We start from the raw sequence: 121,896 nt of genomic DNA on the forward strand, positions 1-121,896 counted from the left end.
TGCCCCCGTACCTTTGCCTCTAACACCAGGCACAGTTCCTAATCCCAAGTCCAGATCCTGGATATCCTCCCTGCTTTTCCCTTTCTTCCTCCATCTTCCTAACCCTTCTCATCACTCACTAAGTCCTGGCATGTTGACCTCCTTCATCTCTCCTGGGTCAATCACTTCTCCTCATCCCTGTAGCCCCTGAGCCAAGCGAGACTACCTCCGTCTCTGGCTTGGACCAGCTTCCTCCCTACTGAACACATCCATGTAGGCTCCCCAGACCGTAGTCGGAGGAACTGTGCCTTTGAATGCAGGTATGATAACTCCTATTTAGTGACTTCCCACTCTGCTAAGTACTGCAGGACCCTACCACCCCTCCATCTTCCATTGGCCTTGTGTGGCGCTTGAATCCCCAACTTGGCCTAAATCCATCACGAGGCTATGTTTATCTGCTGTCTTACCCTGCACAGTCCCTACCTGTACTATTTCCTCTGCTGCATCCCCTTTGTGAACAGTTGTGTAGGCCACTTTTTCCCTTTAATTTTAATGTTTGGAGAAGCAACCTTTGCCAAGCCCACACATCCAACCCTCACTCCTGTTCACTATCTCTCTAGTCCCTCCTAGAAAGCCTCGCCCATTGCCAGGCAGCCTTGGCCATCTGGGATGAGGGGAGGCAGGGTGATCCTGTAGACCTCTGTGAACAACCCAGAAGTCCTTCACAGCCGCCTCCCATGAGGCTTGGCCCCAAGCCCAGCACACAGTAGGTGTTCAATGAGTTAATTAAGGAGGCTGTCCAGTCTTAATCACAAACATTCAAGATGCTTCCTTCAAACCACCTTCCCTTGAGGGAGCCATGCTTGATTGGACAATTACTCCAGCACTGGAACAAATCACCCACAGGCGCTCGATAAAAACGACTCCATGAAAGCAGCCGACAAAAGAGCTGATTATGTGGCTCTGACCCCCGAAAGTAATTACACGCACTGGCATCCATCTGTCCACGGGGTGGCCCAAGAGGAAGGTGCCTCACCTCCACGCAGTTCTGTCTTCTAAATAAACTCAAAAGAGCACACATTGTCATTTTTCCCAGGATCATCATGGGTTGTTAGAAATCAAACAAAGGCGAGGTGAGAGGTGGAATCTGCCCGGGAGGCTCTCTTCCCAGGCTCCTACAGTGCTTCTCAGTCATCTTCATCATGGACTCTGAAGACTAGGGCTCCTACAGGCCTTAGCCCAGACACCATCGTCACCCACATCGGCCACCACGGGCCTGTTATCTGCTGTCTCCTGTGGAGGCCTCCATCTCTATATCCGTCCCTTCCTCCTTTGTCCTTCTCTGGTCTTTTTCCTTCCTTTCTTTTTCACTCCTTTCCTCCTTTCACCTTCCTTCTTTCCTTTTCTCTTTCTTTCCTTACTAGACAAGTACCTACTGAGTCCCTATTAGAAGCAAGTAAGATATTGATGTGCTGGCACAAAATAAAGCCCGGTGCTCTGAACTTCCAGTCTCTGGAGGTCAACTTTCTGTTCAGTCTAGCTCCTTCTCACCTCTCGAACCTTATGGAGAAAAAAATATAATAGAGGCACAGGAGCCTTCAGGTGTGTGACAGAGGAAAGACTTCTTACTGACTCTTTCAGAAGACGAAGAGACCACCCAGGACATACAGATTCAAAGCCCTTTTACAACTAACAGTATATTCATACCAAGTACTGAAGGAGGGAGAAAAAAGAACAAAGAAAACTCTAACTGGACCAAAATCTAGCTACTTTGCCTTACTCTACCACAAGGACCTTAAGTAATCAGGATTCCCAGAATAAGTCTTTAGTAAGTTTGTTTCCCAAGTCAAAGACATGGCTTGACTGTCCTCTAGGATCTCAGAAGCCCTGGTGCCTCCTCCATCCAAGCAGACCTATTACGCTCATCCATTCTGAATCCATCCCCCAGCTGACCAATGGAGAAGAGCCTCAAGGTGACCTTTACATTAAGGGTGGGAGTGGAGGTGCTGATGCTACTCATTTGGATACCTGGAATGCCTGAATCCATCCTGCCTGCCTGCCAGCCTGCCTGCCTGCCTGCCTGCAGGGTTCCTGGAGGACCCTGTGTCACAGAAGGGTAACTAGAATGCAAACACCCATTCTTCTAGGAAGAGATGGGCTCCTTAAATGATCTACACAGTACAGACCTTGAAGGACCCAAGCCTGGGGCCAAGAGTATGGATATACAATGTATGGTAACTCTCCCTCTCCTAAAAAAAATTCCTAGTGGAATGCATCAGCAAGTAAGAGATGCCAGCCTAAGAGTATGTGCTCACCTCCTCAGGTAGGGAAGAGTAATCACATAGATGCGATAGCCTGGTCCCACGGCCTAGCTCACAGGCCTCTGGGATCCAGACATCATCCCAGCCTGTGAACAACTAGATGGTCAGAGGGAGTAGAACACCCAGAGGGAGGGAGAGAAACTTCCATCACCTCCAGCCGTTCTTCTCAGCATGCCCTGAGTACCTATATCCTCTAGAATCCTGGATAATAGTCTCCAACCCAGGGTCAAAGCACTTGTCTCCTCACCCTCAACATCTCCATGCCCAGACCCAGGGCCTGCTTAGGCCTCTAAGGTCTGGGAAGTGACTCTCACCTTCTCAAGACCAGGAGTTCCCTAAAGCCAATCCTTCAGCCCATGTTCCTCTTAGTCTTGCCTCTGGGGTGAGCTCTGTCTGCAGCCTGTCAAGGGCAATGAGTTACTGTAGAGATGGAAGCAGGGTTTTTTCCCTTTAATTCAATTAAGCCACATGCTGACTGTGATACTTTCTCCACTATCTAAGGCAGCAGGTGCCTTTGCAATTACTTCCCCTCTGCTGAGACTGCATGTCGCCTGGGGTCTGCAAGAGAGAGGGATGAGGTTGTGAAATCACAAGGGCAATGTGACAGGGAGGTGGCACAGGCCATGAAGACCAGAGGACTGGCCAGGGAGTATCTGAGAAAAAGATCAGCCAGGAATGCAACAACATACTGGTGGCCCTTGAGATGTGACTCTCTAGATACCCACAAGGGCTTAGCAACAGGAGTTAGATCTTGATTCAGGTTTTGTGAAAGGCAGATCTCAAGACAAAGTAACCCCATGAAGCCCAGGGGAGGAGTAGAAGAAGGGCAGGGGAATGGAGACAGCCAATACTGGATAGATTAATGACATTGGTCACATTGAGCCAGCCAGGCTCAACCTACTCGGAGCACTTTGGGAGACTATGTGGAGCACAACAGAAAATGTCCCCAAGGACCCAAATTCCAGGTGTTTGCTTACCATACAAACTGAATGGTGAACCTTGAAAAGATAGGTCCTAACCCCCAGAATTTACCTGTGTTTGGGAGAAGGGTCTTTGTCTATATAATCACAGATCTCAAAATGAGATCATTGTGGATTACCAAGGCAGGCTCTAAATCCAGTGACAAGTATCCTTACAAGAGACGCACAGGAAAAAGAGGACCTTGAGAGGTTAAAGGACAAAGGCTGGAGCTGTGCAGTCATGAGCCAGGAATGCCCAAAGCAGCCAGGAACCACATAAAGCAAGAAAGGATTCTCCTACCTTAGAACCCAAAAGTGTGGCCTCTACTGTTAGACTTTTCACCTTGAAAACTGTGAGAGAAGACTTTTTTCTTTGGTAGATCATGGGGCTTGAACTCGGCCTGAGCACTGTCCCTAAGCTCTTTTGACTCAAGGCTGGTACTCTACCACTTTGAGCCACGGCTCCTTTTTTTTTTTCTTGTGGTTAATTGGAGATAAGAGTCTCACAGACTTTCCTGCCTGGCCTGGCTTTAAACCAGGATCCTCGGATCTCAGCCTCCTGAGTAGCCATGATTACAGGCGTGAGCCACCAGTATCCAGTGAGAGAATATATTTCTAAACCACCCTGCTTGTGGCAACTTGTTTGACAGCCACAGGACAATAAAACACCCCCCAATTCCCATCCCTTCTTTTTTAATTTAAGTTTATTATCAGGGTAATGTACACCCTAGGTTATGCTTACATACATAAGGTATTGGGTACATTTCTTGTTGAACTTTGTTACCCCCTCCCACGTTTTCCTCCCACCTTCCTTCCCCCCACCCCTTCCCCTCCCTTCTTTAGTAAGAGTTACTCTCGGAGTCATCAACCTCCAAGTACTTCTAGCCACTGCCATAAGCCAAGTCCTACTGCCATAGAGGATCCCAAGCAGAAAGGCACCTGTGTTTGCAGTACAATACCAAATGATTTGTTAGTAGCTATTTGTTTCAGCAGCAATAAGAAACTAATATATTATGCAAACTTAATAAAAAAAATGAGATTAGGACGCCAGGCACAATGGCTCGCACCTGTAATTCTAGCTACTGAGAAGTGTCGATCAAGACTACTGTCTGAAACCAACCCAGGCAAAAGTTCATGAGAGTTGTCCAGCCCTATCTCAGCCAAGAAAAGCTGAGAATGGGAATGGGGGCTGGGGGCTCATGCCTAAAATCCTAGCTACTCAGGAGGCTGAGATCTGAGGATTGCTGTCCAAAGACAGCCCACATAGGAAAGTCTGTGACATTCTTATCTCCAGTTAACCACCAGAAGTGGCCCCGTGGCTCAGAGTGGTAGAGTGAACACTTAAGAGCTCAGAAATAGTGTGGAGGCACTGAGTTCAAGCTCCATGACCAGCTATACAGGAAGCATAAAAAGGAGGATCATAACCCAAACTGATCTAGGCATAAACACAAGACTCTATGAGAAAATTAACAAAAGCAAAAAGAGTTTGGCAGTGTGGTTCAACTAGTAGAGTACCCACCTAGCAAGCACAAGGTCCTGAGTTAAGACCCCATTACCACCTAAGAGACAGAGACAGAGACAGACCAAGATTAGGATAGAAAATATCAGAACCTTCCCCACACTCAAATTTCTTTCCTATGTCATACAATAGTGTTTCTGAGATATTACACTCTAACCATCTTTAATCTGAAAATCCAAAATATTTGAATGACAACATGATTGTCAAAAGATCTCAAATTTTGGAGAATTTAGGATGTGGTGATTTTTCAATTATGGACACTCAATGATAGAAGTCCCTGCAAAGATTCCTAAGTCTAAGAACCTGTAGTACCTGGTACACCCCTGGTCCCAGGCATTTAGATAGAGGATGCTCATCCTGAAGTGATATCTTCTGTATCCTCTGTTTTTGTTCTCTCTTTGCTATCTCTTTTCAGCACCCACTCCAATTCAAGCGACCAAGTCTCTGAATTCATTTCCTAGGAGAGTGTATAGGATATAATGTAGAAGAACAGCAGAAACAAAGTCATCTTCATGGTGCAGGTCTCTACCAGAGGGCATTCAAATGTCTGAAGAGAATATGGTCCAGGGCCGGGAATTTGGCCTAGTGGTTAAAGTGCTTGCCTAGCCTGCATGAAGACCCGGGTTCGATTCCTCGGTACCACATACATAGACAAAAAAAAGCCAGAAGTGGTGCTGAGGCTCAAGTGGTAGAGCTCTAGCCTTGAGAAAAGTCCAAGGACAGTGCTCAGGCCCTGAGCTCAAGCCCAGGACTGGCAAAAAAATAAAGAGAATATGGTCCATGTGTGACCTTCAACTCCCTACCCCCCCCCCAACCGAGCCAGGAGTGTAAAGAGACCTAGAGAGGCAATAAGATGGTTCTGAACCTCAGGGAGAAAGCAAGAACCTACAAAGAAGAAGCTGAATGGGAGAGACCAGGCCTGCAGGACTGATGAACCTACAGAGCTTGCCATCTCCTGTGTGACACATTTAAGACCATCCCAGGTCTGGAATGTGGCTCATGTATTAGAGTGCTTACTTTGCATGTACATGGCCCCAAGTTTAATCCTAGTACTTAGGAGACTGAGGAATAGAAGTGGACCAAACCAGTCAGAGTTTGGAGAATGACTTGACTGCCATCACGAGTTCTATCCAAGCTGTGGAGCTAAGACCAAACCCCATTGACCTTCAGGGCATGAATGTCTCCACCATAATCCTAAGGCAGAAAGTAAAGGGTCTTGGAAAGGACAACCAAAGGAATTCTTTTCCTCAAAGTGCCAGAGATGGCATGTGGCTGGGATCCCAAGCATACGGAGGCCTGGAAGTGCCAGCTGCTAGGGACTGTGCTGTCACTGTCCTACAGAGTCGAGCCAGTGGTTCTTCAGCAGCTCCAAGGTGACCCTGGTCACTCAACCAACAGGACTAATGAAGAAGGGCACAAGTGGTCATCAGTACAGACACCCCTGTCCCTAGAGCTGGGTCACCAGCAGCAGTTTGGCACAGGGATGGAAGACCTACTGCACCCCTGTCCACCCATAGAAACCTCGGAATAATGGAGGTGACCCAATGGGGACTTTATCATCAACAGGAGTCCCAGAAGGTGCTGAAACTAGAGGATTTCATCATAGGTAGGATGTGGAGAGCTTCTCATATGGTGGGGAGGCTCAGATTACACCCATAGTGAAACATTTTATGTGGAAGAAATAAAAGGGGTATAAATCTGAATGTAAGTATAAACAGTACTTTGAGTTCTGTATCATTAGCAGAATTAGATCATCAAAAACATGAGCTAGGAATAGTAAGCCCTCTCAGCCTCTTTGGGCCAGCCTGTGTGTCAGATTTACATTAAAAAAAAAAAACAAAAGGTCCATTAAGGTCAACAGCCAGCATATCTATGAAAAAAGATCTAGATTCTCACCCCATCTGCTACACGGCAAAATTATTTCCAGTAATAATCATGAAATAAATCAGCAATGATCATTTCTTTTCTGATCCATTCTTTTAGTCTGAAAACAATTTGCAGTTACAAAACAGAAATTTTGATGTCAAAATTCAGTTTCAGTTAAACATTTACTTTAGGAGCTACAATTTACATTTTACCATACAAAAATATTCTAGCTCCCTGTCCATGTTCCATTTCTCTGTTTGAAATTTTAAGCACATACTAGGGCTTGGGGTATGGCTAACTGGTAAAGCCCTTGCCTGACAGCCACGAAGCACTGGGTTTAGCATTGAAAAAAGTATCTATATAAATTTTAAGCACATATAAAAGCCCCAAATGATTATTGAGAATGACAGAATTCAAGTGTTTTCATATTCAACTTCTGTACTGTCTGTCGTGTTATGATTGCTGATACTAGATAAACTGTTTACATCTAAGAACATGTACAGGCACAGAGTTTGGAGGCCAGAAAAAAGAACAAAGCAAACTTGAATAATTCTGAATCATTAGAAACTTCCTTTTATAATGATCACAAGTATCCGAGTCCATATATATAGATGGATGACTGCATCTTATTTATAATGTCCGGCCTTTTCCGTTCTTCACGAGAAAGCATTCCCACTCCAAAAACTTGAAAACAGTTCACATTTACTGAATGTGAGCCACGTACCAGACACCTATTTCAGAGCCTTTTTTAATCTGTCCTTCATGGGACTTGAACTCTGAGCCTGGGTGTTGCCCCTGAGCTTTTCAGCTCAAGGCTACCTCCCTACCCCTTGAGGCACAGTGCATTTCCAGTTTTCTAGAAGTAAATTGGAGATAAGAGTCTCACGGACTTTAGTGCCCAGGCTGGCTTTGAACCTTGATCCTCAAATCTCAGCCTCCTGTGTAGCTAGGATTACAGGTATAAGCCACTGCACCTGGCTGTTTTAGAGCTTTATAAATATTTTCTCATTTAATTCTCCCTACAGGTGGTGTTGGTCACTACATGGGGTAGGTGGTCACAATAATTGCTTTCTTTATAAGGAAAAAAGGTAATGCTTTTCATGTTTCTGGTTTATATGCAAGTAAGTAGACCTCCCGTAGCCAAGCTTCCAGATCCCAGGATTCAACCAACCTTGGATTAAGTGGGTTTTTTTAATCACAACTGACCATGTGAAGACCTTTTACTTTCCACTATTATGCCCTAAACAATGTAGTAGAGCAACTGTTCACATAGTATATACACGGTGTTTGGCATCATAAATCGTCTATGATTTGAAGCATACAGACAGGCTGCATAGATAATTTCTACATGTGATACCACTGGGTACAAAGGACTTGAACATTCAAGAATCTTAACATCCTTGGGAGGTTCTGGAACTAATGCGCAATGGATACCAAGCGTCAATTGCACTTTGTAAGCTGTAAGTGCAGTACAAATATTACAGAGACTATCAGTGACCAGTGTTTAGTCACAACATGAGACCAGAAATATGACGGAGAAAAGGGAAGGTAGATGTTTATGGGGCTTTTAACAACCTGGCGAAAATACTACTGCCAAATTCAACAGTGCCAACATTATGTTACCCAAGTGGAGTCCGTGAAGAGAGCCAAGCGGTGTAGCCCTGTTTCCTAGAGCCAGATAGCTATTAGAGAGGTGTCTCAGGTCATGGTTGCACTGAGACAATCATACCATATCAGAAAAATGGCCTTGATATTTGCAGCACTCTGGAAACATTCTCACAGAGAAGACCAAGGTGTTCTGGAAAACCCATGAACCTCCCAATAAAGGCTGAGAACAGAGAATAGTGTTGTTCTTCACATTTAGTGAACACAAAGGGTTTGAGCAAGATGCTTCAATATTTCCCTTGATCATTCATTTATTTAAGCCACACTCCTAAAATCTCTTTCCTGCCCAGTCATGAGACACGTCTAGACAGCTACTCATGCAGGGTACAAAGTGGCTACCACAAAGAGGACCAGTGTTAGAGATCTCCAGCTACCCAGAGAAGACCCTGGGGGCAGCTTACCAGTCCCTAGGAATATTTCTCCTGGGAGGTCATGCAGGTCATCCATCCATCCAGACTGGAAGGGCCTTACAGCTTCTGCCTGCCCCCAAAGGTCTGCTCAAATCAGACATCTCCTATTACGGAAAAGAAGGCTGAGCAGAGCTAATTCAAGGCCTGTGTCTTCTCATTTGGGCCATGGCTCTGGCTGAATGTCTTTCACAGACTATCTTCAGTGAAGCCCCCTGCTGCTTGCAATTGCCCATGGTCCCCAATCAGTGTTGATAACCCTGGCCCTTTATTACAGTATGAGCAACAGTCTGCACTTCTGCCCATTTTGTCACAGTCACCCTTGCTAAACTATTAGTGCCACAAAACATACACACAGGATTTTCTCCTCAATGTCTGACTCAAATGGGGGAAAAAACATCCTTTCTCTGCCACCCTCTGTCCTGGGGCTTGAACTCTGGGCCTGGATGCTGTCCTTAAACTTCTTTTGCTCAGGTTAGTACTCTACTCCTTGGCACATAGCTTTACGTGTGGCTCTTTTCTGAGTAGTTTAGTGGAGCCTCCTGACCAGACATGAGCCACTGGCCTCTGGCCAGAAAAAGCCTTTCTGTAAAAAAAAAAGCAATTTTTCCTAGTAGCATGACTCAAGTGGTATAGGGCCACACTAGAAAGCACAAGGCCCTGAGTTCAAATCCTAGTACAGTCAAATAATAAATTCAGCAATCCTTAATAATATATACCACATTCTTCTGCCCTCTAATATCTGTGATAAAAAGTTCCCACTGCATCTGCCACCTCCCCACTCCTGTAACCACACCCCAAATACAGATCCCAGCTTCCATTCATGCCCAGAGAAATAGGAATCAGGGTCATGGCATCTGGGTTTTAGGCTAGCTTTCTAGTCCAGACATCAGTGCTTGTGGTTGTCAGACATGATTGTGAACCAAAGTCCTGAGCTGAGCGCCTTCTCCCCACCTCTCTTTCTCTCCCTCTCTCCTTTTCCCTCTCCCACTCATTCTATGGTATGGGGAGAACTTGAGAATTTGTACTTCTAACACATTCCCAGAGATGCAGATGTTGTTGACCAGAGATCATATCTGGGGACCTACAGTAGCACCAGGTCAATGAAGACAGTCCTTAAAGGATATTTGCAGCCACATGAATGGCTCACAGGTATGGACACAGAAGTATGGAGGGCCTGGACAATCATCTGCCTTTTCTCCAAAGCTATTCTGCGGCATGAAGCATCCTGTTGTCCAAGCAGAGGCCGCCAGGCAAGAGGATACATTCAGCCAGGCTCACATCCATAATCCTAGCTACTTAGGAAGCTGAGATCTGAGGATCATGACCCAAAGCCAGCCCAGGCAGGAAACCCTGTGAAACTCTCATCTCCAATTAGCCATCAGAAAACCAGAAGTGGCACTGTGGCTCAAAATGATAGAGCACTATCCTTGAGCAAATGAATTCAGGAAGAGTGTCCAGGCCTTGAGTTCCAGCCCCCACATCTGAGGGTAAAACAAAAAAAGTACATTGACAATATCTCTACTCCTTATTTTTTTACTTCTATAGATTGTCTATATACCTCAAAGGAAAGATATTTGTTGCTTATCAAGTTAGACTAACAAGTCTTCAGGGGGTGGGAGAGGTTTGGTTTTGCTTTGGATTCTTGTGCCAGGTCTGAGGCTTAAACTCAGGTGTGGGCACTGTCCCTGAGCTTTTTTGTTCAAGGCTAGCACTCTACCACTTGACCCACAACTCCACTTCTGGCTCTTGGGGGTGGTTCACTGGAGATAAGAATCTCACAGACTTTCCAGCCCAGCTTAGCTTTGAACCATGATACTCAGACCTCAGCCTCCATAGTAGCTAGAATTACAGGGATGAGCTGCCAGCACTCAGATCTTCATTGATTTCTTACAGTGAATGACTCTCACTTCTTGCCAAGGTTGCCAGATCAAACACAGGATGCATAATCAAATTTCAAGTTTGCATAAATAATAGATCCTTTTTAGCAAAAAAAAAACCAAAACACTATTATTATTGCTACCGACAATCCTGTCCACAAAGTCTCCAGGGATTCGAGCCAAGTTCCTATCACACTCAGGGAACCAGATATGTGTCCATCTCAGCCAAAGATACATTCTCTGATTCACAGACAAAAACCATTCGGGCTAAAACCAAGAGTCAGCCTTAGGAGATACATTTTGCCTGAATTGCACTTAAAACCCAAGTTTTACAGCTAGTTTAGTTCAGTGTTGGTCTCTCTCAGGAAAATGCTCCTTTGCTGTGAGTCTCCTAGCCCTGCAGGCAGATTCATGATGGAGCCTGACCCACTCATCCATCCACAACCATACTACAGGGACAAAAACCCACACCTGAGTCCCAGGCCCAGAGTCTTTTCCTTCATTCAAGAAGCTCTTGCCAGGAGGTAACTCCCAACCCCCAGCACAGATGCTAAGCAAAAGGATCGTTCCTGAGGGATTGTCATTGCAGACTGAACACCACAGGTCACAAGTGCCCTGCCCATTTCATCGTGTAGCCCTCAAAGCTCATTTGACCCAAGCAGCCAGTAGAAGACCAGAGAGGGCAAGAGGCTGGTGTCCAATCTCTCACTCAAGTTGACAGCAGAATTGGATAAGACTCTAAATCAACTGACCTCATCCTGCCCTGCCAAGACCTCTTCCAACCAAAAGAAAGCCCGAGTAAATTAAAACCACAGAAGTATACTATTTTTCTCTAGGGGAGCTGGCAACCATAAAAAATAATAATAATTGACACCATCAAGGGAAAGAGAGGAAGTGAGAAAATTGTACTCTTCGATACTGCTGGTGGGGACATAAATCACTAGAACCATTTTGGGGGAACAACTGAAAATACTAGAAAACTTGGAAGTATGCATACTATACAATGGAATGAGTTCACTCTCAGTGAGATGTCCCACAGACAATGTCCTGTTAGCCCACGGAGACCCAAGGATAAACACTGCAGAATTGTGTGTCATGGTGAAAAACAAGAAACAATCTAAATATGCAACACGATGGAAATGAGAACCAAAGTGTTGTCTATCTCATGTCGAGATACCTTCCAGCAGACAGAATGGATGGAATAGAGCGAAATGCACCAATAAGAATAGAAGTTAAAAGTGATCTTATGCAAAAGAGCCAGGTGTAAAGGGATCTGAGTCAGCTTGCAGTCAAGTTGGAAGACATCCTCAGACAAAAAGATATGCATAAAAATAGGCTTCCTTAAAAAGTTTTTTTTAAAGGCACAGTTCATCCAGCACCAGGGACTCACATCTGTCATCTCAGCTACTCAGAAGGCTGCCTGGGCAGACAAATCCATGAGACTCTCATCTCTAATTAACCAGCAAAAAACAAAATGCCAGACGTGGAGGTGTGGTTCAAGTGGTAGAATTCCAACCCTGAGTGAAAAAAACTAAGCAAGAGTGTGAGGCCCTGATTTCAAGTCCCAGTACTGACAAGTGTACACGTGTGTGACACACACACACTACACAGAGGCCCATTTCCTCAGGAAAATCATGATACTGCTCATTTCATAAAGGGGTGAAAGCTGTAGTTTGAGGGTGTTAATCAAGGGCTTACCAACTGTAATGTTTTCCTATGTTTATTAAATGTAGAATTGAAGTAAATACAACAAACTGTTTTTAGTTGCCATCCCATCTTTAGGCATGTCGACTTTACTACTTTCTTATTTTTTTCTTTTAAGTTTTTGAAAAAAAATGCAGAAGTTATTCTGAGGTACTGGCCTCGGGGGGCCCCAGGAGTGGATGTGACTGACCATATGGTGTTTCTGTGATTTCAATAATTCATCACCAGAGTTGAGCATGAGTGTGAGAAAGACACTTCAGAGAGTTTCAGAAAAACGCATCCAAAACAGGCTAAAATCTTGCTCTCTCCCTCTGCCCTAATAGAAATGACCTTGGGTTTAATGCACTGAGCACCTCTCCCAGTCTACTTTAGGCATGTGGAAGGGATTTTCACCTGGTTCAATAATTCATCAGAACCTCAGCAGGGCGAGATGAAGAGCCTTCCACAGGTATGGATTGGGAGGTCAGCCACAATTGCGGGCCTACTCCTGGTGGGTTTGAGATGAGGTATCACCCCAAGAATATCTTCATCCCCTAAAGGCAAAAGAGGTTTAACTCCCAATGAACCTCTCTGGCCCCAGCCAAGCACAGGGCACTGGAGGCAAGCCATCTTCTACGTTTCCCTCAAAATCTTCCCATGCTCACCCCCAGCCTCCAAGATTGGAAGACAGAGTCATTCTCAGGCTGAAAGAGAAAAAGATGCAGCTGGACCCATTGTAGTCACCAGCTCTGCTGTGAAAGATTCCAGAAAGGACTAAAGGATGAGCCGGGCTTGCCAACAGACTGCCCGAAGTGGTCCCTAAATGTCGCAAAGGGTAGGGATTTGCCCTATCCTTCAGCTCACTGTCTGTGCACCTGGTGGGTACTCCACAATGCAGTACCACTGGACTGATAAGCGTAGTCCCACAGGGTCTGCCAAAAACCCTGTCTCATCTGACTGTAGTCTGTGGAACCAAAAGTAAACGTCCAGTAGCATGGCCTGCTCTGCTAAGCGAGGCCTGCATTTGTTTACACAGCAAGGCGGGCTCTGGGCCCTCCCACTTCTCCAGTAATAGCAAAAGCAAAGGAGAAGGTTCCACAATCTAGTCATGTCCAAGATGCAGCCTTCGCTCAAGCCATCTGCCCCCTCTTAGGCTGTCCATGGGCCACCAGGCCCCATTATGAGTTCCTTGAAGAAGTCTAGGACCCCAAATGATTCTTGTAAGTATCCCTATCTGTCCCTGGAGGCTGTCAGGAAGGCATGAAGGAAATCAGGCACATCCACCAAAGTTTACAAGCTAATGGTGCCAAGTATGGGTCATGTGTTTTGAAGCCAGTTAGTTCACCCACTGGGCCTCAGCTTTTCCCACCTGTGATATGGGACTACACCTATCCACCTCCCAAGAATGTGGAGAAAGTTAAAAGAAGTCCAAGCAAGGCCCACTCCGGGGTGACCACCCACACTCACTGCCTCCATCCTTCCCCTTCCTCCTGGAGGAGCCCTGTGTGAAATACAGTGCCTGTTGGACACCATGCTTCCTTTAGCTGCCATGTCTGCCCTCCCCCTCCCAGCCCATCAGTGGGGTGCTGGAAATAGCCTCACCACAGCCCTAGTCCTCACAGTGGATTCTTCATGACTCAGCCTTGGGAGGAGTCTTGGAAATGTCCCACGTGAAGCCTGCGTGGGTGACATTTGCAATCCAGATCATCATACACATCCCCCACTCGAGAACCTCAGGCCATTTCTATCTCCTCGTGTCTCACGTGCACACAATCCCCAGATACATTTCATTTAATCCCCTCAGGAAACTGGCACAGGAAGAAATGACACAAAGGCCAAATCAGTGGCCCAAGACCACCCATCAGGTAATTGATAAACCTGGGATTTGAAGCAGGTCTTCCTGGCTCACAAACCTGGACACATGTCAACGGCTGCAGTTCTAGGGGGAGGAAGGCAGGAATGAGATCACCACCATGGCTCCTTTGATCCTCAGTTTATTTCCCAAATCCTCTAGCCCAGTACTACTGTCCAACATGATAAGAAATAGACACAGGCCATATGTGACTGTTGATACTCAAAATGTGACTTGAGATGGACAGAGGATTTGAATTTTTTTTATTCACTAAAATTTCAGTCAATAGAAATAAGGCCTCATGAATTCAGTGGCTGCCATATTTGATAGCAACTCTTCTAGAATGAACAAATATTATGATATTTAGGCACATAGACAAGTCCTGGTGCCCTGTGCCTATAATCCTAGCTATTCAACAAACTGAGATCCAGAGAATTTCAGTTCAAAATTAGTCAGCTTGTCAAAGGCAGAAAAGCCTGAAAGACTGGCTAAAAAATAACCAGCAAAGATTAAGGCTGGAGTTACAGTTTAAGTAGCAGCCAACCAAGTGAACCAAGCTAGAACAAGGCCCTGAGTGAGAATGCCAGTCCTGGGGCTTATACTCAAGGCCTGGGCACTGTCCCTGAACTTTTATACTCAAAGTTTATACTCTACCAGTTGAACCACTGTTTCACTTCTTTTTTTTTCATATATTTTTATTGTAATTAATAGAAGGGTTGCCAGATTGATGGTGCATTAATTCCCATACATTGATACCCTTTCACATGTCTTGGGCCACTGTTTCACTTCTAACTTTTTGGTGGTTCATTAGAGATAAGTTTGTCAGAGTTTCCTGCCAGGACTGGCTTTGAAATCTGATCCTCTGATCTCAGCCTCCCCTTTAGGATTTCAGGCATAAGCCACCAGAGCCCTGCTACAATATGATTTTAAAATGAAAAAATCAAGAGGTTTTAGCCAGATGTGAAGGTGCATGTCGGTAATCTAAGTCATTCGAAAGCAGAGGTAGGAGGACTGGAGGACTGTAGTCTGAAGTGCCAGCCTCTATCCGAAAAACAAACTAAAGATAAAAGGACTGGAGTGTGGCTCAAGAGGCATGGCACAAGGCCCTGGGTTCCATCTTAGTACCACAAGACTCAACATGTTTTAATTTATTTTCTTCAAAGAGAAAATCCAAATGCTGCCCCAGTGGCTGGCCCAGTTCCAGCCCGAAGCTGGGTCCCGCATCTGTTTCTGATAAGATCTCAATGCCTGTCCACACTTTTCTGGCAGATGCATCATTTGTTTTAACGCTTTTTTAAACCACCATAAAGAATGATATCTTCATTTCTTATTCAGTCTTTGAAAGTGAGGCAGAGTCAATGAACTCACACATACTCCAGAAACCGACTTCCTAAGACCTCAACAGAAGGTACTTAAGCGCACAGATGTTTGCTGCTTTTAAAAGGAGGCCTCGCTGGGTATGAAAAACACATTCCCCTCTCACTTTTTTTGCTCAATTTGTTTTAAGTTGGTAATGAAATCTGAGAATCTGCGCTCCCTTTCTTTAGGAAAAATGGAATTTTGATCCCTTAAAAAAAAATCCACATGCAATGGGATAATGGTGAAATCAGACTCAATAGCACATGTTGTGTTCCTTTTTCAGAGCTGTGGTGTAAACACAAGGCTGTGACACTTCTGGGGTCTTTGAGATGGTGGATGGAGGCTAATGGCTTGCCTTCAGTAGAATTCTGTCAAAATGCTGCTTGTCTACTCTTTTGAAATAAAGTCCTGGAATTGATCACTTCTTTGTACAAAGAGCCCCTCATTCTGCTTCCCCCAGGAGAGAATATGTACTGATCATCTATTTGGCTTTCTCCTTGAGGAAGGAGGCAAAGGAGGGAGAACCAGTGCTCATTTGTTGAGTTCTTATGCAATCCCCAATGCAGCCAGGCACAAAGGTTTGATTAAGTCCTCACACCATGCAGGGGCCAGAATAGCAAACAGTGGATTCAGTTCCACCTCCCCTTCCCTAGGATAAAAACAGAAACGACACACTGGACATCTGTGTTGTGTTCATTTCTTCATGTGTACCCTTTGTAAGTTCCATCTTCAGATATGCAGCACTAGGGGCTGGGAATGTAGCTTAGTGGTAAAGTGCTTGCCTCACATGCATGAAGCCCTGGGTTCGATTTCTTAGTGCCACATGAACAGAAAAGGCTGGAAGTGTCAGTGTGGCTCAAGTGGTAGAGTACCAGCCTTGAGCAAAAGAAGCTCAGGGACAATGCCCAGGCCCTGAGTTCAAAGCCAGGACTAACAACAACAACAATAAACACAACAAAAAGCAGCACTAGTGGCTCATGCCTGTAATCCTAGAGATCTCAGCCTCCTGAGGATCAAGACTCAAAGGCAGCTTGCCAGAAAAGTCCATGAGACTCTTTAGCTCCAATTAACTAGCAAAAAGCCAGAAATGAAGTCATAGCAACATAGCATAGTAATGAGCAAAATGGCCAAGTGAGAGCACAAGGCCTTGAGTCCACACGCACACAAACACACACACACACACACACACACACACACACACACACACACACACAATGCAGCACAAGCAATTGGGTGGGGAGAGAAATGCTCATGAATCTTGCCACCAAGAGACAAAAGTTGTCCACTTTGGGGAAGCATGCTTCTAAATCCCCCTCTGCTCTGACTTCTCAACTGAAGACAGTTCTGTTCCCCCCAGGGCAATGTCTGCATGCAGATTTTGGGGTCAGGATTGGTAGGAGCTGGCATTTCATGGTAGAGGCCAGGGATGCTGCTAAGCAATCCTCTGCCTGCTACCAAGCATCATGCAGCCCAAATGTCAGTAGGGCTGGGACTGAGAAACCCTGTTACTCACATATGGCTGTGCAGTGCTGTGATAATTACATAAATGAGTTCACACCATGCCAGCTGTTCAGCATTCTGCACGAAAGCATGTACTATTTGTCTGCTGTGGTCAAGCATGGGACTGGCTGCTCCTTTCTGAACTCGATAGAAGAAGAGGTGATTTCACATTCAGTGGATAAAGAGACTGAGGTTCAGAGAGGTAAAGCATCTTGCTTTTGCAGAGTAGGCAGCTGTGGTGCAGACATCCAAATCTGTATATGAGGAATTCTAGCTCTGCTTTTTCTATCTTACCATTTGAGCTGTGGCTCAAGTACTAGAATGCTGACCTTCAGCAAGTAAGATAAGGGACAGCATCTAGACTGACACACATGCATGTATATATACACATACACACACACACACACGCACACACAAAGCATCAGAAGAAATGTATGAATGTGAGTGGATTGGCAAAACATCAAGTTCCTTTGATATAGCAATAAAGTAGCTTTGGGCCTTCTCAATCTAGACCAGTATATTTTTTTGAGTAGGGTGCCTGGTTCAGTAGCATCAGCACAACCTGAGAACTTGCTAGCAATGCAGATTGTTGATGCCCACCCCACACCTGTTAAATCCAAAACTCCAGTCATCTGAGTTTTAACAGCCTTCCAGATGAGTCTGATGTGTGCTCAAATGTGAGAGCTGATACCAAAGCAATGGCTTTCAGAGAAGGCCACACCAGAATTTAAAAAAAAAAAAAAGGCAAAACATAGAGGTCTGTGTTCCCCTGCCTTGGGGAGAACTTTGAGTAGATGACTGCAGAAAGTAGCTCAATCCCTGGGAACTGACTATCTCTATTACCATGGCAACACAGATGCTCCAAGGGTCCCATGTTTACCACAAGAACATCTTTCCTTAGTCAACAGGGAAGCTTGTCCGGGAAATCTGACTCTCACAACACTTGTCAGCCTTTTGGCTAAGATCAAGTGGAGATTCTCGGGCCCTTTGTCCCTCTGCCTGCTTGAGACAACTAGAACCAGCTCTTTGCTTGTTTTTTTCCTTCCATAACGCTAAAGCCTTTGTTTTTTATCTGACCATGCTTTATCCTCTTAAACCAATGCAAAGGCCTCCCAGTCCCTAACAAGTGCACATTGGAGGCACTATGCTTTCACCCTCTGTGGTGAGTTCTATACCCTTAGTGACGGAAACTGCTGCAGTTGCACTGTGGATGGCCACATTGAGCAGGTGGCACTGACAGCACCAGGTTTATTCTCCACGAGTAGGGTCATGGTACCTCCTCTCCTGTCCTGCCTCCAGCTGTAGGTATTTGGGAGCCAAGTACCCACTCATATCTCATGAGATATTGGCAGTTCATTTATTCTTGACTCAGTGGTGCTGATGTAGCAGACTTTGGGTGACAGTCCATCCTGGCTCTCCTGAGACAGAAGGTTTCCCAGGAAGTGGAACTCTGTACTAAAACAAAGGCCAACTCTAAGATCAGCTCTCAGCCAATGCAAAGGACACATGGAGGACAAATCAGAATTTTTCCCCATGGTGAGTGGATAATCTGCCTCTAGGATGGCCCCCCCCCCAATTCCCCCTCCCCCGGCATCCTCTTGGTTTTAGACCATGAATGACCTCTTTCCCATGAGGGTGGATGGGGGGCAGTGATCCTTCTAATAAATAGAATCGAGGAAGGTTGTTGGGCTGTCTCTTTTGAGATTAAGTTACACAAAAAAATGGAGAAGACTTCTTTTGTATGTACTTTCTCCCTTACTAGCTCTGAGAGAATGTGGTTTGCTATGTTGGGAGATACCTGATGGATGGGTCCATGGGGCAAGGAATTTATGGGTTGAATTGTGTTCCCCCAAAAGATACATCTAAATCCTACTATCAGGAATATGGCCTCATTTGGAAATAAGGTTATGATAGATACATTTCAGTCAACAAGGTCTTCACTGGTGACATACCATTATGACTGTCACCTCCCACACCATCTCTCTTTTCCTAAAGATTATTCCAAGTACATTCCCATTGTGCTATACAAGAACAAAGCAATCAGGTCAGAAAATGCCAGCTAAGAACATTCCTCCCTTTCTATCTTGATTTGATCTCCTTTAAGAATATGTTTCTCTTGCTGGTTTTTGGGTCTTTCTTAGTCTCCCCTTGGGTGAACAACACTGAGTGGTTTTCTGGAATGTGGAACATGTTAAACATAATGGAAATCCCAAGTAAACTGGAATGGATTATCACCTTATGTGAGATGCCATACTTTTTCCACTAGAACTGCCTAGAAACCAAAGACAACAGTCAAATATTTGCCTAGGCTCTTGTCTGCTCTATCCCTGCAGGTTCTTCTGCACTTTCCAGCTCAATTAGCTACTGTTAATTAACAATATCTGCCTAATTATTGACCAGAACTAATTACAATACGTATTTTATTAATTCTTGAACAAAAGGTTGGCTTCAATTACCCAAGTGTGAAAATTTGATTACGGTGGTTTGCACAACACACCCATAGTTACCATCACCAATTAGCAAGCTCGTGCCCCAAAAGCCCTCATTAGTACAGGCATTCATGACATATAAACAGAAATAAGAAAGCCATGGCATCATGCTTCTAAATTTCACAAGACAAGCAAGAAAACAAAGTCCAATTTATGTAGAATTGGAAAAGCAATCATCACACACTACGATGAAAAACCCACCGCACTTTCAACGTGTTTGTTTGCCAAGAGTACAATTCCATGTGAAGAGAAATGCTTCAAATGAAAATACTACCACCCCTTACAAATAACTGCCACTTAATGAATGAATTCTTACCAAAGCTGCTGAAAGACAATACTACAAATTTCCTCCAAACTGATTTCTATGCAGAGATGAAGTTCAGAAAAGTGAAGTGACTATCCCACAATACTACAGCCACAAAGGACAAGTAGAACAGAAACTTCTTCATAAACCATGGCTTCTCATCTTTGTCACTAACACTCTGGGTTGGCAAATTCTGTTGTGACCATCCTGAACATTGTAGGATGTTTAACTAACCTACCCAATAGCATGACATCACACCAACCCCATTTAGGACAGTGAAAAAGATGCAAGGTGCAATAGCTTATGCCCGTAATACTGGTTACTCAGGAGGCTAAGCCGGAGGATCATGATTCAAAGCCAGCTCAGACAGAAAATTCCAAGAGTCTCTGATCTCCAATTAACAAACAAAAATGCTAAAAAGAGAGACATGGTTCAAATGCTAGATTGTCAACTATAAGCAGACGCAGACGCAGACGCAGACGCAGACGCAGACGAAGACGAAGACGAAGACGAAGAAGAAGAAGAAGAAGAAGAAGAAGAAGAAGAAGAAGAAGAAGAAGAAAAAGAAGAAGCAGCAGCAGCAGCAGCAGCAGCAGCAGTAGCAGCAGCAGCAGCACATGGACACAAAGGTTATTTCCTCAATCTCTGCATCACACTCAGGAACAACACCTTAAATGAATGGCAAAATTCTACATGAGGAAAAGGAAAAGGAAGTATTTTAAACCAAAGGGGCTGCAAGTTACTAAAATATAGAAACTGATTAACAAAGAAATACAGACATTTTGAAGAAAACAGGAAAATATTTATTAGAACAGCTATGACTCTAGACCATTTCTGAATCAATGAGAACAAATTCATTCACAGTGACTCATCATCACAACAGAAAGCAGATGGAGTAGAAACAGCATCCATGCTTTTTGAGTGGATGGATGGATGGACTGACAGATGATCAATGAGAGCATTGTAACTCCTTGAACACAAAATAAAGGAAAAGGAATGACCCAGGAGAGGAGAGTCTGCCTAGAAACTGGCTGCTGTGTGACTGACTTGCCCTATCCTCTTGGACCCTATTTCTTTACCCACACAAATACAGGTCTGTCCTAGTTCTTCCTCTCTGTGATCCCTTCCATGTCCCAAGTCTGGGGAACTACGTGGAGTTGGGACGATCAAGCTGTCAGAGCAAAGCTGTACTCCCTGGCGTCTGCAGAGCAGCAGGGCTCACTGCCCATCTGTGGGTCCTGTTTGCGGAGCACCAGCAGGATGGGCAGGCAGTTGGGAGGTTTCCAACTTCTCTGAGAACATCACTGCAGATGCTTCGGAAAAGGGTGAGACGTGGGCCTGGAGGCAAGTGAGAAATTTGGAGTCTTGCCACTTGGTCCTGTCCTCACGTTCACCAGCCAGGCACTCCCCTTCCATCCCCACCCTTGCAGGACTGAAAACTCCCCACAGGCCTGGACAGAAGAGAGTCTCATCCAACATGACACCCTCGCCAGGGGCGCCCCCTCGCTGCCCCAGTGTCAAAGGATGAATTCTAGGAAGCTTTCCTGTGATGGTGGTGGTGAAATGTTTTCACTCTCCACTCCATCCTTTGCCTCCTTTTAGTCCATTTTCAAATCTTCCCTTCCCAGTCACCATCAGGTCTCATTTACAAAGACATTCCTCAGACCCCAAGTAGATAGATACACATTAGTGCCTGTGAGAGAATCTCCACTCTATGGCCCCAAGCCCTCATCATCCCAGCCAGGATGTCCTGCTATAAGGAATTAACAAATCATTGTCTCTGACTGAGCACATGCTAGGCCCCCTGGAGCTATACTAGGCTTCTCTCATGGAACCCTCACAACAAACCCTACATGGAAATCAGTCTCTCTCCAGCATAATTCTGATGCCAAAACTGAAGTATGTCAAAGCCTGTTTACTCGGCCCAAAAGCCCAGGGTCAGCCAGATGTGACAGCTCATGCCTGTTATTCTAGCTACTGAGGAGGCTGAGAGCAGGAGGATCACAGTTCAAGGTCATCCTATACAGGAATCACATGAGTCCACCTCAACCAAGAGACAAGTTGTGGGTGATAGAACAGATCTGTCATCCAAGCTATGTGGGAAGCATAAATAGGAAGATCACAGTCCAACCCATTACAGATAAAAATGTAAGATCTTATATGAAAAATGACTAAAGCCAAAAAGCTTTTGGAGCCAAGCACCAATGGCTCATGCCTATAATCCTGACTACTCAGAGGCTGAGATCTGAAGATCATGGTTCAAAACCAGTTCAGGCAGGAAAGTCTGTGTGACTCTTATCTCCAGTTTATCATCAGAAAACTGGAAGTAGATCTGTGGCTCAAAGTAGGAAAGCACTAGAATTGTGTAGAAAGAGCTCAAGGACAATGTCCAGGCCCTGAGTTCAAGCCTTACAATCAACAACAACAAAAAATCATAATAATTAAGAATAATTCATTAATTTAATGAAAAATCACACAGCATGAGCAAGAGGAAGAAGTGGGAATTTAATTCTGTGAACTATATCTGACACTGTACAATACTGCTTCCAAAAAAGATCTGGCTCTTAAGTGAACACTCTTCACCATAGACACAATAGGCTGATGTGTGTGTGTGTGTGCGCGTGCACCCTGGCTGCAGTCTGTGGCGCCATTTGTGGGCCTGGTCCTCTGCAATACATCTGCCTCCATCCTTGGTACTCCATGGAACACTCCACACTCTGCTTATGGTTGTCTCACCCCCCAAAGGCCTCCTCACTCCTACCTGCTAAGATAGGATTAACTCATACATACCTCCCTCCAGCCCCACTGACTCTATAGGAAACCTTTATTTACATATTTATCTCAACCTTCTGACTTCCAGGTTTCTGGCCTGTACTTCATCCAACTGCCAGCCAAGTCAACTGAAAGCTCATCAGAGTCCAAGTTCAAGTTGCCCAGGATTGCAACTCCATGGGCAGGGACACTGTATGCTAGCTCAATATCAAGATATCTCACAAGAGAAAATATGTAAGTGGTATAATCACTGAATGTTTCCATCCATTTTTCTTTTCTTTTTTGTCAATCATGGGGCTTGAACTCAGGGCCTGAACATTGTCCTGAGTTTCTTTTTAATTTTTTGCCACTCCTGGGCTTGAACTCAGGGCCTAGGCAACGTCCTTGAGCTTTCTCAAGGCTAGTACTCTACCTCATGAGCCACAGCTCCACTTCTGGCTTTTTCTGTGTATGTGGTGCCGAGGAATTGAACCCAGGTCTTTGTTCATGCTAGGCATGCACTCCACCACTAGAGCATGTTCTCGCCCTGTCCCTGAGTTCTTTTGCTCAAGGCTAGTGCTCTACTGCTTTGAGCCACAGCACCACTTCCTGTTTTTGAGTGCTTAATTGGAGTTAAGAGTCTCATGTGGATTTTTCTGGTTTTGAACTTTGAACCTAAGATCTCAGCCTCCTAAATAACTAGGATTACAGGCGTAAGCCACCATTTCCTGGCTTCCAATCTTATTTCTATGGTCTCTCTTTCCAAGTGTTCTCTAGGTCAGGTCTAGATTCAATTGTAGAAGTTGGAAATGGAAAATCAGATATTTTCTAGCAAACTTACCATAAGCACTAAGGACCTTGAGGAACTATTTTTTTCCCTTGACTCAGAGTCTCACTATGTTGTCCAAGCTGGCCTTGAACTCCTGAACTCAAGTGATTCTCCTTCTCCAACCAGAACTCTGGACTTGGGCGCTGTCCCTGAGCTCTTCAGATCAAGGCTACCACCCTACTCCTTGAGGCACAGCACCACTTCTGGTTTTCTGGTGGTTAATTGGAGAGGAAAGTCTCACGGAGTTTAGTGCCCAGCCTGGCTTTGAACCTCAGTTCTCAGATCTCAGCCTCCTGAGTAACTAGGATTACAGGCGTGAGCCACCACGCCCAGCTACATTGACTTTTTAAGCCTTAAGAAATCCTTCAGAGACAATGAGCCTAAGTGCAATAGCGGCCAGGCTGGGAGTATAACTCAATGATAAAGCACTCTCCCAGAATGTGGAAGACCCTGGGTTCGATCCCCAGGAACAAATATGTGTGCATGTGCGTGCACACACACACACACACACACATACACAACACAGAAAGAAGCCATTGGTATGATGATAAAATGATACTAGTCCTTTCAACATTGCAAATGGCCTTGACATCATTCTGATGTGGAAAGGGAAATGAGACCCACAAAAATAAAATTTTAACTCACTAGACATTATGTTACAAAATGAACTATATAACTTGTGGGTGAAGACAGGAGGGAAAAAAAAGACTGGGAAAGAGCGAGGGAGGGGGTTACATTGTCCAAAAAGAAATGTACTCTTCACCTGACTTATGTAACTGCATCTCCTCTGTATATCATCTCTATAATAATACAAAATAAAAATATTAAAAAATAGAAAAGATTAAAAATAAAATTCCAGTATATAAAACCTTGCTTAGGCCTTGGTTTTCCTCGGGAAAGGATTTGAATGCAAGCAGTTTGTTCAGAGGGCAATCCCAAAAGCATCTGCAGGGAAGAGATGAGGAAGACAGAAAAGTGGTGGAATCTGGTTAATGGTGGGTCATCAAACCAGTTGCCATTGTGTGCTGTGAAAGCCCCAACTTGAATTAATCCTGAAGTTTAAGGGAAAAGGATGCGAAGATTGACTCGCCCCCCTGCCACCACCTGGTCACCAGTGCGTCCAGCCTGCCAAGCATGCCTGGGGTAGAGAGGAAGGAGAGCCCACCGGATGTTACTGGAGACTCACATGCGAATGGAGGTGAGCCCTCTGTAGGACCCGCTACAAAGCCCAGAGAATCCCAGGTGTAACAAGAGCAAATGAGCAGCCATCAGAACCGAAGAACTAAGTAAGAAAGTATTGAAGCAGAGGGCGGATCATCCGGAGCTCTGAGCCTAAACAAGACTCTAGAACCTTCCATCTGCCTCTGCTCCTCACTTCCTTTGGTGATAAAGACATCTGCCTTTTGCTCTTCCTTCCTCCTGAGCCTGGAGACCATTTTCTGCTTGGTCTAACTCCTTTCTTTCTCTCCCTTGACATTTCCTTTTCCACCTCCTCCTGTCCCTACTTCCCTCTTGGAAGAGCCCATGGAAGAAAGCACAATTATCCTGCTTTATATTTGTTTACCTAGGAACAGTGAGTTTTATGTATACTATTCTTAATTAAATTCTCACCAAGTTTCTATTTGTGGATAGAGAAACATTCTGCTCAAGAAGGAGGGATGTGGGGAGCTCTAAAAACCCTTGGCACCTAATTCCCAATTCACCCCAACGTTTGGAAGGAACACTTGGGCTGCAAGTCTTCCATGTGGGATCCATGAAGCGCTCCATGTTCTTGGCAGTACAGGATAATGGCAATTTCACTCAGGGAGGGACATGGATTTCCTTCCAGACATTCTACAATGGGCCTTAGGAAAGGACAGTGCCTCTCTGTCCCATCTTTGACTTGCCTGACAGACAAAATATTTCCTATGAAGTGCCAGGTGGGTGTCAAAGGGAAAGCATCCAGTCTCCCCTCGAGCCATAGCCTAAAGTCCTTGCCATTCCCATTATTGGGGGGAAGGGCTCTCCAAATGATTGCAGCAGGAAAGCAAGCTTCTCACTGCCTCCCAATGTCTTCCCCCTCAATTTATTCTCAGCACTACAACACATCCTCAGTGCCACCTCTCCCAAGAGTTTGGCCTTGTCCCCTTGAGCTGGCGGGTCCCCCTCCTCTGTCCCTTCCTCACTTGAGGCCCTCTGCTTGTGTGGCATGCTCCCAGAGTTATGGCCTTCCCACCAGGCTCGGCACTCAGATAGGATAGTCCCCTCCTGCCCAGCTTGTCTCTCCAGGCATTTAGCAGAGTATACAGGCTTGATGGATCTTTGTTGAAGAAGTGAATGAGAGAGTGAAAGACTGGATGGATGCCAAGGAGATTAACTAGCTCATAGGGACTAAGAGGCTAACAGACAGAACTCCAGGGCCCAGAAAGTCTACTGTTTGTGGAGTTGGGGCGCAGAGAGGCCCAAGGGAATATGTATAACCCCTCTAAGATGGAACTAGGATGATCTATTGTTGAGGTTTCCCAGAGGGCTCTACATCTGGGTTTTGTTTGTTTGTTGCCAGTCATGGGCTTGAGCTCAGGGCCTGAGCATTGTCCTTGGACTTTCCCAAGGCTAGAGCTCTACCACTTGGGCCTCAGCACCACTTCCAGCTTTTTTTTTTTTAATGTATGTGGTACCGAGGAATTGAACCCGGGTCTTCGTGCATGCTAGGCAAGCACTCTACCACTAGGCCAAACTCCCAGCCCTACATCTGGTTTTTTAAGGCCTGTTTCCACAGTCTTCTACTCTATACTTCAGTAAAAGTAGATATAGCACAGTAGATCCTAATTTAGAACTCAGGGTTCATTACTCCAGCCCAGGCTCCTCAGCTCCACCCTCCCAGCCCACCTAGCCTGATGGTTCTGGCTTCAACTGAGAGCTTTGCCCCTGGAGGCCCATCCTCAAAAGGGGAGTCTGGGTGAGGACCTGGGGGACAGAGGCTGCTTCCTTGACCTGAGCGGAGCAGGAGCTGGTCTCCAGGGGGAAGGAAGCTAAGGAAATGGGATAAGAAACCCCAAGGACAAGGGGAAGCTTAGTGCTTCCTGCATGGCAGGAAAAGGCCAATGCCAAGCCTAGATGGATGGATCCAGAGTGGCCAAATCCTGAAGGATGGAAGTCATGGGAAGCCTAAACGGCAAATCCACTCTGAAAGCTGGGTATCTTTTCCCTGTGTCTAGGGTTTTGTGGAGCAGCAGGAGTCTGCCAACTTGTGGGTAGCTGAGGGTATAGGGAAGCAGGCCATTTGCTGGCAGTTGCGGGGACTGCAGCTCACACATTGTAATGCAGGGTCTTTTGAGTGGTGGTGGGGGGCTGAGAGAGAGACAGAGACAGAGACAGAGACAGAGAGTGTTCAGGGGCTTGAACTCAGGGTCTGGACACTGTCCCTGAACTTCTTTTGCTCAAAGCTCATGCTCTACCAACAGCTCTACTTTCAGTGTTTCTTGTAGTTTAGTGGATGTAAGTCTCACAGACTTTTCTGCCTGGGCTAGGTGCAAATCATGATTGTCATATCTCAGCTAGGATTATAGGCATGAACCACCAGTACCCAGCTTGAATTCTAATTCTGTCACAGTTAGTCTCCCGTTGATGTCCACAAGAGGATGGCTTGTGTCCTATCAGTAGGCAGATGACAGCTCCAGCTCTGCTCTCACAATGTTCACTGGAGATTACAGAATGGTGATATTCTAATTGCATCATTAGCTGTTACTTTTAAATTAGAGATTCATTGCTGGTTCAGAACCACTTGCCATAACAAAGATGGCCCCTGGGAGAAAGTCCTTTCCCAGAGTTGGCCCTGGCACAGTCCTCAATTCTCTCTAGAGCTCGGATAACCAGTGAGGTGGCACCACCCGCACACAGCTGCCAAATACCTGCAGAGACTGGCCCCACCTCCAGACAGGCTATAAATATAAAATATATTTCAGATCTCAATGACTTGATATAAAAAAGTAATTAAAATGTCTCATCCATCATTTTTATATTGTTAGTATGTTGAAATAATATTTTAATATATTGGGTTAATGGACTATATGGAATTAATTTTGCCTGTTCTTTTTGCTTTTTGAATGTGTCTGTTGAGGAATTTTGAATTATATATGCAGATTACATTCTATTTCTGTTGGGCACTGCTGGTCTAAGATCTATTTGTCTCAACAAATTTATTAAATTTTCCAATTAGTGAGTTGCCACCTAGGTGTCAGGTTTTGCTCAGAAGATATGACTGAGAACAAAACAAATTCTCCTTTCTGTTCTTCAGATGGGAAATTTCCCTTGATCTCTCTCTCTTTTTGGGGGGGGTAGGCAGTCATGGGACTTGAACTCAGGACCTGGGTGCTGGACCTGAGCTTTTCCCCTCAATGCTAGCTCTCTATCACTTTGAACTACAGCTATAGTTCTCCTTTTCTAGTGGTTAATTAGAGATAAGAGTTTCATAAATTCATTTGCCCCAGTTGGCTTTGAACCATTATCTGCAGATCTCAGCCTCCTGAGTAGCTAGGATTATAGGCATGAGCCAACAGTGCCCAGCTATTCATCTCTTTAAGTTTATTGAGTTTTCTGGAGCACAGCTCAAGTGGTAAAGTACTTACCTAGCCAGGGAAAGACTCCAGGTTCAAATTCCAGCATTGCCAAGAGAAATAAACATTAAAACAAATGAAAATAAACTGGGTGCCAATGGCTCACACCTGTAATCCCAGGTATTCAAAAAGCTGAATTTGGAGAATTGTGGTCTGAAGCCAGCTCAGACAGGAAAGTCCATAAGACTCTTTATCTCCAAATGACCAGCAAAAAGCACCCCACTCTCATCAGTAAGAGATTGTTCAAACACTATAGGTGCCAGGGACTGACAGGTAACATAAAGATAGATCCGGAAGTTCAGTGCCAGGTGGCAGCAGCAGCACCCAGGAAGCCCAGCCCTGGGGCCCAGGCCCTGCCCCACCCCAGATAGGTGTATAGCCCCTGGCAAGCCTCGGCTTCCTCTTCCAGGCGGTGGGGGTTATGACCTACCTCTCCTGCAACCCACAGGTCTACAGCAAAGAGTCAGGCAGGCACAGGAGGAAAGCTTTCCTATCCACAGAGGGCTGGGCAAACACAAGGGGTGATGGTCACTGCTTCCAGAATACCAGACAAGCCTGGCTCCCTCCAAGAGACACCTAGAACCTAGAAGGCCCAGCCTCGCTAGCTATAGGACAGAGCCAGATTTCCAAATCTCAGCCCCCCTCCATGCCACTCCAAATTCGTACACACAGAGAGAAAACACCCTCAGACTCAAGAGAAACAACACTCTCAAACTCAAGCAACCCTGCCTAGTGCACCTACTTTAGGAGACTCTCTTCTGCCCTTCCTATGACCCGATCCCTTTCCTATGGAGCAAGAAAGCTGATGAACCAAGAGCACATGCTCTCTCCTACCCCAGGCGTTGGACCCTAGAACTCTCTACTCAAATGATCCTGAGCTTGTGCAGGATACTGCTAATCTTCCTTTAGGTCCTTCCTCCTTGAGGCGGACTGTCCCAGTGTGTGAATCCCTGGCCTCCAAGAACCAAAAGAGGAATGAAGGAGGCAGGGAGGACTTGGAAATGCAGGACAAAGGGACATAGCATAGAGGCAGACCCTGGTGATGCAGACAACTCTGAGACAGAAGAGAGAGAAGAAGAGGGACAAGGCCAGGCCCTGGTATTCTTGCCTCAGAACTTTGGCCACGGCCCTCACTTCCTCTGGGAGGTGATAGTGTTAAAACATAAAGAGAAAAAAAAATAGGTGGGGGTGGGGGGAGGGAATGGGGACCAAGACATGAGAAAAGGTATTAATGCGTGTGAAGTAATGCACCTTCTATCTGGTGAATATAATGTAACCCTTCTATTAATTACAATAAAAATTATATGGAAAAAAATCCTTGCTGGAGGCCTACTTCTGGTAAGCAGCCTGGCATTCTGTATATAGCCTCTGCTTTGAGGGAAATGTGCTGATTTATGCAGTTCCCAACATTTAAAGGTGGAGACCAGACTGTGGCTGAATCAGATCACATCATTCTCCGGGACAAACTGCAACCTTGAGCTGTTAAGCAAAACCTTGGTAAAGATGTGCCCTTCCTCCCTTTCGGCCCCCAACCTGCCTGATACCTACTGCACCTGGGGTTCTAGTCATTCCTGTGGGCTCAGGTTGGCAGAAGTTGATCTGTTCTCTGCTTGGCTTTGGGGAAACCAAGGCACATGCTCATTTTTTCCCCCTATCGGTTTTAGTAGTGTGCTTGCCAAAGCAAGCAAAACACGCTGGCTCCATCCATGTCATCATCTCCTTATAGACCTGGATTTCCGGTGGTGAGCGATGAGTGGGGACCATGTATGACAGGAAGTGAAGATGCAATGTCCCACTCTACTGTCAGTTTTGAGAAACTGCAGGGACTGGCAGGCACGCACACCCCGCTGCTAGGAAGTCTGTCCTTCTTTGCCTTCTCAGTGGCGACTGGTTCAGACACACCACTCTCACCAAAACTCTGACCCTCAGCCCAGTCACCTCTCCATCACATAGAAAACAGTGATATCAACAAAGCCCCTCACTCCATCCTGCTCCCTTGCACAACCACTCATGGGTACCCTGCTTCCGGGAAGAGCAAAGAGGGTCCCATCACTTTTCATCTGAGGCCAGCTGCTATTCCAAGTGGCATCTGCCTGTGCAGTTGTGCAGCTTGTACACCACAAAGGCACCTGGCCCAGTGCCAGCAGGGGCAGAAATCCAACCTATGTATGCTTTTCTAGGTTCTGCACTCATGCAGGAGATACCCAGACATGTGCTTTATCTCTGCTTCATCCACCCCGCCAGGCCTGCTTTTCATACTGAAACAAAAATATACTGTAAAGCTGTGATCCGGTGGCTCACGTCTATATGCCTGGCTATTCAGGAAGCTAAGATCTAAGGATTGCGGTTCAAAGTCAGCCCAGGCACACAAGTTCATGAGACTCTTATTTCCAATGAACCACCAGAAATGGCACTGTAGATAGACAGATAGACAGACAGACAGACAGACAGACAGACAGATAGAGCCTCTCGCCCCCTTAACTCCAATCCTCAGACACCTGAGTTCATCTGGAGACCTTTCTCATCCATCACTTCCTATTGGTCTCACCTCCACTAGTTTTGCCTTCAGTTTCACAGTTGTTGTGAACAACAGTTCACACAACAGTTGTTGTGTTAGGATGCCAACACTTAAAACATGTGGCACAAAAAAAGAAGCCACAAAAAAGCCACAAAGTCGGCCCAGGCAGGAAAGTCTATGAGGCTCATTAATTAATTAACCACCAAAAAGTCAGACACAAAGCTGTGGATCAGGTGGTAGGGCAGCAGCCTTGAGCGAAGAAAAAAAGCTCAAGAACAACACCCAGGCTTAGTACAGGCCCCCTGCCTGGCACAAAAAAGGAAGGAAGAAACAGAGAGGTGGGGGGGAGGGAGGGAGGGAGGAACAAAGAGATTCCTTTGAGTGTGCTAGTGTTACCAGGCAGGTTCACCCATTACCTGGGGCCCCCAGATAAGATTTGGCCAGAACTATGCTGTCAAACATAGTAGCCACTAGGCTGATATTAACCATTCACAACATGACTAGGACAAGGGTAGAACTGTAGCTCAATGGTAGCACATGCTCTTAGCACAAGCAAGGTCCTGGATTTGATTCCTAGCAATGGGGGGAAATAAAAGGCAACTACTCCAAATTTAAATAGTATGTGAGTGTAAAACATATGCTGGATTTCACAGGTTCAGAAATTTTCAAATATCTCATTAATAGTATTTCTCCTTTATGTGTTACTTGTTAAGGCAAAAAGAAAAGGTGTTACATACTCAATAGCTAAAAGCAACAAAAATTTCTTGTCTCAAACTTCTGGAGGCTATGTACCGGGAATGGGCCCAGGGGTAGGGCGGTAGCCTTGAGCTGAAGCGCTCAGGGGCAGAGCCCAAGCCCCATGACCAAAAAAAAAAAAATTCTGAAGGTTGAATGTTCTCCATAGGGCCCTGCTCCATCCACAACCTGTAGGGGGAGCTCTTGCTTGCCTATTCCTGGCTTTCAGAAGCAGCCATTAATCCTAGCAGTTCTTTAGATGGTAACTACATCATCCCTCCAATCTTTCTGCCCTTCTGTCATCACACAAGGTCCTCCCTGTGCCACCTGTACTATCACATGACTTCCTGCTCTCTTATAAGACCCCTTGTCATACTGGCTCATACCCCACTTCACTATGACCTCATCTCTAGGGATTACATCCACAACACTATTTCCAAATAAGGTCCGGGCCATGGCGCCTGGGTACTAAGATTTCAGCCTATATTTTGGAGGTGTACAATTCAACTTGCAACGCACATATAAATGAGACTATCCTGAACACACTGGATTAAACTAAATAAAATGATTCATTGCATATGTCACTCACCAGTGAGGCGTACATCCTATTTGGATGGCATCACTCTGGCTGTGTATACTGTGGCTTGATTTGCCGATTAGGTTATTTTGCTGCTGAAAGCAGCAAACCAATAGTGGCAGAAAACTGATAGTGACCAGTGGACTTCAGTCTGGAGAGATGCAAGTGAAAAAATGAGAACTCAATGCAGATTTCTTTCACATAAACCTTGACACTATTCCAACATATTTTAAGTAATAATAAATATTTCTCACACTCAGGGCTCACACCTGTAAATTCTAGCTACTCAGGAGGCTGAAATCTGAGAATGGTGGTTCGCAGCCAACCCAGGCACCGAAGTCCATGACACTCTTATCTCCCATTAACCACCAAAAAATTGGAAGTGATGCTGTGGATCAACGTGGTAGAATGGTAGACTTGAGCTGAAGAACTCAGGGACAGCACCCAGGCCCAGAGTTCAAGCCCCATGACCAACAACAATAACAACAAAAATAATAATAATAATAAATATTTCTCATTCTCCTACGCTCTCCCCCTTCTCCCCTCCCCCCTTTTCTCTCTTCTTCCCTCACAGGGTTTTGCTATGAAGCCCAAGACTGGCCTCAAATTCTCCTGCTTTAGTCCCTTGAATGCTGGGATTATAGGCATTCACCACCACATCTGACTGGGCCCATGTTCTTTTTTTAACTCAGTACTATCTTGTTGGCATTTTTTCACCAATGAGGGCTAGCTGAACATTTGACCTGGGGTCATTTTGTATGCATTTAAGTCTTAAGGGCATGTACTTTGACAAGAAGCTTCTGTACTTTAACATTGGGGTTTGGGCCTCCCTGTCCTCATCAACCCAGTTCAGTGTGTGACTTGGACTGAGAGCTGGGTCCTCCGGAATCAGCAGCTGCGGATGTGCTGCTTCCTATATGATTAGCCAGGGAGCCATGCAGAGGTAGCAGTGAAAGTGGCTGTCCCAGCAAAAAGCTGGACTTTGGGCATCCATAGACCTGTGTGAGACTACTAGGCCTTCCTCACCTTTAGAAGCCAAGAAGTGCTGACAGGGCTTGATCGCTCACCAGCGAGGCTAGGAGTGTGCAGAGATGGAAGAACTGAACACAGGGAGCTCACGACAGATCCTCAGCGCCAGAGACCTTTTGTTTCTGCCCATCTAAAGGGAAACTTGCCAGCCAGATCTTGAAACAGAGGGAAAGCCCCAACACTACTCCCCACACCTGAGGCTCATTGCTCCCTTTCATTGCTTCCAGGAGCTAAACAGGTGACAGTGTTGCTCTAGATTAACAGCTCTGGAGTACGCCCACCTTGGTAATGATTGCTGAGGTTTTTTCAGGAATTTGATGACAGCCTTGTTTACCTCAAACTGGTTAAAACTAGTCACCTCCACTTGAGCCCCTGCAAAAGTCTAATTGGTGACTTCTGGTGACCAGAAGAAAAACCGTGGCTTAACATTTCAGAATACAATCCTATGAAGAGCCGGAGCCACAAGAGTTGATTAGACATGCACAAACCATCACCTTCCCTGCCTCCAATCACTTCCCCCACTTCACCTGTCAGGCGAGGGAGCTTCTTTATCCCTCCCTGAGCACACACACACACCCTCCACTGAGTACAACTAACACCTGTCCTTGAACTGGTACCAGACTGGAGCCATGCACCTGTGGTTCATGCCTGTAATTCTACCTACTTGGGAGACTGAGATCTGAGGATTATGGCTCAAAGCCAACCTGGGAAGGAAAGTTGATGAGACCATTATCTCCAATTAACCACCAAAAAATCCAGAAGTACAGGTGTGGCTTAAGTAGTGGAGTGTTAGACTTGAGAAAGAAAGCTCAGGGACAGCTCCCAGGCTCTGAGTTTGAGCCCCAGGACTGACACAATTAAAAAAGAAAAGAAAGAAATTAAGATTCGATATTAAATTAATATTAAATTATTTATCCTTGTCTTGGGTGGTACTGGGGTTAGAACTCAGAACTCACACTTGCTAGACAGATGCTCTATCACTTAAACCATACCTCTAGCCCTTTATTGATGTATCTTTTAAGTTTTTTGATTATTTGATTACCTATAGTCTCCTGCCAACCCTATCCAATGAACTTAACAAAAATGTTAACATCTTCTTTAGGATCAGAATATCTATTTGGCTCTTTTCTGCATATTTTATTTATCTCTTGGAATTTCCTATTTGCACATTGTTTTGAAGCAGCTTTTCTTTGAGTCTTTGAGCAGTTCTGTATCTGCTTTAAAACTTACTTTATGCTGGTTAGAATTCCAAAGCTGCACATGCTGAGACAAAATTAGAAGCACAAATGATTTACCTTGGATGGGGAAGGAGGGAGCAGGACAAGGGAGGCTAGCCTATAGGGGGCGATCTGGAGCAACAACGATGCAGTATAGGAATCTTTCTTCCTGGGGTCAAAATGACTAAGCTGCTGGGCGCAGTGGCACACACCTGTAATCCTAGCCATTCAGGAGGCTGAGATCTGAGGATCGTGGTTCAAAGCCAGCCCAGGCACTAAAATCCATGAGACTTGTCTCCATTTAACCACCAGAAAACTGGAAGTAGTGCTGTGGCTCCAGGGGTAGGATGGTAGCCTTGAGCTGAAGAGCTTCAGGGACAACACCCAGGCCCAGAGTTCAAGTTCCATGACCAGAAAAAAAGGGAAAAAAAGGAAGAAAAAAAGAAGGAAGGAAGGAAGGAAGGAAGGAAGGAAGGAAGGAAGAAAGAAAGAAAGAAAGAAAGAAAGAAAAGGAAGAAAATGGGAGCTAAAAAATAACCATTCTCTTCCTCTGCCCTTAGCTGTTAGAGTGGCTTTGAAATGTGTGAGCTTGGCTCAACTGAACTGCGTTTCACCAGTTGCCTTTACCTGTAAGTTTCTCGTAGGAGAAGACCACAAGGGAGGTTGTTGTGGTAGCTGTGCAGGACAGAGGCCAAGCACAGGCCATCTGTAATTCACACATGCTGCATATTCGTCAATATCTTCCATCCAATCAAGTGACATTTTTTAAATCAGGTGATCCCCTTTCTCCATGGACTGAACCAGTTACTCAAGTCTTTCCTTGATTCAGGGAGATTTTCTTCCGGCATGTGTTTAATTATTGCCTCTCTTCCGACTCCTTGTCTCCATCTGGAACGTTTGTTCTCTGCATGTTGGGATTCCTGGATCTTTCCTCTAAATCTTTTATCTTTTCCCCCATGGCTTTTACCTCATTATGTTTCTTCTCTGAGCTTTAAAATGTTTCTTCTACTTGATCTTCCAAGTTTCTGATTTAGGCCTCAATAATGACATCCTCTCATTTAATTTGTCTACCTTTTTTTCTCTTTTAAAGCTTAATGTTCCTGTTTTATGCTTCACAAATTCTTTTCGGGATACATTGGGATCTTTCTTCTTAAAACCTGCAACTATTAAGGGAGACTCGGGTATTACTTTGTCTCTCTTCAAGCTGTAATTCTGTTTAGTGGACTTGTACAAGGCTCTGCCTCGCTTTGGAAGCCCCTGCTGAGATGTTATCTTTTGCTGACTGCCCTTTAGATTGTTCCTAATACCTGCTGTGCTCTCTGTCAATCACTGAAGCAAAAGAAAGTTTATTCACCAGGCAGCTGAATGTGAGGGGAACTCCAAGTCTCAAAATCATCTCTCCAGCATAGGGTGTGGGGGCAGGGACGGGGGGTGGAACTGGAGCTTGAACTCAGAGCTTGAGACTTCAGTCCCAACTTCACTTTTAGTTTTAGGTGAGTAATTGGAAATAAGCATTTCATGGACTTTCTTGCCTCATCTGCTTCAAACAACAGTCCTTAGATCTCAGCCTCCTGAATCACAGGTACCTGGCTTCAATCTTAATTTCTAAATGTACACATGTATTCTTTAAAGTTATAACACTGCATTATGGGATTTATAATGTATGCAGATGAATTACCTATGAAAATGGTAAGCATGAAGGCAGAGGTGGAGATAAATGGAGTTACATCACTGCAAGGTTCTTAAATGTTTTCTGAAAGGGAAAGTTTTCAAATCAAAGTAAAATATAAACTCTAAGTCAAAAATGAATATATAATCATTAAGCAGCCACTTTTTCTTTTTGCTTTTTTTATTGTCAGGATAATGTATAGAGAAGTTACAGTTACATTCATCAGGTAGTAGGTACGTTACTTCTCACACATTGATACCCCTTCTCATGTTTTTGTCCCCACTTCCCTCTCCCTACCCCCTCCCAATCATCTAGTTCTCCTCCCTTCCCTTTCCTATTTAAAATAAACAAATAAACGTATATGCAATATATCAAGCAACAAAGTCAGTTACAGTAACAATATGAGATTAATCATAAGAAGCAGCCACTTTTTCAAATGAAAGAAGTATCACTAAAAAACAAAACAAAACAAAAAAGCGGGGCATGGTGGCTCATGCCTGTAATCCTAACTACTCAGAAGGTTGAGATTTGAGGATCTCAGTTCAAAGCCAGCCTGAGCACGAAAGACCATGAGACTCTTATCTCCAATGAATCACTAGAAAACCAGAAGTGGAGCTGAGGCTCAAAGGGGCAGGACAGTAGCCTTGAGCTGAAGAGCTCAGGGACAGCGCCCAGGCCGAGTTCAAGCCCCAAGACTGACAAAAAAAAAAAAAAAAAGAAGGAGTTTGGAGGCATAATCACCTGGTCTAGCAAAGGCAAGGTCCTGAGTTCAAACTCAGTTATGAAAAAAAAAGAAGAAAGAAAAAGAACTAAATAAGAGGTAAAAAGGAACATTTCATTATAGTAAATTCATTCATTTCCCTCAGGAAGACATAAAAATTATAATTATACCTAATGATAGAGTTTCAAAATTCATGAAACAACAACTGATTGAATCTAAAGCTTTTCTCTCAGCATTGACAAAAGAACTTCATTTACAGAAATCATTAAAGATGTAGAAGATTTGAACAATGCCATAAACCACCTAGATCTAATTTATACTTATGGAACAGTAAACTAAAGAAGAGAAAAATACACATCCTATTCAAAAGTTCTTCATGTATTTATGAGGGACCATATTGTCAACCACATAGGAAGTCGCAGTAAATGAGGCTGAAATAGGCACAAAGTATGTTATCAGACCATTATGGAATTAAATTTCAAATCAATGAAAAAATAAGTTTATAGCAAAAATAATTGGATAGTGTTATCATTTAAATACAAAACATTCAGCACAGATTCATAAGCTGATGGTCTGAGCTGGTGGTGCTATTTAGAGAGGTGCTAGAAACTTTAGAAGGAGGTCCCTGACTGGAGGAAGTGGATCACTGGAAGTTTGCTATCCTTGAGACTATATCTCTATCTCAGTGCTTCCTGGCTGCCATCAAGTGAGCAGCTTTATTCCCTTCACCATGAAGCTCTGCTTACCACAGCACAGAAACAGCAGAGACAGCTAGCTATACACTGAACCCCTTAAAACCATGAATCAAAACAAGTTCTTACTCCTTTATATTATTTTCTGTCAGACACATTCCATCAACAAAAAGTCTGACAGACACAGATTGCTTTTTAAGAAATCATTGGAATATAATCTATGAAAAAAATCACATTTTATATGAACAGTAGAGATACTGTATAACAAAATTGGTGGGATGCAACTGAAGCAGTATTTAGAGAGAAGGTCAAGATTGAAATATTTATACTAAAAGGTAATATAGATGTAAAATAAATGACCTGAGTTTCCACCCCAGAAGGCTAGAAGAAGAGTAAAGCAAATCTAAAGTTAAGGGAAATAAAGAGGAAAGGAAAAACTGGAAGAGAGCAAGGGAAGGAGTGATACTGTCCCCAAAGAAATGGACTCATTGCTGGATTTATATAACTGGAAGTTCTTTGTATATCACCTTTATAACAACAATAAATATTTATATATAAAAGAAATAAAGATTATTAAGGGGCAGAAATCAACAAAGTAACAAACAATAAAGGAAAATAAATAAAACCAAAAGTTGGCTCTTTGAAAAGTGAATCCAATTAGTAAAACCTTAGCTCAACCAGCCAAGATGGGAAAGAAAATGTGACGAATAAAGAGGAGAACCTGTCATGATTTGTATGTTTGTGTCATTCCCCTCCTATCTCCAAAACTGATAAAAATTAGAAGTGTTGTCCATAGGGAGATTGTGGAACAGTAAAGAGGTGGAACCTAATGGAAGGTCCTTGGATCACTGGGAGACTGAGTTAGCTCAAGAGAGAGAGGGTGACAGAGGGAGAGGGAGGGAGAGGGAGAGGGAGAGGGAGAGGGAGAGGGAGAGAGAGAGAGAGAGAGAGAGAGAGAGAGAGAGAGAGAGAGAGAGAGAGAGAGAGAGAGAGAGCCTAAGCTAGCTCCTCAGGAAGCTAAAATCTGAGAATTGCAGTTCAAAGCCAGCCTAGGCAGAAAAGTCTGTTAGACTTTTATCTACAATTAAACCACCAGAAAACCAGAAGTAGAGCTGTGGCTTAAGTGGCATAGCACTAACCTTGAGCAAAAGGAGCTCAGGAACAGAGTTTAAGCCTCAAGATCAGGGGGAAAACAAAACAAAACATGGAAACAGAGCTATGGCTCAAGTGATAGAGTGTTAGCCTTAAGCAAAAACCTCAGAAATAATGTCCAGGCAAGCCTATAACCACTAACAACCAATCTGGCACCTCTCAGCTATCTCTTCTTCCTCTATGGAGATAAAATCAGCTACACATGCACCTGTGATAGCTAGCGTCCACCATGAAGTAGAGAAGCCAAGAAGAGCCTTCACTGAGTTCACAGTAGGCCATTTAAATCCTCAGCTCCCTAAGCTATCAGCAAAATAAACCTCTTAAGTAGGTATGCCTCAGGTATTTCGTTACAATGATAAAAAGTTGCCTTTGTAAGCTGCCTTAAGAACCCTACAGCCATTAAAAAATAATAACATAATATTTTAAAATAATTTTATGCTACAAGTTGTTTCAACAACTTCCATTAAAATAGACATTTTCCTTAGAAAATACAACTTGCCAAAACTGATACAAAATAGTAAGCTCTAAATAGCCGGATATCTAATAAGACATTAAATTCATAATTTAACATCTTCCAAATGCCTACACTGTAACACTTCCCACAAAGAAAACCCTGTGTGGTTTTACCAGTGATTTTTCACTAAGGAAGAATTAACATACAAACCCACAAAATGAAAAAAACACTTCCCAATTTGTTTTACAAGCTTTGACATTATCCTTATGACAAACCTGACAACAAAATTGTGAAAATGAAATTCTAGAGCAATATTCTTCATGAACATTAGTACAAAAAGAAATCCATCACTGAATGTCAACAGATAAAAATCAGCAATATATAAAAAGTAATATGCCCCAGGCATGGGTGGCTTATATTTGTACTTCTAGCTACTCAGGTGGCTGCAATCTGAGGATCACAGATTAAGGCCAGCTTGGGCAGGAAAGTCTGTGAGATTCTTCCCCCACCCCCACCCCCTGGTCCTGGGGCTTGAACTCTGGACCAGGGTGTTGTCCCTGGGCTCTTCAGCTCAAGGCTACTGCCCTACCTTTGAACCACAGCACCACTTCCAGTTTTCTAGGGGTTAATTGGAGATAAGAGTCTCACCGACTTTAGTGCCCAGGCTGGCCTTGAACTCACCCTCCTGAATAGCTAGGATTACAGGCATGTGAGCCATCACACCCAACTGTGAGACTCTTATCTCCATAAACCATTCAGAAAAGGTCAGAAGTGGCTCTGTGACTCAAGTGGTAGAATGCTAACCTTGAGCAAAAAGAAGCTCAGAACAGAACCCAGACCCTAAGTTGAAGCCCCAGGACTAGAAAAAAAAAAAAGAAAGAAAGAAAGAAGGAAGGAAGGAAGGAAGGAAGGAAGGAAGGAAGGAAGGAAAGAAAGAAAGAAAGAAAGAAAGAAAGAAAGAAAGAAAGAAAGAAAGAAAGAAAGAAGCGTAATATTCATCATGACCAAATTGGATCATCCCTAAGAATTGAAGCCTGGGCCCAGATGACAAAGCCAAATGACATCATCAATCACATTAACAGATTTTTATTTTTGCCTGTCCTGGGCCTTGAACTCAGGGTCTGAGCACTGTCCTTGGGCTTTCTCAAGGCTAGAGCTCACCACTTGAGCTACAGCACCACTTCCAGCTTTTTTTCTATGTACGTAGTACCGAGGAATCGAACCCTGGTCTTCGTGCAGGCTAGGTAAGCATTCTACAACTAGGCCAAACTCCCGGCCCACATTAACAGATTTTTTTTTTAATCATATGTGTATTTAAACAAAAGTAGGGAAATCATTTGAAGAAAAAATCATTAATCATTTTAAAATAGAATGAAGGCCTATATAACAACTCATTTCTCTTAGCTGAGTGACCCAGGAGGCTGAAGCAAGAGAATCACTTGAGCCGAGGAATTGGAAGCCATACTGAACAATCTAGGAAGATTTTTTTGTCTAGAATAGAAAAGAAAAGAAGAGGGGAGGGGAGGAAAGGAGAGGAGAGGAAAAGGGGAGGAGAAAAGAGGGGGAAATGGGAGGAGAAATAAAAGAGAAAAAGAAAAGGGAAGGGATGGGTGTGGAAAGGAGGGCAGTAGGGGAGAAAAACTGGGCATGATGTCTCAATTCCATAATCCTAGCTACTTGAGAGACAGAGACGGGATCATGGTTCAAGGCTAGCCCTGACACAGAAGTTCACAAGACTATCTCAACCACTGGCCATGACAGATTTGGGGGCATGCTTAGCTCAGGTTCATACAGCACACATTTAGAAAGCTAAAACGGAGGATGGGAGGGAGAACACACACCAATGTGTGCTACCTGGGTCATAAAGTTTCAGCTAAAAATGAAGAACACCTTGAAGTTTTACTGATATAGACATTTTCCCCTAATTGAACTGAATAGTAAACTAACAAACTTACAGATACAAGCACAATACATCCAAATCAAGGGCATTTTATTTTCCAGCAGGAAGAAATTGGACAGTAAAATTAGAAAAAAAAAACAATTTCATTTACTATATTGCCAAAAAGCATGAGATATTGGGGGGGGAAATAAAACAAACAATATTACCTCTACATTAAAAACCACAAAATGTCACTGAGAGGAATGAAAGAAGATGTAAATAAATGGAGAGATATACCCAAGTTATTGATTGGAATATTCAATGTTTTTAAAATATCAACCATCCCAAAATTGATTACAATGGTAATTCATCCCAATCATTTTGTAGAATTTGACTAATTGCTCCTAAATGTATATAAAAAATGCAAAGGATCTAAAAATATCCAAAGTAATCTTGAAAAAGGATGAATTTGGAGGACTAACAATTCAACTTTAAAACTCCCTATGATGCAGCAGTGATCAAGGCACTTGACATTGGCATAAGAAAGACAACAGACTTTGACAGAATAGAAAAAAGGACACAGTGGATCCCCATTCATAGAGCAATTTGACTTTGGGCAGAGACAACAAAGCAATCCAATAAAGAAAGAAAGTATTTTCAAGAAATGGTTCTGAGACAACTAGAGATCCTATGAGAAAAAATCAAAAATTGTGATCCTTAACCCTCATTGCCTCACACCACACCCAAAAGTCAGGAGGAATCATGGACCCAAACATAAAAGCTAAAACCACAAAACAAAATGTGTGGAAAGAAAAAACTAAGACTGGCCTGGGGCCGGTGGCTCACCCCTGTAATCCTAGCTACTCAGGAGGCTAAGATCTGAGGATCAGGGTTCAAAGGCAACCTAGGCATGAAAGTCCAGGAGATTCTTATCTCCAATTAACACTTAGAAAACCAAAAGTGGCACTGTGGCTCAAGTGGTAGAGCAATAGCCTTGAGCTGAAGAGCTCAGGAACAGTACCCAGACCCAGAGTTCAAGCCCACAACCAACAACAACAACAACAAAAACTAAGCTGGGCACTGGTGGCTCATGCCTGTAATCCTGGCTATTCAGGAGGCTGAGATATAAGGATTACAATTCAAATCCAGCCTATGCAGGAAAGTCCACAAGACTCATATCTCCAACTAACCACATGAAAACTGGAATTGGCATTGTGGCTCAAAGTGGTAGAGTGCTAGCATTGATCAAAAGAACTAAGGGAGAGTGCCCAGGCCCTAAGAGAAAGCCCCAGGAGAGGGAGAGGTGGAGGGAGAGAGAGCAGGAAGGGAGAGAGAGCAGGGAGGGAGACTTTTATCTCCAATGAACTACCAAAAAACGGAAGTAATGCTGTGGCTCCAAGTGGTAGAGCACTAGCCTTGAGTAGAAAATCTCAGGGACAGTGCCCAGGCCCTGAGTTCAAGCCCCAACAAGTGACCAAAAAAAAAAAAAAGAAAGAACATTCTAAAAGAAAATGGAGGCTGGAAATGTGGCCTAGTGGTAGAGTGGTAGAGTATTTGCCTAGCATGCATGCATGAAGCCCTGGGTTTGATTCCTCAGTACCACATAAACAGAAAAAGCCTGAAGTAGTACTGTGCTCAAGAGGTAGAGCACTAGCCTTGAACAAAAGAAGCTCAAGGACAGTGCCAGGGCCTGAATTCAAGCCCTGGGACTGGCAAGAAAAAACAAGTTAAAAAAAAAGGAGGGAAGGAAGGGAGGAAAGGAGGAAGGGAGGGAAGAAAATATAGGAAAAAATCAACTGCCAAAAGTGGGGTTGATTACCTCAAAGAGTAGTATACAGATCACAAAAGGCTTGACTGCATGGAAGCTGTCAGAATTTATGAAACTGAACAGGGCTACTAAACAGAGAAATAGAGGAAATAGCGGCCCTCCCCTTGTGGTCTCTTCCACATGGTTTGACTAGCTTCTTGAGGCAGAAGCCTGTGCATTTGATCTGTGCCCTTAGAATTTAAACTTGATATGGGAAGTGCACTCCTCTAGAATGGCCTTTGTCTTAATCATTGGCCAGGGTGTTGCCATCAGGGGTTTTAGAATGGAATTCTGTAGCATTCCTTTGTCCTTCTCTTATCTATCTAACTACCTGCCTATACACAGCCAGTTTCAGGCTAGTCTGTTCTACCCAGGATGACATCTTATCTAAAAATAATAATAATAATAATAATAATAATCAGTGTTCAGGATGAGGTGGGGTGAAAGACTGGAAGCACAGGCCAATTGATAGACTGCTTACATAGCATGCCCAAGGCTATGAGGAAAAACCCCCATCTCATACCACAAAAAGCAAAATAAAACAAATAAAGGATACAGAGGGCAAGAGGCTAAGTAGCATATATATACCATATTATTTCATTTACCAAGACCAAATTCTTAAGCAGGACTTATGGGCTCTCCCCATATACGTCATCCCCTGCCCCGGCCTGTGTTCCCATCCTGTGTCTAAAGAGGGACAGTATTGCTGTGGATCAAGTCAAGGACCTTAGGCTAGGATACAGCCTGGATTAGAGGGCTGCACACTGGGCAGAGGTGAGGCTGTCTTTGCCTCCTTGGAAACAGATCTCTCAGGTGGCAGACAAGAGCTGACGCTGCTCCCTCTGGGGTGACAGCAGGTCCTGTCACCCCTCTGTCACTCTCAAGAAGTTGGGTCAGTGAGCTTGGTTGGAAGATACCAGCACAGAAAAGAGAAGCCTATAGGCAAGACGAAACTGTTCTCCATGGAATTCCTGACATTTTGGTGGCAGAGCCCAGGACCAAACCCCAAGGGTTCCTCTACTACTGACTTGCATTCTCCAACACACACAGCACAGCACTGGGGACACAAATGGCTTGAATGAATGGAGTGAATGCCCCCCTCCACCCCACTAGCTCCAAGCTGCAAAGCCAAGTGAGTCTTCAAGAAAGAAATTATTCTGGGGCCGGGAGTTTGGCTGAGTTTGGTTGAGTGCTTGCCTAGCATTCCTCGGTACCACATACATAGAAAAAAGCCAGAAGTGGTGCTGAGGCTCAAGTGGTAGAGCTCTAGCCTTGAGAAAGTCCAAAGACAGTGCTCAGGCCCTGAGCTCAAGCCCAGGACTGGCAAAAAATAAAAATAAAAATAAATAATAAAAGAAAGAAATTATTCCTGAGACAAGACAAACTTGATTTGAGAAGGCACCATGGTGACAGATATAGGGACAAAGAAAAAGGAGACCCTTCATGGGCTGGCACTGGACTCATTCTGACTCCAACCAAGACACGTGGAGGTGTGCAGGCAGGAAGCAGCAGAGAGGTGAAAAGGAAAATTCAGGTGCAAAGAAAGTGGTCTCTTGGTAGTGAACACAATGGAAAATTCTTGTAGAAAACAGACCAGGATAATAAGATATCAGGAGATATTAGGGAATTTCCCTAAACTGACTTAGCAAGGTTCTTGTTCAAACTGGATGCTACAGGGACAGAGGAAGTCCAAGGTCAGCTGACCATGCCAAGGGCTCAGAGGGACTCTACTGAAGACTCCATCTGTTAATGAGAATAGGGTAGAAAGTCTGAAGTAAGGAGAAAGGAGAGCATGTTGCTATGGGTGGATCAGAATTTCACCTCCCTTTGAAGCACCCCACAACGTGGCTGAGTGCTGGCTATGAGGTCACCTGTGGGCTTTAAATCTTGGCCTTGCATGTTACACTATACAACTGTGGGCCTCAGTCTCCCTTTAGAGAATATTTGAACCTGGCAAAGAGATCATGAGTTTACAGAGCTCCAGTGTGACTCAAGATTGGGGGGATCAGCTTTCTAGAAGGTCCCACTTTGACTGTTTCCTAAAGAACAGAATCAAATCTCTTTCTTTGGCAACTTCTGCATTTACATATAAATTGCTACCTAATGGCTCTGCCCTCCTTTATCTTAGCTCCAGATTCTAATGAGCTGGAAAAAAAATGTTCTATGCCAGGGAATAATGGAGCTTCCAGGCTGAGGAAGGCAGAGAATGTGGTTCCTGGCTTTCTGTGCCGCAGGAACAGTCTGCCCTCCCCCCCCCCCCCCCCCCCCCCGCACCAAGGACACAGGACCCAGTTTCTCAAAGGAAGGGAATGAAAACATTTTGTTATACTTTAAAACATAGTAGAAAATTGAGCACGAAAGTATATGAAATCCACTACACGATTTGTGAAAAGTGAGTCATAATTCTATTTGTTCTGCCCAGTATACACATGGCAAATATTTCATTTAGCCAAAAACTATAAAATAAAGATGAGCTAGGAGCGCCATCTGGGTGTGAATTCAGCTGCTCAAATCCAGAACTCTTTGTAGACATTTGGGAGGGGGCACACACACACACACACACACACACATTGGAGTGTTCCATCCCCTCCCTCCCCCCTTTGAACTCTGGGCCTGGGTGTTGTCCCTAAGTTCTTCAGCTCAAGTTCTTCAGCGCTCTACCACTTGAGCCACAGAGCCACTTCCTGTTCTCTGGTGGTTAATTAGTCCATGAATCTCACGGACTTTTGTGCCCAGGCTGGCTCTGAACCACTATCCTCAGATCTTAGCCTCCTGAGTAGCTAGGATTACAGGTGTGAGCCATCAGGACCTAGCCAGGCCCATTTTAAGACATTTGAAACATTGTGTGTGTGTGTGTGTGTGTGTGTGTGTGTGTGTGTGTGTGTGTGTGTAGGGCAGTCGTAAGATCTTGAACTCAGGGTGGGCAGTCGTAAGAGCTTGAACTCAGGGTCTGGGTGCTCTCCCTAAGCTTTTTTTGCTCAAGGCTAGTGCTCTGCCACTTGAGCCACAGCTCTACTTCTGGTTTTTGGTGATTAACTGGAGATCAGAGTCTCAGGGATTTTCCTGCATGAGTTGGCTTCAAACTGCAATCTTCAGATCTCAGCCTCATGAGTAGCTAGGATTACAGATGTGAGCCACAGCACCTGACACATTCTTTCATTTAATTCCCACAACACATAGAGATTCTCATCTTAGTTAAGGAAACTTAAGATTCGCCCACCTATGTCACTGGCCAACTTGGCATTCATTTACACTTTATTGCTAAATGGGTCCAGCAGAGCAGGAATTCTTCACCGAAGTCTATGTATAAGACTCAGAGACAGTCAGGTGCCAGTGGCTCACGTCTGTAATCCTAGCTACTCAGTAGGCTGAGATCTGAAGATCATGGTTCAAAGCCAGCGTGGGCAGAAAAGTCCCTGTGATACTCTAATCTCCAATTAACAACCAAAAACTGGTAGTGGAGATGTAGCTCAAAGTGGCAGAGTGCTGGCCTTGAGCAGAAAGAACTTAGGGATACATGAATGGAAAAAAATATAATGCTATATATTCTGAATTGAAATTTAGCATATGAATATGAGCAACAAGCCAGTATCTGTGACTTTGCGGCCAGTGGAAATCGCAGAATTTGGTATCCTGTTAACAGCTGTTGACATCTGAAAGTACCACATGTGCTCATCACTATAGGATGCTGTTCTAGGCAATAGTTAAAAGGTAAGCTACCGCATCTTGTCCTTCCATGTCTAAACACAGATGCACTGGGAGTACTGTACTCCCAGCACTCAAGAGTCTAAAGCAAGAAGATCCAAAATTTAGGCTCTATAAAGAGATTCTGTCTCAAAATTTAAAAACAAACCAAGCAAGCATTGTAGTAACCAGCTGGCTCCTGGAAATAATGCTCTGTAGACAGCATTCGCCAAATCCCCTTGGGTAAATACACCGATTGCCAAGTTTAAGGATGGTCATGCTTAACAACTGGTTTGCAAACTTTCTGAAAAATGAAGTGTCAGTTCCTGGAAGCATAGACAGCATGACTCTAACACACCATTGGTAACGGGATGGGTTTCGTAGGCCTGCACATCTCCTGTGTGCATGGCTTTTCCCTGAAACTCCTGCTATTGTCAGTGCAGCACTACCAATAAATGGACAAAGCTATATCACTGTGTTGCAGTCATAATCATAAGTGCTTACCTCATTTAAACTACCACCAAACCCATAAAGCAGATACTATTAGAATTGTTCTCAGCAGAGCAGATAAGGGAGAAAGTTGTGGCTTGGCACACTAGGAACACACAAAGTCTGAAGATTTTCTTGTTTGTCATAACTGGGTTTGCTACTGGCATCTAGTGGGCGGATGCTGCTAATCACTCTACCAGTACACAGGACATACACCACCCAACAGTTATCCACTCCCAAACTGTCAGCCTTGGGCTGGATGCACCTCATGAGGTAGTGCATCTGCCTACAAGTATGAAGTCCTGAGTTCAAACCCCAGAACCATCACACACACACACACACACACACACACACACACACACAGTGCTGAAATCAGGGGAAAAAAATCCTGTTACTATGACTTCCTTTAACATGGAAACACTGCAGCCCATAGGATTTTGTCCAAATTCATGCAGCTTTCATGTAGCAATTTCCACATGAAGTCAGAGTTTGTACCCCTGGCTTTCCTTTGGCAGATGGGAGACTCACTTAGCAGAAAGAAAGCAGCTGCTGGTATTATCCTTGGCAGCACTGAGGCCAGGATTCCTTTCATGGAGGCTTGGGCATTGCATTATGGAATTTCCACCCCCAGCTGCTTCTAAAGAGTAAGGAGACATGGCCCCAAAAACTACTTCCAAAGGGGGTTGACTAGATGGCCAAATAGACTGTCTGTGAATCTCATTTAAAAGAAGAAGATGGAAAGGAAGAGTAAAGATCATTATCCTACAAATATTTAGTAAGCATGAATTATGGGCTAACACTTTTCTAGATGCTGGGGACAGAGTAAGGACTCTTGTTCTTATGCAGCCTCCAGCTGGAATTAAAATAATCATAGACCACAATGAATGCCATGAGGGTAGCAGGGGATCCTTTGTAGGTAGAGTGGGCAGGAAAGACTTCTCTGGGGAGAGGACATGGAAGGTGAGGCCCGAGGAATGAGTAGCCCACCCAGAAAGAGCAGGAAAATAGATCAACATCAATAGAGACTGGCTGGACAAGGCAGAGAAGCTCTGGGGAACAAGAAGTTGGAATGTGTGTTGTAGCCATACACTGGAGGTCTTCGTGGTCTTCGTACCTGGAGCAGGGAGGACAGAGATGTAGGAGCACCTCAGCACAGTGGAGGGGCCTGCTACACTGTACTCTAAGACTAAGTCTCACCCACTCAAAATACACCGTGAGTCAAAGTGGGTATGGCACAAAGCAAGCACCTGGCTTACTGAAGGATGATGAGGTGCTGGGGAGAAGAGGGGTGGCTGTAAGTACCCAGGTGGGCTTCTAGACCTTCCCCCAATCCTTCATCTATTACCCTCTATTGTCCCAGTATTCCCAGATGGTAAGACCCAAGTGTGTGTGTGTGTGTGTGTGTGTGTGTGTGTGTGTGTGTGTACATGCATTCAACAAGAATGATGACCGAATAATCAAATGATTACTGGGAAAATCCTCAATTCCAACATCTGTCACTGCCACAGGGGGAATCAATGTGCCTGGCTCTGTGCAGAGAAGTCACTGTAATAACTAGTGATCTGGTCACCAGCTGCCCACTTATGTCTAACCAACAGTCAGATGGGCTGGCAACAAGAGGACCAGATTGACTTCGCTGAATAATTAACAAACTAAGCTCCACTCAGGGAAGCCAGAATTCTAGGAGTCTCAGGCCAGGCTATTGAAAAGGACAGAAAGCAGTATGTATCTTGTCTGGGCTAGTCACTCTGTGAAACTTTACTGCACAGGCATTTGTTGGGGGCCGAGTAACGCCATGTCTAATAACTTTCTGCTGAGTCCTATAGTAGGGGTAAACAAGTGGACCTCTTTATCCTGCCCACCTGTTGTGCTGATAGGCTCCCCCACCCAATCTAAGGAGGAGGGGGGTTTTTTGGAGAGGGAGATTTTCCTGCCTTGATGAAGCTGTGTGGCGTCTCTGTAGTGCTCTGAGTGCGGGAGGACAGTGGGCCCTCTCCTCTCGTGGCTTGTCCTGGTCGGGGTATATTTTTCCTCATCCCTCATACTAGTCGAGAAGGACTGGGGACGAAGGACCCCGACAGGCATTACCTCACCTGATCCCTTCAATCAAGTATATAGGGGATACTATTTCACACACCCCCATTTTCCACTCTGAGTAGTTTGGTTGTTTGTTTGTTTGTTAGTCCTGGGCTTTTGCTCAGGGCCTGAGCACTGTCCTTGGACCTTCTCAAGGCTAGAGCTCTACCACTTGAGCCTCAGCACCACTTCCGGCTTTTTTTCCCCCTATGTATGTGGTACCGAGAAATCGAACCCAAGTCTTCGTGCATGTTAGGCAAGTACTCTACCACTAGGCCAAACTCTGAGTAGTTTATTGGAGATAAGACTCTGACAGACTTTTCTGCTGGCTTCAAGCCATAATCCTCAGATCGCGGCCTACTGAGTAGCTAGGATTACAAGTGCCAACCTTTTCCAATCTTGTTCATCATGGGACTCTGTGTCCTTTGTTCCTGCTTTACCCCACTCCATTAAACCAAGGGTATTCATTACTTGAAGAGGAGTGCAAACACCAATGGAAAGGCCGTTGCTTATGAGTTACTATATGGAAACAGTCATCTTAAAATCTGGACCTTCTCGGAAGCAGAAGGAGGTTTTTAAGTCCAGATCCTCCCTTTCTCTGGATCAAGGACAGAACCTAAATGTCTGAGCCTGGAGAGATTTTTTGTTTGTTTGGTTGGTTTAGAATTTTTTTTTAAATAATGTCATGAAATGGGATTCACTGAGGTCAGCAATGTGTCCAGCTTTCTTTGAGGCCTGGAGATGGAGGAGAGAGATTTAGGGCAAACATGGTATTACTTGAAAGTTGGGAGGAGGGCTCTGCATGCTGAAGCTCTGTAAGTATGCTGCAGGCCAGAAGCAAGCACAGAGTAGGGACATGGAGACAGGATGGGGTGGGTACCCATCATGTTTGAATCAAGGTTTGAGAAGTGGGGAGGAGTGCTTCTACAAAGCACGACGGGAATAAGAGATTTCATATTGGAAGAAGCAGGTCCATACAGGTGGGAGATGGTGAAAACAAAAGAAGAAAAAGGGGCAGAAACAGGTACCACATACATAGAAAAAATCCAGAAGTGCTGTTGTGGCTCAAGTGGCAGAGTTCTAGCCTGAGGGAAGTCCAAGGACAGTGCTCAGGCCCTGAATTCAAGTCCCAGGACTGACCAAAAAAAAAAACAACTAAAAGACAGCACCCAGGCCCTGAGTTCAAGAACTAGTACACATACAGGAAAAATATAAAATAACAGGCCGTTTCTGCCTGCCAACAGAAAACATGAGTGACTTACTGAGGGACGTACTAAGCATCTTTTATAAAAGCCAGTTTAGTTCCTTCTCTGTCTCCGTCTGTCTGTCTGTCAGTCTGTCTGTCTATCTTCCTTTCCCTCTCTTCCCTCAGGGTTCTGCAGATCAAACTCACTACCAACAGGAAGGGCCTCACCAAGATGCCAGTGGCATGCTCTTGAATTCTCAAGGCTGCAAACTATGACACAAACAACCTTCTGTTCCTTCTACTTGAACCTCTCTGTGGCATTCCATGATGCTACAGAAAGCAATCAAATAAGACATCAAACATAAGGATGGGCAAGAAAAAAGTGAATAATCAAGATGATGTTTGTTTTTGATACAATAGCCTTTTTTAAAAAAATCAAAATTAGTGTCAAAAATTTACAGAACCAGTAACTAGTGATTTTTGCCTCTGCCTTCAATATGGTATAGCTCAGCAAGTTACTGATCCTATGCTGATTAAACATTCGGAGATTCTGTTCATCCTGGATTTGTTTGTATTTCTTTTTCCTTTTTAATATTGCATTGAAACATAATTTGGATTACTGTGGTTACAGGGAGACCCCTTATTTTTTGCACCTGAGGTAAGGGCTTCATTCACCTCACCTAGTTGCTGCCCTGAGAAAGTCTGAAGAATGGCCAACCAAGATTCAGTCCTATACCTACAGGGGGGTTAAGTGAGATGGTAGGCACTCCGTGCCTCAACTTAGCAGGTGTTTAATCTGTGTTGCAGTAGATTCTGTGGGCACCTGGCTTGTCCCTCCAGCTTTGTCATTTCAGGACACCCCAGTTCTAGGTACCTGTATTACATGCCACTTCCTAGGCCACTGAGTGCAATCTCCTGGATCATTAGCATCCTCAGAGCCACCCTTGACTGATGTTCCTCAGGAGCTGGGGAGACACACCACAGCTCTCTCATCCCTTGACTGGGATCATTATGAGATGCAATTTCAAGACTTACTTTACTCAGTCCCAGGGGGAATTAGGCACCCATCACCTACAGTGCAACTGGCTAGATAATAGGCCTTTTTCCTGGGTCCCTTCCCATTGTTCCTAATAGTGTTTCAGTTTGGGAGGGAAGGGTCTGGCCAGTTCATGGGTGTCCTTGTCTCAGGGTCCACCCCCAGGCCCCAAGCAAGACATGCATTTGTTCTTCCTCTCTTCACCCTCTTCTCTGTGGAAACACTGGGCGTTCTGTGGCACTCACTTGGAAGTCAAAGCAAACCTTCAAAGAACAGAGATCCCTGGCTGCTACCTCTCCAAAAAAGGATGTCTGCATGCTAGCTAGCATGCAGAGGTCTAGCACTGAGACGAGCTCTGCAGAGTTTCTGTAATCTCTGCACCTTGAGTGCAAAAAAAATAATAATAATTTGCAGGCACCTTTCCTGACCATTAATTCTTTACAGCCAACTTTGAGTGCTTGGGGCAAAAGCTGATTGTCTGCAGTTACTGCCCGCCTGGCCCTGAATTCAGAACAGGAAGTTGGCTCTCCCAGCACCCTTTTTATTTTTATGGACTCCTCTCCCCACCACACACACACACACACACACACACACACACACACACACACACACGCACACACCTCCTCTTCCCAGGGCCCCAGAAATGCCAGAGGAAGCACTTTGTTTAGATTAGAAGAGACTAGAAAATGGCCCTCAATCCAGATCAACAAAGCCAAGGATTTAAAATGATGGAAGGTAGAGCCCTTTTTCATGTTTTCTTCTTTAAAAAATGCTTTCTCCACATTCATGGGTTTTTTTGGTTTTTTGGTTTAATACTGGATCTTCATAAATGCTTGCACCAGCCTGGTGCATGGTGTTATAATCATGCCACATGATAAATACGTTTGGGGAGGGGAAGGGTCTCAGCCTGGGCCACCAAGAGAATAAATGGACTTGGACTCCAAAGGTTATTCTCTTCCCTGCATTATATGTTGGTGTTAGGTCCTGAGCACCTACTAATACACCTGTCTCAAAGAAGGATTCCAAGGTGAGTATGAAACAATCTCACACAACCAGGCACGGTGGCTCACACCTGTAATCCTAGTTACTCAGAGGCTGTGATTCAAGGATCACAGTTCAAAGCCAGCTGGGGGAAAGAAACTCTGTGAGACTCTTACCTCCAATTAACCACCAGAAAACGGGAAGTGGTGCTGAGGCTCAAAGTGTTAGAGCAATATCCTGAACCAAAAAGCACTGAGATAGGGCCCAGGCCCTGAATTCAAGCCACAGGATTGACAAAAAAATATATATCTTAAAAATAAAAATAAAGAAACAGTCTCCCCATCCAACACATTCTTTGCACTAGCCAATCAGTCAGCATGTGTTATTTTTTTTTCTTTAAACACTGAGGCCTCTGTAGTTTATAGCCACTTCTTTTTTTTTTCTTTTTCTTTTCCTTTTTATTTATTGATTGATGATATTTCTTAGCTTGAATTCAGAACCTAGGCTCTGTCTCTGTGCCTTTGTGCTCTAGTGCCACAGCTCCACTTCCAGCTTTTTTGGTAATTAATTAGAGATAAGAGTCTCATGGACTTTCCTGCCTGGGCAAGCTTTGAAGTAGGATAACTTAAGAAAACTGAGGCCTGTGAAGGCCACTCATGGTATTTAGAAGTGCTATCTTTGCTTCAAAGAGAGACAACAGAATGCATTCCTTCCTGAGGGATGCATATCTCACTCAGTTTAACAGCTGACAGAATGAATGCCTTCCTGAGAAAACTTAAGCTACCTGCTCAAAATACAGATAAGAGGGGCGCCTCCTTGTCTCAAGCTTCTGTTTTATGGCAGGATACATTCTTTCTTGGAAACTCTAAAGTAACACCAGGTGTAATTAGAGCAAAAGCAAAGCACCTATCTTTGTACAACAATGAAGCCAGACCCCTGCCTTTACCCTATAAATACCTTAGCAGCCCAAGGAGCTGTGTGCTTCTCTGCCTAGCTCCCTATGAGAGAACCCACACTCTGGAAGAGTGTACCCCTGCCCATCTGTTTGTTTGCTTCTTGTCTATTGGTCTGATCGCCTGTTTGTTTATTTACTCAATAAAGCTCTGCCCAAGTTTTCTTACTGTTATGACTTGTCCAGAAATTCTTATTCTGCTATCGAAGTCAAGGACCCTAAGTGAAGAGTTCCTATATAAAAGCTTCACTAAACCGTCCAGTGACAGCTTCAAACAGTGATTCTCAAATTTCAGCCTCCTGAGTAGCTAGGATTACAGGGGTGAGTCACCAGTACCTGGCTCTGACCATTTCCTTCCCCCCACCACCCGCACTACCAAAAGTGACCTACATGTTCCATGCAAGCACTCTACCACTAGGCCAAACTCCCGGCACCTCCAGTGACATTCCTCACAGGAATAAAATTTGTCAATCCTCAAATTCATATGGAAGCACAAAACACCCCAAATAGCCAAAGTAATCCTGAGCAAAACTAGCAATATTGGAAGTATCATTATACCTGCCTTCAAAGTACAAATATTATGAAGGGAGGGGAGAGAGGCACCAACAGAAGAAACAGTCCAATTAATAAGAGGACACATGAATAAATAGAAAATTCCCAAGAGAAATACAAATGACCAATAAATACATGAAGAAAAGTTCAACATTGCTAGCCATGAAGGAAATGAAATTTTTTTAAAAAAAAACTACATTTAGGGCAGGGAATTTGGCTAGTGGTCGAGTGCTTGCCTAACATGCACAAAGACCTGGGTTCCATTCCTTGGTACCACATACATTTAAAAAAAAAAAGCCAGAGGTGGTATTGTGGCCCAAGTGGTAGAGTGGTAGCCTTGAGGAAAGGCCAAGGACAGTGCCAAGGCCCTGAGTTCATGCACCAAGACTGAGAAAGAAAGAAAGAAAGAGAGAGAGAGAGAGAGAGAGAGAGAGAGAGAGAGAGAGAGAGAGAGAGAGAGGGAGGGAGGGAGGGAGGGAGGGAGGGGAGGGAGGGAAGGGGAGGGGAGGGGAGGGGAGGGGAGGGGAGGGGAGGGGAGGGGAGGGAGAAAAAAAGCAAACAAGCAATGACAAATGCTGGTGATGATACAGGAAATCAAGAAGGAGGATTCCTTTTGCTGTAGGTGGGAATGTAAATTAATGCCACTACTGTGGAAATCAATATGTAGGTTCCTCAAAAGAAATAAAACTAGACCTACCATATGCCACTACCATACCACTCCTGGGCACATATCCAAAGGAATATAGGAAATATACAATAGAAATACGTACATATTCATCTTTACTGCAGCACTATTCATGATAATCAAGCTATAGAATCAGCCTATGTGCCCATTGACCAATGAATGGATAAAGAAAATGTGCTATTTTACACAATGGGTTACTAGTCACACATAAGAAGAAAGAAATTGTGTTTTTTGCAGGAAAATTGTTGAAGCTGGAGATCATTGTGTTAATTATTTCAGAAAAAATACATCTTTTTTCTCAAATGCAGGATCAGGACTTAATGTACACACTAGGCCATATATATTGTCATCTATATGGCATGAATGTAAAAGGGGGCCAGTCTGGGAGAAAACCAGGAGGATGGTTGTAGGATAAGTAAAGGCAATATGATTAAGGTACATGCATGCATGAAAATGGGATAATGGGCACTGGGAATGTGACTTAGTGGTAGAGTGCTTGCCTAGCATGCATGAAGCCCTAGGTTCAATTCCTCAGTACCAAATAAACAGAAAGAAAAAAAAAAGCCAGAAGTGGCACTCAGAGCTAACCTTGAGCAAAAGAAGCTCAGGGACAGGCCTTGAATACAGGCCCCAGGACTGGCAAATAAAAAAAGAAAGAACAGGACTGGGAGTTTGGCCTAGTGGTAGAGTGCTTGCCTAGCATGCACGAAGACCTGGGTTCGATTCCTCAGTACCACACACATAGAAAAAAGGCCGGAAGTGGCGCTGAGGCTCTAGTGGTAGCGTGCTAGCCTTGAGCAAAATAAAGTCCAAGGACAGTGCTCAGACCCTGAGCAAAAAAAAAAAAAAGAAAGAGAACAGTAGAAAGGGAGGGAGGGGAAGGAAGGCAATAAAATAGGAAAATGAAACCATTAAAAATTGTGCTAGGTGCCAGTAGCTCATGCCTATAATCTTAGTGACTCAAGAGGCTGAGATCTGAGGATTGTGATCTGAAGCCAGCCTAGGCAAGGAAGTCTGTGAGACTCTTATCTCTAATCAACCACAGGAAAAGCTGCAAGTGGCACTGCGGCTCTAGTGGTAGAATGCTAGCCTCAAGCAAAAGGAGCACAGAGACAGTGCCCACGCCCCGAGTCCAAGCCCCAAGACCCACAACAAAATTTTTTTTCACATAATACATGCTAGAAACAAACAACAAAAAAAGATGACATTTGCCAATCTTTGATTCACCCCAAACCACACACTGATGATACACAATCTTAGCTACTTTCAGCTTTGTTCCGTGAGGTGATTTGTTCCTGTATTGTGTCCATTTTACACATGTGGCTCAGGCTCAGGACAAGAGATCATTTTTCCCATTCCAAAGTCTCACATTCCCTGTTCTTTTCTTTTTTTCTTTTCTTTTTTGTTTTTGTTTTGTGGGTCATGGGGCTTGAACCCTGGGCCTGGGCGCTGTCCCTGAGCTCTTCAACTCAAGGCTACTGCCCGGCCCTTTGAGCCACAGCCCCACTTCCCATTTTCTAGTAATTAATTGGAGATGATAGTCTCATGGTCTTTTGTGCCTGGACCGCAATCCTCAGATCTCAGCCTCCTGAATAGCTAGGATTACAGGCATGAGCCACTGCACCGGGCTCACATTTTCTTTTTTTAAGGTGCTCCTTCTCCACTGCTCCAAGCCACACAGAGGATGTTGGCATTCACTTTTGAAAGGATGGGCCGCTGGCCACTACCACTGGTCACTTGCAGAAATAGTATATTAGCTTTGTGTCACTACAACAAAATACCCAAGGTGGTTAATTTTATAAAGAGAAAAGGTTTCATAGTTTACAGATTTGGACAACATGGGGGTTGAGGGTGTAGCTCAGTGGTAGAGGACTTACCTTGCACCAACAAGATCTGGGCCTACAGCAGTTTCAAACATGGGTCCATACCATCTGTTTGGTCTCTGATGAGAACCAGGATTGGCTCCCTGCTATAGCAGGGAGCATGCGTGGAAATAAGTAGTCACATGTCAAACAAGGAGTATACAAGAGGCTGGGCTGGATAAGGTTTTATGAGAATTTTCCAAGAATTCTCTCTCCAGAACACAAGGGGTGACAAGATGGCTGCTTCCTTGTCCCTGCCCCCAGTGACACTAAGGACCTGCCAAGAGATCCCATCTCCCAAAGAGTCTACCACCTCCCAACAGCCCCTTGCCGGGCATTAAGCCTTCAAGTCCCATGAACCACAGAATGGAACACGAGAACAGGCTGTGGGTCATATTCTCCTGGCTACTCTCTCACCATTGGATTTCTGCCACGTCAGTCTTAGAGCAGAACTAGGTCTGGCCCTAGCCCTGACTGCATGTCCATCTCCCATAGGCATAAGACTTGAAATGAAGCTGCTGGCTCATACCTGTAATCCTATCTACTCAAGAGGCTGGGGTCTGAGGATCAAAGTTGGAAGCCAGCCAGGGCAGAAACATCTGTGACACTCTAATCTCCAATTAACCACCAAGGAGCTGGGAGTAGAGTTGTGGTTTAAGTGGTAGAGTGCTAGCCTTGAGCAAAGAAGCTCAATGACAATACCTGGCTTCTGAGTTCAAGCACCAGGATTGGCATTAAAAAAAAAAAAAAAGAAAGAAAAAGAATTGTAATGTAATTGTAATTGTAATGAACAGACATTAGTGTGTTGATCCCAAAATTTGAAGCTAATGTAATTGACTTCTGCTGGTTGAGGAATTAAAGCTCTGTGGGAAGGACAATGGCAGCTATGCAAGTTGGCATGCCAAGGAAGGATCTGGCAAAGTCAGGGAAGGTGACAGCAGGGACAGCTGGAGAGTACTTCATGACTAAGTAGTCTAAGCCAACTCACAAGAAGTTACATGACTGCGTTTTTGTCTGTGGCCAGTGCCATGAAATGCCTTGCAAGGGGAGGCAGCTGACATGCTTGCAGAAGATACTATCCCCACCTTTCTATCTCCTCCACAGCCAGCATCAGCTTGCTAGGAACACCTGCCTCCCTTGGCTTGATTTGTGTCTAGGCAAGACCATTCAGCCCCTGGGACAAGCTGCAAGTGTTGGAGAATGAATGCTCCTGGAAGCAGCCCCCAGCCAAAGCAGCAGGGCAGCTTCCTCCTTAGAGACTGGGAGAAGACCATCTCCTTCCTTGCAAGTAGTACATTTGGAGGATGGCCTTGGAATGTGACATTGAGAGGGCTATGGAATGGTATATTCTGCCCCATGTCCAGCTTGTGCTTCTCAAGTCAACACCATTCCCAGGAATCTTCCCTGTCATAGACAGCTAGATTGGGATCTGGGCTAGTCCCAAAATCCATCTATTGTAAGAGATACAGTGCTGCCATGCGCTGGGTGGCCCCTGCTTGTAATCCTAGCTACTCAGGAGGCTGAGATCTGAGGATCAAGGTTCAAAGCCAGCCCGGACACAAAAGGACCTGAGACTCTTTTCTCAAATTAACCCTAGGAAACAGGAAATGGAGCCTGGCTGAAGGGTAAGGTGATATTGTTGGGCTGAAGAGCTTAGGGACAATGCCCAGACCAAGTTCAAGCCCCATGGCCCACAAAAAAAAAATACAGTGCTAACAGCTGAGCACTGATGGCTCACTCCTGTAATCCTAGCTACTCAGGATGCTGAGACCTGAGGATCACAGTTCAAAGCCAGCCCTGTCAGGAAAGTCTATGAGACTCTTAGGTCTAACAAACCATGCAGAAAAAGCAGAACTGGCACTATTGCTCAAGTGGTAAAGCAGCAAGCTTGAGAAAAAGAAGCTCAAGGACAGCACTCAGGCCCCGAGTCCAAGCCCCAGGACCAGAAGAGAAAAGAAAATGCAAAGAGTTCTTTGTTCTTTGTTATACAGCCACAAAAAAAAAATTGTCTCCTTGGCAAAATGAGGGGAAGGATTAACAGGGATGAAATTTTCATTTGGTTAAATAAAAAAAAACACTTTTTGCACACTTCTACGTGCAAGCTGCTGTTGGAAATACAAGAATATCTGTTAACAATCACATCACTTGAGATTGCTATGATCACTTTCTCTGTTTTATAGACAAGGAAGGTTAAAACTTTGTCTAAGATCACACAGCTAATAAATGATGATGTTACAGCCATACCAACTAGCTCCAGATACACATATACACACCCTCTTCATCAAAAGGTGCCTGAGGCACTACCCAGCATTCTCCTGGGTTCCAAGTAAGAGTCAGAAAACTGGACAATTAGATTAGGATTCTGCATTCTCACCTTGGAGACATTCCACATACAGTCTACTGAAAGTGCCTTATTTCTTTCCCAATAAACTCTCCTATCATTTTTATAACAAGAACAACAAAGAAACCAACTGGATTCAGAGACCTTCAAAGACCTTCATCTTTTGAGCTTCATCCAAGTAATTTACCTACCACTGTAATCATAGACATGACCACTTGGTGGCGACAAAGACACATCTTCAGCACCATGATGCAGATATTAGACTAATTGCAATACAAAAACAAAAGCATAGCCGGACATGGTGGCTCATGCCTGTAATCCTAGCTACTCAGGAAGCTGAGATCTGGGGACCCAGGTTCAAAGCCAGCCCCGGGCACAAAAGAACATGAGACTCTTATCTCTAACCTCTAGGAAACAGGAAGTGGGGCTTGGCTCAAAGGTAGGGCAATAGCCTTGAGCTGAGGAGCTCAGGGACAGTGCCCAGGCCAAATTCAAACTCCATGACCCACCAAAAAAAAAAAAAAAAGCAATAAATAAATAGATGTTTCAAACAAGTGAACACTCACGAGCAAAGACTAAAAATCAAATATTTAGTAGAGCTTTAATCATCAGCACCACCCAGCAGGCACCACCTAGTTCAAGGAAATACTTATCTTTCCTGAGAGCTTTATTACCCTTTTTGTTTCAATTTTCCAGTGGACAACACACATGCTGCAAAGGAAGCAAATCTTATAAGTACATCAATTGGTGAATTTTCACAAACATACTTGTGTATTTCCAGCACCCAGCTCAGGAAAGGAAACATGACCAAGACCCAGAGACTTCAAACCTCTTCTAGCCACCTCCCCACCACGGTAAGGAGGAGTCTCTCTTCAAGTCTATCTGCAAGCTTGGCTTATTTTTAGATGGCATGGATTCCGGTCTCCTCTGAACCCCATAAGCTCCATCTGATTACACCCTGGATGCTTTATTGTAGTGTTTGGTGTAAACATACAATCCATTTCCTCTTTGGTGTAAACAATCATTTCTTTCTTCTGCCTGGTTTCTAGGCTGGGAACAAAACACCCACACACTGGTGCTATGTGTTTTTAGTATTTTTTTTTCATAGGCTTATGAACACATTTCCATTGAGTATGGAATTAAATTTTTAGGTCATAGGAGCAGCTGCTTCCAGCTTTTACCTACCATAGATCAGATTGTAGCCACTCTGGTGTAGTTTCTCAAAGTGATTTAAAAACTGTCAGTCCCTTTTACAATGGCTGAGCGTTCCAGTGGCTCCCTGGCCACATGGGGATCTGCTGCTCAGATAAAAGTTTGGGGAGGGGAAGTGAAGGAGAGCACTTCCCTGTCTCAGCAGCACTGAGGTGGGCATGGATAGAAAAGTCAAATATTTCATCCCAACAAAACCACGAGACCATCAACAACTGCTGGATGGAAATGCCTATGGTCGATACTAGGAGGAAGTTCAGAACAGCTCTGCTCTGGTGGAGTTCTCATTGAGCACTGACACTCTTCTCAGTGCTAGGGTTGGAGGAGGAAGAAGACAAAACGTCCATGCCTGCTCTGGAGAAGCTCATGTTCCAGTGGGAGGGAGACAATAAATACATATGTGTCCCAGGATGAAAGGTACTACAAGGATACATGAAACAGGGTAAGCAGTTATGGAGGGCAATGTGCCAAGGTGGGTTTTTAAATGGATGATCAAAAGAAGCCTCTTGATTACTTACAGCAGAAATCCGAAGGAAGTGACCATAAACTCCCGAAAAAGAAACTTTTAGACACGGGGACCTGTTTTGTGAAAAAGCCCTGAGGTGAGTATATGTTTAGCATATTCATGTAAAAAGCCAGTAGGAAGATGGTGATGCAGTAAGATTTGCTGGTGGAACATGACTAACCAGGATCTGTTCCCAACTGCTGTTGAAAGAAACAGCCAATGCTGGGTGTGGTGGCGCTCCCCTGTAATCCTAGCTACTCAGAAGGCTGAGATCTGAGGATCAAGGTTCAAGGCCAGACAAGGCACAAAAGGACCTGAGACTCTTATCTCCAATTAACCTCTAGAAGTGGAGCTTGGATAGGGTAGAATCCTTGAGCTGAAGAGCTCAAGGACAACACCCAGGCTCAGGGGGAGGGTGGTAGCCTTGAGCAGAAGAGCTTAGGGACAGAATTCAAGCCCTATGACCCACAAAATAAAATAAAAGCCAAATATAGGATGCAGATGAATGAATTTTTTTAATGTTTTTGGTTGGTCATGGGACTTGAATTCAGGGCCTGGGCACTGTTCCTGATCTTTTATGCTCAAAGCTAGTGCTCTGCCACTCTGGTCAACAGCACTACTTCCTGGTGGTTTATTGGAAATGAGTCTCACAGATTTTCCTGCCCCAAGTTGCCTTAGAACGGTAAGCCTCAGATGTCAATCTCATGAGTAGCTAGGATTATAAGTATGAGCTACTGGTGCCTGACTTTCAGAGGTTCTTATGATTGTGCTTTGTGATGATTCCTCTCATATGGACAGTTTCCAGTTATCCATTGTGCTTCTGGAGCAGACTTTGATACTCAATTCCATAAACATACACTTGAGTATTCAAGAGACCCCCCCCAGAGAGGTGGGAGTCAGTAGTGGATGGATGAATGGATGAATGGATAGATGGACAGACAGATTCCCCAGGGGAACTGGTGCACATCATGACAGAGGCTAAGTCCCTTTGGAGAGGCTGTTTGGAATCCAGACAAAAAAAGAATCAAAGTTTGAAGGCCTTAAAAACACTAGGAAATTTGCCAGGCATTGGTGGCTCACAGCTTGTAATCATAGCTATTCAAGAGGCTGAAATGTGAGGTTCATGGTTTGAAGGCAGACAAGGCAGGAAAGTCCATGAGACTCTCATCTCCACTAAACTACAAAAAAAAATGGAACTGGAGCTATGTCTGAAGTGATAGAGTACTAGCCTTGAGCAAAAGAAGCTTGCTGTGTGCAGTGGCTCATACTTGTAATCCTAGCTACTCAGGAGCCTGAGATCTGAGGGTCTTGGTTCAAAGCCAGTCAGGGCCCCGTGAGACTCTTATCTCCAATTAACCACCAGAAAACCATTTGTGGTTTTTTTCAAAGTAATTAACTTAAATAGAAAATCAGTGAGATTCCAGAGTATATGAATGGTCCACCCCACCCCCAACGCCATAATATTTGATAGTGCTTTCTATTGGCACAGCTATCTGGTGTTTTGTGAAGCCACTGGCCACAGAGGAGAGGAAAGAAAGTCTGGTGCATTTTTTCCTTTGGGTAAATAATAATTCGGCGAAAAGCAGTGACACTCCACTTCCCAGAAGCCCCTTTTAAAAAAGCACTGTCAGGCCAGGAACTTGGCCTAGTGGTTAAAGTGCTTGCCTAGCATGCACGAAGACCCGGGTTCGATTCCTTGGTACCACATATATAGAAAAAGCTGGAAGTGGTGCTGAGGCTCAAGTGGTAGAGTTCTAGCCTTGAGAAAGTCCAAGGATAGTGCTCAGGCCCTGAGTTCAAGCCCAGGACTGGCAAAAAATAAATAAATAAAATAAAAAATAAAAAAGCACTATTCATTTCCTCCAGGAAAGGAATGCTTAGACCAATACTACATTGCTGGTTCACTTCTTGTAAGTAGAGTTTAACATTTGAAACGCTGGCAATTTAATGTGTGAAAAATACTGAATACTCCTTTCCCCTAACTACATCCCATGAACATCTTTCTTTCTTGGAGGTGTTCCTGGGACTTAAACTCGGAAATGCTGTCCACAGTTTTTTCCGCTAAAGGTTGACATTTTACCACTTGAACCAAGCTCCACTTCTGACTTTTTGCTGGCCGTTTAACATGAGATAAAAAGCTTCATGGAGCCGGGTGTGATGGCTCATGCCTCTATAATTGTAGCTACTCAGGAGGCTGAGATCTGAGGATCATGGTTCAAAGGACCTAAGACTCTTATCTCCAATTAACCTCTAGAAGATCGGAAGGGGGGCTCGGCTCAAGGGAAGGGTGGTATCCTTGAGCTGAAGAGCTCAGGGACAAGCTCAGGCCCAGGGGTAGGGTGGTAGCCTTGAGCCGAAGAGCTCAGAGACAGCTTCCAGTCTGAGTTCAAGCCCCATGACCCACCAAAAAAAAAAAAAAAAAAGTCTCATGGACTTTCCTGCTGCGACTAGCTTCAAACTGTGATCCTCAGATCTCAACTTCCTGTGTAGCTAGAATTATAGGAGTGAGCCAACGGTGTCATGAAACACCTTTTAAATTAACTTTTAAGTCTTTTATCTAACTCTAAAGCTGACCTCCATCCTCTAGATGTCGGTACTGCATTGGCCTTCAGCTTCTGTGACACAATCCCCACTAGATCTCTTGTCTTCGGTCACGATCCTGCCTCCTTTTGGGTATGGTTCTTGGCTCTTATTTCTGCTATCCACTTAAGTTCACTCCTTAGGTGTGTGAGTTCTTACTTTTTCGTGTTTTCCCTTTTTTTTTCTTGTATTTAGTACACAGGGCTCCAGAAGATCAAAATAGCTGACTGCTCTAGAGAGGGACGTTAGGTCTTGCTCCCCCTTCGTGGACACCTGCTTTCATTGCCGAGGACGGGACTGTCAAGTACACTCCAATCCACACACTGCCACAGTACAAGGGAGGGGAGCATGCATGGAGGCTGGGAATGGAGACCCCAGGGCCTGGAGCAAGCTGAGCTCGGCACTCTCCCCTGACCCGTGCCCGGCCGGACCACCACCAGCAGCAGCAGCAGCAGCAGCAGCTCAGTACAGAACCCGTGGATTCTCGGAAACTCACGTTCCCCACCGAAGGAAACGTGAGCCAATCAGAAAAGAGCTTGCGCAGCCTCGTTCTGACGGACCTATCAGAGACCACGATGGCCAATTAAGACAATATCAAGAACCAATGAAACACGAGAATTCTCCGCCACCCTCCACCCCGGGAGACTACAGACACACACACACACACCCACACAGATCAGAGAATACCCAGACCGCTGGACTACGAGCTGTTACACGTACACGGGTGGGTGTGGAGGGACACAAAAAAAGGTAAAAAAAAAGAAAAGCAACAAGTAGGGGGAATAAAACACCACACTTCACCGCCACTACGCGCGGAGAACTCGAAAGCCGTTCCCACACTCGGCGGCGACGCGGGAGAGTGCGTGCGGCGCGCTTGCGTCACGCGCACAGCCCCGCCCCCCGGTCGCGCTTATAGCGTAGCCTTGGCGCGCGCGCGCACCATTGTGTGGCTGGAGTCGGCCGCCCGTGCGGTGTGCGGCGCGTGTGTGTTCGGGCTCTCAGTCCCCGCACTCGCACCGCGGCTTACTGCCTTGCGGTCTGCCGTCCGACAGCTAGCCTTCGGGACCTCGCTCACCACGGACATGCCGCGCGTCTACATAGGACGCCTGAGCTACAACGTCCGGGAGAAGGACATCCAGCGCTTTTTCAGCGGCTACGGCCGCCTCCTCGAAGTAGACCTCAAAAATGGGTGAGTCGGGCCGGGACGTCCGCGCCCCGCGTCCACGGCCTGGCGGCGGAAGGGGCTGCCGAAGAGGAAAGGCGGACAAGGCCGCGGCGCCGCGTGGCAGGGCCTCCAAGATGGCGGGTGGCGCGGCGCCGCGGGAGCGCGCGGGGGCGGCGGGGGCGCGCACGCGCGCGGCGCCGGCTAACGACGTCCTCGTCGGTGCCCGGCCGCGCTCCGCCCCTAGGTACGGCTTCGTGGAGTTCGAGGACTCCCGCGACGCCGACGATGCCGTTTACGAGCTGAACGGCAAGGAGCTCTGCGGGGAGCGCGTGATCGTGGAGCATGCCCGGGGTCCTCGCCGGGATCGCGACGGCTACAGCTACGGAAGCCGCAGTGAGTCCCAGCCCCGCGCGCTCCGCGTCTTTGGGACCTGAGGGGCGGGCGCAGGCTCGAGGGCGGGCGGGGTGGGGCCTCCCAGCCCGGGCAGGTGCGGGGGCCGGGGATGGTTTGACCCGGTGCGTCCGGGCCCCGCCACCTTCACGTCTGCCCGGGGCAGCCTTGGGACACCGGAGCGCGGGGGATTGGGTGTGGAGGTTGTTTGATTTGGGCTAGGTTGGGGGCGGGGGGTGGCTCCTGTTAGGCCCAGGTTGGCACTGCCGTGGGTTCTGCCCATGTCGGAAGCAAGTGATGGCTTTGGTTATCTGTAGTATTTCCTCCTTGCTTACCTGTCAGTGCATTAGCTAGGAATGTGGAAGTTAGGGGGCGGGATAGGGAGGGGGTGGGGGCGGGAACAGGGGCGGGGTTTCGAGTGCAGGTCTTAGGAATTGGTGGGATGGGGCAGAGGGAGAAAACTGCTATTTTAAAATAATGTGGTTCCTGCACCACAAAGTAAATCTAAATAAGCTTCATGCTATATTCTTATCTAGTTGGGGCATGTTATTGGGAGGAGGTTGGGGGGATTTTGGTTATGTTAAATGTTTGATGTTGAAATTGTTGCATGTTGAATTCAAACTTTTTAACAAGTCCTTGATGTTTCAATTTGAAAGTGACCAATGGGGCTGAGGCTGTGTCCACTGAGGCTAAGATGACTGCCTTTCCTGATTGGCCTTGGCTTTTCCATACATTGTGTGACCCTTGCCCTATGACCCTTTGGCTGACCTTACCGGAAGCCATGACGACAGCAGCCTTTTGCCATTAGACGCAGGGTGATGGTGAGGATTCCAAGGGTTAGACAAAACTGGTTAATCTGAACTAGGTGACTGTTACCTTGCGTGTTTTGTGGCCAAACCACCACCAAAAACCTCACACTGTGATGTAAGTACTTAGTGTAACTAGTAAACATTTTTGTAAAATGTAGAAATGCATGTAATCAGTTAAGTTTTATATTTTACAATGTTCTGTAAAATAAAACTTAGCGAGGTAAATTGAATAAAGGAGCAGTCACTCTCTAACAGATTGTAGGAGAGGTCTAGTTGCATTTAGTCTATTTGACTTGCCCTTAATTTAATTTGTGGCAAATCACAATTGTATCAAAGGTTTAGCAGTATAATAGCAAAGTCCTACTCCAGTAAATAAAAGTTGATATGTTTGTACTAACTTTCAAACACTCACCCCTGTCATTACAAAGCATCTAATTGTTACCTTCGTATGATAAAGGTGGTGGAGGTGGATACAGCAGTCGGAGAACCTCTGGCAGAGACAAATATGGACCACCTGTTCGTACAGAATACAGACTTATTGTAGAAAATCTGTCTAGTCGTTGTAGTTGGCAAGATTTAAAGGTATGTACTGAAATTTGGGGTTAAAATGGAGTGGCTAATGTTTAAAAGGTGAGATAGATTCTGAATCTGGCCCATCTTAATGTTTTAGGATTTCATGCGGCAAGCAGGGGAAGTAACATATGCAGATGCGCACAAAGAACGCACTAATGAAGGTGTAATTGAATTTCGCTCCTACTCTGACATGAAACGAGCATTGGATAAACTGGATGGTACAGAAATAAATGGCAGGAATATTAGGCTTATTGAAGATAAGCCACGAACAAGCCATAGGCGATCTTACTCTGGAAGCAGATCTAGGTAAGTTAAAGTATTGGCCAGAGGATCCTGAGGCTTGACCTCCACACAAATCGTGGGCTTTGTCCCCGAGCTGAGCAGTATAAGAATCTATTGGATTTTTCTGCCCGAGCTGGCTTCAGACTGACCCTCAGATCTCAGCCTCCTGAGTACACTAGGAATTACAGGCTTGAACCACCAGTGTCTGGCCACTCTGGATTTTTTTTTTTTTTTTTTTGCCGCATTTGGTTTTGATTAGTGGATTTGATAGTAAGCAAATATTCTTGGCTTATGTGGTTTTGGTAAATAGTATGAACGTGACCTGGAGGTTAAGATTTCATTGTTTCTTGTATAGGTCACGCTCTAGAAGAAGGTCACGAAGTAGGAGTCGGAGGAGCAGCCGCAGTAGATCTCGGAGTATCTCAAAAAGTCGCTCCCGGTAAATAATGTGGTGGGACTTTTTTATCTCCTGAATACAGTTGTACTTATTCATGGAGTACATGTATGTACTGACCAAATACTAAAAGGAATCTGGCTTTTCTTGCCTAGATCCAGGTCTCGGAGCAAAGGTCGATCACGATCTCGATCGAAAGGCAGGAAGTCGAGATCAAAGAGCAAATCTAAGCCCAAGTCTGATCGGGGCTCTCACTCACACTCTCGAAGCAGATCTAAGGATGAGTATGAGAAATCCCGAAGCAGATCTCGCTCCCGATCTCGGTCCCCCAAAGAAAATGGAAAAGGTGATATTAAGTCAAAGTCCAGATCAAGGAGCCAGTCTCGTTCCCATTCACCCCTACCTGTTCCACCCTCCAAAGCCCGTTCTGTGTCCCCTCCTCCAAAAAGAGCTACTTCAAGATCCCATTCTAGATCTCGTTCAAGATCGAGGTCCAGATCAAGTTCCAGAGATTAACCTAGAACTCTTAAGTTCTTTGCACACTATACAGAACTTTCCTACTTGCTTAGGCAGTTATTCTTCCATGTTTATACTTGGCCTCTTCTGCCAGAGGATCTCCTGAAAACAGGGGCACAGAATTTGATTTGTGGCCAAATTTGATGAAAAAGATGAGGTTCTAAAAAGATGGCATGAAGTCACAGACCCTTTCCTCTCCCTTTGTAGAATTAAGATAACTTTGATTTTATAGCTTTTGAGCTAAAATACCTTTTGTAAAGATTAAGCTCATTTAGATTTTTTTTTTAAGTATTTCAGCAGGATCTGCTGCAGGAGTTTTTGTTTTATTTGTTTGCTTATTTTTTAAATTAACTGTTTCAAGCTTTGGATACGTCAGGCTTTAGAGGGAGAACTCAATTTTCAATTATGTTGGCTTTTTATAAAGCTTGAGTTATGTAAGATTTAAATAAAAGTTTGCTACCAAGATGATTGCCTTATTGAATAGGTTCACTGTTAAATCCCTTTACACACTGACATCTGTTATTTGTGGAGACAGTATAAATTCTTCTGTGTAAAGCAAGGCAAGCTCCAGACCAGCAATCAGTTATTCAGTTTGGATAACATTGTGCTATTAATCAGATTTGCCAAAGTCTTTAATCTGCCCCTTTTAGAAGTTGAGTTAAAAATAAAAGGTATTTTGTAGTCTCTGTTACACAGTTTTTGCCTAAGTATAACTTAAAAACTAGTGCTTGGGTTTTGTTTAGCTAGTTATTCCATGTCCTGGAAGTGGTTAGAATTCTCAGTATAGTTTGGTCCTTACATACAATGGAAGTAACCTTTGATAAGAAACTTAATGTTCAGAATAGAAAAGCACATCCTGAAAGGTCATTATGCTTAACAGGCACTTAAGAGACCATTTGGTATAGTCATTTGCTGGTAAAGTCGAAATCTTCCTAGTATTCTGTCCCCTTTGTGGTTAGTGGGGATTTGTGGTGGATGATTGGATCATCCTTGTAGATTTTATACTTTTGTGTGGTTTGAAAAACAATGAAGAGTTCATTAGACTTTTTGTACTACATGAATGAAATTAATATTGTGTAAACCAAATTACATGGCAAATTTATAGAAATGAGAGGTTAGCAATTAGTCGATATATACAGCAGTTCAAGAATTGAATTAAATGAAATCCCTTTGTTCAAATACTTAACAACTTCATCTAAAAAAGTAATAGTTGGAGGTGGAGGTGTGACTCATGTGGTAGAGCACCAGGGCTGAGCAAAAAGCCAAGTAATAAGAGTATGAGGCCCTGAGTTCAGGTCCCAGTACTTGCACACAAGAAAGAATTATTAATCCTAGTCTGAAATCAAGATGTAGATTTATTGGCTTGGGTTTAATACCTTCCTAGGATCTGCCGGTATGTAAGGTATCAAAAGTTCAGTTAGAAGATGTAGGATTGATTTGTAGGATTATAACCAAAGGTCATGTATAGAATGAGGCTGAGTAAAAAAATAATAAGGTATCTAGGTAGGTAGATACCAGTCAGAGTAACTTAAGAATACCTGGTAAAGAAGACAAACCCTTATAAGAAATTTCTCAGCTACCTGCAAGAAAGAGAAAACCTTTGAAGGCCTCACTTTAGGAATAGTACTGTGCTGCTGGTCCCATTGTCTTTCCTTGGATAACTTAAGTGAGTTTAAGAGAAGAAAACTGTCTAATTGTATTTCACTATTTTGCCTGTCCAAAGAACAGAAATGATGGCTCTTAAGAATTGGCTTTGACAAACTTCTTTTATTTTCAGGGAAAGAACGGAAAAACTGAGCCACAGCCTTTTAAGGGGGAGAGGGCAATATTACAGTGAAATTTGGCTATCTAAAAGTATGCAACATCTTCAGCTGGGCTTTCTGTTAATGTGACATTACATGGCGAGAGACATTTGACTACATTGTTAGCCACCCCAGTAAGTGGGTGGTACAATTTTTTTCTAGTAATGACAGGGGCCAATTTCCCCATGTGTAGACTTAAAGTCATTGGATGTACAAACCACCGTACTTAAATGTTGGCCTACTTGAGAACGTGGAGTTGACTGATTTGAAATACCTAGTTCCTTGCTCTAACTAGTGAGCTGATTTTGGAGACTCAGCAACATGCCACACAGATCAGTGGCTGATAGCACAAGAGAAGTAAGGAATGTCCCACGTCCCCAACCTGTACTTGATAGTGTTCTGGATTATACCACAGTGCCTTTATGGCCAGTTTTGAGTCCTACCCACTCCTTCAGCATTTTATGTTCCCACTCCTGTGTTACTGCCTTTCATCTTGGATACTTTTTCCACTTTGTGTTAACCTATTTTACGCTTTATCTCAATAAAATGCTTACTGAGGGCAAGGCTTGTTTTGAATTTATTGTGAATTTCCACTTTGTGGCAAGTACCTGGCAGGTGGTTATTTGCCTTGGGAGTTGGCGTTGGTTAACCTCTCCTGCTGTACATCAGGATCGTTTGGGGTTTTTTTTAGAAATGAACATGGGATGGACTTAGAGGTTTACCTTGGGCACATCATTAACTGTTAGACTTCATTGTCATCTGTGAAATGCATTCAGCATGGGGCTATGAAGATGAGCACCATGTATAAAGTACAATACAATAAATGTCATATGGAGGGTTCTGTGTATGTTCATTTTATTAATTTGGTTTGCCCTTTTCTATTGTGTAGTATAAACATCTATACCATCATGTTTTCATTACCTGTTTTTGTTTTCAGAGAACCTATCCAGCTTGAGTTTCTGTTGCTCCCAGTTGAGATATGTAGTGGCGGAATCTACTATGGACATTTAGCTTAATTTAAATTTTAACAAAGTAGGACAAAGTTGGTAGAGGCCTGTCTGGGGCATGCTAATTATAGTCCCATGGTACAATTAAGCATGTCCCATTGCCTATATTTCCTGTAAATTGATAGACCTAGAGTAGTCCCACTATGTAACCCTGACTGGCCTTGAACTTGTATTCTACCTCCCAAGTACATGAACCATCACTCCCAACTGTGTTTTTCCCTTCATTCAGGTCTACCTGAACTGTGGCAATATCTTTTGAGCAATTCCATAGTGACCTCTGTAAATCTGGCCATGGTCAAAGTCTTTGTTATGGTTGTTCCTTCTGTTCTGGAGATTGAACCCAGAATCTTGTGCTTGTCAGGCAGTCTTTCTACCCCTTGAACCCCAGTAGCCCTTTCTGGGATTGTAATACCACCATGCCTGGTTTATTGAAAGGATTCTCACTAGTTTGGGCCTAACTTGCTTTGACACTTTGCTTTAGCTTCTCCTTCCTGAGTTTATGAAATCCCAGTATGCACCACCATGCCTGGCCTACCAAGGACCAATTTTTGCATTGTAAGAGCAGGACAAGTTTAGAATCTCAGGCCACATGGGGATTTGATTTCCATGGTAAATTTGCTCTTCCCTACTTCCTTAGGCCCATAGTACCACAGAGGACAAAGCCTGTTTTCTGAACTCCACCCACATCGGATGATGTACTGAGTTTTTCTGTATAACTCTCCTTACCAAGGCCTGACTGAGGAGTGGGGGGAGTGAGGGAAAGGGGGTTCCCTAAAGATTCCCAGAGCTGAATGTTGAGATTCCAGTGGAGACAAAGTTAGTTGGTTACGCATGGATGGACTTTAGTTTCTTGAGGATACTGACAAGAGCTTCAGAATTACATAGGGGGAGGATTTTTGCAAATCCTAATTTTGCAAGTATGTATATCAAGCAGTCTTGGTCAAACTGCCTTGTTTCGATGGGATCTACCAGCTCTGGGAGTTCTGATTGAGGGTTCTTTCTCATTGAAAATCTGCTTGTAAAGCTTACTTCCTGAGACTTGAGATAAGCTGAGGAAAAATGACTTAGGGGCAAAATGGAGTTGGTCAGGACAGTTTCAAAAGGGCTCCTTTATTTGAGGGGTATTTTCCAGTCTACTGGGGTTTGAATTCCAAGGCCCAATACATGTGTTCAAGGTCCCAACCTCTTCTGTCTGCCCAGTAATGACATGCAGGACAAGGTAGATCCTAGCCACCCTCTTGTGCTTTCTCAGTGAAATTTGGTACCTTGCAAGCTCAGAAATGAGATTACTGTTACCACATATGTGTACGCATACAGGTTGAGACTTAAGCTTTTTTGCTCAAGGCTAGCAGTTTGCCACTTGAGTCACAGCTCCATTTCCAGATTTTCTGGAAGCTAATTGGAGTCTCAGATTTTCCTGCCCAAGCTAACTTTAAACCTTGTTCCTCTAATCTCAGCCTCCTAAGTAGTTAGGATTACAAACCTAAGCCATGGGTGCCTAGTGATTTTATTTTTCTTGTGTGTTTACTTTCTTGTAATAATTTGTGCAAAGTTGTTGAATGTGTCTGCGAGTGTACCCTGGTAGCACTATCTGACAGAACTGGAATCCGAACAAGAGGCTTTTTCCTAAAGTCTGTGGACTGGCACACTGGTGAATTCAACTCTGTGGAATTAAATTGCATTAAATATTAGCTTCACTCTTGAGTGTGATGTTAACATGAGGAAGACACTGGGATCTGTCATTTGGAGAACTGAACCTTGTTAACTTTTTTTCCTGGGTCCCAGTTCAAATTCTACTTACTCATGATCCAAAAGCTTTGCAGTTGGAGAATGTGTGTAGGTTCACCATTTTCTTCTAAGTCATCTGATACCTAAAATAAGGCGCTTAGAATCCAGAACAAGCAGAGTGGGAAGAGAGAAGCAACACTGGTGGTGATGAGTGATGATGTTCATGTTGATATGTATCATTTTCCATTGTTATGACAGCTAGTACCCTTAAGCAGTTCAATCTTGTTCCTAATAATAGGGGACATTGCTGCAAGGCAGAACATGTGTAACACATTGGCATGGCAACAAATAGTTAGATTCTTCATCCATTTAGGCTCCTGCCAGCACTTGGTGGCATTTGTCCACAATTTCAAACTTGATTTCATCTTGAGAGAAGCCTGGAGGTCTGACTGGGAATCATGACCTTTTCTGTAGAAAATGAGGTTAAGGGCTGGGAGTTTGGCCTAGTGGTAGAGTGCTTGCCTAGCATGCACAAAGACCTGGGTTCAATTCCTTGGTACCACACACATAGAAAAAAGCCAGAAGTATTTCTGAGGCTCAAATGGGAGAGCTCTAATCTTGAAAAGTCCAAGTACAGTGCTCAGGCCCTGAGCTCAAGCCCAGGACTAGAGAAAAAAAAAATGAAGTTAAAAGTCAGCTGTGAAGAGGGTGTTGGGGCTCTGGAATTCACTTAATCACAAGTATTATGGCACATCCAACTTTGTGCTAGGTATTAGGGATACACAGCCTATTTCCTTCCCTCCTGAAGGTTGCCATCTTTTAAACTCTTGAATTACTTCAATCTGTGTTTAGTAATAGCTATGATTTGTGTAAGAAAGATAGGTATTGGGGCAGGAGTTTCACCTAGTGGTAGAGGGTTTGCCTGGCATGCACCAAGACCTGCATTCAATTCCTCGGTACCACATATATAGAAAAGCCAAAAGTGGTGCTGTGGCTCAAGTGGTAGAGCACTAACCTTGAGGAAAGCCCAAGGACAGTGCTCAGGGCCTGAGTTCAGTCTGCAGGGATGGCAAAGAATAAAAAGGTATTTTGTGTTACAAGAACCAATAACATTTGGCCTAGAGGGATGTCTCAGCATAGCCAACCTAGTAAGACTGAAGCCCTGTATTCAAATCCCTAGTATGGAAAAAAAATATTTTTTAACTAGGGTGATCAACTGCAGGCAGAGAACAAGGAAATTCAAAGAGAAGCAATGACAACACCACAACAAACAAGTACTGAAAAAGAACCCTATGATATTTGGGGGGATAATAACCAGGATTTTGAACTTGAGCCACACTTGCAAGTCCAAGAGAATCCTTAAATGTTGAAATGGAGGACCAGAAGGACAAGGTGGTATACATACCCAGGCCACACTAGTGGCCGTGGGCTCACCCATTTCCCCTTCAAGGGGGCAGTTGTCTGATGCTCTTCCTGGGGGCAGGAAGTGGCCAGCAGCCACCCGAAGGGAGTGCAGTCAGAGGGGCAGCAGCCTGGTCACCCACCGGCCAGCTCCCATCTGGCTGGCTCTGGCTGGTGGTCCTCACCACGGCTGCGTGCCGTTGGCTGTGATGCAGGCAGACTCTCTTCCCGCCCCGACAGCGCAGCCACCGGTCCTGGGGAAAGGGCGGGGCGGTCAGGCCTGCGCCACACCGCCTGGGCCTCGCGGGCGGGCGGGCGGGCCGGCTGCGGCGGGCGCCGAGGGCCGGCGGGCGCGGGTCCCGCGGGGACGGGCCCGCCCCCCTGTGCGCGCAGGCGCGCTGCCCGGGCTCCGCCGCAGCTCGGCGCGGGGCAGACACCGCCGGCCTTGCAGGTAAGCGTCGCGCCCAGCGGGCGGGCTGGGGGCCCGCGGGGCCACCGTGACATCCCCGCTCCTGACTCCTCCGAGCGCCTGGCGGGACGCGGGCCGGGGCGGCGCTCGGCGGAGCTTGGCGAAGCCCGGTGTCAGTGGGCTGGGCGGCGGCGGGGCTCCCCGGCGAGCCGGTCCCGCGTGCCCGCAGCGGCCAGGGGCGGGGCGGCGGGGGAGGCGGGCGAGGCAGAGGCTTCCTTTCTACAGAAATGCCATCAATGAAGAGTTTTGCGTGGATGGAAGAAGGGTGGGGAGGGTCGGCTTGCGGGTTTTCCTAGGAAATGGGCCATTGGGCAAACTTTCTTTTTCTTCCCATTGATTTTCTCTATCTTCTCATGGAAAATGGAATTTCTAATTTAATTTGTGGGGGGAGGAGGAGGAAGAGGAGGAGGCAGGAAGAGAGAGGGAAATAATAAAAAGAATTCCGCCATTTTGACGTTTTAAAAAAGTAACAGTTCTGCAGAGCCCGGGGATGGTGAGTGCGCGCCCCGCTCTCCCGCCCGCCACTGTCCGGGCCGGGGCGGCAGGTGGCGGGTGTGGACGCCCCATCTCCCGCGTCCCAGCTGCGCAGCTGGCGGGGGCGGGGGGCGGGGGGCAAGTTTGCAGACACTGATTAGGCTGGGTGCACGCTGTGTGTCCCCGGGGCACAGCCCTCCACCCCCAGCGCCTTCAGCTTGGACATTTCTTGGACGTCAGTGGTGATACAAGGCCTTGAAGGGAAAGGGAGTGGTGTTGAGGGGGGGATACAGGCAGACAGCAAGACTGCATGGACACATCGATTCAATGACAAGCGTCTACCGTAGGCACTACTCCGGGCTGGGGAGACATTGGTCTTCTAAGTCGGGTCCCCTGAGGTTCGAGTGTAGGAGCGGCCTTGTGAAGACCGCGGGGATGAGGCAGGGAAATGGAAACACGACTGCCTTTTAACAGAGAGACTCACCAGCTGAGAGCTCTGCAGCAGAGGTGCCCTGCGTTAAGGTGAGGGCAGGGCGGGGGGCACCTCTGCCGTCAAGTCTCCTAAGCAGGGCTGCATCCAGAGGACAGCAGCTGGAGGAGGCAGCTCACCTGGCTGAACGCACTTGGAAGAACACCTGACACCTTTTCTACAGTAATCCCAAACCCCACGCCTAACAGGTGCTTCTCAGCCCTTCACATTTTCTTCTTCCCTTCAGCCTGTAAGTGTTGTCTGGCAAGGTCCCCACACTCTTCTCTCTGTACTCCTTTCCGTGTTCTAAATTCTATCCATACATGATGACTTCTAAATTTACATCTACAGCCCAACTTTATCCATTATCTCTAGACCATAAGCTTTCTGCAATGATGACATAGCAGAGGTAACCAGAGTCTCCTCCAAGAGCAGAGGTGAGGGGAAGGCTGGTGGAGGGTGAGGTCAGAGGGAAAGATAGGGGTCCTATTCTGTAAGGTAAAACTTTGATTCACTCTAAGGGCCAGGGAGAGCAATTGAAGAATTTTTGTTGGTGGTGGTGGTCCTAGGGCTTGAACTCTGGGCCTTGGACGCTATCCCTGAGCTCTTCAGCTCAAGGCTAGGTCTCTACCACTTGAGCCACAGCACCACTTCCGGCTTTCTAGTGGTAAATTGGAGATAAGAGTCTGAGGGACTTTCATGCCTGGGCTGGCTTTGAACCTCAGATCTTAGCCTCCTGAGTAGTTAGGATTACAGGCATGAGTCACTGGTGCCTTGCTGAAGCATTTTTAAAATAGAGCTATTACATGTTAAAGCTTTTTCTTATTCGAGATTTTTTTTTTGAACGTAGGGCCTCATGCATATTAAGCGTGAACTTTACCCCTAGACTATTTATTGTCCCAGCCCTCTTCCTGGAGCATCACTGTAGAGTAACAGTGGAGGCACAGAGGTAGGTTAGGAGACATTTTTATCCATCCAAGAAAGGCTGACAGTGGTTAGGGCTGGCATGGTGGCGGTGAAGTGGCTGCATAATGAAATGTGTTTTGAAAGAGGCACTGACAAGCCAATTATATCTATAATGTTATGCTCTCCAAATATTAGTTATAGTGATATACACTTGTAATCCCACAACTCAGGAGGTGGAAGCAAGATTATGAGTTTAAGGCCAGGAGTGTGTAGCAAGACCCTGTCTCAAAAAACAAATTTACATAAAATAAACTAGTTCAGTTAGTCTCAGGAGTCACATTTAAAGTACTGAGTAGCCACATGTGGTTAGTGGCTACAATGTTGGACAGCGAAGGTATAGGAAGGACATTTTCATCATTGCACAAAATCCCAGCAGTACTGGTAAGGCACTGAAACAGTAGGCAGCACGTTTTTGGTGTCAATGTTCATTTCTGAGTATATTTGTTACACTAGTAGGTCTTTCTAATTTTTTCTTTTAAGGTAGTCCACCTCTATGAAATGCCTAATGCCTCTAGCTTAGTGTTCTCACCCTGCCCCATCTTTAGATTCACAAATACATGCAACAGGTGTGTCGGTGTCAACTTTTTGCTTGGGGTTGGGGGGAATAGTGGGTAGTGAACATGAAAGAACATAATCAGGATTCTGCCACTGTCTCAGCTATAAACACTAGTGTGATGTGTGTTTCTGAGTACCCCCCCATGCCATTTTCCTCCTGGGATGAACTTGAATGAAGGAGAACCTTCCAGAAAAAAGAGAATGTTACTACTGGGGCTGAAATGGAGTCCAATTTGGATACCACTGGGAGGTGGGGGTATGTGTGAATTTGGAATTAGATTTGGTGGTGAATGCCTATAGTACCAGCACTGAGAATGTAAACTTGCAAGAGCACACACTGTCTGACAAGTCCCCCACCCAGGCCACCCTGCCCATCCTCACAGAGAGAGGGTGGGGTTGCATGGCCTGGTTAGAGCTTTTACAATGACTGAAGTGGAGCCAGGAGACAGACCTATGCTGGTGTTAGGATACCCTCCTCTCCTCAGGACTGAGGGCTTCCTCAGCCAGATTGCTGGCTTGAGCTCTACCTTCCTTCCCATTTCCATTGCTTTTGTAGCAGAGGTCCCCTCCTGATCACCCTGAGGCTTCCTGCATTGGACTTGTAATCCACCAGGATGGAGGGTCATGCAGAAATGGAGATGCTAAGGACACTGAAGGGCCCTTCCACAGGGGAGGTCAGCCTGCACCTGGTGGCCAGAGACAATTCAGGTTCTGGCCCTCACCTTCCCCCAACAGCCTTCATCCTTCCAGGTAGGTCAATTAAGGTATCTTGAGAAATAGCACTTCCGTATCTGCTCACTTTCTTACATCTGCCTTTTTTCACCTGCCTGCCTATGTACACATGCGTGGCACGATGGAGGCAGGGCCACTAGGTTCACCAGTGCTACCATGTCTCTGTATATCCACTCACAGCCACCTCGGCCACACTTGGCCTGCCCAGTAGGACCCTGGATGTGTCCTGCTTCTCCCGGGAGCCAATCCAGGTGGGCACCCTGGAGCGAGGGTCTGGCAGCGAACCAGTGACAGCCACCGTTCTGCCACAGATGAATGCTGGCCCCGGACCCAACTCTAGTGCCAGCACATTACGGCTGCTGGAATGGACGGAGCCTTCGGCCCCGCCCCCTGGGAGTGGCCTACGGGTTAGTGCCCACAGGGATTGGCTAGAAACGGCCAAGGGGCGGGTCCTAGGCTAAGTTGGCAGAGATGCAGAACCCTGGGATTGGTTAGTGCTGCGAGTGCAGGGCTTTCGGGGCGTGGCTTAAGTTGAAGCTCACTTAGGCCCTAGGGGCGGAGCTTAGAGTGAGGCACCTTGGGACTTGTCGTGAAGGTACCTGGGGGCGGGGCTTGGGGAGGGCGGGGCCAGGCCTGAGGGAGCATGAGGTAGTGTGAGGGGTTGGGAGACTGTACGGCTCCCAGGAGGTTCGAGGGCTGGTCCAGGGGTCACCATCCTCAGACTTTCCCACGCCCCAGTTTCGGATAAGCGAGTATACGCCGCTGAAAATGGTGGGAGTGGAGCAACCACTGAACCCCGAGCGGCGGCGACAAGGCTTGACCGAATATGAAGATGGCGGGGTCCCTGCAAGAGGTGGTGATCCGAGCACCCAGCATCCCGGTAGGAGCTGGATACCTGGGTTCTGAGCTGGGCACTGTGCAGGTGGGCAAGGCCTGGGCTTTCCTGAGGACCCTGGGCTGGAGGGTGGAGAAGGCTGGGGGTGGGGGTCTACCAAGCACTGAGAAGGGACCATGGTGAGGCTGCAAAGTGGTGGGAGCCCTGAGGCCCCTTTGGCCCCCACAGGGGACCCCGCTCAGGACCCTCCGGAAGTGCCCCCTCGGGATCCCACCGAGGATCACAGCACCTGTCGGTGCCAGGCGTGTGGGCCTCAGGGTACCTGCCCAGATCGTGGCTCTTCCAACAACGGCTGTCCTCAGCTGTTCCAGGAGCGGTAAGGAGAGGGTGGCAGCCTTACTTGCTCTGCCTTCAGCCCTCAAAGTCCCATTCCTGCTCAGGCTTAGGAGGGAGGCAGAGTGGTGCATGGACTTTCCTACCTAGGCTGGTTTCCAACCGTGATCGATTCTCAGATCTCAGCCTCGCGCGTGGCTACGATGACGGGTGCTGCTTTCCCTGAGGCAGCTCTTCCCTCAGGTCGGTCATCGTGGAGAACACAGGCTGCACAGATGTATCTGATCTCCTGAAACCCATGAAGAAGAGGAGGCACAGGGAATACCAGAGCCCATCAGAGGAATCCGAGTCTTCCATGGTAGGAAGAAGGTCTCACTGGAGAGGGAAGGGGGAGGCCATAGCCCATTCCTCAGCTCCCATTTCCTGATGAGTTCAAGACATGGGGCTATATAGGTACCCATTATAACTCATCCTGATTTTAGATCCAATCTGGGATCAAGTCCTGTCCTCCCCCCCCCCCCCCCAGTCCTGGGGCTTGAAGTTAGGACCTGCACTCTGTTCTTGAGCCTCTCTGTGCTCAGGGCTAGTACTCTACCACTTGAGCCACAGTACCACTTGGCTTTATCTGTTTATATGATACTGAGGAATTAAACCCAGGGCTTCATTTGTGCTAGGAAAGCACTCCACCACTAAGCCACATTCCCAGTCCTCAAGTCCTATACTTGATTGGAGAGAAATAAATAGATTAATCTTGATTGAGAAATAAATAAATTGCTCCCATGTCAGCTTAATGTCACAGTTAAGGCACATTCCTATTATTGGCCCCAAAGTGGATGTGTGTGTGAGGTGGAAAATTCTGTTCCTGAAGTCTAGAACCAAGGCAAGAAGCTAGGAAACATAGACCTCCAGCTGCAGAAGTGGGAATAGACAGCACAAAGCATCTGCTAGGCAGGCAAAATCAACACAGAGCAAGTATTTATATACTTAGTTTCCTGCTTGGGAATACGAGTTTGTCAGGGTATATAACTGGAGGGTTGGGGATTTGGTGCTTACCTGTGCCATGGTACCAACTAACCCACTGGTGCTATTACTACTGGGTGGCCTAGAAGGAATTCTACCTGTTGAGAAGAGTGCATGATATATCTAAGAGCCTGGGAAAGTGTAGGATCAAAAATCTGAGCCTCCACCTCAGTTGCGGAGAACAGGAAGCTAAAAACAGGCTTATCTTCTACAGGAGAAGCGAGACGGAAAGGATCCAGAGAGACAAGCCACCACTACTACCACCCCAGAGAGTGAAGAATGGAGCAGCACTCAACCTGGTACGATGTGTGTGTGTGTGTGTGTCTGGTGGGAGGTTGGAGGGGAGGTTATGGTTGTGATAGAATTTGATACATACATAGATGCTCACCAGTTAGGATACGTGAAAGAAAGACAGTGAGAGAGCGTTGCTGAATTGTATACCAGTGTTCTTGATGGTTATATCATGTGTTTCTTTTTTCTTTGTTATTTAATTGTGAGTAGGCATCATTGCCACCAAAATCTTGGTTTCAGTATATGAAGATTTGAGCTGGATTTTTGCCAACACATGATATTACATTTCTCTTTTTTTTTTGCCAGTCCTGGGCTTGATCTCAGGGCTTAAGCACTATCCTTGGACTTTCTCAAGGCTAGAGCTCTACCACTCGAGCCTTAGCACCACTTCTGGCTTTTTTCTATGTATGTGGTACCAAGGAATTGAACCCGGGTCTTTGTGCATGCTAGGCAACTCTACCACTAGGCCAAACTCCTGGCCTGATATTATATTTCTTTGCTGGTCTAGGCAAGCCCACACTGGTCATTGGTTTGACCTTGCTATTGGTTCTCTATTCTGGCCTTGTGTTTTCTGTTTGTCAGTTGCGGAGCTGAGCTCAGGGCCTGAGCACTGCCTCTGAGCTTTTTCACTCCAGGCCAGCACTCTATCACTTTAAACCACAGAGCTACCTCCAATTTTCTGGAGATAAGGGTCTCATGGACTTTCCTGCCCCAATTGGCTTTGCACCACTTTAGCTTCCTGAGCTAGGATTACAAGGATGAGAGCCATCAATGCCCAGCTTTATTCTGACTTTTTTTTTTTTTGTCAGTCATGGGGCTTGGACTCTGGCCCTTGGTACTGTCCCTGAGTTCTTCAGCTGAAGGCTTATGGCCTTACTCCCTTGAGCCACTTCTGGTTTTCTAATGGTTAATTGGAGATAAGAATCTCATGGTCTTAAGTGCCCAGGCTGGATTTGAACCACAATCCTCAGATCTCAGCCTCCTGAGTAGCTTGGATTATAGGCATGAGCCACCACATTAGGCTCTGAGTTGGTTCCATTACATCCCAGCTTCTTAGCCTAAAGTTTGGTTTGGAATAGGTTCTCAATTAAAGTTTGCTCAAGTAGATGATTAGTACATTGATAATTCCTCTTGGACTTCAGTTCGTTTGCATGAGACACTATCTGTCCCATCTCAGGAAGGTCCAAAAGATGAGTTCATCATCCTACCTCAGTGGATCACTTAGAGCCAGAGGATTTGGGCTATGTCCAAGGTTATATTTTCCCTTTCAATCTCTGCCCACCAGAGCCAAATCAATTATTTTGTCTGTCTGCGTGTGTTATTCCTGGGATTTAAACTCAGGAACTGGGTACTGTCCTTGAGTTTTTTTGCTCAAGACTAGCCAGTTGAGCCATAGCTCTACATAGCTTTTTTGTGCTTAATCAGAGATAAGAGTCTCTTGGACTTTCTTGCCCAAGCTAGTTTCAAACCATGATTCTCAGATCTCAGCCTCCTGGTTAGTTAGGGTGTCAGCTATAATCTACCAGCATCTGGCTCCAAATAAAAAATTTTTGCCAGTCCTGAGCCTTGAACTCAGGGCCTTAGCACTGTCCTTGGGTTTTCTGAAGGCTAGAGCTCTACCTCTTGAGTCACAGCATCACTTCTTGCTTTTTTCTATATATGTGGTACCGAGGAATCAAACTTGGGTCTTTGTGCATGCTAGGCAAGCACTCTACCACTAGGCCAAACTCTGGGCCCTTCAAATCAAATTTTTATCCCTGTCTCCCGTAAGCAGTCATTTCAGAGTCTTAATACTTGGCTCTCTTTGGCTTATGGCCTCATAGATTTACACAGTGAGGAAAGAGATTGTGTCTTTCTTCCGTGGTCTAACTGCTCTGTCTTAATTTACAAAAACAAATGTATAAATCAATGTTATTATTGCTGAGCTGTACAGTGTTCGCTAGTACAGTGTTATCTCTTTTTTTTCAGTAGTAGGAATTGAACCCAGGATTTCATACATACTAGGCAAGCACTCTACAACCAAGCTACAGTATCAGCCCAAAGTTTATTACTCATTTACTATCTCAATGAATGTTGGTGTGACATTGATTTCTCAGTGTTTTCCTCCCCCTCTATGGTTTTCCTTTTTTTTTCTCTATGTGAGGAAACTATGTTAGTAGGGAGAAATTTACATTATGACTTAAGATGTTTATCTGGCACATCTAGAGTTGCTGGAGTGTTCTAATCGTTTAAGACTTACTAATGTATAACACATGTATAATTCAAGCCTCCTCTTTCAAATAGCTCCTTCATCTTTTCAGCTAACCTTTTGGGTAAAAATATCATTTTCTGACATGCCATCAAAAACTCTTTACAACTGATTTAGTTATTAATAGCTATTCTAATAATTTGAACAGATGTCATTCACCATTGTCATGTGGTATCTCATTCTGTCGGTATCTAGATCAAGTGTCTGCAGTAGCATTCCCTAGGATCAACTCATCACTCCTCATAGTCTTTTCAGATGCAGATTCCTCTTCTGTTGCCTTACAGTGGCTTTTATATATTATTCTTTACTTTTTGCAATGCTGGGATGAACCTATCACCTCACACGGCAAGTTCTCTACCGCTGAGCCACATCCCCATTCTTTCATAATTACCTTAGAAAGACATAATTGGACTCTCTTCTTAATAGTTATTCTTTTCTTTTTTTTTTATACGTGTCCTCATCATTGTGAAGGTAATAGGAAAGTTTATAAGAAAGGAAACATGAAGAGCTGACCACTGGTGGCTCAGGCCTATAATCCTTTGTTGAGGAGGCTGAGACCTGAGGATCACAGGAGCCCAGGCGGGAACCTCCATGAGCTGCTTATATCCAATTAACCAGCAAAAAGCTGAAAATAGGGGCTGGGAATTTGGCCTAGTGGTTAAAGTGCTTGCCTAGCATGCATGAAGACCCGGGTTCAATTCCTCGGTACCACATACATAGAAAAAAGCCAGAAGTGGTGCTGAGGCTCAAGTGGTAGAGCTCTAGCCTTGAGAAAATCCAAGGACAGTGCTCAGGCCCTGAGCTCAAGCCCAGGACTGGCAAAAAAAAAAAAAAGCTGAAAATGGAGCTGTGAGTCAAGCGTAAAGTGCTAGACTTCTGACAGTGGCGTGGGGATCGGGACGTGGGAGAATGGACCGAACTCCAGGCCTTCATCTGAGACTGAGCCACCCCTGTGCCTGGCGCCATCATGGGAAAGAGGAACACAGGGTACATATGGTTTCTGATGGGTTTGCTTTGAAGGTTACTATAGAGCTCAGACAAGAGGAACTGAGGAAAGCCCTGCAGCAGGAGCAGCCCTGAAGTCACCCTGTCTGTCTCTTCTCTGCAGCATCAGGTGAGAAGAAGGAGGGCTGGTCGTGGGAGTCCTACTTGGCAGAACAGAAGGCCATCACCGCCCCCATCAACCTCTTCCAGGACGTGAGTTGAGCATTTCCATTTAGAAAGATCCTGTCTTCCTAGTCCAAGGACCGCCACAGACTCAGACCTTCTGGTGTTCTCTGTCTGCCTGGCAGAATGGACAGGGAAGAGGCTGGTAGATGCCGCAGGCAGGATCAGGGGCTTCAAGGATGAGAAGAAATGGGGAGGTACACCCAGGTTCACCCAGTTGCTGGATCTGCAGGTTTCTGAATCTGGTGCCTTTACTCAGCCACATCACTGACCTTTCTGTGTGTTGTGCCAGAGGAGGTTTTTAATCCTGTCCTGCCTCTCAGCTCTTCTATTCCTTTCTGGATCCCTGCGCGACCAATTCCATAGACAAGCTGCCCCTTTGGGAACACCAGGAGGGTGGGGCCTAAAGGCAGTTCCTTCACCCCAAGCTCCCCAGGCAAGGATAAGGCTGGATGGAAGCTGGGTCCTCTCCACTCTGTGCGTTGACAGTCACAGGCGGTCACTCACAGCAAGAATGGCTTCAAAGTGGGTATGAAGCTGGAAGGCATTGACCCTCAGCACCCATCCATGTACTTCATCCTCACGGTGGCCGAGGTGAGCAGGGGCTGGCTCATATCCATCTGACGATGTCGCACAGTGTAGAGGGGCGGGGGGGGATGGGTCCTAGTCTTGCAAAGGATTAAGTTGCCATGTAGAAGAAACTAAGTTTAAACTAGATGAAATACTACAGGGCATGTTACAGATGAAATATTATAGTTCATTCTTGAGGATAGATTCTCCAGGGGAAGTCAAGCTGAGTCCTTGTCCTATAGGAGCTCACAGATTCCAGGTCAGTGACATGCCATGGGGTGGCAGAGGAAAGAGCCTCATTTGGCCTGAGGAGGCAGAAACAGCCTAGAGGAAGGGCTTCCCTTGCCAGCCTTGAGAAAGGAACTTTGGGCATAATGAGGATTGGGATGTGACACATTGGTGTCAAGTGCCAGAATCTGAGTTCAATGGCCACTACCATTAAGAAGAGAAGCAGTGGGCCGGAAATTTGGCCTAGTGGTAGAGTGCTCACCTAGCATGCATGAAGGCCCGGATTCAATTCCCTGGTACCACAAAGATAGACAAAAGCCAGAAGTGCTGCTATATCTTAAGTGGTAGAGCTCTAGCCTTGAGAAAGCCCAAGGACAGTGCTCAGACCTTGAGTTTAAGTCCCAGGACTGGCAAAGAAAAAGAGAGAGACAGACAGACAGACAGACAGACAGACAGACAGACAGAGGAGAGAGAAACAGAAGAAACAAGCCACTAAGTGGGCCAAGGTTCTGGACTTACCCATTAATGAACACTGAAGAGTGTAACTGAACTGAGTGATGGAACTCAAGCCATTAGCCAAAGGGACCCTACAGCGGATGTCCAAGTGGAGAGCAGTGAAAGGAGATAGCAGAAGAAAGGCTATTAAGGGTCCTGAGCAGTCTCAAGCCTATGATCAAGTCCCATCCAGGGCACAGGAGGGCAGGAGTCCATCTGTCCTGCACCCAATATTCAAGGCTCTTGAGGACATGAACTGGCCTTGATATAGGATGAGTGAGATGCTTGGGACAGAATCCAAGACTGGAACATGAAGAAGAGGAGGGAGAATGGGAGAAGAGGAGGAGAGAGGGAAGGGAAAGGGGTCGGGAACCTGTCAGTGTCAAGGGCCTTAAGATCACAGGCTGGGCTAGGAGAGGCAAGGGTCAGGTGCTGAATCTCCTGCTGCCACGGGAGTCGCTGTGATCCTTTCATGGGCCCAGGTTTGTGGCTACCGCCTCCGACTACACTTCGATGGGTATTCTGAGTGCCATGACTTCTGGGTCAATGCCAACTCCCCTGACATTCATCCTGCTGGCTGGTTTGAGAAGACTGGGCATAAGCTGCAACCTCCCAAAGGTAAGGCTTGCCCAGGTTAGTCCTGGGAGGCAGTGAGTTCCCCAGATCCTCTCTTCTTCCCCATCAGTCCTCACTTCCAGCTCCCCAGATTGCCAGTCCTGTCAGCCACTCTATCACCTTCTCATGTGACTACCCTGGAGTCAGGGGAGAAGACCTTTACATGCTCGCTCTGCTCCTGCCCTGCTTTGGCAAGGGGGGTGGTCCCATGAGGGTTGTGAGGGGTCCTCAGGCCCACCCAAATCTGCTGCTTCAGTGTGGGGTCCCCTCAGCACAGCCTAGCCTCTGCACAGCGCTCTGTCATTCCCCCACGAGGGGCCTAGGTTACAAGGAGGAAGAGTTCAGCTGGAGCCAGTACCTGCGCAGCACAAGAGCTCAGGCGGCCCCCAAGCACCTGTTTGTGAGCCAGAGCCATGTGAGTGCCCCTGAGGGAGAGTGGATGTCACCCCCCAGACCCCCAGGCTAGAGTCACCACAGCCTGCCCAGGGGATCTGACTCACTACAAAAGAGCTCATCTTCTGGTGCTCTCAGGTTTCTGGTCAATCTTGTCAGGTGGAACAGCTGCACAGAGCCAAGGGTCAGCACTCAGGGAGGGGAGGGCAGGGGCTGGTTCCTTCTACCCACCCTGTCCTATCTCATTTTCTGTTGCTATGATAAAATACTCAAGACTAGATCATGTCTAAACAAAAGAGATATGTATAGCTCATGATTCTGGAGGCTAATGGCACCTCAGTGATGGGAATGCATACAGGAGTGATCAGAGATCCGAAGGGTAAGTTTAGTAGTCAGAGGGATTCCAGGACTATCTGCTTGTATTGATTAATTGTTCAAATAAGGATTCACTCTCTAGGGAACTAACCAAGGTTCTTCCAGCACTACATTAATAGCCAGGCGCTGGTGGCTCACACTGGTAATCCTAGCTACTCAGGAGGCTGAGATCTGAGGCTCGAGATTTAAAACCAGCCTGGGCACTAAACTACATTAATACCTCTCCCGCCTCACCCCCCCCCACACACCTAATTCTCTCTACCTCTCAACACCATCTCATTGGGTACCATACGTCTAGCATAGGAGTCCGTTGGGGAACACACTCAAGCCATAGCCCTTCCCTACTGCAGGATTCTCCATGCATGTCCAGGAGTCTCAGGCCCATTGCCTCAGCCTGGGCACTTACATGGCACTAGTTTTTCTTTTCATTCTTCAGTCCTTTGTATAAAGTTAAAGTCTATTCCACAAACTTCTTTTCTGCTAACATTGTGACTCTTGGTTTTCATTCCTAACAATCTCTTAACCTCTTCAAAAACAGCTGGCAGCATTAACAAATATCTCCTGCAATCCAATGCAAAGAATCTGAAAAAAATATAGGGAGTCCTTATTGAAGATATTTGTATTGGCAGTATAGGTAAATGATAACGTCCACTCGTCTACTCATCATGCATGAGGCTCTGAGTTGAATCCCCAGCACCATGTACATGTGCACACACACACACACACACACACACACACACACACACACACACACTTAATAAAAGATTCAAGTCCCTTTGTGCCACCATGCTGTTCAGGTAGACTTAGTCTTCTACCCTAGCCCAACCCCAGAGCCTATTATTGCAGGTTCACAGGTGGCCCTCCTGTTTCTGTGACAAGTAGCACAGTCTTTTTTCTTTTTGCCAATCCTGGAACATGAACTCAGGGCCTGGGCACTGTCCTTCCGCTTCTTTTGCTCAAGGCTAGCCCTCTACCCCTTGAGCCACAGCTCTGTCTCTCCATATCTTTTCTGTTTAGCCACAGCTCCATCTCTCCATCCTTTTGGAGGTAAGAGTCTTACCGATTTAACTTCCCAGACTGACTTCAAACTGTGATCCTCAGATCTCAACTTCCTGAGTAACTAAGGTTATAGATGTGAGCTACTGGTGGTTGGCCAAGATTTAAATCTTGACCCTGCTATTGACTCACATTGTGTTTTGTGTCAAACTATTTAACTTGTAAAATGAGAACAATAATCTTGTAGAATCATTGAAAACATGTCGGGGGGGGTGATGTCTTTTGGACAGGTGGAGGTGGAGGTCTTCTGTTTGGAATATGGCAGATGCCCAGTTACTACTGGTTCCCTCTCCACTCCCTACATCCTTTAAGGAAAGAACTTGCCAGTGCTTCCTTCCCCACTGCCTGTCTCAGGCCAAGCCAGGCCAGGCTTGTTCCCTTATGGGGACTTGTCCTCAGCCTGCCAGACTATATGGATAAAAGCACCAGAAGTCCCTGAATGGCCTAGACTCTTGGCTTATAATTCTGCCCTGAAAGAACCCTTATTTGTAGCCTATTTCTCCCTTTCTCACTCCTTCACTTCCCAGGCAGACCTCCTAGATAACTTGAGCCTGTGTTCAGCAGTGGGCTCTGGGCTAGCTCTTGCTAGACCTAGCCCCGGCCGTGGCAGCCCTCTTGTTACCCCTAGAGTCCTCCACCCCTGGGCTTCCAAGTGGGCATGAAGCTGGAGGCCGTTGACCGCATGAACCCATCGCTCGTCTGCGTGGCCAGTGTGACTGACGTGGTGGACAGCCGCTTCCTGGTGCACTTTGACAACTGGGACGATACTTACGACTACTGGTAGTGGGGGTGGGGGGAACCTAGACTTGATCTGCAAGGAGAGGGGGTGGCAAGGGCAAAACCCCTCTCATAGCTCAGGTACTGGTGGGTTCCTATCACCCCACTCATAGCATTCCGATCCTGTGCTGGCTGGGAGTAACGACCTGAGCTGTGTCATAAGACACACACCTCAGCATCATGTGCTTCACCAAGACTTTCCCCTAGATATTACAGGCAATGTGGCAGTTTTCTGACCCTTGTCAGCTACCTGAAACTACACTGTGTGGCTGACCAGCCCTCTGTGTTTCTCTTGGACAGTGAGCAGTGATGCATTCTTGGGTTTCAGGTGTGATCCCAGTAGTCCCTACATCCACCCCGTGGGCTGGTGCCAGAAGCAAGGAAAGCCCCTCACCCCTCCACAAGGTGATACTGCAGCCCACCTCCTCACTCCCCTACCCTTCATCAACACCTTATCAGTGGCCTCTTCTTGGCCAACTTGTTGAGAATCTGTGTGTGTGTGTGTGCGTGCACACACACTGAAGGCTAACACTCTACCACTTTAGCCAAGGCTCCACTCTTTGGTAGTTAAACTGAAAATAAGACTCACACGGACTACCCAGATTGACTTCGAACCCGGATCCCCAGACCTCAGCCTCCTAAGTAGCTAGGGTTACAGGTGTGAGCCACTACCAGTACCCCACCCCTTGATTTACTTTTATGTTTTGAGTATCATGTCAAACACTGACCCTGGGTAGACTTAAGGGGAACTTAAGTGACTCACCTCAGCAGACATGGGGTCCAAAGCAAAGTAAGCAAAGTCTTCCTCCCTGGAGGGTCTCTGGCCCCAGGGAAATAGCTGCTGCAATGGGACTGAAAGGGAGTAGAGATGATGGGAACTGTGGTTCCCAGACAGGCCTGTGAGCCCTTAGGTAGTGAATGCTTTGATTCTCCCCAGGACCCAATTCCTAGGTAGGGTCTCTGCTCCTTCTTCTATGCTTGCATTTCTGCCTGGGGTGGGGGGCAAAGATTTTCCCTAGTCACCTGGGTGGAGAGACATTCCTCTTCCCTCTTCTCCAGACTACCCAGACCCCGATAGCTTCTGCTGGGAGAAATATCTAGAAGAAACTGGGACCTCCGCTGTGCCCACCTGGGCCTTCAAAACGGTGAGTGTGATGCTCCCCTTAGAACTGAGCTCAGGGAGCAGGAGCTCTCAGCCAGCTAATATGGGGCTTTTGCCTCCCCACTGATGGTTGGGCAACTGATTTCTTGAGCATAGTACATGGACTCCCTTCTCCGCTCTCCTGAGTTGAGTCTTGGCATGAAAGCAACTGTCCTCTTGCAGCGCCCCCCTCACAACTTCCTGGTCAATATGAAGCTGGAGGCCGTGGACCGCAGGAACCCGTCCTTGATTCGGGTGGCCAGTGTGGAGGATGTGGAGGACCATCGGATAAAGGTGGTTCTGGGACCCTAGGGTAGGGGAGAAGACAGGTCATTTGGGCGGAAATGCTATAGACTGGTAAAAGCTTGGCATGAGCCATTCTCTCCTCATTGCTGATCTTTGTGGGCTTGTCTTCTCTGAGAGTTAATCTTCTTATCTGTAAGATGAGCCTAATAAGTCTTAATCCTACCCAGAGATTGATTAGAGTTACTAGTCATTTATACACTGAAGTCCTAAAAAAAGAGGGCCAAGACCAATGACTGGTTTTTCCAATCCAGGACCCCATTGTCATGGTTCAAGGGATAGGGAGAGACTCCCACAGCCTCGAGGGCCTCCCCACTGACCACTGTGAGGGAAATACCTGACCTTCAAAGACTTTCCTTCTGCAGCTCCACTTTGATGGCTGGAATCACAACTATGATTTCTGGATCGATGCTGACCATCCAGACATCCACCCTGCAGGCTGGTGCTCCAAGACAGGACACCCCCTGGAGCCTCCTCTCCGTGGGTACCCCACAACACTGTCTTTTTCTTTTTTTGCCAGTCCTGGGGCTTGAACTCAGGGCCTGGGCACTGTCCTTGGGCACTTTAGCTCAAGGCTAGCACTCAACTACTTGAGCCACAGTATAGCACCACTTCCAGCTTTTTCTGTGTATGTGGTACCAAGGAATCAAACCCAGGGCTTTGTGCATGCTAGGGGAGCACTCTACCACTAGGCTGCATTCCTGGCCCCCACGACACTGCCTTTTTCCCTCCCACCAACCCCTGACAACACTTCCTTCCTATAACCTGCTAAACCCACAGTGAACTCCAGAATCCAGTTTCCTGCCCACGACTGTCTATGTACTAAGCAAGAATTAAACCCAGAGACTGAGGGCATGGCTGCACGTTGCAGTCTTCTTTACCCAAGTCAAGTGATGTCCTGTGGTAGGATGGGGGCCCAGCCTGGCTCAGGTCCTTCCTACTTGAGCTGACCTCCTACATTCTAGAGGTCATGTTTCTGGCCTCTAGGACCCTATGCCAACTTCTCTCCCTGCCCCCTCCAGGACCCAGAGATTCCAGCTCTACTTCCCCTGGGGACTGCTCCCCCGTCAGCTACAGGAGCCTGCCTCCTACAAGGCCCTCCAAGTACAACTTTCACCAGCGGTGAGTGCAGGCCTCCTTCCCAGAGACCCTCAGGCATAGTTTGCTAAGACCTTGTAAAGGGGGCCAGAGTTGGGGAGGGGCTCCATGGAGACAGATGGAGCCCACCTGGGCCTTGAAGGTGATGAGTTGTGATGCTCCCTCAAGAGCTGCATTCATGCCATGTGTTTGACTTTCTTCCCCAGGAGATGTCCAACTCCTGGCTGTGATGGCTCTGGTCACGTCACAGGCAAGTTCACAGCTCACCATTGCCTCTCAGGCTGCCCACTGGCCGAGAGGAACCAGAGCCGGCTGAAAGCAGATCTGTCTGATTCTGAGGCCTCAGCCCGGAAGAGGAACCTCCCAAGCTTGTCCCCTAGGAAGAAGCCTCGCCATCACGGCCGGTGAGAAGGCCAGGGAATCAGGGCCTGGGCTTCCTGAGTGCGGGGCCTCCTGTCTTCTCCAGCCAACCACTGATCCCCTGCTGCGGGCCTGGTTCCTCTCTCTCCAGGATTGGACGTCCTCCAAAGTATCGCAAGATTCCACAGGAAGATTTCCAGAGTAAGTGTAGGCCCTCCCCACACCCTCTCAAGTGGGCACCAAGTGCACAGGATTGGTGTTTGTAAACCTCTCTCCTTGGCTTGCAGAGGGCTGCCTTAGGGTCTGTGTGCTTGTATGCTCTGTCTTTGGAACATGAGCATCTCTGGTGTCTCAGACTTCCTGAGCCTCAGCATCCCTCACTTGTCACATGCAGATGATGATAGTTCTTGCCTCATGGTGTGGTGGGAGGCCTAAGTTGGACAATCTGAGTGCCTGGCACACTATCTGTAGGTAGAGTTACTGCTGAGTCTCTAGCCTGATTCCCTCCTGCTGCTGCTTCATAGTGTTTTTTTCTTGGTGGAGATAGAAAACTCTTCCTGCAGCCTCAGGCCTGAGTGATGAGGTCTTTGGCTGGCCTCCAGGACCTCTGAAGAGGGACTCAGAGGATCAGACTGAAGTGGGATTCAGAGGATCAGATTGTAGTAGACCCCATTTCTGTGCACCATTTATCACTGGTCAGCAACCATTGCAGAATTGAAATCTGACCTCCAGAGGGCGCCCTGACCAACTGTGTAGAGTTTTTAAGACATCTAGCTGACTAAAAAGTGACTGAGACTGTGTTTAAAGAGGGGAGGAAGGACTCACAAAAGCACAGAAGCACTTCAAAGACAGAGTAACCTCTGCAGGCTCCCCATCCTGCCCCCACCACTGTGGCAAATGGCCCTGGGCCCAAAAGGGACATTGATTACCACTACCCTTCTGGAGAAGAAGCTTCACATACATTCTCCATGTAGGCTCAAGATGTGCTGGTGAATGTCCCATGGGAAAGACGCCTGGTGGCACAGGATTTGGCTGCCCATTGTTTGAAAGAGTTTTATTTATTTTTATATTTATTTTTGTGAGTCATGGGACTTGATCTCTGGGCCTGGGCACTGTCCCTGAGCTCTTCAGCTGAAGGCTACCACCCTACCCCTGGAGCCTCAGCTCTACTTCCCATTTTCTAGATGTTAATTGAAGCTAAGACTCTCATGGTCTTTGGTGCACAGGCTGGCTTTGAACCTTGATCCTCAGATCTCAGCCTCCTGAGTAGCTAGGATTACAGGTGTGAGCCACTGCGCCCAGCTTGAAAGAGTTATTGGAGCCGTTTTAGGACACTGTGACTGCCTGTGAGAGCCTGGCTGTGCTCTGAGAAGAAAGATCAGGGGAAACTCTCAGTGATCTGGCTGTGGTCTCCAGGTCTTCTCCAAGGTGTGAAGAAGTCTACACTCAGTGGATGAGAGGCGAGAGCATGGCCAGGTGGACAAAGTGCTCGTGGACCTTGGGAAAAATCTGGATGTGCCCCCATTAGATCAAGAGAGGAGAGGGTGGTTAAGGGAAGCAGGGAAAGCAGCTACTTGTTAAATGATTAGGAAGCTTGTGGGGGGAGGGTGCGGGGAGGGAGAGAGTTGGGTAGGTCTTGAATTTGTACTGGCCAATAGAAGGCAGCATGGAAGAGGCCACAGAAGCCCATTCGTGGGGCTTAGAACAGGATCCTCAGGCTTGGGGCAGAGGAGCAAGCATCTGGTGTGAGGTGGAGGCTTAGGGAGAGGGTGGCCCACTGAGATAAGCAGCAAAAGTCACAGAGGAGAGTGGGCCACAGAGGAGCTACATTAGTGAAAGTTGGGAATGAGCACAACACAAGTAAGAAAGTGCAGGTCTCAGGGCTGGAGGTGTGGTTCAGATGGTGGAGACCCTGCCTAATAAGTACAAGGATCTGAGATCAAACCCCAGGATGGCTGAGGCTAGAACAGCCAAGTTGAGTCAAGTCCTAGGAGGCCAGAGCCAGGCCTGCCAAAGAAAAAGCCAGGCAGAGCAGCATGATTCACCAGATCCACAGGGCCAAGATTTCTGAGCAGAGCAGAGAGGGTAGCAGTCTCAGGTAGCCCGGATGTGAGGGGTCTTTAACACTGGCTCTCCAGCTTTCCCCTCTGCTTCATAGCCCTGCCTCCTGATGTCGTGCACCAGTCCTTCTTCATGTCAGCCTTGTCCACCCACCCAGACCGCTCACTCTCATTGTGTTGGGAGCAGCACTGTAAGCTCCTGCCAGGCGTAGCGGGCATCTCAGCCTCCACTGTCTCCAAGTGGACCATCGAGGAGGTAAGATATCTACCCCCCTCCCTTGGCCTCCTCCTCTCCCTCTTGCCTGCATCTTCCACTTACCATACCTGATGAGGCAAGTCTCTGGTAGATAGACCCTCACTCTGACTTCACTCCTGACTGCCCCTTCTGCTCATTAGCTACCCTGTGTGGCCAAAGGAGATAGTGTCGCACATGCCACACATAGTAGATGGGCAGGGACTGTGCTACCCCCCTAACTAGACATCTAGCAGAAGACTTGGTCTTTAACCCTCGACCTTAAGCGTAAGGGGCCTCCCCTCATCCACATTCTAGCACTGAGATGCAGGGATCCTCTGGGGCTAATGGGAACAAGCAACACCAGCCCAGATGAGAAGTCCCAAGGGTACAAAAGCCTGCCCTTCCCCTGCATTTCTACTCCATTTCCTAGTCAACACACTTTCTCTGCTTTCCAAGGTCTTTGGCTTCGTTCAGACCCTGACAGGTTGCGAGGACCAAGCACGCCTCTTCAAAGATGAGGTAAGGTGCAAGTGCAGACGGGGGAGAGAGACAAAGTCATTGAGGCAGCAGGAACAGGTGCCCTCACCAGCACTCCCCTGACCAGAAGATGAACCCAGAGTTTCATGCATGCTAAGGGGTCTCTGTTGCCCATACAGCCAAGACCAGTCACAAGGATCTACAGGTCTAGGAAGAACCTGGTGTGGACTGTGGCTGGAGATTACCGTGTTCACATCATCTTCAGGAGGAAAAACACAACCTAGAGACAGGATTCTGTTCACTCTCTGCTCTTTGCCCAGTCTTGTTTTCAAACTTAGTTTCACCAGTGGCAGTGAGTTGAAACATTTGGGGTCTTGGGGTGCTGGGAATGGGACCGAAAGCTTTGCACAGGCTAAGCAGGTGTACTCTGATTGAACTACACTCCTCAGAACAAAGATTCTATTGAATGGCACAGGTATAAGTGTTTACTGCAAGGGGCCTAACACATACTAAAATAGAGGTCCAAAAAATTAATAGAGGTAAGAAACAGCTATAGGTTAAAAAAATTGCAGGGAGCTAGGAGTGTGGCCCAGTGGTAGAGTGCTTGCCTAGCATGCACAAAGTCCTGAGTTTGATTCCTTGGTACCACATATACAGAACAAATGCTAGAAGTGATGCTGTGGCTCAAGTGGTAGAGCACTAGCCTTGAGAAAGCCCAAGGACAGTGCCCAGGCCCTGAGTTCAAGCCCCAGGACTGCCAAAATGGCAACTTTGGAGATGGTCTATATGAGTCCCAATTTAAATTTAAATAATTTACCACTGAGGCTGCATCTTTATATAATGGAGACAGATTGAAGTATCCATAGGGCAGGGCCATGGTGAGTGCTGGAAATGAGGAGTGAGTCATTCTACCAGGACATCTAGTATAATTAGATGCAATGCCACTGGTGTGTGCACATGTATAGCAATGTTATAAAGTCATACACCAATCCTATCACTGTATCAGAAAGCCCAAGTGAGGGCAGGAGAGGTTCTATAAGTGTTCCTTGTGACTTTATGTGCACAGGTCACTCTTACAAATAAAGAGCTTTCTCAGAACTCTCTTAGTTTGTAGTTTGCAACTAGAAAAGACCTTTGAGGTTCTTTTTAAGGTCCCCCCACAAAGAATATCTGCATCCATCTTCCTGTGCATCCCCCTCCCAAGTAACGTGTGCTTTGCTGCCCAAGCTGTGCCACCTGCAGTGGACAGCTCTTCTTCCTCCAGGCCCAGCACAACTTGCTTCCATTCGCATTCTAGGGGCTCCCCTTGCCCCTGGCCTGCCAATCCTATCTTCGTGCATGTGTTCCCCAGCTGCCCTCCTGTTCCCAGTGAGTCCTGACCAACATGGGACACACTGAGCAGCTTCTCACCCACACAGGTTGTTGTTGGAGGTTTGATGTTTTCATTGGTTGGAGTAGTTATTGTTTGTTTTGGATCTGAGACCTTAAACTCAGGATCTTGTGCGTGCTGAGCCCATGTTTTACCAACTGAGCTGCACCCCTACCACCAGGTGTTGCTTTTTTATTATCTTTAAATAGTTGTACAAATGGGATTGCAATTCAGAAAATCAGTTGTCAATACAACGCCTTTTGATCAGGGTCACCCCTTCCACCTAAATGGTTTTGTTCTTATTGTTGTTTTGCCAGTCCTGGGGCTTGAACTAAGGACCTGGGCTCTGTCCCTGAGCCTCTTTTGCTTAAGGCTACCACTCTACCACTTGAGTCACAGCATCACTTCTGGCTTTTTCAGATTATGTGGTCCTGAGAAATCATACCCCAGGGCTTTATGCATGCTAGGCAAACACTCTACCACTAAGCCACATTTCCAGTCCAACCTAGATGACTTTAATTGAGATGAAATGCAGGCCTAGCAGCTTGCTTCTGCCCCATTTTGAGGGTTCCCCTCCCCCCAGCCTACCTTGATGTCTGTAATTTGTCTTGTTCCTATATGCATCACTGATCTTGCATTAATCTTAAAGTGGATAAAGTCTAACACCATATGTTTTATGCAATATGCACTTGAACCCAACACTTCCATCCAGATATAAACTATATCCATCATACCAGAAAGCCCTTTCTCAGGCCCCCTTAATCGGTCTCCACCCCAAAGGGCTACGACCGTTATCATTTTAGTACCACAGATTAGCTCTGCCTGTTTTTGAATTCATATCTATGAAGTCAGACTGCATGTATGTCTTTGGCTCGTTGTAATGTTTCTGAGGTCTTCACATGTTTCAATCTATACCTGTAGCTTGTAATTACTAAGGCTGCTCCAAATTCTGAATATGCACAGTGCTCCTGCTCGTGAACCTGTGAATGCTATCCTTTCCCCAAGCCTGTAGCCTGCTCAGCCTCCTTCTCCCACTCTCTCTCTCCACTCTACAACTGGCTTCTTCCATCCCTGCCTCTACCCTAGGATGTGAGCCCTAAACAATTAGCAGCATTTTACATAGTTGTTTCACCATAGCTGCTGGTTTGGGATGAAACAACTTGAAGTAAATTACAGACATTAAGATATTGCACCCAGGCTGGAAATAGGGCTTAGTGGTAGAGTGCTTGCCTAGCATACAGGAAGCCCTGGGTTCAATTCCTCAGTAACACGTAAACAGAAAAGGCCGGAAGTGATGCTGTGGCTCAAGAGGTAGAGCACTAACTTGGAGCAAAAGAAGCTCAAAGACAGTGTGCAGGCCCTAAAGTGCCCCCCAGGACAGAAACAAAACAAACAAAAAGATATTGCACCCCTAAATACCCTAGTTTGCATCTCTGAAACCAAAGGTTTTCTCTACATAACCACAATATGGCTCTTGCACTGACAAACCAAAAATAGCACCTGCTGATCATTCCATACCCAGCTTTATTTAAATTTCCCCAGTTGCTACCACATTGTTTTTGACAGGTTTTGAGCCAGGATCCAAATAAGGCCACCATAACTGATTTTGGTTGTATGTCTCTTAAAATACTTTCTAGGGCTTGATGTGAGGGCTTCGCATTCTTGCTTAGCTTTTTCACTTAAGGCTGGCTGGCACTCTACCACTGGAACCACGCCTCTACTTCTGGCTTTCTGCTGGATAAGAGTCTCTTAAATCTCAGCTTCCTGAGTAGCTAGGATTACAGGTGTGAGCTACTGGCACCTGGCATAGATAGCTTCTAGCATCGTCCGTGTTCTTTGTATGTGTGTATGTGTCTATGTGTGACATTTTAAGAAGTCTCATAGGGCCTGGAGTTTGGCCTAGTGGTTAAAGTGCTTGCCTAGCATGCATGAAGACCCGGGTTTGATTCCTTGGTACCACATATATAGAAAAAGCCTGAAGTGGTGCTGAGGCTCAAGTGGTAGAGCTCTAGCCTTGAGAAAGTCCAAGGACAGTGCTCAGGCCCTAAGCTCAAGCCCAAGACTCGCAAAAAAAAAAAAAAAGAAATCTCATAGAATATACACTTCTGACTTTGTCATGTTTTCATGTATTTCACTGACCTTGCCTTTCTAATTGTCTATATTTCCCGTAAAATAGGAGCTAGATCCAAAGCCTTGCTTAGATACAAGTTCTGATCTTTCTTTCACTCTCTTTCTCTCACTCTCTTTCTGTGTCTCTCTGTATCTCTATCTCTGTCTCTGTCTCTGTCTGACTCTCTCTCGGACAGGCAGTGGGTAACATGCTATACCTTGTACTGCACCACCTGGGCTGTACACATGGCATGTGCCGGTCCCTCTATGAGCAGCAGTCATGTTAACCAATGGCTTCAAGGGTCATGTTGTGAGGACCACAGTAGCATGATCTTGTTGTTGTTTTATGTTCATTTGTTTTGTTTCTGATTTAGATGTTTCAAAGATGTTAATCACACTGAATCCAAGGTCATTACACAAACACAGTGAGTTTGGGAAACTTGTGAGGTAGATGAAATGGCTTAGAGTCTGGGCAAGACTGGCTTTAAAGGGGCTGTGGCTCCTCTCTCACCTAGACCCTGCACTTACAAGAGGCCTGGACTTGGCCTCAGGCTCCGCTGTCCTATCTTGAAATGATAAATTTTGGAGCAATAGGCTTTGCATTTTCATTTTATACTCAGTCCCACAATGAGCAGCAGCAGGTTTAGGATATTGCAGGAAAAAAAAAAAGCTGAAACTCAGACTGGTCAGCAGAGAGAGAGCGAGAGAGAGAGCGAGAGAGAGAGAGAGAGAGAGAGAGAGAGAGAGAGAGAATGCAGATGTGTAACATAGTTGAACCAGTGGCTATCTTTCTTTCCTTCTCTGTCCCCATGGCTGTCTTCCTTTTCTCCTCTCTCCTTCCCTTCTCCTTTCTCCGGGCCCTTCCTCCACCCCTCTCCCTCCTCCTTCCCTTCCCCCCACCATGACACATCTTTTATTCCCATTTTCTTTCTCCCCTCCCGACTCCCCATGCACATCCTGTCATTCCTTCCCTCCGTCCCCACAACCCTGGCCACCCTCTCCACTCTCCACCTCCCTCTCCCGACCCCTCAGATGATTGACGGCGAGGCCTTCCTTTTGCTGACACAGGCGGACATTGTGAAGATTATGAGCGTCAAGCTGGGCCCAGCCTTGAAGATCTATAACGCCATTCTCATGTTCAAAAATGCTGATGACACCTTCAAGTGACTGGCCTGGGGCTGCGCCTCCTCCATCCCTTGCCGGGCTTTCCTCTCCGGCTGATGCTTCCTTCCCAACTTGAGTTCCTCATTCCTCCATCTAAGCCCCTCCCCTGCACCTTCTTTATCTGACCTGAGGCTAAGTATTTCCAGAATATGTGTGGGAGCCTAGGAGCCTTGGAAAGGTGGTATCTGGCACTTTGCTTCTGTCAGTCCTGGCGCTCGTTTGCCTCGGTTGCACAGTGAAGGTGAGACTGGGCTGGGGGCGACTGGTGGGGTGGATTACAGGCGCCCCATATCTCCATCTGACTCAGTTGGCACCGAAAGATGTTTTGTCTTAGCAGTGACGATAAGCCTGGTAGGAGTTCTGTAACCTGAGGTTCTGTTTCCTTTGGCATCTCTACGTACCCTTCTCTCCTTTCTTCCTACCAAGTGCCCCTGCCACACACATTATACATTTGCCGCTCCACCTGTGGTTTTATACTCTTTCTCTGCTACCTGGATCCTGGTCAGTGCTCTAGCTGTGGTCAGCCAGACCCTATGGTTCTTCCCACTTAGAAATGGAAGCCTCAGAAACATGTCATCAGTGACCCATTAGGAGTCTCTGGCTGTTTTTTCTCCCTTTGGCCCATCAGTGGAGGAGATTTAAAGCCAAGATACTTCTTGAATATTCCCAGTTCAGATCTACTTGGCGTTGAAGTAACTCATGCCAAGGCCTGGTTCCAGCAGAATGAGCAGATGATTAGAGTCTGTTTTACAACTGGCAAGAGGGTAAGGTGTGACACACCTTTTCATCATGTGGCTGGAGAAGAGGAAGTCCTGTTTGACAAAGAGACCAGGCCATATATCAGCCCAGGGGAGTGTCAGGCAATCTTGGGTCTTCGGCCAGCAGGGCAGTTCCAGCAGCCATGGTATTTCCAAATGCGGAGAGAAGCCCCTTTTTGAATTGTGGATCTCAGTGAGGGTGTTGACCATGCCTGCCAGGCCTCCTGACCAGAGAATGTAGCACTCTGTCTAGCACACAGCCTCCACTCGCACATGTCACATTCCATCTGGCCCTTAGATGTTTACCGCTCTTGAGGATTCTTACAAAGACCATCTGCATTTGGGAGTTAGGAAGGGAAACCCTTCTGTCTGAACTGTCCGGGTCCCTGAAGCCCTTTTGCCACTCCATCTGTCTTACACTGCCAGCTATGTCCCTGCTGGGGCTCTAGGACTTGGGTCTTTCTGTCCAAGCATAGACCCAACCTCCACTGAGCCACTGCCAAACCTGCCTCCCAGCCCAGGTGGAGAGGAGTCAGCCCCACAGCAAGGCTGGAGCCAGTGCAAAGCTCCTGTGCCTTCAGGTGCTGAGATGGCCTGCGGACTATGGAGCCCAAGAGTCCTTCCTGAGGCCCCTTTTCTGTCATGTGGGGTGTGTGTGTGTGTGTGTGTGTGTGTGTGTGTGTGTGTGTGTGTACATGACACTCAGGCATATTGGACAGGGTGCAGATGTGAGGCTTGGTGTTGTATATGTCAAGGGCTATTGTTAAAATACAAAGCTTTATATTTTTTTCCTTAGAAGTAGCAAAGCTGCAGCTCTATTAGTTTCCTGCCACAGCCCTATAGGGGATTCTCCCCCAAGGGCCAGCAGCTTTTCTGGGTCAGCTATTCAGCCCTCAGCAGGCCTCTGAAGAGCCTCCGAAGTGGATCCCTTTGCTTTCAGACTTTAGGGATGGCTCTGAGTACAGCCTTCGTGAGAAGACACAAGGAAGGCTGCGTTTACAGAGGTGACATCACTGCCTCTGGGCTGAGAGCAGTGAGAAGCAAGTCTGCACGCTCTTCTCTTCGCTACCTGGTAGCCATGGAAATCACGGAAGTCATTGGTTCTCTGGTCTTAGCCTGTTCCTGAGATGCTTCCTGGCTGTGAGATGAGGGAGCAGCAAGAGCTCAGAGCCAGTATCTGGGACCACACAGCTTCTAGGGAGACGGACCAGGGAAGCTTTTGCCTGAATGATGTTTGCCTATGGGAAAGGTCAGATGGACCAAAGGCCTTGCAACCTTGCAGATAAGGACCCCCAGGCCTCCAGACTTTGAGGCCCCAGCACTTTGTGTATGGTGGGGGGAGAGGGGAGCTGGGGGAGTCATGGGGCTTGAACTCTGGACCTGAGTGCTGTCCCTGAGCTCTTCAGCTCAAGGCTACTGCCCCACCCCTTGAGTCACGGCCCCACTTCCAGTTTTTCAGAGATTAATTGGAGATAAGAGTCTCATAGTCTTTAGTGCCCCGGGCTGGTTTTGAACCAAAATCCTCAGATCTCAGCCTGTTAAGTAGCTAGGATTACAGGCCAGAGCCACCACTCCTGGCGCCTCAGCACTTTCTGCACTAATAAAATTCTTTGGAGAGAAACTGAATCATTAAAAAAAAAAAAAAAACAAAGTGAAAAGAATCTGCCTTCTGCCTATTCCACAGCCCCTTCACCTCCATTGTGCCCCAAATGGCATTGTTGCACCTTGTCCTGGGAGTGCAGGAGGGGAGGGAGTGGGCAGCAGTTGCTGATACCCTGTGCCCTGCTCTCCAGGGCCAGTAGCCACTTACATTTTGGCCAGCAGCTGCACCCAGCCCTGGCCTAGGTCAGGGATGACCTTCAGTTTAATTTCTAAGGTGGGGAGAATGGTCCCAGAGTTTGAAAATGAAACCTGTTTGCACTTTGCTTCACATGCAGTTTGGTGGAGTTGAGTATTTTGTATTTGTCTTGTAGTTGTGTGTGTGTGTGTGTGTGTGTGTGTGTGTGTGTGTGTATACAAATACTTGTGATCTCTAAGAAAACTCTCTGGCTCTCTGGCTTAAAGTAAAGTGACACTTGAGAGGGAGAAAAAACTACAAGCAAAATGTGGAGTGATTTGTCAGTGTATTGAAACATAAATAAATACAGACAAATGGATGATACACACAGCCAGAGTCTGTTTCTCTTTTCAGGTAAAACACAGAAAACACAGAGAGAACACTTGAGCTGCCATTACTGAAAGGGACCCAAGTGTCTCCCTGCTGTTAGGCAAAGTCCTTTTCATACTATGGATAAGATAGGAAAGAAGCTTGTGTTAATAGTCTTAGCTAGTCCAGGGGCTGAGATCTAAAGATTATGATCCGAAATCAGCCTGAGCAGAAAAATATATGAAACTCCATTTTCAATTAATCAGCAAAATAGATAAATTAGAGGTATGGCTCAAGTGGTAGAGCACCAACTGTGAGCAAGAAAGTCAAGCAAGAGCACAAGGCTCTCTGTTCAGCTTCAAGATGGAGGAAAAGGGAGACAGCAACAAAGCATAACAGTATAGCTGCTTACAGTGAAGCATGGCAATGATAATTCCCATACAGCAGTATAGAAAAGGCCTGATCTTCAATGTCCTATAAACGGTGAGTGAAAATCCACTGGAGGCTTCAGTTTTCTTAAGTAACATAAAGCTTTCATGTGGGTAAATTCCAACCTGAATGGTTAGAACTTAAGGTCTGTCAGCAGGTAGGAATGTGGATGAAATTTCCTGCTCAGTCCTGTCAGTATCCTTAGTTCCTTTGCTCTGCGTCTCTTCCAGGCTAGTTGATTAGCAGAATGCCATGCAGGGGGCTAAGAGCCTGTGTTTTCCCCTTAGCCAGGAACTTACCTGACTGGGCAGACTGGGGCCACAGTTCAATAGGAGCTGAACCCACAGATAAATGCAAAAAGTAGCTGGGGCTTGGGAGCTTGGCTCTGATTTCCATGTTCAAGTTTCTCAAACATCCAAGTATGTCCCTTCTTCATTATCTCATAGATAATATCAGATCTATTTCAGAGAAACAAGATCTCCACCTTCTTGCTATCTTTTCAGCCTGATTGCTCCCACCTGTACCTGTTGAACTTTCTTCTACTTATCAGAAGTCAGTCCTCTGCCAGCAAGAAAAGGTGGAAAAAAAAGCATTGACATATAAGAAACAGGTTTCTAGAAATTTACAATGTGACTGCAGAAGTAGAAATTCAACACAAAGACACAAAGATTTTTTTTTGGTGAGGGAGGGAAAAATAAGGCCATTGCTGAAAGAGAAGAATAAAATGACAAATGAGGAAGTAGTGCTGTGACTCAAGTGTGACTTTGAGGCGAAGTGCTCAGGGACAGTGCCCAGGCACAGAGTTCAAGCACCACGATGACAAAAAAAAAAAAGAAAGAAAGAAAAAGAAAAATGCAGAAAAGGGCTGGGAGTGTGGCTTAGGGGCTTAGTGGTAGAGTGATTGCTTAGCATGTAAGCTGGGGTTGATTCCTCAGTACCGCATAAACAGGAAAGCTGGCAATGGCACTGTGGCTCAAGTGTTAGAGTGCTTGCTAGCTTGAGTACAGAGGGGCTCCGGTACAGAGCTCAGGCCCTGAGTTCAAGTCCCAGAACTGGCAAAAAGAAAAAAAATGCAGAATTTTTAAAACCAGAAGACTAATATACAAGTAGGAATTCTAGTAAAAGATAGAGAAATGAAATATCAACAAAAATCAAAATACAGTTTAAGCCAGAGAGTTATCTTAAAGGTCACAAGTATTTGTATACACACACACACACACACACACACACACACACACACAAACTATAAGGCAAATACAAAATATGATCAGTGGTAGAGGGCTTGTCTAGCATGTGTGAGACCCTGGGTTTAATATCTCCCTCTCCCTCTTTCTCTCTCTCTTTTGCCAGTCTTGAGGTTTGAACTCAGGGCCTAAGCACTCTCCTTGGGCTTCTCAAGGCTAGAACTCTACCACTTGAGCCACAGCACCACTTCTGGATTTTTCTATATATATGATACTAAGGAATAGAACCCAGGTCTTCGAGCATGCTAGGTAAGCACTCTACCACTAGGCCAAACTCCCTGCCCCCAGGTCAGTTTATTTTTTATTTTTTTTATTTATTTTTTTTTTGTGGGCCATGGGGCTTGAACTCTGGGCCTGAGCGTTGTCTCTGAGCTCTTCAGCTCAAGGCTATAGCCCTACCCTTGGAGCGACAGCCCCATTTTCCATTTTCCAGTGATTTAATTGGAGATAAGAGTTGTACAGTCCTTAGTGCCCAGGCTGGCCTTGAACTTCGATCCTCAGATCCAGGCTCCTGAGTAGCTAGGATTACAAGTGTGAGCCACCAAGACTGTAACAGTTCCAATGCCCAGGAACTTGCATTATGAAAATAATCCCACTCTATGCAGTGTGTCACAGTTGTTAAATTCAATCTCTCCAGGTTGGCATAGAAAGAGATACATAGAACAAGAAGTGAACTAATGAGCAGTACATTCTCTGGAGGAAAATAGGTAAGTTTGTCCTTTCAGACACAGACCAAAGTCTGGGAGTATTGTCACTCTTTCCTTAATAGAATTCACCTTCGGGAAAAGAGATTAGATGAGATTGGAGAAAGCTTTTACTTTCTAGATGACATTCTTCTGAGTGTTGAAATTCTTGGAGACAGAGGTCTCCAAGAATTACAATCCTACAATCCTATTGTAGGATTTTAAAAACATAGCTCTGAGTCAGGGAAGGAGGAGTCTGGTAAAACAGCAACACAACCAGGGGCCAAAGGGCCTACTCCCTAGCTGCTGTTTTTGATTTGCTCTATGCTATGGGGCCAGCTACCTCCTTCTCTGGGCCTGGGCCAGACACATGCTGACATGACACTGGGGGAGGTAGGGAGTGTGGCCACGCAGACCTCCTCCCAACCTCATCAGAGCAGTCCGTTCTTAAAGCACGAGACCTGACCATGGGGCTGCTGACACCTTGATGAAGTGGCAGTAAGGAAGCAGATGCAAGTCACACTGACTTTCACAGTGCCTACTGCTGAGACGTCCACTGGCCAGAGCTTTTCTCAGCTGTCCAATAGGCGAGGCCCTGCATGGCCTGAGGGAGAACCCTTGACTTGGGCAACATTGGGTCAATTGCAAGAAAGCTTTCCTTCCATGTGAACTGGGAGAAACTGGGCCCTGGCTCCCTGAGCCGTATATCTCCAAAGGGCAGAGAAAGATACAGGTCTCGGCTCTGCTCTACTCCTTCCAGGAGGGTGCCAGGGCACCAGGGTGGCAGACATTGGCTAAACACCAGAATTCCAGAGGTGACCAGCAGTGAGGCTGGCCCAGAAGACAGTGAGCTGCCTGCCCTTCTCTGCAAGGGTCTATAGGACTAACACAGAGGCTAGTGGAAGAGAGAGGTGGCTGAGGTCACCATTTTTAGTCCTCCAGCTCAAAGAGGAAGGAAAAACAGCCCAGCTGGTGGAACTGGGGAGAACTATGGGGAAGAGTGGGCATTTGAGCTGGACCTTGGAAGGGGGTGATTTCAGAGAATGACTGTGTGAGTGTTGAAAGGGACTTGGACTGGAGGAGAGTGGCGGAAGGAGTGACATTGTCCCAAAAGAAATGTACTCTACCTGACTTATGCAAAGGTAACCCCTTTGTACATCTCCTGTATAATAATAATAATAATAATAATAAAAAGAATAAGGAAAAGGATTCAGGAGACCCTACCTCAGGGCACCGCACACAGCTTCACTGGTTCACTTGAGGCTCTGGTAGTTGAAATCCCTTGCTCAATATAACATAGCTGAAGTTCTACAGTAGCCTCTGACACTTCACAGGGTCTCCAGAGCAAGGCTATCCAAAAGCCAGTGGGCATAGCTGGCATGGTAATTCAGTCCAGTGGTTAATTAATAACTGGAAGGCCCCAAAAGCCAGCTCCCAGCTGGCCGAGCTAGCAGATTGAACTTGAGTTGGTTTGAGAGCTAGGGGCACAGGTGACAGGTCATTCCTGCTGGGGAAGGTTGCTCAGTGAGTCAGGCTTGGGTGTCAGATCAGAAGGGCCATGCAGAGAGAGAGGGCAGAGCTCTACAGGACCTGCTGTGGGACCCAGGGATTCCAGGTGAGGGGCTCACCTAGGAGCAGGTATCTGCCTGCTGGTCTGCTGGTCTGGGAACTAACTAGTTACCTAACTTCTGATTCGTTTTCCTTCCTTCCTCCAGCTCTTCCATTTTTCCTTCCTAACTTTGTGCCTGCTTTCCATTCTCCCTCTATCCTCTCCCTCCCTTCCTTCCATTGTTCCTTCTCTCTCTCTCTCTCTCTCTCTCTCTCTCTCTCTCTCTCTCTCTCTCTCTCTCTCTCTCTCTCTCTCTCTCTCTTCCCTTCCTTTTTTCTAAAGGTGACAAACCAATGGGTTATGGTTATAGAAGTCAGGTAAAGAGCATCTTTCTTTTTAGACAAAGTCACTCCTCCCTCACTCTTTCCCAGTTTTTCCCTCCCATCCATACCCACAAATTGTATAGTTCATTTTCAATGTAGTGTCTAGTGAGTACCAATGTGTGTGTGTGTGTGTGTGTGTGTGTATGCTAGGACTTGAACTCAGGGCCTTGTGCTCTCACTTGGCTTTTTAATTCTACTACTTGAGACATGCCTCCAGTCAGTTCTTCTTTTCCTTTTTTCTTATTTGCTCTTTATTTTTTTTCAGTAACAAGACTTCATTGAATAGTCCTTTTTCTTTTATTCCTCTTCTTTCCTTCCTTCCTTTCTTTCCTTTCTTCATTCCTTCCTTTCTTTATTTTGATTGGTCATGGGGTTTGAACTCTGGGCTTAGACACTGTCCCTGAGCTCTTCAGCTCAAGGCTATTGCTCTACCATTTGAGCCACAGCACCACTTCCCATTTTCTGGTGGTTAATTGGAGATAAGAGTCTCACAGACTTTTGTGCCCGGTCTGAGTAGCTAGGATTGTAGGCATGAGCCACTGGTGCCCAGCTCGCTCTCTCTCTCTCTCTCTCTCTCTCTCTCTCTCTCTCTCTCTCTCTCTCTCTTTCTTTCTTTCCTTCCTTCTTTGTGGGTCATGGGGCTTGAACCTGGCCTGGACATTGTTCCTGAGCTCTTCAGCTCAAGGATAGTACGCTACCCTTGAGCCAAGCCTCAGTTCCCATTTTCTAGAGGTTAATTGGAGATAAAGAGTCTCAGGTCCTTTTGTGCCTGGGCTGGCTTTGAACCTTGATCCTCAGATCTCAGTCACCTGAGTAGCTATAATTACAGGTGTGAGCCACCACACCTGGCTGGTTTGCCTGCCTGCCTTCCTTCCTTCCTTCCTTCCTTTGTAACAGGATCTCACTGTGTGTTCATGGCCTGGAATTCTTTATGTACTTAGCTTTTGATTGACAATCTTCCTGCTGCAGCATTCTGAGTGCTGGAATTATAGACAAGTGCCACCCCAGCTGGCTCTTCTTTCCTAACTTCTTTCCACTATCTTCTTTCTTTGTTTTATCCTTGTTTAACTCATTGCCTTATTTTCTTCTGAGTAACCCAGATTTCCCTTCTCCACTGCCCATGTTCTTTTTTCTTTCTTTTTATTTATTTCTTTTTTCTTTTTTGTCAGTTGTGGGGCTTGGACTCTGGGTCTGGGTGTTGTCCCTGAGCTCTTCAGCTCAAGGCAATTACCCTACTCCTTGAGTCACAGTGCCACTTCCGGTTTTCTAGTGATTAATTGGAGATAAGAGTCTCATGATCTTTAGCACCCGGCTGACTTTGAACCACGATCCTCAGATCTCCTGAGTAGCTAGGATTATAGCCCTGAGCTACCACACTCAGCCTGCCCATGTTCTTATTCCTTAATGAACCAACATACATCCTCACTTTACCTCCTTACACTGTCCTTGGGCTTTCTCAAGGTTAGCCCTTTACCACTTGAGCCACAGCATCTCTTCTGGCTTTTTTTCTATGTATGTGGTACCATGGAATCAAACCCGGTCTTCATGCATGCTAGGCAAGCACTCTACCACTAGGCCAAACTCCCAGTTACTTCATCTCCACTTTCATTCCCCCTTTCTCTACTTTGCCAGCCTCTTCTAGAAATTCCAGACTTTGGAGTCCAACTACCTGGGTTTAAAACCTGCTTATATCATTTATTGCCTATAGCTGGTAAAGACCTTAAACTGGGTTTGGTGAACCAGGAAATAAATACAGCTAGAAATCTAAGAACTGAGCTAGGGCTGAAAGACAAAAAGAGGAAAGAGAATGAACTAGAAGTAGAGAAGAAGCAGTCCATGAGCTGAAGAAAACCCCCAATAGTGAGTAGAAAGAGGGTGCCAAGGACAGAAGCTAACTAGGATGAAGGTAGAGGCACTGGAGGGTGAAGTTTCCATCAAGGCCTTGTTGAAAAGCAGTGCCCTAGCGAGACGTGGTGGCCCATGCTATAATTTTAGCTACTCAGGAGGCTGAGGTCTGAGGATAGTGGTTCAAAGCCAGCCCGGGCACTAAAGACTGTGAGACTCTTAGCCCCAGTCAACCACTAGAAAACTGCAAGTGGCGCTGTAGCTCAAGGGGTAGGGCAGTTAGCCTTGAGCTGAAGAGCTCAGGGACAACACCCAGGCCTAGGGGATGGCCTTGAGAGGAAGAGCTCAGAGACAGTGCTCAGGCACAGAGTTAAAGCCCCATGACCAACCCCCCAAAAAAGAAAAGCAAAACAATGCTCTTGCACTTGGTTTGTGTTGTGTCAACACGACATCCCACAGATCTGTATACTGGTTCAACTTTCTATTTTATGACACAAGACATAGGCCTTTGAGGTTGTTTACTTGAGCTTTTCAGACCCTTAGCATTTCAGAGCCTTCGGGAGGCCCTAAGCCCTGGTCAACTTCCTCAGCCACAACTCTGTGGACCCCTCCTCTTTAGTGAGTTGTAAAGCCACATAGAAAGTTCCTAAAGGCCAGGAACTCTGTTAGGTCCATCAGCAATTTCATTCTCCCAGAGCACCTTGCCACTCCTCTGGGCCCCTGGGGACAGGAAAAGACCCAGTGAAAACCTAATTCCGTACCAGACAGCATGGTCTTTGTGAGCCAAGGTGCCCCTGGGACCTGATTCAGCTCATAAATAGCAGGAGAGCTGTGGGCCCACCAGGCATGCTCCAGAAAGAGTGAACCCACACTCTTGTAGGGAAGTCCCAAAGGGCCAGCTTCTCAACAGTCACACAGGCCAAGGGGTGCATGAACTGTGACCAAGGCCCTGCTTCTCTGGGGACCTCTGTGAGTTATTGGAAAGTAGAGTGACCTCAGAAGCCATGGTGTTGGTCTTTGGGCCCCCTCTCCAGCTCGGTAGTCTCCACAGGGCCTAGGTAGGCCCCTGAGACTCCTATACATATGTACATATATACTCATAGAAGCTTACTGGTATATCCCAACGTGGGCACACCATCATGTACATGCATGCATATGTGCATAGCAATAGCACATATAACCAATGTACTAACATAAAAATACACATAGACACTACACAGAGAAGTACCCTAAAGCCCCAAAGGCACATTTACAGTGGAATACAATGATGCCCAGTCACATATGCCCATTCAACCACAATGATACGCACACACACACACACACACACACACACACACACACACACACACGCATACACACATGAACTCCAATACTTGACATATAGGGCCAGAGTCATGAGAAGCACCACTGACGGATAACACACATTCAGACCCACACACTCACACACACACCCTAACCAGCCCCAAGGGTATCCAGGCTCTTTTAGAGTTGTCGTCTAGCCACTTCTACCTTACAGGGGGAGATGGTGTCTCTGAAGAAACAGAGATCTCCCATTGCATCTTAAGCTCTGCTGGATCCTGGGTGACATCAGCCGGTCCCTTTACTGCTGCTGCTGCTGCCGCTGCCACCACCAGAAGCTCTTGAGCTCTGTGCTGAGGGCACCAGGCACTAACACTTCGCCCTTGTTGGGAGAACAGAGAGAGGCTCTTGTCCACTGCCTGTACTGGGCAACAACCGCTGCTTCTCCCGGAGGCCTCTCAGGGCTACACAGGTATGTGGGACCAAAGAAGCCAGCCAACCTGGCACTGGGGCCAGCCCAGAGAGGGGAGGGTGGTGTCACAGATAATGCAGGATCCAGCCTTGATTCCCCTTTAAACCAGCCTCCTCTGCCTCAGCACTGTGGGACCCTCCCCTGTAGTAAGTTGTATAGCCAGCCATACAGAAAGTTCTAGAAGGCCTTTGTCTTCCCAGAGCATGTATGCACTCCCTTCTGGAACCCTGGGGACTGGAAAGAGTCCAGTGAGAACCTAGGAGGCTTAGATGAAGCCACAGGCCCTCCTGCAGGTCACTGTGCTGGGGCTGGGCAGGGCAAGGCCTTGGTCTCTTTCTTGGCTTCCCAGAAAGCCCGGGGGAAAGTGACTCCCTGTTAAGAGGATGGTCTTCCCTCAGAGAGCTGGGCTATAGCCCAGCAGACCCCACAGCAGACCACAGGTGGTGTCTTGAGATGCAGTTTCCCTCCGCCCTCATGGGAGATGCACGTGGTTCTGAACCCCCCTGAGCCAGGGCCTGGAGCCCCTGGCTACTTCTGTAAGGGCAGACACTGTGCTGCTGGCTTGAATAGACCAGCTGGCCACCCCCTCCACTGCCTGACCTCAGATAGACACTGGCTGGTCTTGGGGGCTTCCCTGGCTTTGGTCCAAAGGACCCAAAACAGCTGCCATTTCCCCTGGCACTGGGTGGAAGCCCTGTGGCAAAGAGGACATCGTCAGCACAGAGCCCAGCCTCGCACTGTCCATAGAAATGCAGGACTGCCAGTAAACCTGCATGATTGGCTAGGAAACTTAGCTTGTCCCCTTATCTCTTGCAAACCATGGGGTCCTTAGAAAGTGCTTTTTTGGTAGTGGTGGTGGTGGTGGTACCGGGTTTTGCAAGTAAGCCCCTTTCATCCATATTTATTTTTATTTATTTATTTATTTATTTTTGCCAGTACAGAGGCTTAAACCCAGGGTCTGCGCACTGACCTTGAACTTTCTCAAAGCTAGAGAGCTAGAGCTCTACCACTTGAGCCACAGCACCACTTCTGGCTTTTTTCTATGTATGTGGTACTGAGAAACCAAACCCATGTCATCGTGCTTGCTAGGCAAGCACTCTACCACTAGGCCAAACTCCTGGCCCACCAGCTCAATTCTGAAGTAGGGGCTCATTGATGTTTTTTCCAGGCTAGCCTCAAACAACAATCCTCACTACCTCCTAAGTAGTTGGGATTATAGATGTGGGCCACGGTGCCCAGACAAAAAAGGAAAATATTTTTCTTCTTTTTTTTTTTTGCCAGCCTTGGGGCATGAATTCAGGGCCTGAGCACTGTCCTTGGGCTTTCTCAAGGCTAGAGCTCTACCACTTTAGCCACAGCACCATTTCTGGGTTTTCCTATGTATGTGGTACCAAAGAATTGAACCCAGGTCTTGGTGCATGCTAGGCAAGCACTCTTTCACTAGGCCAAACTCTAGACCCCGGAAAAATACTTTTCTAAAGCTAAATATGGTGGCACTTGGCAAGCTGAGGCAAGAGGATACTTTCTGTTACATAATGGACTCATGGCTGGCTCTGGGTACACTGTGAGATCCTGTCTTAAAAAGAAGGGAGAGAGAGAGGAGATGGAAGGAGGGAAAAAGAGAAGGAAGTAAGGGAGGGAGGGATGGAGGAAGAGAAAGAAAGACCTTTTCCAAGCTGGAGGCCTTTAGTAGGGGGAAAGGTTCACACTTTAGGCCTACCAGAGGCCTTCTCGCCCTGAAGGAAGAATACCTTCTGATGTCCATCCTTGAAGCCCTAGGCTGAGGCTTTCTTCTATCTGAGTCTCTCTGTGCCTACAGAGCCTACCAAAGCCCAGTTACTGAATGGCCTCCAACCCAGCAGGGATCTCTAGCCCCCAGGTGAGTGGTTCTTTATTTCCTACTCAGCACCAGAGGGAATCTGTGGAATCACTGGCTGATCCCTTAGGCCATGCCAGACAGGAGCAGGAGCAGGTGAATGAATGGATGAGGATGGGGGGTAGGTGGGTGGGTAGAAGGGTGGAAAGGAACAAACGAATAAGGGAGGCAGATAGCTATTGAGAGATGTTGAAGGGACCTGAAACAGGGGCAGGGAGGAGGACCTGTTGCTTTTTATCACCTTTTGTAAATTTCATTTTGTAAATATCTTCAGCCATCCAGGGCCAATGGGAACATCAATCTGGGGCCTTCAGCCAATCCAAAGTGAGTTCTGATCTTTCAAGCAACTTTTCTACCTGGCTTCTTGCAGAGCTGTTTCTCTGTGCCTTGAGGTCTGGTGTTTAAACCCCTGTGTTGTCAGAACCAGGATCTTCCCCCTAGCTTCCTCTACCACTGATTTCTGTAGCTTTTTCTGGTCTTCTGTTTAAATGCCCCTCCAATCTGCACTATTAGCAGTTGCAAACTCTCAGTCTCCTCCTCGGGGATGAGAGACCAGACTCTGGTCTCTAGTCTGTGCCATGTCCTTTTGGGCCTATTGTTGACTAAACAATAAGTTTATTGTCTATGGTCTCACCAGTGGTGGGGAAGGGCAATCATAAAGTCCCTCTGAGCTGGAGGACCTGACCACTCTCAAGAATAAGTCCTGGGTTCCTGGATGATGACCCACTTCCAAAGTTAGATAGAAGCCTGGATTTGCAATCCGAGAGAGCTCAGTTTCTTGGATTTGCAAATACTGATCCATGCATGCTCTTCCATCATCCTACAGTGCCCGGCCCACAGACTTTGACTTCCTCAAAGTCATTGGCAAAGGGAACTATGGGAAGGTAAGTGAACAGATCAGACGGGAGGCCTGGGCTTTCCTTCTCCAGCCTCTTTCACCCAATGCCTGCAGTTGCAAGAGCAAAAAGAGGGCATCCAGAACTGCCCAGTGGGTGGGCTGGAGGTCCTTTCCTGCCATCAGGAAATCCACAGCTCCCCTCAGAACCTTGCCTTTGTGCTTCTGCTCAGGTCCTACTCGCTAAACACAAGTCTGACGGGATGTTCTATGCAGTGAAGGTCCTGCAAAAAAAGTCCATCTTAAAGAACAAAGAGGTACTGGAGCTCAAAGCAGACATTTCCTTTCTTCTTTACCTTCAGCCTAGCATGACTTCCTTTCCCAAATGGTGCAGAGGACAGAAACCCTTCTGAAGGAAAACAGGCCAGGAAGCCTCATAAAGGAACCATTCAGGAGGACCAGCCGGGCCTCTGCCTTCCATGGGAAATATGTAGACTATGATGGACAGGCTGTCAGCCTGTGCAATGCGGGGTTCATACTTCACATTCTGGCCTTTTTTTTTTTTCTTTTGCCAGTCCTGGGGCTTAGGGCCCTGGGCTTTCTCAAAGCTAGAGCTCTACCACTTGAGCCACAGCACCACTTCCAGCTTTTTCTATGTATGGGGCATTGAGAATTGAACCCGGGTCTTCGTGCATGCTAGGCGAGCACTCTATCACTAGGCCACACTCAAGGCCCTGTTCTTTACTCTTGTCCTAGGGATTTCTGATCTAGGAGCTGGATCTATACTCATGAATACTAGGCAAGGAGTCTGGCTAAGAAAAATAGAGAGCTATTGAGGGTATTTGAGACCGGGGCATGAGAAATTCCTGGGCAGGACAATCCCCAGGTGAAGTGAGGTATGAAAGGGCTGTCTGTGTTGACTCCAAAGCAGAGCCACATCATGGCGGAGCGCAACGTGCTGCTGAAGAATGTGCGACACCCCTTCCTTGTGGGCCTGCGCTATTCCTTCCAGACCCCAGAGAAGCTCTATTTTGTGCTTGACTACGTCAATGGTGGAGAGGTGAGTGGACCTATAAAGACCACACATGGGAACAACCCATCCCATCTACCTGCTGTGTACCCAGTGCTGGGTGCACAGCTTTTCCCTGCATCCTAACAACAGACCCATTGGGGAGCTGAAGAAACTGAGTCTCAGGGTGCTGAGTCACTTCTCAGGGACACCCAATCCCTTCCAGGATTTTAATAACAGACCTCTCTGGCCTCACAACATGATGTTTTCTTGACTTTCTCATACAAAGCTTCCCAGACTTACCTTGAGAGACCTGCGAATGGTAAATCCTAAGAGAAGCTGTGTAATCACAATTTTTCATGTTCGCAGTTCACAGGCCTCAGGACAGGGGTTGCCTGTCACTATTGTAAATAGACATCTGAGCCACCTGGTGACCCAGAAGCATAGCTGGAACCAACTGGGTTCCCTTCTTGGACTTTACTCTGTGTCACAAGATGTGGTGGCAGAATTCAGTGGAACTCCCCAATAACCCCAGACTGACCTGTGTGACCGAATGCCTTTCTGTTTGATGCTAAGAGCGGAACTTTTGTCTGCATCCCTAAGTGGAGGATTTTGCACACCAGGAAAATAGACCAAGAAGCCTGCTGCTGGTTGCTCATGCCTGTAACCTCTCTCACTGCCTTCTCTCCCAGCTTTTCTTCCACCTGCAGCGGGAGCACAGGTTCCTGGAGCCCCGTGCCCGCTTCTATGCTGCTGAGGTGGCCAGTGCCATTGGCTACCTGCACTCCCTCAACATCATTTACAGGTGAGGCCCCAGCTTATACCTGGACTCAGGCCATTATTGTTCCAGCAACCAAGCATTGTATGAAATCCTGGTGAACTTAGAACTTTGTCCCAGTGACTGGGATAGGATTAGAACATCCTCCTTCCTAGAGTCAACCACTTGGTCTCCTTGGACTATCCCTCCTGTCCTCTGGGTCTTCCATGAATAGGCTTTCTCCCAGGATCTGGGTCCCCAATCCCCTCTCACTAAGGAGTCATGACTTAAGTAAGATGTCTTCTCTTATTTTCTGCAGGGACTTGAAACCAGAGAACATCCTCTTGGACTGCCAGGTTGGTTCAGGCCTGACTTGGCTCTCTGACCATGACTCTGTGTGCATGAGTGTGCTTGCATTGTGCATGGATGCATGCATGGGCGCATGGGTGGAGACTGTATGTACATGTAAATGTGTGTACATATGTGTATATGCAAGGTTTGTGTGGAGTTGGGGTGGAACCAGGCTGAGGTTGGTAGATTTTGTTGTTCTTCCATGTCTTGACCCCAGTTCCCCAGAAAGAGATACTGAGGTGGGTAGGTGTGTGCAGGTCTATCAGAGAACCTTCTGGAAGGCTATCGATTTAGGAGGTGGGAATAGGGAAGACAGGATGGGCATTTCACCCACACTGTGGTTGCAAAGATGGCCTCAGCTGATCTCACGAGTTGATATCTGAGCTCATAGCTCCTTTGTTATAAGAGCCCTAGTCCCAAATTAAAGCAAAGGTAGGTCTCTTGGTCACTATGTTGACCATTCATTGGGTACTGATTGTGCCTAAAGAGGGGCTTAACTTTGAGCAAGGGTTTTCCCAGTTATGGGGACTATCGAGCAGAGCTCTGTGGTATTCATATTCTCTTGCTGCTACAGATGTGGTCACTTTTTGAGTCTCTAGCTTTCTGTCAAAGGGCACTGTGTCTCCTGGAACTGCCACTATTGTTGATATGAGTTAGAGTCTGTGATGAGCTGGGGAGGACTGTGAGATGCCATGTCCCTACCCTGTGCCTGTCCTGTGGAGCTGGTGACACCCAGTCTCTCAGCCCTGGCTCTGTGTGGAGCCTGGAGTCTGTGTCTGCATCAGCCTCTGCACCTATGCTCTGGGCTTTGGATTAGGCCATCCAAACCCTCCTCCTCCTATTGTTTCCTTCTGCAGGGACACGTGGTGCTGACAGACTTTGGACTTTGCAAGGAAGGTGTAGAACCTGAGGAGACCACATCCACCTTCTGTGGCACCCCTGAGGTAAATGTGTCCCTCTAGGAGAGGCAGGATGGGAATAGATGAGGCCCTAGCTTCCGAACAGAGCCATCAGAGAGCCTCTCTCCATCTACCCAAGCACTTCCAGAGCTCGCTGTGGACAAAGCCTTGGTTTTCTCATCTGGATAATGGCATCAGCTCTCAGGGTGGCTGGGACCTGGCCACTTACGATGACTCTGTGCCTTCCAATGAAAATAGAAATAGACATGCATATACCATTTCAAATTTTCCAGCAGCCACATTGACAAGGAAAAATAAACTGGGCATGTGTATAATCTCAACACTTAAGAGGCTGAGGCAGAAGGATCAGAAAAGCATACAGAAAAAAAAATCCAAAACAAAGTGAAAAGAAAGAAAGAAAGGAAGGAAGGAAGGAAGGAAGGAAGGAAAAAAGAAAATATACAGGAGGTGGTGGGGGGGCTAGCTCAGTGATAGAATGCTTGCCTAGCTTGTGTGAAACTCTGGGTCCCATCCCTAGAAGCAGAAAAAGTTAATTGATATTTTAAAAGTATACAGGTAATATTAATATACCATCAACATAAAATTGTTGAAATAATTGTGTTGGTTTTTTTTTAGGTTCTGGAATCCAGCATGTATTTTTTAATTGTCAGCCCATCTCAATTTGGATCAGTCACATTTCACATGTGTAGTGGCCACATATAGCCAGTGGCTACTGTACTGATTGGCATTGCCCTATGGGGCTAAGCCTGAGTGGAAAAGGAGGGCCTGGCCTGAGGGTTAAGAGCAGGGCCCATAGTTGTTTTTTTTTTTGTTTTTTTTTTTGTTTTTTTTTTGTTTTTTTTTTTTGCCAGTCCTGGGATTTGAACGCAGGGCTTGAACACTGTCCTTGGATACTTTTTGCTCAAGGCTAGCACTCTGCCACTTGAGCCACAGCGCCACTTCCGGATTTTTCTATGTATGTGATTCTGGGGAAATGAACCCAGGGCGTTGTGTGTGCTAGGTGAGCATGCTACCACTAGACCGGGCTCCTGGCTCACACACAATTTTTTAAAGCCACTCCTTTAAAAGACAATAAAGTTGCCAGATGTACTACTGAAGTAAGGTTGGGGCTTGGGCGACAGCCCTTCCTAATACCGTGGCTGGTAAAATTTCTATGGGGGCGCCTGGTGTGTACAACTGTACAGGGCAGTTCTGGCTATCTCCTCTATGTCCTTGCAGAAATCACAGCAGGGCCAACCCCTGCTTGATCTCCTTCAAGTGTTGTGCTTGCAGATATAGGCTGGGAACTGCTGAAATGACTGTGCTTCTCTCACAGTACCTGGCTCCTGAAGTGCTCCGCAAAGAACCTTATGACCGGGCGGTAGACTGGTGGTGCTTGGGAGCGGTCCTCTATGAGATGCTGCATGGCCTGGTGAGAGGGGGGTGGCTGCAATTGGAGACACCTCGCTGGGAGAGCTGAGCTGTGTGTGGTCAAAGCAGGAACTTCCTCTCCACTCCCCTCTCTCCTCCAGCCACCCTTCTTCAACCAAGATGTGGCCCAGATGTATGAGAACATTCTGCATCAGCCACTGCAGATTCCCGGGGGGCGGACGGTGGCTGCCTGTGACCTCCTGCACAGCCTTCTCCACAAAGACCAGAGACAGCGGCTGGGCTCCAAGGCAGACTTTGTGAGTGACCTGCTGCAGAGCCCTGGCTGCTCAGCTTCCCACAGAAAGATAAGCTTATCAGTGTTGCCTTCCTAAAACCAGAGCTGCTAACATATTCTTCTGGAAAGTTCTTTCTTCAGTCACATTATTTCAGTTAAGCAATACATGTGTCAGCATTGAGCTATGAATTTAATAGACTCCTTATTTAATAGACTCCATCCTTATAAAAGAGGATGACAGGGGCCGGGAGTTTGGCCTAGTGGTTAAAGTGCTTGCCTAGCATGCATGAAGACCCGGGTTCGATTCCCCGGTACCACATACATAGAAAAAAGCCGGAAGTGGTGCTGAGGCTCAAGTGGTAGAGCTCTAGCCTTGAGAAAAGTCCAAGGACAGTGTTCAGGCCCTGAGCTCAAGCCCAGGACTGGCAAAAAAAAATAAAATAAAAAAAATAAAAAAGGATGACAAACCTAGATTATATACAGTTATCACAAGGGTAATGAATGCCAGGAGGGAAAGGATAATTGTGTGTGGGGGTCACATTGGTATGGTCCAGTCCAGGTAGACCCTTGTTGATGGAGAACTGTCAGGTGTTTTAAGCAGGGGAGTGGTATGACCTGAAGCTTTCTATGCCTAAGTTTGAACTGTACTCATTTTACAAATAGGCAAGCGCTTTCCTTGCCAGACCCCAGCCTGGGCACTTAGGATACAAAGATAAATAATTAACAGGCTGTTCCCCTAATGAGCCATATTATTTAAAATTAAAGTATCATTTAAAAAAATATCCCTGTCAGTCAGGCATCAGTGGCTTACATAGTGATCCAAGCTACTCAGGAGGCCGAGATCTGAGGATCCCAGTTTAAAGCCAGCTGGGGACAGAAGATCCAAGTAACTAATTTCCAATGAACTAGTAAAAAGCTAGAGGTGCAGTAAAAAAGCCAATGGGAAAACTCTCTCTCTCTCTCTCTCTCTCTCTCTCTCTCTCTCTCTCTCTCTCTCTCTCTCTCTCTCTCTCCTCAGTAGCCTGTAGCAGGAAAACTAAATTTAAGTTTAGCCTGGGCTATATAGAGATCCTGTGTCTATTTTAAATAATAGATCAAAATAAATTCATTCTTTAACAGAAAATCATTTGGTTTTACACAAAGAAGGCTGCAGTACAAATGCTCCTTGGTATCTGGGAATTGTCTTGAGAGATGCCCTCAAGATATCAAAGCTCCAAGACCAAAACCCAGCATACAGTAGCTTAAGCACACAGTAAGGTTTTATAAGTACACAGGAGGGTATTTGTAAGCATGTGTCCAAAAGCCCTTCATGAGAGCTAGTGTGAGATATAATGAAATTTAAAGCATTTGTCCAATCATTCCCTAATCAGTTTAGAAAACAAGAGCTTCTAAAAGATCCATCCTCTCTTTCCAAGGGGAAGCTAGCTCCTTAAAAGATGCACATAACTTGTAAGATAAGCTGTGCAAGCATATAGAGCAAAATTTAAAGGGTGCAAACAGTATTCCACTTCCTCTGTTCTTTCTCCTCCAGTTCTGTTTAGAGATAACAGGAATTTGCAGTTTCTTTGATGTTCTGCACATATTTGGGACCTGGCTTTTTAGGTAGCCCAGGGAGCATTGTCTTGTGAGAAACATGCCACAAGGGGAGAGTCCTGCTGGGAAGGGAGGAGGTTGGTGCCAGTGTTGGCACTGATTAGGAAAGAAGAAAATCATGCCCAGGAAAGAGCCTTAATTTCTAGGAATCTGCAACTTTTCTTGGAGGTTTGTTTTGAGACTTTCCTGTTGCTTTGGTCTATTTTGTCTGGATTGAGTTCTGGAAGATTCAAAATGTTGTGATGTGGAGTGAGAGGGCAGGTTCCCCAAGTTCTTCCTGTCTCCCTCCCAGAACCTGCTCACTTCCTCCTTCACTGACATTCCTCCAGATCCCTAGTGTGGTGTGGGTCCTGCTCAGTATTCTACACATCTGTGGAGTAAGCCAGTGCTACAGGAAGGGTTTGGGTTCTGGATGATGTGGGAGATGGGAGGTATGGTTGCACAGCTCTTTCTTGTCCCAGGAAACTAGCCAGAACTGCAAAGGATTATCTCATCTGACCACCTGCTGGTTTAATTGGGACTTTGAAGGATGTGGGGAAGGAGAGCACCTGGCTACTTCTAATCCCTGCCTTCTTCCTGTAGCTGGAGATAAAGAACCATGTGTTCTTCAGTCCCATCAACTGGGATGATCTATACCACAAGAGGCTGACTCCACCCTTCAACCCAAATGTGGTAAGAGGTCTCACCATTTGAGATTTTTGGATTCCTAGGGCTGGGGAAAGCTTGGAGGGTATTGGGCCAACTCTCTTTGTATAGGTGGGACACAGACTAAGTAAGAGATAGAACAGTTGTCTCCTCTCTTACAAAGGTCCTGAGGTGATGAGCCAGGTAGCCATTCCTGTACTTTTAGCATGGTAACTAACCCTGCTAACAGAGCTTTTAGGTTTTAAAGTGCTCTGGCTCTCCTAGCACACAGGGCAGAGCCATGCCCAAATGACTTATCTTTAGACTTTTTCTTGATGATAAAAGTGACGGGTATTCCTTGCAAGAAGTATGTAAAAACAGAAGTTTAAAGCATGTAAACTGGGCTAGGAGTTTGGCCTAGTGGTAGAGTGCTTGGCTAACATGCATGAAGACCCAAGTTCAATTTCTCAGTACCACATACATAGAAAAAAACCAGAAGTGGTGCTGTGGCTCAAGTCGTAGAGCTCTAGCCTTTAGAAAGCCCAAGGACAATACTCAGGCCCTGAGCATAAGTCCAGGACTGGCAAAAAAAAAATCAAATAAAGTAAAGCATGTTTACATGCTTTGTGTCTCACTTAGATAAGGCATATTTGTTATACTTCTGGTAGTGTGTGTGTGTGTGTGTGTGTGTGTGTGTGTGTGTGTGTCTGTGTGTGTATCACTATACCTTGTCCCCCCAGTGTCTGTGGGATAATCAAGTTACTCATATAAAAGGGCCTAGAATTTACATATGACCTACATCTAACAAATACCTTAATTCATCTCTAGATGATGTATAATACCTAGCACAATGTAAATGTCAGGCGCATAATTATTTACTGTATTGTTTAGGGAATGATTTTGAAAGTTTGTACATATTTGGTACAGTTGGGATTATTTTTTCAGAACATTTAAAATTTGCAGTTGATTGTACCTATATCTATAATGACTATGGAAACAGAAGCCTGATCCTGTCTATATCTTTACTTATATACATAGAACCTGTACAATCTTTCCACTTTTGGCTTAAGAACTGTGGCTGTGGGCCGGGAGTTTGGCCTAGTGGTAGAGTGCTTGCCTAGCATGCATGAAGACCCGGGTTCGATTCCTTGGTACCACATACATAGAAAAAAGCCGGAAGTGGTGCTGAGGCTCAAGTGGTAGAGCTCTACCCTTGAGAAAGTTCAAGGACAGTGCTCAGGCCCTGAGCCCAAGCCCAGGACTGGAGAAAAAAAAATAAAAATAAAGTAAAACTTAGGGCCGGGAGTCTGGCCTAGTGGTAGAGTGCTTGCCTAGCATGCATGAAGACCCGGGTTCAATTCCTTGGAACCACATACATGGAAAAAAGCCAGAAGTGGTGCTGAGGCTCAAGTGGTAGAGCTCTAGCCTTGAGAAAGTCCAAGGATAGTGCCCAGGCCGTGTGTGTGTGTGTGTGTGTGTGTGTGTGTGTGTGTGTGTGTGTGTGTGTGTGCTGGTCCTGGGACTTGAATTCAGGGCCTTGAGCTCTTGCTTGGCTTTTTCACACAAGGTTAGTGATCTTGGAACTCAGCCTTGGGCTGGGACAAATGCATCCTGCAATTTGTTTGTTTGGCCAGTCCTGGGCTTGAGCTCAGAGCCTGAGCCCTGTCCTTGGACTTTCTCAAGGCTAGTGCTCTACCACTTGAGCCACAGCCCCACTTTCAGCTTTTTTCTATGTATGTGGTACTGAGGAATGGAACCTGGGTCTTCATGCATGCGAGGCAAGCACTCTTACCACTAGGCCAAACTCCCCGCCTGTATCCTGCAATTTGTATGAGAGCAAGCATGGCCTGTCTGCTTCTATAGTCCAACACTTGTTATGTTAAGATAGATCTATATAGTAAATCACTACAAAAGCAGGAATCTTCCTGGGGCTGGGAATGTGGCTTAGTGGTAGAGTGCTTGCCTTTTATGCATGAAGCCCTGGGTTTGATTCCTTAAAACTATGTACACGAGAAAAGCTGGAAGTGAAACTGTGGCTCCAGTGGCAGAGTGCTAGCCTTTAGCAAAAGAAGCTCAAGGACAGTGCCCAGGCCCTGAGTTCAAGTTCCAGGACTGGTAACAAACAAACAAATAAACCCACAAACAGGAATCTTTGAACAGCAACCTTCCTTTTATTCAGGTTCCATGGGTTAGCTTGGTAGCTTTTATCAGTTTGGGAGCCAGGTGCCTAGCCCCTCTCTGCAGAGCCTTTTCATGTCTGTGATCACAGTGGGGGGCTGTCAACTGATGATCTAGAATTGTCTTGCTCAGGTCTCCTTCTGGAGACCAGAAGGCCAGTCTGGACTTGTTCACCTTGAGGTTCACTTGGAGCCTCAAGGTTCCAAATACAGGCAAAGAACTAACTCTTAAGGTACATTTTTCAAATCTCTGCTTGAGATCACCTTTAACAGTGTCCCATTGGCTTCAGCAAGTCATCTAGTTAACCAATCCTATGCATATGCAGAAATGTACTCTCTTGAGTGGTGGATGGAAAATTTGTCATCATTTTTTGTATTCTCCTACACAGGTTTTCTTCCAAAATGGCTAAAGCAGACCCCGTCCCTCTCAACCATATCTTTCTGTCTTACGTTCTTCATCTAGAACCTACCAATACCCTGAATTATGTATTTAGACACCCATGCCTGCTATCAGTCTTCTTGCCCTCTGTATAACGTCAGCTCCTTGGAAGTGAGGCTTGCTCTGTGTGCTCGGTGCATTCAGGAAGTATCTAATCTTCTGAGTTTGGGGATTGGGGTGAAGCCATCAAAGGGTTAGAGCAATCAGCCATATGAAATGACATACTTTATATAAATGAGTGAAACCTTACAGGTTAAGTTGGGATGACCAGAAGGCTTATGGAGAGGGAGGAGATGGGCATCCTGTCCAAGCTCTGGATAGTTAGTTCTGACTCCAGTGATTTCTCCTTATTGTCGGTGTTTATTGACAGGCGGGACCTGCTGACTTGAAGCACTTTGACCCCATGTTCACCCAGGAAGCTGTGTCCAAGTCCATCGGCTGTACTCCTGACACTGTGTCCAGCAGCTCTGGGACCTCAAGTGCATTCCTGGGATTTTCCTATGCACCAGAGAATGATGACTTCTTGGACTAAGAGAGAAGCAGTTGTGAAGCCACTGAGATCAATGAGGAACAATGGGGATTGCTTTTTTTTTTCAGGGACTGGGTCTGGGTGCTGTCCTTGAGCTTATTTGGCTCAAGGATAACGCTCTTCCACCTGAGCCATAGTGCTACTTCTGGTCTTTCTGAGCAGTTTATTGTAGATAAGAGTCTCATGGACTTTCCTGATAGGGCTGGCTTTGAACCATGAGGTATCAGCCTCTTGAGTAGCTAGGGTTACAGGCATGAGCCACTGACACCTGACACCTGGCTGGAGTCTTTTTTTTTTCCCACCCTACATAAAAGGATGTAACTTGGGTCCAGTCATTTTAAATAGGTCATCAGATACTCTAAGGCTCTCTGTATTTCTACTCTGTCCTTTTTTATTTATTTATTTATTTTTTTGGCCAGTCCTGGGATTTGAACTCAATCCTTGAGCCACAGCACCACTTCCAGCAAGCAATCTACCACTAGGCCATGCTCCTGGTCCTACTCTGTCCTCTTTTTTTTTTTTTTTTATGGAGCTTTAACTCTGGGGTTGGGCACTGTCCCTGAGTGCTTCAGCTCAAGGCTACTGCCCTACCCCCAAAGCTACAACCCCACTTTCTGTTTTCTAGAGGTTAATTGGAGACAAGAGTCTCACAGACTTCAGTGCCTTCTGGGGCTGGCTTTGAACCTCCATCCTCAGATCTAAGCCTCCTGAGTAGCTAGTATTACAGGCTTGAACCTCCCTACCCAGCTATTCTGTCCTTCTTCACAAATGACTTTTGTGTTTCTTTTTTCTTTTTTCTGTGTGATCTAATACCTGAGAAATTTTGGCAACTAAAGGGAAGACAAGAGACTTATTTGAGCTCATAGTTTCAGAGATTGCAGCTCATGGTCATCTAGCTGTGAACCTGAAGTAAGTCTGCAACACCATCGCCTATCTCACCACCACTGCTTAGTTCAGGATAGTAGGAAGCAGAGAGACTGGAAGAGATCTAGGATAACCTTTAAAGGCATGCTTATAGGGCCCTGCTTTCTCCAACAAGGCCCCATTCCCCTTGTTTCCATCATTTCCTAATAACACTGTCATGATCCAATCACTCTACCATCTGGCAACTCAGCCTTTAACATGTGAGCTTTCCAGGGACATTTCAGATCCAAATTACAATAGCTTCTAATTAGGCTTGCAACATTATTATTATTTAATTTTTAATATTATTTTGCCAGTCCTGGGGCCTGGCACTGTCCTTGGGCATTCTCAAGGCCATGTGCTCTATCTCTTTTCTATATATGTGGCATGGAGGAGCTCAAGGCTTCATGCATGCCAGGCAAGCACTCTTACC

The 121,896-nt window shown here is 46.1% G+C and overlaps 3 protein-coding genes and 1 long non-coding RNA gene across 7 annotated transcripts; 3 read left to right on the forward strand and 1 right to left on the reverse strand.

Moving 5' to 3' along the window:
* Positions 1–63,475: 63,475 nt before the first annotated feature.
* On the forward strand, positions 63,476–69,040 carry Srsf6 (serine and arginine rich splicing factor 6). 2 transcript variants are annotated; one of them, XM_090352380.1, is made up of 7 exons: positions 63,476–63,735; positions 63,956–64,104; positions 65,368–65,492; positions 65,581–65,789; positions 66,121–66,204; positions 66,315–66,505; positions 68,453–69,040. In XM_090352380.1, the coding sequence occupies exons 1-7, from the start codon at positions 63,629–63,631 to the stop codon at positions 68,470–68,472; spliced, it is 885 nt and encodes a 294-aa protein (XP_090208506.1). In that variant the 5' UTR covers positions 63,476–63,628; the 3' UTR covers positions 68,473–69,040. The 2 variants fall into 2 exon arrangements, with proteins under 2 accessions (XP_090208506.1, XP_090208505.1); XM_090352379.1 differs by having other exon boundaries at positions 66,315–69,040.
* Positions 69,041–76,160: 7,120 nt separating this feature from the next.
* L3mbtl1 (L3MBTL histone methyl-lysine binding protein 1) lies at positions 76,161–97,038 on the forward strand. The gene is given in 23 exon segments (XM_090352381.1): positions 76,161–76,296; positions 76,459–76,685; positions 77,017–77,158; positions 77,342–77,489; positions 77,690–77,794; positions 78,348–78,363; positions 78,681–78,765; positions 82,114–82,202; positions 82,662–82,766; positions 83,948–84,083; positions 84,404–84,537; positions 84,540–84,632; positions 86,533–86,684; positions 87,010–87,086; positions 87,741–87,826; positions 88,006–88,116; positions 88,491–88,605; positions 89,148–89,247; positions 89,430–89,627; positions 89,735–89,784; positions 91,742–91,899; positions 92,335–92,397; positions 96,902–97,038. Coding segments are annotated over 23 exon segments (2,625 nt in total). The 3' UTR covers positions 97,001–97,038.
* A 2,855-nt stretch (positions 97,039–99,893) lies between these two features.
* On the reverse strand, positions 99,894–107,932 carry LOC150050491 (uncharacterized). 2 transcript variants are annotated; one of them, XR_016538662.1, is made up of 3 exons: positions 107,834–107,932; positions 107,549–107,715; positions 99,894–100,891 (listed from the first exon to the last, which is right to left on the reverse strand). It is a non-coding gene; the product is annotated as an uncharacterized LOC150050491 (long non-coding RNA). The 2 variants fall into 2 exon arrangements; XR_016538663.1 differs by having other exon boundaries at positions 107,544–107,715.
* Positions 107,656–121,419, forward strand: Sgk2 (serum/glucocorticoid regulated kinase 2). 2 transcript variants are annotated; one of them, XM_090352382.1, is made up of 13 exons: positions 107,656–107,805; positions 109,625–109,684; positions 109,956–110,005; positions 110,508–110,565; positions 110,750–110,833; positions 111,445–111,576; positions 112,218–112,330; positions 112,602–112,638; positions 113,491–113,577; positions 114,869–114,964; positions 115,065–115,220; positions 117,374–117,463; positions 120,402–121,419. In XM_090352382.1, the coding sequence occupies exons 2-13, from the start codon at positions 109,649–109,651 to the stop codon at positions 120,561–120,563; spliced, it is 1,101 nt and encodes a 366-aa protein (XP_090208508.1). In that variant the 5' UTR covers positions 107,656–107,805; positions 109,625–109,648; the 3' UTR covers positions 120,564–121,419. The 2 variants fall into 2 exon arrangements, with proteins under 2 accessions (XP_090208508.1, XP_090208509.1); XM_090352383.1 differs by having other exon boundaries at positions 111,448–111,576.
* Positions 121,420–121,896: the final 477 nt, after the last annotated feature.

This window comes from Megascapheus bottae, chromosome 18 (genome assembly GCF_031878675.1).
Source record: "Megascapheus bottae isolate mThoBot1 chromosome 18, mThoBot2.hap1, whole genome shotgun sequence".
NCBI lineage: Eukaryota > Metazoa > Chordata > Mammalia > Rodentia > Geomyidae > Megascapheus > Megascapheus bottae.

Excerpts from the sequence above, each read along its gene's own strand:
- Srsf6 (XM_090352379.1), top strand. The coding sequence starts at position 63,629 with ATGCCGCGCGTCTACATAGGACGCCTGAGCTACAACGTCCGGGAGAAG. Across the intron at positions 65,493-65,580 it reads GTAGTTGGCAAGATTTAAAG|GATTTCATGCGGCAAGCAGG; the intron begins GTATGTACTGAA and ends TTAATGTTTTAG. Across the intron at positions 66,205-66,314 it reads ATCTCAAAAAGTCGCTCCCG|ATCCAGGTCTCGGAGCAAAG; the intron begins GTAAATAATGTG and ends TTTCTTGCCTAG.
- Sgk2 (XM_090352382.1), top strand. The coding sequence starts at position 109,649 with ATGGCCTCCAACCCAGCAGGGATCTCTAGCCCCCAG. Across the intron at positions 111,577-112,217 it reads ACTACGTCAATGGTGGAGAG|CTTTTCTTCCACCTGCAGCG; the intron begins GTGAGTGGACCT and ends CTTCTCTCCCAG. Across the intron at positions 112,331-112,601 it reads TCCCTCAACATCATTTACAG|GGACTTGAAACCAGAGAACA; the intron begins GTGAGGCCCCAG and ends TATTTTCTGCAG.